The 144179-nt window shown below is 42.2% G+C and overlaps 2 protein-coding genes and 1 pseudogene across 11 annotated transcripts; 2 read left to right on the top strand and 1 right to left on the bottom strand.

Annotated features, from left to right (window-relative positions):
• Positions 1–11775: 11775 nt before the first annotated feature.
• On the bottom strand, positions 11776–12763 carry LOC137759016 (serine/threonine-protein kinase MARK2 pseudogene; annotated as a pseudogene).
• A 48967-nt stretch (positions 12764–61730) lies between these two features.
• Positions 61731–113075, top strand: ZFP62 (ZFP62 zinc finger protein). Of its 4 annotated transcripts, XR_011073210.1 has the most exons (4): positions 61770–61798; positions 71772–71899; positions 83057–83136; positions 112763–113075. XR_011073210.1 is itself a non-coding variant. In XM_068536614.1 (3 exons), the coding sequence occupies exons 2-3, from the start codon at positions 70097–70099 to the stop codon at positions 74486–74488; spliced, it is 2724 nt and encodes a 907-aa protein (XP_068392715.1). In that variant the 5' UTR covers positions 66698–66734; positions 70012–70096; the 3' UTR covers positions 74489–75676. The 4 variants fall into 4 exon arrangements, 3 of the variants coding, with proteins under 3 accessions (XP_068392716.1, XP_068392714.1, XP_068392715.1); XM_068536614.1 differs by lacking the exons at positions 61770–61798; positions 83057–83136; positions 112763–113075 and adding exons at positions 66698–66734; positions 70012–70103 and having other exon boundaries at positions 71772–75676; XM_068536615.1 differs by lacking the exons at positions 83057–83136; positions 112763–113075 and having other exon boundaries at positions 61731–61798; positions 71772–75676.
• A 5103-nt stretch (positions 113076–118178) lies between these two features.
• On the top strand, positions 118179–136803 carry MGAT1 (alpha-1,3-mannosyl-glycoprotein 2-beta-N-acetylglucosaminyltransferase). Of its 7 annotated transcripts, none has more exons than XM_068536609.1 (3): positions 118179–118258; positions 119228–119659; positions 134250–136803. In XM_068536609.1, exon 3 carries the CDS (start codon positions 134375–134377, stop codon positions 135716–135718), a length of 1344 nt encoding a protein of 447 aa, XP_068392710.1. In that variant the 5' UTR covers positions 118179–118258; positions 119228–119659; positions 134250–134374; the 3' UTR covers positions 135719–136803. The 7 variants fall into 7 exon arrangements, with proteins under 7 accessions (XP_068392710.1, XP_068392708.1, XP_068392707.1 ...); XM_068536607.1 differs by lacking the exon at positions 118179–118258 and adding an exon at positions 118319–118628; XM_068536606.1 differs by lacking the exon at positions 118179–118258 and adding an exon at positions 133340–133452 and having other exon boundaries at positions 118319–119659.
• Positions 136804–144179: the final 7376 nt, after the last annotated feature.

Genomic DNA, 144179 nt, shown 5'->3' with positions numbered 1-144179 from the left:
TCTTGACTACTCCTCAGCCTTGTAGTCTCCCAGCACAAATGATTTCATCTACCACCCAACCTAAGAGACTTGAACAAACTCTAGCATCATTTCTAACAACTCAAGGCTGTGTCCCTGGGGTGACCCAGCCCCCTTTAAAGTTCCTGCCTGGGAAAATTCAACGCAGACAAAAGAGTTTACTGTTTGTATCAGTCGACATTTGAAGATAGGATCCCTGTCTCCTAGTCTCTGTAGGAGAGTAGGAGCCAGCTTCCACAAGTGCCTCTTCTTGTAAATTTCCATTTTTCTGACTCTACTTGAGCCCCTGTTTACCCCCTCCCTACTCCCTCATCCTCCCTTTCAAACAGCCAGTCACCTCTGCATAAGTCAGAGTTGAGCTCCGTTTTCCTATTTCAATAAAGTATTACTCACTCAGGACCCCAGCTGCACAACTCTGAAGCCTCTGTCTTCACTCCTCACTTACTGATCAGGAATCCATCAGCGAGTCTGACTCCTGATTCAGTGCTCAAAAAAAAAACAACTCTGTTGAAGCTGATAATGATAAATTTTGACTCTTAAGATTCTGAATCTACTATACAAGCTGAGTTAGAATCCCAGGCAAACAGAGGCTGGGTTAGGGTCCCAGAATTCTCTGTTCATAAGACATGAAGCCTGGGTTAAAGGCAGGCTTCTTTGTTTGCAAACCACCATTAGTTAAGAACATGGGAGAAGACTTCCCTGGTGGCGCAGTGGTTAGGAAACCACCTGCCAATGCAGGGCACACGGGTTTGAGCCCTGGTCCAGGAAGATCCCACATGCCGCAGAACATGCGTCACAACTACTGAGCCTGCACTCTAGAGCCCACGAGCCACAACTACCGAGCCCTCATACCACAACTACTGAAGCCCACATGCCTAGAGCCTGTGCTCCGCAACAAGAGAAGCCACCGCAATGAGAAGCCCTTACACCGCGACGAAGAGTAGCCCCTGCTCACCGCAACTAGAGAAAGCCCGCACGCAGCAATGAAGACCCACCCAGCCAAAAATAAATTTAAAAAAAAAAGAACATGGGAGATTTTCAGCCAGCTGAAATCCCCCCCCTTTTCAAACCCTTGCAGCCAATATGCTTCACCACAGTGGCATTCATTCTGTTCACGTCCTTTCCTGTGGGCTGACTTTACTAAAGATAATTTGGAATTTCAGTGGCTTCTCTGGGAAACTTAATATCTCCCCCAAACTATCTCATCTGAGATGTATCCTTTCCCATCTCCTCTGCTCCTGCATCCTTTTACCGCCTTAAGTTTTCCCTTTAGCTCCCTTAAATCTTTTGCTAAGTCTCCCCTCAAACCCCTATCTCCTGTATGCCTCTGTTCACCCACTAGACCTTCCCTTCCCACTCCAGCCTCTAATTTTCCTGAGGTCACTCAAACTTTAGGCCCCCTGCTCTCCCATCGGAGGTTCTCAAGGGATCAAGAGACCCAAAAAGCAACCACCTGAGGCTGAAAACGTAAAAAGAGCTAATAGGAGACAGACCAGATATTTTATCCACTCATACAGGATTTGGAGATACCTGGATTGCCATTTACTGTCTCCTCTGTCCCTCACTCCAAATTTAGCCCCTGTGAGATTATACATCAGGGCAAAAGAAAATCTTAAGAGTCTCCCCCATATCAAGAAATATGATGAAATGTTTTAGTACCTATAGTGAGCAGGTAACTTTACTTGTTCCATCTGCCAGAAACACAATTCTGATAAAAATATAAAGTGGGCAGAGATGAGGACAAAATCTGACATAGACTAGTGAGTTTTGTATCATTTTTATGCCTGACTCATAGCTAAAATTTCAGAATGAAAACCATAAGATTTCTATTTATATCTGTTTGTATGTTTATGCATGTATGTTATGTGATATTTTCCTACCTGCAGATGGTATTACCAAATTCACATATATAAGCCCTTAAAGAAATTCTATTTGAATTGGCTTAGATAAAAATAAGTGATTATAGAAATTAAATATTCCTAAAACTCCCAAAAATACAGAAATATTTCTCAAGTTCACTTGATTTAGGTAAATCTTTGATAAATAAGACCAGTTTGATATTGTAGGTTTAATTTTTAAAAAGACATGTCTTCATAATTGTTAGAATTAAATGTAATAGTCATACATTTTTATTCTACTTCAGTTTACTAATCAAATAAGCTAATATTATATTTACTAGATGTCTAAGATTATAAAACTATAAATTTGATTTTAATCAAATTGAGTCATTATTCTGACAAACTTTATTTCAACAATAATTACATTTTATAATGTATTTACTTAAAAGTAGTTTCCAAAATCTCTTTTGTAACTTGCAACCTTAGACTTATGCCAACTTAAGTAATAGATATTCACTAAATATATAGATCATTTCTAAGTAAGATAAAATACTGAAACATTCATTATTAGGCATAAGTTTAAGTTTATATACTTTTGGCTTCTTAATTTTATATGGTACAGAAAGGCTAACGATAATCTGTGTCTGTTAATAAACATGTTCTTTTTTGCCACACTAAAAAAATTGTTCCACAAGGAAACATATACCTATAAAAATTGTATGTTATATTTATAAAATTTGCTGGTCTGCTGCACAATGCTGATATATGACAGTTTACAACTGTCTACTTCCTAGTTTTCTCCATAATGATTAAAAAGTGTAATCAATATATGTAAATAAAACTACTAGAAACAATAAGCGTGAAGGAAAAATATTTTACATGAAATGTATGCAAGGAATGTAGGACAGGTTTTTGGGGGGGCTTTTTTGGGGTTTTTTTTACATCTTTATTGGACTATAATTGCTTTACAATATTGTGTTAGATTCTGCTGCATAACAAAGTGAATCATCTATATGTATACATATATCCATATACCCCCTCCCTGTTGAGTCTCCCTCCCACTCACCCTATCCCACCCCTCTAGGTGGTAACAAAGCACCAAACTGATCTCCTTGTATTATGCAGCTGCTTCCAACTAACTATCTATTTTACATTTGGTAGTGTATAATTGTCAATGCTACTCTCTCACTTCGTCCCAGCTTACCCTTCCCTCTCCCCATATCCTCTAGCGCATTCTCTACGTCTGTGTCTTTATTCCTGTCCTGCCCCTAGGTTCATGAGAACCATTTTCCTTTTTAGATTCCATATACGTGTGTTAGCATATGGTATTTGTTTTTCTCTTCTAACTTACTTCACTCTGTATGACAGACCCTAGGTCCATCCACCTCACTACAAATAACTCAATTTCATTTCTTTTTATGGCTGAGTAATATTCCATTGTGTATATATGCCACATCTTCTTCATCCATTCATCTGTCAGTGAACACTTAGGTTGCTTCCATGTCCTGGCTATTGTAAATAGTGCTGCAATGAATATTGTGGTACATGTCTCTTTATGAATTATGGTTTTCTCAAGGTATATGCCCAGTAGTGGAATTGCTGGGTCATGTGGTAGTTCTACTTTTAGACTTTTAAGGAACTTCCATACTGTTCTCCATAGTGGCTCTATCAATTTACATTCCCACCAACAGTGCAAGAGGGTTCCCTCTTCTCCACACCCTCTCCAGCATTTATTGTTTGTAGATTTTTTGATGATGGCCATTCTGACCAGGGTGAGATGATACCTCATTGTGGTTTTGATTTGCATTTCTCTAATGATTAGTGATGCTGAGCATTCTTTCCTGTGCTTGTTGGCAATCTGTATATCTTCTTTGGAGAAATGTCTATTTAGGTCTTCTGCCCATTTTTGGATTGGGTTGTTTGCTTTTTGATATTGAGCTGCAGGAGCTGCTTGTATATTTTGGAGATTGATCCTTTGTCAGTTGCTTCATTTGCAAATATTTTCTCCCATTCTGAGGGTTGTCTTTTCATCTTCTTTATGGTTTCCTTTGCTGTGCAAAAGCTTTTAAGTTTCATTAGGTCCCATTTGTTTATTTTTGTTTTTATTTCCATTTCTCTAAAATGGGTCAAAAAGGATATTGCTGTGATTTATGTCATAGAGTGTTCTGCCTATGTTTTCCTCTAAGAGTTTGATAGTGTCTGGCCTTACATTTAGGTCTTTGATCCATTTTGAGTTTATTTTTGTGCATGGTGTTAGGGAGTGTTCTCATTTCATTCTTTTACATGTAGCTGTCCAGTTTTCCCAGCCCCACTTATTGAAGAGGCTGTCTTTTCTCCATTGTATATTCTTGCCTCCTTTGTCAAAGATAAGGTGACCATACATGCATGGGTTTATCTCTGGGTTTTCTATCCTGTTTCATTGATCTATATTTCTGTTTTTGGGCCAGTACCATACTGTTTTCATTACTGTTGCTTTTCAGTATAGTCTGAAGTCAGGGAGCCTGATTCCTCCAGCTCCACTTTTCTTTCTCAAGATTGCTTTGGCTATTCGAGGTCTTTTGTGTTTCCATACAAATTGTAAAATTTTTTGTTCTAGTTCTGTGAAGAATGCTATTGGTAGTTTGACAGGGATTGCACTGAATCTGTAGATTGCTTTGGGTAGTATAGTCATTTCCACAGTGTTGATTCTTCCAATCCAAGAGTATGGTACATCCCTACATCTGTTTGTATCATCTTTAATTTCTTTCATCAGTGTCTTACAGTTTTCTGCATACAGGTCTTTTGTCTCCTTAGGTAGGTTTATTCCTAGGTATTTTATTCTTTTTGTTGCAGTGGTAAATGGGAGTGTTTCCTTAATTTCTCTTTCAGATTTTTCATTGTTAGTGTATAGGAATGCAAGAGATTTCTGTGCATTAATTTTGTATCCTGCTACTTTACCAAATTCACTGATTAGCTCTAGTACTTTCCTGGTAGCATCTTTAGCATTCTCTATGTATAGTATCATGTCATCTGCAAACAGTGACCGTTCTACTTCTTCTTTTCCGATTTGGATTTCTTTTATTTCTTTTTCTTCTCTGATTGCCTTGGCTAAAACTTCCAAAACTATGTTGAATAATAGTGGTGAGAGTGGACACCCTTGTCTTGTTCCTGATCTTAAAGGAAATGGTTTCAGTTTTTCACCACTGAGAATGATGTTGGCTGTGGGTTTGTCATATATGGCCTTTATTATGTTAAGGTAGGTTCCCTCTATGCCCACTTTCTGGAGAGTTTTTATCATAAATGGGTGTTGACTTTTGTCAAAAAATTTTCTGCATCTATTGAGATGATCATATGGTTTTTATCCTTCAGTTTGTTAATATGGTGTATCACATTGATTGATTTGCATATATTGAAGAATCCTTACGTACCTGGGATAAACCCCACTTGATCATTGTGTATGATCCTTTTAATGTGCCATTGGATTCTGTTTGCTAGTATTTTGGTGAGGATTTTTGCATCTATGTTCATCAGTGATATTGGCCTGTAGTTTTCTTTCTTTGTGACATCTTTGTCTGGTTTTGGTATCAGGGTGATGGTGGCCTCATAGAATGAGTTTGGGAGTGTTCCTCCCTCTGTTATATTTTGGAAGAGTTTGAGAAGGATAGGTCTTAGCTCTTCTCTAAATGTTTGATAGAATTCACCTGTGAAGCCATTTGGTCCTGGGCTTTTGTTTGTTGGAAGATTTTTAATCACAGTTTCAATTTCAGTGCTTGTGATTGGTCTGTTCATATTTTCTATTTCTTCCTGGTTCAGTCTTGGGAGGTTGTTCTTTTCTAAGAATTTTTCCATTTCTTCCAGGGTGTCCATTCTATTGGCATATAGCTGCTTGTAGTAGTCTCTCATGATGCTTTGTATTTCTGCAGTGTCAGTTGTTACTTCTCCTTTTTCATGTCTAATTCTGTTGATTTTTTCTTGATGAGTCTGGATAATAGTTTATCAATTTTGTTTATCTTCTCAAAGAACCAGCTTTTAGTTTCATTGATCTTTGCCATTGTTTCCTTCATTTGTTTTTCATTTATTTCTAATCTGATCTTTATGATTTCTTTCCTTCTGCTAACTTTGCAGTTTTTTGTTCTTCTTTCTCTAATTGCTTTAGCTGTAAGGTTAGGTTGTTCATTTAAGATTTATCTTGTTTCTTGAGGTAGGACTGTATTGCTATAAGCTTCCCTCTTAGAACTGCTCTTGCTGCATCCCATAGGATTTGGGTCATTGTGTTTTCATTGTCATTTGTTTTTAGGTATTTTTTGATTTCCTCTTTGATTTCTTCAGTGATCTCTTGGTTATTTAGTAGTGTATTGTTTAGTCTCCATGTGTTTGTATTTTTACAGTTTTTTTCCCTGTAATTGATATCTAGTCTCTTAGTGTTGTGGTCAGAAAAGATACTTGATATGATTTCAATTTTCTTAAGTTTACCAAGGCTTGATTTGTGACCTCAGATATAACCTATCCTGGAGAATGTACATGTGCACTTGAGAAGAAAGTGTATTCTGTTGTTTTTGGATGGAATGTCCTATAAATATCAGTTAAGTCCATCTGATCTAATGTGTTATTTACAGCTTGTGTTTCCTTATTTGTTTTCATTTTGGATGATCTGTCCGTTGGTGGAAGTGGGGTGATAAAGTCCCCCACTATTATTGTGTTACTGTCAATTTCCCCTTTTATGGCTGTTAGCATTTGCCTTATGTATTGAGGTGCTCCTATGTTGGGTGCATAAATATTTACAATTGTTATATCTCCTTCTTGGATTGAACCCTTGATCATTATGTAGTGTCCTTCTTTGTCTCTTGTAATAGGCTTTATTTTTAAGTGTATTTTATCTGATATGAGTATTGCTACGCCAGCTTTCTTTTGATTTCCATTTGCATGGAATATCTATTTCCATCCCCTCACTTTCAGTCTGTATGTGTCCCTAGGTATGAAGTGGTCTCTGGTAGACAGCGTATATAAGGTCTTGTTTTTGTATCCATTCAGCCAGTCTATGTCTTTTGGTTGGAGCATTTAATCCATTTACATTTAAGGTAATTATCGACATGTATGTTCTTATTACCATTTTCTTAATTGTTTTGGGTTTGTTATTGTAGGTCTTTTCCTTCTCTTGTGTTTCCCGCTTAGAGAAGTTCCTTTAGCATTTGTTGTAAAGCTTGGTTTGGTATTGCTAAATTCTCTTAACTTTTGCTTGTCTGTAAAGGTTTTAATTTCTCTGTCAAATCTGAATGAGATCCTTGCTGGGTAGAGTAATCTTGGTTGTAGGTTCTTCCCTTTCATCACTTTAAATATGTCCTTCCACTCCCTTCTGGCTTGCAGAGTTTCTGCTAAAAGGTCAGCTGTTAACCTTACGGGGATTCCCTTATATGTTATTTGTTGCTTTTCCGTTGCTGCTTTTAATATTTTTTCTTTGTATATAATTTTTCATAGTTTGGTTAATATGTGTCTTGGTGTGTTTCTCCTTGAATTTATCCTGTATGGGACTCTGTGCTTCTTGGACTTGATTGCGTTTTTCCTTTCCCATGTTAAGGAAGTTTTCAACTATAATCTCTTCAAATATTTTCTCAGTCCCTTTCTTTTCCTCTTCTTCTTCTGTGACCCCTATAATTCGAATGTTGGTGTGTTTAATGTTGTCCCAGTGGTCTCTGAGACTATCCTCAATTCTTTTCATTCTTTTTTCTTTATTCTGCTCTGTGGCAGTTATTTCCACTATTCTATCTTCCAGGTCATTTATCCGTTCTTCTCCCTCAGGTTTTCTGCTATTGATTCCTTCTACAGTGTTCTTCATTTCATTTATTGTGTTGTTCATCATTGTTCGTCTGCTCATTAGTTCTTCTGGGTCCTTGTTAAACGTTTCTTGTATATTCTCCATTCTATTTCCGAGATTTTGGATCATCTTTACTATCATTATCCTGAATTCTTTTTCAGGTAGACTGACTATTTCCTCTTCATTTGTTTGGTCTCATGGGTTGCTCCTTCATCTGCTGCTTGCTCCTTCATCTGCTGCATATTTCTCTGTCTTCCCATTTTGCTTAACTTACTGTGTTTGGGGTCTCCCTTGCACAGGCTGCAGGTTCATATTTCCTCTTATTTCTGGTGTCTTCCCCCAGTGGGTGAGGTTGGTCCAGTGGCTTGTGTAGGCTTCCTGGTGTGTGGGGGGGTGTCTGTTGCCTGTGTTCTGGTGGGTGGGGCTGGATCTTTTTCCTCTGGTGGGCAGGGACATGTCCGGTGGTGTATTTGGGGGTGTTTGTGAACTTAGTATGACTTTAGGCAGACTCTCTGCTAATGGGTGGGTTTGTGTTCCTGTCTTGCTAGTTGTTTGGCATGGGGCGTCCAGCACTGGAGCTTGCTTGCCATTGGGTGCAGCTGGGTCTTAGTGTTGAGGCAGAGATCTCTGGGAGGGCTCTCACTGATTAATATTACATGGGTCCAGGAGGTCTCTGGTGGTCCAGCATCCTGGACTCGGCTCTCCCACTTTTGAGGCTCAGGCCCGACACCCGGCCTGAGCACAAAGACCCTGTCAGCTGCACAGCTCGGAAGAAAAGGAAGAAGAAATAAAAGAACAGACAGAACCCCATAACAAATGGTAAATGCAAAACTAAAGACACAAAATCACACAAAGAAACATACACACACACACTCACAGAAAGAGGAAAAAAAAAGGAAGACAGCAACAAAACCAATAAACAAACCCACAAATGAAAACAATCACTAAAAACTAAACTAAGATAAACATAATGCCAAAAACAAATCAAACGCAGAAAGCAAACCCCAAGTCCATAGTTGCCCCCAAAGTCCACAGCCTCAATTTTGGGAACACTTGTTGTCTATTCAGGTATTCCACAGATGCAGGGTTTATCAAGCTGACTGCAGGGATTTAGTCCACTGCTCCTGAGGCTGCATGGAGAAGTTTCTATTTCTCTTTGTTCACACAGCTTCTGGGGTTCAGCTTTGGTTTTGGCCCCACCTCTGCATATAGGCTGCCCTCAGGCATCTGTCCCCCGCCCAGACAGGAGGGAGTTAAAGCAGCGGCTGATTAGGGCTCTCTTGCTCACTCAGGCTGGGGAGAGGGAAGGGTACAGTAGTCACAGTTGGAATGTGGGGCATACCTGTGGTGGCAGAGGCTGGCATGACGTTGCAACAGCCTGAGGCGCCCTGTGTGTTCTCCGTGTGTTGGCCCTGATCATGGGACCCTCGGCAGTGGTGGGCTGCACAGGCTCCTGGGAAGGTGTGGGTAGAGACCTGCAAATGCACACAGGATCCTTGGTGGCAGAGGCAGCAGCAGTAGCGGTCCATGCCTGTCTTTGGAGTCCAAGATGATAGCCGCAGTTTGCACCTGTCTCTGGAGTTTGCTTAGGCGGTGCTCTGTTGTCTGTGGGCACACAGAGCAGGAAGCCGCTCTCCTCGTGCACCCCAAGACAATGTTCTCTTGCCTCTCCAGCAGGTCCAGACATTTTCCCGGACTCCCTCCTGGCTAGCTGTGGTGCACTAGCCCCCTTCAGGCTGTCTTCACACAGCCAACCCCAGTCCTCTCCCTGGGATCCGACCTCCAAAGCCCAAGCCTCAGCTCCCTGCCCCCACCCGCCCCACCATGTGAGCAGACAAGCGTCTCGGGCTGGTAAGTGCTGGTTGGCACCAATCCTCTGTACGGGAATCTCTCCACTTTGCCCTCTGCACCCCTGTGCTACACTCTCTGTGGGTCCGAAGCTTCCCCCCCACCGTCCCTGCCAGTGAAGAGGCTTCCTGGTGTGTGGAAACTTTTTATCCTTCACAGCTCCCTCCCATCCCTACTCTTTTGTCTCCTTTTTCTCTTTTGCCCTACCCAGGTATGTGGGGGTTTTCTTGCCTTTTTGGAAATCTGAGGTCTTCTGCCAGCGTTCAGTAGGTGTTCTGTAGGAGTTGTTCCACATGTAGATGTATTTTTGATGTATTTGTGGGGAGGAAGGTGATCTCCACGTCTTACTCCTCCACCATCTTGAAGGTCTCCTCTAGGATATGTTTTGTTCAGAAAAAAAGAATAATTTTGTCCTAAAATAAAATGACTGATTGTTCCAGAACGAGAAAGAGGAAAGTGTAGGATAAAACCTGAATAGATAGGGAAAGTTTTAGAAGGATTGTGAAAAAGGAATCTCATCTCTCATGGTCCAAGCTGGCTAAGATTGGATGGATTTATTTAAAGCGTTTTTAAAAATGATCTTTAGTAATCATTACTGATACAAAGCTAGAGTTTGGTTTTCCTCTGTTAAAATGACAAAGTTTTCTTTAATTATTGGTCTGCTTTTAAGAGGCTGTAAAAAGTTTTTTTACCTTTTAAGTAATCTGCCTAGGAAACAAAGATTCTGTGCCTTAACATTTTTTCTGGTGTTGGCTTTATCATGTACTTGATTATTTGAGAGAGCCAAAGTTTTCTCAGTTTTGAAAGAACAAAAGTTTTGTTTTTTCTTTTAATCATGTTACCACTTTTATTTTCTTTTGAAGTACTCTGTTGTTACTTTAAATAGGTAGCTTCACGTTGTTTCACAGTGACTTATCCTATTTATCCAAGTGTTCAAACCTTTTGACATTTTTGACAACTTTGCTGTCCCAAAGTCAAATTTTAAATAAAATATTCTGGATCTCAGACTGACTTTGAGATTTCCCAGAGGCCCCCTCGAAAATCACAAAGGGTTTGTTCTTTCACCAGGTAAAAAGAGAGATGTTAAGACTAATTAGGTTCCTTTGATTTATTAAATTACATAAGAAGCATTGTCAAGAAAAGATGCTTAACCTTCCCTAGGTTATATTTGTATGGGTAAAATGTTATTAATATAAATATTTTGAATCGTATAAAATTCCTAGAAATTTGTCAGTGCTCTTGCTGTCTATGAAATGTCCTAGTGCTCCTTTGCCTAATACTAAGCAACAAGGTAATAATATCTGTCATAATTCCAGTCACTATTTTAAAATATTGTATGTCACAGAAACAGCCAAATTTCCTTGTCAATTACATTTTTTAATAATAAAGTTTCATGAGATTTTTAAACACAGACTTTTAAAGTCTTTTTACATTTTACATCCTCAGATATTTATTGCTTTACTGTGAAACTGTTTTCAGTTAGTTACAAGCAAGAGTGCTCGTTTTGAACAGAAAAAAAAGAAAGAGAGAGAGAGAGAAAGGTGCCATGCACCTGGTCGATTTCCTGCACCACATTGTTGGGCTCCATGGAGCTTATGATATACACGCTCCATGAAGTGCAGGGAGCACAGCTTGACCACCCCATTCTCTCTTGTGTTAGCTGCCCACCATTGGGTGTTTGATTGACTCCACTCTGCTCTGAGCTTCATGCAGAGTCTTTCTGACTGACCTGAAACATAAGCGTCTGCCTATGAAAACCACTGATTTTCTGCAATAGCTATGCTGCTGAACTTCTACCCTGACTCCTGGTCCTCTCCTGGCCATTGATTTTCTGTGTTGCTACTCTTTTTTTTTTTTATTATTTATTTTTGGCTGTGTTGGGTCTTTGTTTCTGTACGAGGGCTCTCTCTAGTTGCGGCAAGCGGGGACCACTCTTCATCGCGATGTGCGGGCCTCCCACTATCGCGGCCTCTCTTGTTGCGGAGCACAGGCTCCAGACGCGCAGGCTCAGTAGTTGTGGCTCATGGGCCCAGTTGCTCTGCGGCATGTGGGATCTTCCCAGACCAGGGCTCGAACCCGTGTCCCCTGCACTGGCAGGCAGATTCTCAACAACTGCGCCACCAGGGAAGACCAGGGAAGCCCCCTGTGTTGCTATTCTTATAGTAGGACTTAAAGGTGGAAATGAAACTCTCTACTTTGGATCAGCAGAAACCCAATGCTGTGAAATGCAGGATGGGAAGGACAGCAACGGAAGGCATGGGTTTCATGGTGATGGTAGCCCTAAAGCTCTTGTAAATAGATGTCCATCACTTCAACGTACTTCTGGCCCATCAATGAGTCCTGCATCTCTTCTCATGTGTAGCCCATAAACACCATCAACTCAGTCTGCCAGGGATCCCTGTAGTCAGGGGGTGGCTTGATGTGAGGCTTCAGTTCCTCCTCATTGTCCCCGTTCATCCATGGGTTCTTTGTGATTTCTGTTAAAGTGACTCTGTCACTGGGGTTGAGGATGAGGAATTTCTTGAGCAGGTTTTCACACTCCATGAACATTAAGGAAGAAATATGGTATATTATGCTCAGTACCCATTGCTGCAGCTTCCTGAAGCTCTGTCCAGTGAAAGGCAGGGACCTGGTGACCATAGTATAGAGGATGACTGCAGGCTTCCCAAATGTACTGTTGGACCATCGTACTTTTGGCCCCAGAAGAGTTCTGGGGCAGCATAAGGAGAACCGCTACAGAAGGAAACCGGTTTGTTGCTAAAGGTAAACTAATTGCTGAAGCCAACGTGTGCAATTTTTATATATGAGTTAGCATCAGAAAGCAGGTTCTCAGCCTTTAGATCCCTGTAGACAATGCCCTTCTTGTGGCAGTACTGCACAGTGGACACTATCTGCTAGAATTTGCCTCAGGCCTATTCTTCTTTCATGTGACAGTGGACCAGACCAGTAGATAATCAAACACCTCTCCTCTGCTAAAATATTCCATAACCAAGTAGAGTGTTTCTACCATGTCAATCATCTTGAATAGTCTTATGATGTTGGGGTGATTGAGGGCCTTCATGTTCTGGACTTTATGGAACAAGCTGTGGAGGCTGGAGGAGCTTTACTGACTCTTGTTAATGACCTTCACAGGCACCTCTGTCCCAGTCAGGTTGTGCTGGGCCAACTTCACATCAGCAAAGCTGCCCTGGCCGATGGTCTTGAGGAGCTGGTAATTGTCAAGGTGGGTCTCCTCATCAGCAGAGGTGGCCTTGAGGCCCTGCAGCATGGTGACCTACTGCTAACAATACTAACAATATTAATTAACAGTACTAACAATGCTAATGAATAATACTAGAAAACCATATAAAAATGAGGGAAAAAGAAGAAAGAAAAAGAAACAAATGAAAAAAGTTTTAAAAACAGAGGAAATAAGCTAACTGTGGCCAAAGTCCCTCAGGTCACGAAAAACCACCAATCTGGGCTGAAAGAACCAAAAAGCTAGGCCCAGTCAGGGACTTTTATAGGTGCTTGGAATTCCCTAACAGTGGCTCTTTATGAGGTTAAGACAAGAAGCAGACCTATATCAACTAGGCATGTTCACAGTGGTATTCTCACTTGTTGTCTCAAGAACACTTTACTCTTTTTTAAAAAATTGAAGGGCCCCCAAAGAATTTTTGTTTATGTAGATTATAGAGATCAATATTTACCTTATTAGAAATTATAACCTGTAGGATGCTTCATTGGCCTTTTCATTTCAAGTGTGAGCTATCATAATATTCATAATTTTTGGCTTTAAAAGAGCTCATAATGTATATACTAAAAATAATTCAATATCTTTTACTTTAAACTCTGAGTAATTGGCCCCCCAAAAAACAAACAAACAAACAAACAAAACACAATTTTACTGGCTTCACAACAGCATTGACAGACTCTTTCCTTTTTTATTAGATTCTTTTTTTAAAAAAATTAATTAATTTTGTTTTATTTATTTATTTTTGGCTGCAGTGGGTCTTCATTGCTGCACATGGGCTTTTCTCTAGTTGCGGCGAGTGGGGGCCACTCTTCGTTGCGGTATGCGGGCTTCTCATTGCGGTGGCTTCTCTGGTTGTGGAGCACGGGTTCTAGGCGCGAGGGGTTCAGTAGTTGCGGCTCGCGGCTCTAGAGCACAGGCTCAGTAGTTGTGGTGCACGGGCTTCGTTGCTCCGCGGCATGTGGGATCTTCCCCGACCAGGGCTCGAACCTGTGTCTCCTGCGTTAGGCAGGCGGATTCTTAACTACCGCACCATCAGGGAAGCCTGACAGACTCTTTCCTTGACTAAACTTTAATCAGGCTCCTCTAAGCCTTAAGAGTCCTTGACCTTGGTATCTGTCATTGTCTGGCCTGAATCACCCCACTGTAGCAAGAATCTTCAACTCAATATCAGTTTAGAGAGAACCCCCCCACCCTCAATATCAGATCACACTCAATATCTGATCAAATTTCTCATCCCGCACCCTTGGTATCTGATCACCCTGCCTTCCTTTGAGGTAGGAGATAGATGGGCCCCTGGGCTGGCAGCTGGTGTTTGTCAAGTGGAGTAAAATTGAAGCTTTGTTCTCACCCAGATGCTCTGAGGGCAAAGCTAGTGGCAGAAGCTGAGCTCTGTTGAAGTAAAGAGATAAGATGCCCACTCCTGAGGTCAAGGAAAACTTCCCTGTCTGCACATGCACAGGAAGGCTCCTTGGGGGTCAAAAAGGGAGGGGCCCCCACCCCATAATATGTGTGGACATACTCCCACAGGCCTGTACGGTGGGATCCATCTTAGCAAAAGGTTGTGCACGCATGTTGGGGAGGGTCCTGGGACCAGTCAGGTGTGAAAAAAGAAACGAGATAATTGGCCAAAGGTAAACAAAGACACAGAAGGACTGTCCTATATAAGTGATTTAAATCACCTCTTTATCGCACTCCTCATTCAGGACGCCCGCACTCCTCTCCAGGTGTGTATTTCTGCTTTGCTTCTGAATTAAGTAAACAAACTGTTTGTGTGCTCTCCAACATGCTATCCCATGTCTCTAATAATAAACTTTGTACCTGTTTTTACAGTTTTTGCCTCAAACGGGGGGAAAGAGCTACGGCCACTTTGCTTCTAGCCTCTGGCCCCTGGTGGTCTAGTGGCTAGGATTCCTGATTTTCGCCCAGGCTACCCAGGTCCAATTCCTGGGCAGGGAACTAAGATCTCTCTTCGCTACCGCTCACTGCTGTCTCTCCGAGATCACCTTCAGCAAGAATTCTCTTAGGTCTCTTTAACCAGAATCGCCTATCCCTCATGTTTTCTCTTAGTAATTTCCCATCACTGACCCCAACCTGCTCCTTGGCTTATAAATTCCCATTTGCCCATTCTGTATTTGGAATAGAACCCAGTTCTATTCTGAGGTCTTTTTCCATATTGCAATTGTTCCTGAATAAAATCCGTTTTCACCACCTTAAAAATTAATAAAATAAAATTTGTCTTCACTATCTTAAGTAGTGTCTAGTTTTGTTTATCTTTGACCATTTCTTGTTCGTGGCTTTAATCCTTGTTTACTTTAGATGGCACAAGATGGCATCCTGCATTTTAAATAAGCTGAAGATAATTGTTCTGATGTTTGAAGCTACAGGGATTTTTAAGGCCTTTTGTTCAATTAGTATTTGATGGGGCTAACACTAATTGAATCTCTGAAACTGTGTTTAACATATCTTATTTCAGTTGTCATGTATAATGAATTACAACTCAGCGGACACTTTTTTATTTTTTTTATTTTTTAAAATTTATTTATTTTTGGCTGTGTTGGGTCTTCGTTTCTGTGCGAGGGCTTTCTCTAGTTGTGGCAAGCGGGGGCCACTCTTCATCGCGATGCGCGGGCCTCTCACTGTCGCGGCCTCTCTTGTTGGCGGAGCACAGGCTCCAGACGCGCAGGCTCAGTGGTTGTGGCTCACGGGCCCAGTTGCTCCGCGGCATGTGGGATCTTCCCAGACCAGGGCTCGAACCCGTGTCCCCTGCACTGGCAGGCGGATTCTCAACCACTGCGCCACCAGGGAAGCCCCAGCAGACACTTTTTTAAATTAAATTTTTCATTTTGAAATAATTGTAGATTTAAGCTGCCGCCTTCCCAAGTTTTGACACAGTGGTCTTGTGTAGGTCATGAACCTTGTCAATCAGCCTAGTTCATGCTCCTGGTTGTGTCTCAAACCCTTGCGATTGGCCAAGCCACCTTTCTTCTTAGTGGCTCCCGGTAGCTCTGGGTGTGCCAATACCTATCAGTGTCCTAAATGGGAGGATCACAGTCAGCACCCAGATGCAGACCAGTTGGAAGCAAGACCCTTAGGCAGCATCTGGGGACACGCTATGACCTTCTAAGGAAGAAATTGGGAGGTAGGATTTTTTTACCTGCTCCCTCTGTGTTGAGCTGGGGTGTTATAACCATGGGATGGTTGCTCCTAAGCCCATTAAGAACTGCTTTTTGACCACAGTCCTGTGGGACTCCTGAATGCATGCCCTGCTGTCTATCAGAGCCAGTGATCCAGGGGCACTTCCCTCAGGCAGCAGCTGCAAAAGATCAGGTAGCAGACTAGTGTATAAGATTCTTCCATGGAGATACTGGTGACTTGGAGTGAGCTAGAGAAAGAGGGCAAGGGGGATGTTCCCACACTTCCCTTGTCTCCCTGGAGGATTGCAGTCAGCCCATAGATGCAAGCTTGAATAGAAGCCTGACCCTCAGGTAGCAACTTCTGAAGTATGCAAATAGACCCCTTTAAGGGAAAAACCGGGGAGATGGGGATTTCTGCTCCCTCTACAATGAGCCCTGGGGAGATAGCCAGTTAAGAACTGCTTCTTTGTTTGTTATAGTCTGTGGGACTCCTGAATGGAAGCCCTGTTGGCTATCAGAGCCATGTGACCAGGGGAGATGTCCCCTTGGGCAGCAGCCACAAAAGCTGAGGCAGAGACATATGTACAAGCTCCTTTCAGTGGGACAATGGCTACTTGGGGTGGGCAGGAGGGAGAGGGTGATGGGGAGTGCCTGCAGGCTTCCCTGGTCTCTGAGGAGGCTTGCATCAGCCTTGAGACGTGTGCTAAATTAGAAGCCTGATCTTCAGGTAGCAGCTTTTAAAGTATGCAGATAGACTCCATTCAGGAAAAGACTGGAAGATGGGCCCTTTTTTCCTGCTCCCTCAGCCCTGAGCACTGGGATGATAGCTGCAGTTAAGCGTTCGCTCTCATTAATAACTGCTTCTTTGCTCTAGTAGTTTGTGGGTCTCGTGCACACAAACCCCATGACTTGCAGAGCTAGGTGTTTTGGAGGCCAATCCCTCTGATGGGAGCCTTAAAAGTTGAGGTGCTAGTTGTGTATTCCAAACCCTTCTCTCTTCAGACAGAAACTGGGAATTGGAGGGGATGGTCCCACTCTGAATTTTTGGCACTGTGCCAGGGTTGGGGTTTTTGGCAAGAGTGTGTACCAGCCTTTCCTACCTGTTTTGATGTGGGTATTTGCTCATTAGCCCAATGTGTAGGAATCAGCCAGTTTCTGGATTTCTTTCAGAGGGGATTGCTTCATGTATAACTACTTCTTTTGTGTGTCCATGGGAGGTGGGGACGTTGTAGCAAATGTAGAAATGAGACTTTTCTGACAAACAAGGAAAATAAGCAAACAATGAATAGGCTGGGGAAACAACATAAACAGGCCTGAAACAGTTAAGCAATCTTGGTTATTCTTTAGCTGTTGCTACTAACAAACACTTGTCGCTAGACTTGTCCTTCACAAAGCTAAACAAAGTTAATTAACTCTGACTCCGTATGAATCGTACAATCCACCTGGCATTTACTCTCGCTGCATTCTTTTGTAGCAAATCACCCCTTGTAGCTGTTTACATCTCAGAAAAAGGTCGCAGGCCGATAACGCAGAGATGAAGGGAACCAGTTACCAGGCTGCCTGATGCCAGCAGTTGTTACCGAGTCCAAGCTCGCTCTGCTCGCCACGCGAAAAGCAGGCGGACCGAGAAGATGGCAGACTAATGTCTGAAAAACCATCTTTTCAGGGCTTGGAAGCCAGTTTCTTTTATAGCACAGAGAGGAGGAGGAGGAAGTAAAGTGAAAAGGCCATAAGTTTTGCAAATATCCCCTGGCATGGCCAGCCTCGGGGAGGGGATGTGTTAATTTCTTCTTTCTTGCAGCCTTCCACTGGTGGGCGGGGTCAGATTATCTCACTGTGAGCTGAACAGAGACACTTTTAACATTCAGGCAGAGGGGCAGGGTTCCCTGAGGCAGGCCATTATGTATGATTAAAATAGGAAAGGCAAAGGTTAAAGTCAAAGAAACAGATCAAACATGGAGTCCGATTTAGCTCTTCCTTGTTACAATGTGACTGTTTTAAAATATTGCAAGAAGAAGCAGAATGCAAGACCTTCACCACTTTGATCCTTATCACTTACCCTGGACAGAGAGTTCCACCTATAAGACCCCCTGTAATTCCCCAGGACTGGGAGACACAGTTCTTTTAGGTGCTAGCCTGTTGTGTCTTCCTTTTGCCTGGCAAAGAAAATAAAAAACCTCTCTATTTCTTATCTTCCAAATCTCTGTCTCTGTATTTTTATTCAGCATCGGTGCACAGGGAGCCAAGATTTGGCAACAGGGAGTTTAGACTCTGGCACTTTACTCTTTTGGTGCCTATGGTTTCATTCATTGGGCTATTAGAACAGCTGAATCCGGAATATTGACATCAGATGCTGGTGAGCATGTAGATCTGTATAAATCTTGATATATGTGTATTTTATCTTTTTATGTAAAATGAGCTACAAGATCAATTTCAGTTTCTTCTAAATGGATAACAACTGTGCCAGCATACTTTGTGAATGGACTGTGTTTTAACACACAGTGTCAACTCTGTCTACATCAAGTTTCTGTTTAACCTTGGATTTGTTTCCTGGCTCTCTGTTCTTTACTATTGGTCCACTTGGCTATCTCTGAGCCCAAAATGTTGGCTGGCTTAATCATCACAGCTCTGGGAAATGTCTTGATATATATTATAGGAGACTAAAATTCCTAGTCTTGTTCTTATTCTGCTGTGTCTTGTCAATTCCTGGCTATTTGTTCTACCACATAAAATTCACTTACCAAGTTCTAAGAAAACTCCACTGAGATTTTCAAAGAAATTGTTTTGAATCTATAGATTAATTCTGGGAGAAATGATATCTTTAAATTACACATATTTTATCTGAAAGATTTTATGTCTCTCTTATTTCAGTTTTCTTTAGTCTTTTAATAAAGTTTCATAATGTTCTTTAATAAGTTTGCAAATAATTTATTGGACTTATTCTTTTTTTTTTTTTTAAACATTATGCTGCGCACCTTGTTTCCCTCCCTTTTTTTCTTTCATCTTATTTTTTATTAATTAATTTATTTTTATTTTTGGCTGTGTTGGGTCTTTGTTTCTGTGCGAGGGCTTTCTCTAGTTCCTGCAAGTGGGGGCCCCTCTTCATCGCGGTGCGCGGGCCTCTCACTATCGCGGCCTCTCCCGTTGCGGAGCACAGGCTCCAGACGCGCAGGCTCAGCAATTGTGGCCCACGGCCCCAGTCGCTCCACGGCACGCGGGATCCTCCCAGACCAGGGCCCGAACCCGCGTCCCCTGCATTGGCAGGCAGACTCTCAACCACTGCGCCACCAGGGAAGCCCCTGGACTTAGTCTTAATTTACACACTTTTGATATTGTACATGGCATGTTTGTTTTTCTGTCTTTGCTGTTTCTTTGCTGTTGTATAGAAATGCAGTTTATTTGGGTTATTAATCTTAAGTCACATGAATATGATGAATTCATCCATAGATTCTTCTAGATTTTCTGTGTAGTGGCCATTCTATTTATTCCTTTCTAAAGTTATAACTTTTTCCCATTTTATTCCCTTATTGAAATGACTAGTACTCCAGTATAGTTTTGGAGAACTGTATTTAATGCAATCATCTTTATTATGTTCCTGATTATGTGTGATATTTGCTGTGATGATATACAATTTGCATGATGTTTGCTAAGTTTGTTTTCTTTTTATCAGATTAAGGAGGTTCTCTTTTAATTCTAGATTCATAAGCAATTTTCTTCTATTTTGGATTCACTAAAATTTTAAATCATGAATGGATGTTGAAATTTTTCACATCTGTTAAAAAATTTATAGTTTTACTCCTTTAATTCATTAAGATAATAATTACATTAACACATATTCCAACATTGACCTAATCTTTCATTCCAGGAGAAGCTCAAATTGGTCATCATGCATTATGGTTTTTATACCCTTTGGTTTGATTTTGCAAATTTTCTGTATTACTTTTATATTTTGTTTCTGAATAATGTTGATCAATACTTTTCCTTTTCCAAACTGCCCTTGTCTGTTTGATATCAAAATTATGGTAAGCTAACAAAAAGACTTTAGTATTTCCTATTTTTCTATTTCCAGGAAAATTTGCTGTAAGACTGAAATTTTCTGTTTTCTTGGACGTTTGGTGGATACTGTGTGGAAAACAATATGCTAAGGTGTCTCCTCTGTGGGAATAGTTTTAAATAGTGATTCAATTTCGTTCATGGTTATAGAACTACTTAGGTCATTTATTTTTCCTTGAGTTAGATTTTGTATTTTATATTTTTTCTAGGAACTTTTAATTTTATCATTCTTGAATAGAAAAGGACAAAGTCATTCAAAATAGTTTATTGTATACCTCTCTGGTGAATCTTTGGCTCTTCCTCCTTGTTATTTCCTGCACTGCTTAATTGTGCCATCTCTCTTTTATTCTTTTTTTTTTTTATTTTTTTTATTTTTGGCTGTGTTGGGTCTTCGATTCTATGCGAGGGCTTTCTCTACTTGTGGCAAGCGGGGGCCTCTCACTGTCGCGGCCTCTCTTGTTGAGAAGCACAGGCTCCAGATGCACAGGCTCCAGACGCGCAGGCTCAGTAGTTGTGGCTCACGGGCCCAGCTGCTCCGCGGCATGTGGGATCTTCCCAGACCAGGGCTCGAACCCGTGCCCCCTGCATTGGCAGGCAGATTCTCAACCACTGTGCACCAGGAAAGCCCCCTCTCTTTTATTCTTGATTGATGTTGCCAGATGCTTATCTATTTTAATAGTACTTTGAATCATCTAACTTTAGCTTTATTAATCTGTACTATTTGTCTTTTTATTTCTACAAATCCTTCTCTTTATAATTTCTATCCTTCTATTCTCTTCCAGTATATTATGATTTAAATATAAATGACAAACAGATAAATGTTCAACTTTTTCATTTCTAATAATAATATTTAAGGATATAACTTTGACTCAAACCAAATTAGCTCCATTTCATACATTATGATATATTGTGATTTCAATATCATTCAATTCTTAAAATTTTATAAGTACTATTATAATTTTTTCTTTGAGTCCTCAGTTATTTTAGAAGTGTGTTTAAAATTTTTCAAATATATAAGAATGTTACACTATTTTCATTATTATTATTTTTTTTTTTGTAAGAAGACTTCTTTTTATCAAGTTATTTATTTATTTATGGCTGTGTTGGGTCTTCGTTTCTGTGTGAGGGCTTTCTCTAGTTGTGGCGAGTGGGGGCCACTCTTCATCGCGGTGCGCGGGCCTCTCACTATCGCCGCCTCTCTTGTTGCGGAGCACAGGCTCCAGACGCGCAGGCTCAGTAATTGTGGCTCACGGGCGCAGTTGCTCCGCGGCATGTGGGATCTTCCCAGACCAGGGCTCGAACCCGTAACCCCTGCATTGGCAGGCAGACTCCCAACCACTGCGCCACCAGGGAAGCGCTATTTTTATTATTGTTATTTAACTTAATTATATTGTATTTAGATTAGAGAACATTGCCTGAATGACACCAATTTTTTGAGATTTTCTGAAAACCATTTTATGTGCTTGTACATGGTGAAAGTTTGTGAATGGTCCATGTGTGCTCCAAAATAATGTTTTTCTGAGGGATCAGTATTCTAAGAATGTCTACTTGATCAAACTTATTAATTTGTAGTTCAAATATTACATTCTCATTAATTTTGTTCAAAATGCACAGTATGTCAATTTTTCCTTGTATATGTATCAATATTTGCTTTGTGAATATTAAAGATATAAGGTGCATATACATTAAATTTTTAAATATTTTCCTAGTAAATTAACTTTTTATATTGATGGAATAATTATCTCTAATAGTGCTTTTATCTTAAAACCTCTTTTTTTTAAAAAAATTTATTTATTTATTTTTGACTGTGTTGGGTCTTCGTGTCTGTGCGAGGGCTTTCTCTAGTTGTGGCAAGCGGGGGCCACTCTTCATTGCGGTTCGCGGGCCTCTCACTATCGCAGCTTCCCTTGTTGTGGGGCACAGGCTCCAGACGTGCAAGCTCAGTAATCGTGGCTCACGGGCCCAGTTGCTCCGCAGCATGTGGGATCTTCCCAGACCAGGGCTCGAACCCGTGTCCCCTGCATTGGCAGGCAGATTCTCAACCACTGTGCCACCAGGGAAGTCCTTAAAACCTCTTTTTATTTTGTTATTTGACACTAACATTATGGTTCTCCTTTGGTTAATATTTGTCTGGCATATCTTGTACCACTTTTTATCTTCAATGAATAGTTCATACATTTTATGTTTTTCTCTTATAATTGCAACACTGGGATTTTTTAATCCACTCTGATATTTTTGTCTTTTACTGGCAAATTTTGTTATTTTACACTGGTTGTGATTGCTGATATATTTCAGTTTACATTAGTTATCTTATTATTTTTCAAATTCCTCCTGAAATTATTAATAACTTTTATTCTATTCTTTGTCATAGTGTAACAATGTTTTCTAAAAAATGGGTAAACAATTTTTCCTTGTTCCTCAAGTTAGTTTTCTTAAGTTTTGTATGTGTTACAGACTTAAACAACAAACTTAAGGTTACCAAAGGGGAAAGGCAGGGGAGAGGGATATATTAGGAGGTTGACATTAACATATATGCACTACTATATATAAAATAGATAATAAACAAGGACCTACTACATAGCACAGGTAACTCTACTCCGTAATACTCTGTAATAACCTATATGGGGAAAGAATCTGGAAAATAGATATATGTATATGTATAACTGAATCACTCTGCTGTATACCTGAAACTAACACAACATTGTAAATCAACTATACTCCAATATAAAATTTAAAAGTTTTTAATGTTTTGTATGTGTTAAATTTGAAAGGGTGCACCATGGGGGTGAAAGAAACACTTCATTCTACCACTCTGGAATTATAAACAATTTTGTTTCCATCTACTAATAATTAAATGTTTATGATTTTATTTTTTATACCTCACTGACTTTTTTTTAAATTTTATTTATTTATTTATGGCTGTGTTGGGTCTCCGTTTCTGTGCGAGGGCTTTCTCCAGTTGCGGCAAGCGGGGGCCACTCTTCATCGCGGTGCGCGGGCCTCTCTTGTTGTGGAACACAGGCTCCAGACGCGCAGGCTCAGTAGTTGTGGCTCACGGGCCCAGCTGCTCCGCGGCATGTGGGATCTTCCCAGACCAGGGCTCGAACCCGTGTCCCCTGCATTGGCAGGCAGATTCTCAACCACTGCGCCACCAGGGAAGCCCTACCTCACTGACTTTGATTTTCAAAGCTAATCATTAAAACAAGGCAATACTAAACAACAATCCTGAGATAGAGGCTTCTGTTTTCTCTCTGGGCTACTCAAACACCCACCCCTTGCCTGCTCCTCCATCTCCTCCCCACTCGCCTCCTATCCATACCTCGGATTCCACCTTGAGACCCAGATCGGGATGCTGGATAGAGCATAATATGCTCCTGGGATTTTCCTGGACTGTAAGGGAGGTCTCCACATCAAACAGACCATGCCTGTCCACATTTATCTTGGAGCCTGACGGCAAATCATGTCACTGTGGACTTCCATTTCAGTGTGGGCTGGGATAACCATCCCAAGAACTGACAGAGTGGATGAATGCCTCCATCAATGTATTCCATGATAGAAATGAGATGAGTTGAGCCCAGTGCTGAGGAGAAAACAGGGAAGGAATGAAAGCAAAGATTATATTCCAAGGCCACAACTGTTCTGATTCAGGTTCATCAAGCCCATAGCTATAACACCTACTCACCTCCATCTCTCTCTCACTCTCTTATATAAATATAGACGGATAACACTGCAGTAAGCCCTTTCATGGACTTTGTTCATTCAACATACATTTAACAACTACTATATGCCTGACTGCTCCTCAATACTAAATATGATGAAGTGAAAAAGACAGAGCCTCTGTTTACTCACTAACTAAACATGGAAACGACTGTAAACAAAAATATTTCATTGTGAAAAGGGCAAGTATGGAAGCATAGTAAAGTTAGCACAGAGTAGAGAGTAATTAAATATCAGGGGAAGTCACAGCTTCCTGTAGGCATCATTTACACCCTGTGGTATCAGATAAATAGGTGGGTTTTGTTTTGTTTTATCTTGTATTTGGTAGACAATCGGATGAGAGGGAGAAGCATGATAGGCATAGGGTCAAGTACACACCATGATAAGGAGAGCTGATATGCTGTGATGTGTTCAAAGACCTTTGGTAGTTCTAGACTGTGATGTGTAAGAGGGAATGGGTGTGAGGTCTGATGAAACCAAGATGCAGACCATGGAGACTGTGCATATACTGAAATAAAGGTGTAGACAGTTTCCCCATAGCCACTGAAGGAATTGTAGCTCTGTAGAGTTGTTTACTGACTTTTGGCAGGAGGAAGTTACAACCAGACCTGCATCTTAGAGAGACTCCAAGGCAGCAGCATGGAAGAAGGATGATTGGAATCTCCCAGGTGTAGAGTGGCAAACTAGGCAGCACTAAAGTCATACAAGTAGAAGAAAAGAGCTAGAAAAGAGGAAGGCTACAATAAGGGGATAGATATTAGGGAAGTTGATTTAACAGAAATAACTGGAATCCTGAGTAGAATTTAGTCTGACCTCCACTCTTATGACTTGGGACGCTAAGGTGAGCACTCTCTACATAGGTGACCTCTATTTGATCATTTGTTTTTGCTCATCTCTCCTCACCAGACAGAAATTAGCCTCCATGTGCTGTTTTCTGACATTCCCTGGGGTTTTTATCAGTGCACAGATCCTAATATATGTTTGTTGGTTGAATAGATGAAAAAGAAATGATGGTGTAAGCACCAGAGAAAGGGGTCTGGATAGGATAGCATAGACTTATCTCCCCTTGAGCGTCCATCTAAGTAAAATTACAAACCCTGGAAATAGCATGAGGCAACCATAAGGAAACACTGAAAATTTGAAAGAAGAAGATGTACTGACTAGGGGCATAGGTCTGGAGGAACAACATAGCAGCCAAGTATCTTATGATTCACCCCCTTACTCAGCAAAGGAATGTGGCCCAAGTAGGCTCACTCCACACCCACATCACTGACAACATCAGGTGGGCAAAGCGGTACTAGCCAAAGGATTGAGCAGGAGCCTCCACTGACAAGAGGCCAGGGGAATCATTCTTTTTCCCTATGGGCCAGGGACTCGCCTGCATCACCTAGAGATACCAGGAAGTCTGACTTAGGGAAGCATCTCTACTTGCACAGGAAACACCACCAGAAGGGATCAGTAAGAATCTCTAACATCACCAACTAAACCAAGCAGACCAAAACAGCACAGTGAAGTCTCTGAAAATTAAATAGTTCTTGAAACCACTACTGTAAAAAGTGGATGAGGACCTGAGTGCTAAACCCAAACAGTGCGACTGCCTGATAAAACAGAAGCATCTTTGACTAGGATCTGGGATTTACTAATGTAATATTAAAAATATCCAATTTTCAATTTAAGAATAGGCAATTGACTGATGCCAACACCAGATTGAATCAGATGTTCAAAATGAGGAGGAAATGAAGACATTCTCAGATGAAAAAAACTAAGAATATGTTGCTAGTTGACTTAGTCTTAAAGAATGGCTAAAGAAAATGATTAGGGCTTCCCTGGTGGCGCAGTGGTTGAGAACCTGCCTGCCAATGCAGGGGACACAGGTTCGAGCCCTGGTCTGGGAAGATCCCACATGCTGCGGAGCGACTAGGCCCGTGAGCCACAATTGCTGAGCCTGCGTGTCTGGAGCCTGTGCTCCGCAACAAGAGAGACCGCGATAGTGAGAGGCCCGCACACCGCGATGAAGAGTGGCCCCCACTTGCTGCAACTAGAGAAAACCCTCGCACAGAAACGATGACCCAACACAGCCATAAATAAATAAATAAAATTTAAAAAAAAAAGAAAGAAAATGATTAAAACAGGAAGAAAAGATAAAAGGAATCTTACAACATCAAGGATGAAGGAAAAAAATAGAATGATCACAAGTAAAGACAATAGATTGCCCTTCTCATGAGTTTTTGAAATTATCTTTCATGATTTAAACAAAAGTTATAATTCTATCTGATATGATGCTCAATATAGGTAGAAGAAATACTTAAGGAAATTTTACTTCAAATGTGGAGAAGGTAAAGAGAACTAAATGGAAGTAAGTATTCCACATTTTACTCAAAGTGATAAAATGTCAGTACTAGTAGGTTGTGGTACGTATATTTATATCTAATACCCAGATGAAATGCTAAGACGACTATACAAAGTGATGTACTCAAAAATAGTGGAAATAAATCTAGATGGAATTCTAAAAATGTTCTAGTAATCCCTAGGAAGTCAAGAAAAGAGAAATAGAGGAAGGATAACAGAGGAAACAAACATAAAACAAATAATAAAATGACAGACTTAAGCTCTAAACACCAATAACTACCTTAAATTAAAATGCTATAAATACGCTAATGAAGAAATTGGCCGTGGGAATTCCCTGATTATTCCATTGGCACTGGGAATTCCAGTGGTTAGGACTCTGTGCTTTCACTGCTGAGAGCTGGGGTTCAATCCCTGGTCGGGGAACATAGATCCCACAAGCCAAACGGCACAGCTAAATAAATAAATAAATAAATAGGCAGCATAGATTAAAAAAAAAAAAAACCACAGTTATGTGCTGTCTATAGGAAACTCATATCAAATACAATGTCATTGGTAAAGTGAGAGGAAAGGATAGAAAAAGATATACTGTAGTGGTCACGCTTCAGAGGGAGAATGGATCCTCCTCCTGCTTTTCTCAAAATTTGGTTCAGTTGTTGAGACTGATGATGTCATACATGCATCAAAAAGATATGAGGAAGTTTGTTAGTCACATAATGAGGCTTTCTGGGGAAAGCAAGGCAGGGTCCTAAGCAGGTGTGAAAAATTGCATAAGAAAGCAAAGAAAGGAAACTGACTTGGCTTTTACTACAGTTAGGGGTAGCAGATGGGGTGAAAATTCCTTCACGCGTGAGGCAGCGTTTCCATGGTTTGAACTTCTCTCTGATGCCAAAAGAGGGAGTGTTCAGGCTCTGTTCTCAGCTTGCCTAGATGTGAGGTAAAAGGAAAAGGGGTGGTGGTAGTATAGACCGGAAGCTGTCTGCAGTCAAACTTTAAAAGTGAAGGCATGGGGCTTCTCTGGTGGTCCAGTGGTTAAGACTCTGTGCTCCCGATGCAGGGGGCCCAGGTTCGATCACTGGTCAGGGAACTAGATCCCGCATGCCACAACTAAAAGATCCAGCATGACAAAATGAAGATCTCACACACAGCAATGAAGATGCCACGTGCCGCAAATAAGACTCAACGCAGCCAAATAAATAAATAAATAAATATTTTTTTAAAAAAATTAAAATGAAGGCAGGGTAGTGTAGTAAAAAATATGGTGGAACAGGAAGTTCCACTTCTCATTCCTTCAAAGAGACACTAATTTAACAACAATATATGGACTGCAGTACATTTATAGGAACTCCAGAAAACAGCTAGGAAGTTGCAGTACCACACGTGAGTGCAAAACTGAGTACAGCTGTTTTGAACTGGAGAAGAAAAACAGTTGCATTTTAGCTACTACCACCCATCCCCCTGCCAGCAAAGCACAGTTCAAATGGAAGAAAGCACCCAAACTGTGATTTCTCCTTTGGGGGGGAGGGGAAGAGGGAAACATGTGTCCAATATTCTGGTTCTTTGCGGGATAGACTGAGGGACTGGCTTCTGTCTCTCCTGACATGGAGAACCAAAGGGAATCAGCATAGTCTGGATGTCTAGGGGCTGCTGAGAACAAAGAACGGGGCATTTGGCTGCAGTGTCATAAATTCTGAAGTGCAGCAGACAGACACCAGAGGGAGCAAGAGATTATGAGCTCCCGAAAAAAGAAACGGAGAAACCTTCCTAACTGGGGAAATACACACACAAGCCCAGAGAAGAAATCACCAGAAAAGGTTTGAGATGCCCCAGACTCCATAGCAGAGGTGACTGGTGAAGGTCTTCCCCTGTGGGAAGCCAGTCTTCAATTGTCTCTGTTTGCAGATAACATGATCTTATATACAGAAAATCTTAAAGACTCCACCAAAAAAAAAAAAACTGTTAAAATTAATAAACAAATTTAGTAAAGTTGCAAGATAGAAAATCAATATACAAAAGTAACTTACATTTCTATACACTAATAAACTATCTACAAAAAAATTAAGAAAACAATTGCATTTACAATAGCATCAAAAAATTAAAATATTTTAATAAATTTAAGCAAGGAGGTGAAAGATGTGAAAACCACATGATATTGACAAAAGAAACTGAAGAAGACACAAACAAATGGAAAGATATCCTGTGTTCTTGGAGTGGAAGAATTAATATTGTTAAAATGTCCACACTACTGAAGTGATCTACAGGTTCAATGCAACCCCTATAAAAATTTTAATGGTATTTTTTACAGAAATACAATAAACAATCCTAAAATTCATATAAAACCACAAAAGACCCTGAAGAGCCAAAACAGTCTTGAACAAGAACAAAGCTGGAGACATCACACTTCCTGATTTCAAAATACACTACAAAGCAACAGTAATCAAAATACAGAACACTAGGGGAATTGCCATGGCTAGACTACCTGGGAACATCTAGAAACAAACAAACAAACAAATGAACTAGGTAGTTAGTGGTCTGCTCACTCAGATCTTGGTGATAGTTTCATGTCCTCTGTGAATGGCCATGCTGAAATGTGGCCCCTGCCTAACCACAGAGTCCTTCCAGCTAGCCTTACCCAACCGTGGAGCCAATCCCACTGACCCTGCCAGCAACCCAGTCTGACTAGAAAGACATGCCAGCAGCCTTGCCCCACTGAAGAACCTATGGCTGGTCCTGCCCAACCATAGAGCACCAGTAATGGGCCCCACTTGACCATGGACCCCACAGACCCCACCATTAGGCCCCAATTACCTAAGGATGCTACCAGCTGGCCCACTTAGGTTCCCAGGTGAGGCTGACTGGTGAAGGTCTTTCTCGGCTGAACCAGCCTGGAAAGACTGAAAGGGGTGATTACTTCCTCAAATGACAGACACCAATGCAAGGATACACAGATCATGAAGAATCAGGCAAACATCACATTACAAAGGAAACTAATAAAGCTTCCGTAGCAAAAAGTAATAAAAATGGAAACCTACAAACTACCTGACAAAGAATTCAGAGTAATTATTTTAAAGTAGCTCAGTGCACAACAAGAGAACACAGGTAGACAACTAAATGAAATCAGGAAAGCCATACATGAACAAAATGAGAACTTATTACGAAGAAATAGATACCATTAAAAAAGCACAGAAATTCTATGGCACAAGAATACAATTACTGAACTGAAAAATTCAGTAGAGAGCTTCAACAACACACTTGATCAAACAGAAGAAAAAATTAATGTCCTCTAAGTAAAGTCATTTAAAGTTATCCAGACAGACAAGCAAAAAGAAAAAAGAATAAAAAATCATGAAGAAAATCTGAGACTTATGGGACACAATTAAATGAAACAATATATGCATTATTGGAGTCCCAGAAGAAGAGAGTGAAAGGGTGCAGAAAGCCTATTTTTAAAAAGAATGGCTGAAAACTACCCAAATTTGGGGATGGAAATGGACATCCAAATTCATGAAGTCCAAAAATCCCCAAATAGGTTAATCCAGAAATCTACACTGAGACACATTATAATTAAGTTGTCAAAGCTCAAAGACAAAGAGGGATTTTGAAAGCAACAAGAGAAAGTGATTCACCATATGCAAGGGAACCCCCATGAGACTATCAGTGGATTTCTCAGGAGAAACCTTGCACACTAGGGAGAGTGAAATGATATATTCAAACTAATGAAAGGAGAAAACTGCTGATCACGAATACTACACCCAGGAAACTGTCCTTCAAAAATAAAGGAGATACAGACTTTTATAGATAAACAATAACTGAGGGAGTTTGTCACCACTAGAAGTGCTAAAGAGAATTCTTCAAGTTGAAATGAATATACACTAAACAGCAACATGAAATTATATGAGAGTACAAATTTTCCTGGAAAAGGTAAATATATAGACAAACACAGAATATTATAACACTGTAATCGTGGCATGTAAACTACTTTTAACCCTAGTATAAAAATTAAAAGAAAAAAGTATTAAGAATAACTATAACCACAAAAAATGTTAATGGATACACAATATAAAAGGAAGTAAATTCTAACAGCAGTAACATAGAGTGTAGGGGAAAGAGGAGTAAAAATGTAGAGTTTTCATATGTGATTGAACTTAAGCTGTTATTAGCCTAAAATAGACAGTTATAACTTTAAGAAGTTCTTTGAAAGCCTCATGGTAACATCAAAGTAATAATCAAAGAGAAAAGAATAAGGCACATCACTACAAAAAATCATCAAACTACAAAAAGCAAGAAAGTAAGATAGGAACAAAAGAACTAAAAATCAGAAAACAAACAAAATGGCAATAGTAACTCCTTACATATCAATAATTACTATAAATGTAAATGAATTAAACTCAGTAAACAAAAGACAGAGTAGTTAAGTGATTAAAAAAAACAAGATCTAACTATATCCTTTCTACAAGAGACTTGCCTTAGATTTAAGAACACAACAGGCTGAAAGTGAAGGATGGAAAAATACAGTCCATGCAAATGGTAACCAAAAGAAAGCAGGGTGGCTATACTCATATCAGAAAAAAAAATGGCTTTTAATCAAAAACTGTCACAAGATACAAATAAGGTCATCACATAGTGATAATAAGGTCAGTTCAACAGAGAGATATAACAATTAAAAATACATGTACACCCAAGATGAAAGCATCTATGTGTAAAGCAAATATTGACAGGTGTGAAGGGAGAAATAGACAGAAATACAGTTAAGAGTAGAAGATTCAATACTCCACTTTCAATAATGGATAGATCATCCAGACAGAAAATCAATAAGGAAACAGCCAACTTGAACATTACGGACCAAATAGACCTCGCAGACATACAGAACATTCCAGACCAAAGGAACAGAATCCACATTCTTCTCAAGGGCACACAGAACATTCTCCATGATAGATCATATGTGAGGCCACAAACAAGTCTTAACAAATTTAAGAATATTGAAGTCATTCCAAGTATCTTCCAAATACAATGGAATGAAGCTAGAAATCAATAACAAAAGGGAAATGAAAAAATTCATGGGGAAATTAAATGACACACTCTTGAACAACAACTGGGTCAAAGAAGAAATCAGAGGGAAGTTAGAAAATATCTCAAGACAAATGAAAATGAACTCATAACACAGCAAAACTTATAAGACACAGCAAAAGTGGGACCAAAAGGGAAAATCATAGCAATAAAAGTCAACATTAAAAAAGAACAGTTCTGGTTCAAGATGGTGACATAGGAGGCTCCTGAACTCACCTCCTCTCATGGGCACACTGGCTCTACAGCTCTATAAGCAACAATTCCCTGAAAGACATCTAGAAACTAGATGAGCAAATCCTACACGTTCAGGCACACAAGAAAATAACCAGATCGAAATGTGTAGGAGAGACCAAGACACAGTATCACCATAAAACCCACCCCAGGCATGGTGACATGCAACCAGGAGGGAACACACAACTCACAGTTTCTCCCTGAGGAGCAAAGGGTTTGGACACCACAGACCTTAAAAGGTGTCCCACCTTTCAAGTCTTTCACCTGAGAGGTGGGATCTTAACAAAACATTTAAAAATATAAGCAATATATAAAAAGAATTATACACCATGACCAAAGGGGATTTAATCCAGGGATAAAAGGCTAGTTCAATATCTGAAAAATCAATCAGTGTAATCTACCAAGTCAACATGCTAATGAAGAAAATTCACATGATCATACCAATTAATGAAGAAAAAGTATTTGACAAAATTAAACACCCACTCATAATTTTTTTAACTCTCAGAAAAAGTAGAAACAGGAAACTTTCTCAACTTGATGAAGAGTATCTACCAAAACAAAAAAATCTATAGCTAATAGGGTTCTTAATGATGGAAGGCTGATTTCTTTGCCCCAAGACTGGGAACAAGGCAAGCATCTTCACTCTCACCACTCTCATTCAACATGATAATGAGGGACTTCCGTGGTGGCACAGTGGTTAAGAATCCGCCTGCCAATGCAGGGGACATGGGTTCAATTTCCTGGTCCGGGAAGATCCCACATGCCGCAGAGCAACTAAGCCCATGCGCCACAACTACTGAGCCTGCGCTCTAGAGCCCTGGAGCCACAACTACTGAGCCCACGTGCCACAGCTACTGAAGCCCACGCACATAGAGCCCATGCTCTGCAACAAAAGAAGCCACCACAATGAGAAGACCATGCACCACAATGAAGAGTAGTCCCCGCTCGATGCAACTAGAGAAAGTCTTCGCACAGCAGTGAAGACCCAATGCGACCAAAAATAAATAAAGAAAAATTAAAAAAAAAAAAAACAGAATAAGGAAAGTTCTAACCAGTGTAATAAGGCAAGAAAAGGAAATAAAAGAACTAGAGATTGGTAAAGAAAAAACAAAACTGTCCCTATTTGCAGATGACATGATTGTCTATGTAGAAAATCCCAAGAAATCCACTAAAAAAAATCTCCTAGAAGTAATAAGTGAGTTAATCTAGATCACTGGGTACAAGATAAACGTACAAAAATTAATTGTGTAATGAACATGGGAGCACTGAAATTTAAAATACCATACCACTTATAATTGCTCAAAAAAGGAGAAATAATTTGACTTAAATCTCTTGAAACATGTACAGGACTTGCATGCTGAAAAATACAAAATACTGATAAAAGAAACCAATGAAGATTCAAATGAATGGAAAGACATACTGTGTTCATGGATTGAAAGAGTCAACATAGTGAAGATACCGATTCTCTCCAATGTAATATATGAGTAAACCTGTGCATTTGTATCAAAATCCCAGAAAAATATCTTGTATACATAGACAAGATTATTCTAAAATTTATATGGAAAATCAAATAATAGCTAAAATCATTTCAAAAAAGAAGAATGAAGTACAAGGAATCAGTCTACCCAATTTCAACACTTTGTACATAGCAACAGTAACTAAGACTGTGTGGTATTGACTGAAGCGTAAACACATAGGTCAATGGAACACAATAAGGATCCCAGAAACAGATGTATACAAATATTCCCAACTGATTTTTGACTAATGTGCAAAAGCAGTTCAATGGAGGAAGGATAGCCTTTTCACAAATTGTGCTAGAATAATTGAATAGTCAAAAAAAGAACCACAATTTAAACCTCACATCTTATATAAAAATGACCTCAGAATGGATCACAGACTTAAGGGCAAAATATGAAACTATAAAATTTTAGAAAAAAAAAGAAGAAAATCTTCAGAACCTAGGACTAGGCAAAGTTCTTATACTGGATACCAAAATCATAACCCATAAAAGGAAAAATCAATAAACTGGACTTCATCAAAATTGAACAACATTTTCTCTGTGAAAGGCCCTGTTAAGAGGATGAACATACAGGCTACAGACTAGGGGGAAAATTCTGTAAACCACATATCCAAAAAGGACTATTATTTACAGTATGTAAAGAACTCTCAAGACTCAACAGTAAAAAAACCAAACAATCCAAGTAGAAAATGGGCAAAAGACATGAAGAGACATTTCGGAAAGAAGATATATACATAACAAATACGCACATGAAAAGATGTTCAACATAGTAGTCATCAGAGAAATGCAAATCAAAACCACTATCACCTTATACCACTACACACCTATCAGAATAGCTAAAATAAAAACTAGTGACACACAGGGAACTCTGCTCAATACTCTGTAACAACCTAATTGGGAAAAGAATTTGAAAAAGAATAGATACATGTGTATGTATAACTGAATCACTTTGTTGTACACCTGAAACTACCACAGCATCGTTAATCAACTATACTCCAATATAAAATAAAAAGTTTAAAAAAATTTTTTTAATAGTGACAACACCAAATGCTGGTAAAGATGCAGAGAAACTAGTTCATTCACTGCTGGTGGGAATGTAAAATGCTACTCTGGAAAATGGTTTGGCAGTATCTTAAAAACTAAACATGCAATTACCATACAACCCAGCAATTACACTCCTAGGCACTTATTCCAGAGAAATGAAACTTATATTCACACAAAAACTTGTACACAAATGTTCATAGCAGCTTTTTTTTTGTAATATCAAAAACTGGAAACAACCTTGATATGATATTTAAATGAATTTTGATACATCACTACCATGGAAAACTACTCAGCAACAAAAAGGAATGAACTGCTAATAAATGCAACAACTTGGATGGATCTAAAGGGAATTATGCTGAGTAAAATAAAAAGCCAATCCCAAAAGGTCACATATTGTATATTCCTCTTATATAGCAGCCTTTTTGTAAAAATAATTCCCATGTTTAGCTATTTCTTTCTTTTTTTGTAGCAGCTTTATTGAGGTATAATTCACATACAATTCACCCATTTAAAGTATAAAATTCAATGGTTTTTACTGTAGTTACTGATATGCACAACCATAACTGCAGTCAATTTTAGAACATTTTCATCACTCCCAAAAGAAACCTCATACTGTTTAGTTGCCACCTCTCGATCTCTTCATCTGCCCCTGCCATAGGCAAACACAATCTACTTTCTGTCTCTATAAATTTGCCTGTTCTGGACATGTGGTCTCTGTGACTGAGTTCTATTACTTAGCACAATTTTTCAAGTTTCATCCATGTGGTAGCATGTACCATTCCTTCTTTATAGCTGAATAATATTCCATTGTATGGATATACCACATTTTGTGTGTCCAATTATCAGGTGATGAACATTTACGTTGTTTCTAACTTTTGACTATTATGAATAATGCTACTATGAACACTCATGTACAATTTTTCATGTGGACATATGTATTTATTTCTCTTGGGTATATACCTAGGAGTAGAATTCCTGGGTCATATAGCAATTCTATGTTTAACCTTTTCAGGAACTTCCAGCCTGTTTTCCAAAGTGGCTACATGATTTTACTTTCCCACCAGCGACATAAAAGTGCTCCAATTTCTACATACCCTCACTAAGACTTATTATTATCTGTCTTTTTTTTTATAGCCTCCTAGTGTGTGTGAAGTGATATTTCATTGTGGTTTTGATTTGCATTTGTCTGATGACTAATGCTATGGAGGATTTTTTCATGGGCTTATTGAACATGTATATATCTTATTTGAGGAAATGTCTATTTGGATCTTCTGTCCATTTTTTATTTGGGTTATTTGTAAGAGTGATTTGTTAGAGTCCTATATATATTCTAAATACAACTCTCTTATCAGTTATTATTTGCAAATATTTTTTCTCATTCAGTGTGTTGTCTTTTCACTTTCTTGATAGTATCCTTTAAGAAACAGAATTTTTCAATTTTAGTGACATCACATTTATCTGTTGTTTTCTTTGGTTGTTTGTGCTTCTGGTGTCATGGATGAGAAAACACTGCCACATCCAAGGTTATGAAATTCACCCATTTTTTTCTCTAAAAGTTCTATAGTTTTAATTCTTACATTTAGGTATTTGATCCATTTTGAGTTAATTTTTTTATATGGTTGGAGGTAAGGATCCAAAGTCATTCTTTTTCTTGTGGATATCAGTTGTCCCAGAACCATCTGTTGAAAAGACTCTTCTTTTCTCATTGAATTATTCTGGCATCTATGTAGCATTCTTGAAATATCAAAATTATGGAGATGGAGAATAGACTAGTGGTTTCCAGTTGTCGGGGAAAGGAGGGAGGTGAACATAGCTATGAAAGGGCACAGGAGGAATCCTTATTATGATAAAACTGTCCTGTGCCTTGCCTGTATGAATGTTACTAAAGTGTGCTATTTATAGTAGATACATATAGGTTGTGATATTTTACCATAGTTTTGCAAGATGTTACCACTGGGTTCACTGGGTAAACTGTACATGAGCTACCGCTGTATTATATTTTTACAACTACATGTGAATCTACAATTATCTCAAAATAAAAGATTATTTAATAAACATTTTAAACATGCACACATGTAGACACAAATGTCCCCATCTTTTCACTAGACCATTGTCTTGAAGCCTCAAGGATGCCTGAGAATACCAGGAATGTGCTGTTTCTGGAAATGGTATCATTTTATGATGCAGCTTTGCACTTCACAGAAATGGAAGGGGAGACTTGACCTTGGCTCAGAGGAGACTCTAGGGATACATGAGCCTGGAGAATTACAGAACATAGTCTCTCTGTGTTTCCAAAGTTGAATCAGGGGCCCCTGGGATGGTGATTGCAGCGCCTCAGCTTAGCAGTTTGTTCTTTGTCTTGAAGGTTTTCCAAGGATCAGGCTGGAGTGAAGAATCAGGCTTCCTACTCTAACTTTGCAGTGACCTTTGTCCATGAGTGTGGGGCTGGGTTCTGTGTGCATACACAAATATTACCTTCAGAACATTTGTTCCCAGGATGCAGAGAGCACCTACTGTGTGCCCGTTTTTTGTATGGACACTGGAGAAACAGTGGTGAACAACACAGGCAGGTTGACATTCTAGTGAGAGACAGAAAATAGGCACATGAACAAAGACAGAATATCAGAGACAAATACATGCTATGAAGGAAAAATAAGGGAGGGTGAAGGGATGGGGGCTCTATTAAATAGGGTAGTTCTAGATGTTGTTGAGCAGAGATCTCCAAAAAGTGAGAGAATAAACTGGCTTGCAAAAATTTTGGAAAGATAGCTTCCAGGGAGAGGGAACAATGAGTAAAAACACTCCCTGACCCGCCAAGCATGCCTAGCACTTCTGGGGGAATGTGAGGGGAGGGGCAATGTGACTTGAGCTCAGTAAACAGGGCAGGAGGCTGTCGGGGGACAGTAGGGGTGGGAAATGAGATTGAGAGGTGGGCAAGGTCAGATCATACAGGGCCTTGGAGAAAATGATAAGAATCTTTTGTTTCATTTCAAGTGTCACAGGAAGCCAGTGAAGGGTGGAGAGCAGGACAGAAGCATAATCTAATTTATATTTTTAAAGTATCCCTCTGGCCTTTGTGTGGAGGATGAGTGTTTTGGGGCTCTAGAAGGGAAGCAGAGATCCTTAAAAAACTGAAAGTAGAACTACCACATGGATCCAGCAATCCCACTCCTGGGCATATATCGGAAGAAAACCATAATTCGAAAAGATACATGCAGCCCAATGTTCATTGAAACACTATTTAGAATAGCGAAGACATGGAAGCAACTTAAATGTCCTTCCACAGAGGAATAAAAAGAATGAAATAATAAAAGAAAGATCTACTCAACAAATTTCAAGTATATACAGTATTATTAACTATAAAAAAAAAAAAGAGGGGAAACAGGGAGACCACTATGAAGGCTGTCACGGTTGTCCAGGTGAGCTGTGAGGACGGCTCTGAATAGTGTAAAAACAGTGCAAAGGTGAGAAATGATTGGGCCAGAATGGTTTTGCAGGTAGAGCTGATACCTTGTTTCTGTGGATTGGACTTTGGGTATGAGAGAAAGGGAGTCCAGGTTTGGGCCCTTAGCAACTGGTTCAACAGTAGTTCTGTTTACTGAAGACTGGGGGAAAGCTAATAGACAAGTATCTAATATAATGCTAGATAATGATACATGCTAAGGAGGAACTAGAGTAGGGTCAGAGTCTGGATCATGGTAGAGCTGGGTTGGGGAGGTGGGCAGGGGCAATTTTAGATAGGACGCCCATGGGGGCAAAGAAATATTAATAGGTGTTCCATGTAAAAGGTGGTTCCATGGGCAAAAAACATTTTGGAAAACAGTAGGTTAAAACAAATTGAAATTCCTGCAGGATTCCTCAGAAACATCAATAGCCTAATGACATCATGAATCCAAAGGAGGGCAGGGGGAGGGCAGAATGTAGCACATAATGGCTATACTCCTGTGATCATGGGTGCCCTCTGGGAACAGGGTTCCAAGGAATGCTGGTGCAGATTGAAGAAGAGTATTGTTGATACACCAAGGTCCCTGCACCAGGAGCATAGGGCTCTGCTCTGGGAACCCCTGTGGCCCCTCAAGCCATTTATCATCTTGTGGTGTTTTCCTTCTTGCCTAGATGTGGTGCCATCTCCCAGCTGGAGCCCAGAGAGCACCCCTGTGTTTTGGATCTGCAGGGGCTGTGAAAGCAGAGGCCCAGAGGTCCACCCTGGAGAGTAAAGCTATGGAGCCTGTCTATGCACCCACTAAATGCCCTTACTTTCTTCCTCTCTCCAAAACATGATCAAAGCCTTTCTCACTTAACACACTCTCTGAGGCTCCTAAACTTAACAAAGCTCTGTACCCTCTGACCTTTACCATTATCTGATTGAGAGTGACCTGAACTCTGCACCCTCCATTAGCTGACTGAGCAGCAATTGCTGTGACCAAGTCCAAGTGTGTGCGCCTCCTCAAACTCTGCCTTCCCTCAGCTTTTTTCAAACTTTCAATTTGGAAATGTTCAAACACATACAAAGTAAAATATAATAAACCCTGATGTATTCATCACCAGCTTCAAAAATTACCAACTCCTGGTCATCTTCTGCCATCTAAATTCCCACCTACTTCCCCTCAATCCTCCACACAATTTTGAAACAAATCTCAGACATTTTATTATGTCATCCATAAAGACTTCAGTATAAATAATACCACAATACTGTTATCGTGTCTTAAAAAAATTAATAACATTTCATATCATCAAGTATCTAGTCATTGTTCTCATTTTCCCAATTGTTTCACACAAACAACATATAGATATATTTACTTTGCGTTTTATCAACATCCAAATAAATTAGAAATATCATTAGTTGATACATCTCTTAAGTATCTTTTAATATGACAGTTCTCTTTCTTATTTTTCCCTGCAAATTTTTGTTGAAGAGACTGAGTCATTTTTCTGGTAGTTTCCCACAGTTTGTATGTTGCTGGCTGACTCTCTTTTAACATGCTTCTCTGTTCCTGTATTTCCTGTAAATTGGTAGCTGGATCCAGAGAATTGATCAGATTCAGGGTTTTTTATTTTTTTGTTTGTTTGGTTGGTTAGTTGTTTTTTGTTGGATTATTTGGGTTTTTTGTTTGTTTATTTTTTGTTTTGCTTAGATCCATTCTTTAATTGGGAGTGGCAATGACATCCTAACCCCATGGTTATCCACTGATTATCAGGAAAGCTTTTATAAAGGAGATTTCTCATCAAGTATTTGGTTATACTCATGTATGTACAGAATAAATGCTTGATTTCACATCCCCTCCCCCCCCACACACACACACTTTATTTGCCAGTTTTCAAAGTAATAAAGTGGTTCCCTAGCAGTAAATGAGGTTGTTACCAAACTCAGGTTTGGCAGCTCACCACTAGAAAGCCAATATTTGAGAGGCAAGTGCTGGTAGAAAGAAAAGTTGCTTTAATCGGAAGACTGTCAATCTGGGGAGAAGGCAGACTCTTGTCCCCAAAACCAACTCCAAAGATTCTGCTAAGCCATGACAGTTTTTAAAGAGAAAAAGGGGAGAATCTCAATGAATCATCAAGGCAGGTGGTCAAGCTCTGCATCATTTTCCATTGCGTGCAGGCTGGCTGACTCCTTGTGACCTTTCTTTAGGATGTTATCTCATCCACGTGATCTGCCTGCAGGATTGCTAAGGGGGCTGCTGGGGTTTATTTAATTCTTCATTCCTACTTCTTTTATTTTTTTTTAGTTTAATTTTATTTATTTTTTATACAGCAGGTTCTTATTAGTTATCTATTTTATACATATTAGTGTATATATGTCAATCTCAATCTCCCAATTCATACCACCAGCACCACCATCCACCCCCTCCCTGCTTTTCCCCCTTGGTGTCCATACGTTTGTTCTCTACATATGTGTTTCTATTTCTGTCTTGCAAACCAGTTCATCTGTACCATTTTTCTAGATTCCACATATATGCGTTAATATACGATATTTGTTTTTCTCTTTCTGAATTACTTCACTCTGTATGACAGTCTCTAGGTCCATCCACGTCTCTACAAATGACCCAATTTTGTTCCTTTTTATGGCTGAGTAATATTCCCTTGTATATATGTACCACATCTTCTTTATCCATTCATCTGTCAATGGCCATTTAGGTTGCTTCCATGAGCTGGCTACTGTAAGTAGTGCTGCAATGAACACTGGGGTGCATGTGTCTTTTTGAATTATTGTTTTCTCTGGGTATATGCCCAGTAGTGGGATTGCTCCTACTTCTTTTAATCTAGGGAAAGAGTCAACAGATTAGGCAAGTTATTGTGTGCATTTAGTAGAGCATAAGTCAGGAGTTAGGTTAAATGTTACCTAGTGATCTCATTTCTATAAGGTTTAAGGGGAACAGAAATAGGCAAGAAGGGAAGGGGCAGGGCTTCCCTGGTGGCGCAGTGGTTGAGAATCTGCCTGCCAATGCAGGGGACACAGGTTCGAGCCCTGGTCTGGAAAGATCCCACATGCCGCGGAGCAACTAGGCCCGTGAGCCACAACTACTGAGCCTGCGCGTCTGGAGCCTATGCTCCGCAACAAGAGAGGCTGCGATAGTGAGAGGCCCGCGCACCGCGATGAAGAGTGGCCCCCACTTGCCGCAACTAGAGAAAGCCCATGCACAGCAACAAAGAACCAACACAGCCAAAAATAAATAAATAAATAAATAAAATTTTTTTTTAAAAAAGGGAAGGGGCAAAAGAGCTGCTTATAAATCTCCACTGTTAGACATCATTCCATTTCTATAGGATTAGGGGCGAAGGTCCATCTTCTGTAACTTCATGCTAACATAGAGCGCCATACACTTAGAGTGGAAGATGTCGACCTGGGTCTGTAGCATCTCTTTGCTGACAATTTTAGTTGTTCACTTACATATATGGGCAGAGTAAGCTGCAATTATTTTGATGCCCACACAGATATAGGTTATTATGAGCGATAATGTTAATCCCATTCTCTTGAGGCCAGTTCGTGGAATTGTGCTAGCCACAGACACTGTACTGCTCAAGATGGAGCAGCTTATGTCATGGCTACAGTCTGGTCATCATGCAGTTAGCTTTTTCCCTCTGGTGGCAGTTATAGCATCTGTAAAACAACTCAGGAATGTGCATCAGACACTGAAAGATTCTGTGACTCTATTGTCCTAATCATTAACTACTGGAGCCCGCTCTTTTGTGACTCAGGTAGGCCTGGGAGATTTCAGCTTTTCTACAAACAAGAAGCAGGGGACACGGAGGGGCCTTTGTACTTGGCAAAGGGGGGGAGGGTTTTCCTCAGTTTCAAGGTGTTGGATATTTTTTGATGCCATTATCAATCCGCGGATTTAAATTTATTAGATGTGTTTGGTCCACTGCAGTTATAATTCTCACTGAAGTGCAAATCAGTTTGCCCAAAGGGGGTAGCTTCAGGTTGGCCCTGGATTCCTCTTGCCTGGCCCAGGTGTTTCAGGTTCACTCCCTCCCCAGTCAGCCATTTCTCCAAGGACCCCTAGCTTCTCTGCTTCGCTAATGGGATTTATATATTTACCAGCCTTTTTTGTTCCTGGCCACGACTGGGGAGCTCAGAAAATGCTTGTTTCATTCTGCAGGAATTTCAATTCATTCCTAAAGGTCTACAGCCACCCCCGGTTTTAGGTTTAACTTTGAAACATGGTAAACTAGAGCTCCGAAAGAGAACTTAAACTCTGTGGGTCAGCAGGGCGGCCAGAACCAGTGAGACGCGGTCCTCCCGGCCTCCTAGAGCGGAACCAGAACTTCACCAGAGGGCCTGTAGAGCGCAGTGCCTCGGCGGCCTCTGTCTTGGTTCCCTTTGCTCAAAGGTTGGGGTTACGGCCGCAGTTGTTGCGGGTACAGGGCAGGGGCCAAGCAGCTGTAGACTCCGGGACGTCAGATAGGTGCGGAGAGGTAAGGGCTGGAAGAGAACGTGTTCCCCTGCCTCTGGCTGCTGCGGAGGGAAAGGGTGGGCAAGCGCCTGTTCGTCCGGCGCGGTCCACTGGCTGCGGGAGGGCGGAGCGAGCGGTGGCAGAACTCGCTTAACCCCAAGGAGAAGCGACAGGGAAGTGGTGGTGGGAGCTTGGCTAAGAGGCTTGCTCTGCGCCCTCCCTCAGTCTCCCCGTTTGGCATCTGGGAAGTCACACCTAAGGCGTGAGCAACATGGTGTCCTTTCCAGAATCGAGATTTCCGCGTGGCATGGTGGATTTTTTTTTTCCCCCTGGAACGGTGAAGAGTTATTTAAGTGGGGGTAAAATGTAAGAAAGATCATTGAATTAACCCTTCTTTGGGTGGCCCTTACTACCTCTGGCAGGGACCAGACTATGCCATCCCGAAATAGGCCCCTTCCGCATAAGGTTCGTTTTGAGGTAAAGGCAATTGAGAATCACCAGGTACAGAAAAGAGTTCTCTGCTCCTATCTGCCTAAAAACAAGGCATACATTTCCCCATGGGAAGGCGGTGCTGTTTGTGGGTACCTGGAAGAGGAAAGCCACTCATCCCCAAAGACAGAGTCTGCACCCCAGATAAGTCTGCAAAAATAAGCCTTACTAAAATAACCCTTATCTTCTGTTGGTTCCCACATATATTTCCTAGTCACCTATCCAGAAATTGTCCTTTGCTACCCAAAACCTCTTACCTTTGTTAAGAAGGGTATATAAGCCCTTGAGTCTAATCTTTCCTTTCAGTTTTGAAACTGAGTCCCCCTAAACCGAGTTTCTCTGCCTAGTTTACGGTTAACGTCTCTATCCAAAGCTTTTTTCTTTCTCTTATCCTGTACCTGTTCCCCTTTTGGAATGAGGACTATCAAGGAAAAGAGGGGATTGAAACTGAGCAGGATGCTGCAGGGCTTTTCTTGTGCAAAAGCCCTGCCAGACTGCCCCCCTCCACCCCGAGTTTGTAGGAAAAGGCTTTAGTCTCCTAGCCCTTTCCTGAGTTCCAAAGAACAGATTCAAGCAGTTATTAATTAGGAAAGTGAGGGAATGCAGAAACAAAGGAAAAGCAGTCCAGAATTAATAGTTCAGCATAAAAACAGTCCTAATTCCTCCTCAAGTGATATATATATATATATATATATATACATATATACATATATGTCAATCTATATGTATATAATAATCTGATACATATCTTTGAATATTCAGCAGGAACTAAGGCCCCCACTCAGGGGGCCTTAATTTAACTTAACTACATGCTGAGACCCCAAACTGGTCTGAACCAGAAGGTTGATGATTGAGATTCCTGGAATACCACCCTGTTACCTCACCACCAACCAATGAGAAGAAAGTCATGCACCCTGCAGCCCTCACCCCAAATGTTGCCTTTAAAAAGTCTTCCTTTCAAAAAGCTGTTGGAGAGTTTGGGTCTTTTGAGCACAAGCTGCCCATTCTCCTTGCTTGGCCCTGCAATAAAACTTTCTCTGATCCAAACTTCAACATTTTGGTTTGTTTGGCTTCACTGTGGGTGAGGCATATGAACTTGGGTTCTACAGCAGTTTCTTGTCTCTTCTGTGAATTCCTATGCATGTAAAATTTTATAGAATTATATACCTTTTTTTCCTGTTAATCTGTCTTTTGTTAGTTAAATTTGTATGCCCTCAGTCACTGAATGTAAAAGGGTAGAGGGAAAGTTATTCCTCCCTTACACTTCTAAGTAAATACCAGTTCAAAGTGAGTCTTAATCCTTTTTAAGCTCATGGGATAACTCTCTCCCTTTACAGTGCTACTGTTGTCCTAAATCAGAAATAAATCCCAGTAAAGGGTCATGGTTGTCTTAAAGCAAAAGGACAGCTTTATTGTTTAAAGGTTTGCAAACTGGGGATATGCAGCCTTTGGCTGTGACTGAAAGTACATTTCCCGGGAGTGGAGGAGGCGATGGATTTTTAAAAGCAAAAACCGCAGAAGACACAGTTGGGAGGCTTGTAAGAGACTTGGATGGCTCTTGAAGCCTGACCACAAGTCCTTAGAGCTTGACTGAAACTGCTCAATGATTTGTTGTCATTGGAGCTTTTGTTAGGGGCTTTCCAGGCAGGATCCTTAGCAGAATCAGAAGTCCTTATAGCTGTGTGACTGTGGTTTTTCTAAGAATACAGAATGCATGACTGAACCCCCAGCCTGTCATAACCGCCTGGCTCCATTTTATTTTGCGTCCCTGTTAGCCATGCTGGGTCCATTTTGTATGTTCCTTCCACAGGGGATTCCTCTTAGTTTTACTTTTCCTTAGGGGATTTTATTTTATCTTTACACTAAGGAGCCCCCCCCATACCTGCAGAATCGCAGGCTGCATTTCCCCCCAGAACCTCTGTCCAGTCTCTAAACACTTTTTATTTCTGTAGCTTTAACTTTTCCTAGGATATTTTATCTTTCTTTCCACCCAAATCTGCACCTATGAGTTGGTGTTCCTAATAATTACACCTAGATCCATCCTCTCTGTTCCTCCTGGTTTTTGTGCCAACAGTATTTACCTCACAGGATTGTTCTGAGGATTAAATGAGATGGTCTGTGAAGTGCTAAGCCCCGCACTTGGCACATAGTAGGTGCTTAAAATGTTGGTTGCAGTTAATGTGGGTGCTGGTATGTAATTTTCTCTTTCTTGGTCCTGCCAGCCCTGCCAAAGGGCCCTGCCACGAGCCAGGGTCTAGATGACACAAACTCAGTTTTGTCTGTCTTATCTGATTCACATTATCCAGGCTCACAGTTGACAGAACAACACAAATGCTAACTTGTTAATTTACAATGGGAAATCTTATGTGTCAGGGACTGAAATATGCACATGAACAGGCATCATGAGATGCCCTGGTAAGCAGGAAGCTGAATTCGTAGTCAGGAGATCACCAGGATGGGCAAGGACAACTAAGAGAAGGATGTTCTTTTAAGTACATGTATGTTCTCCCCCACTAAAGCTACTAAGGCAGGCTTTGTTTACAGAAGTTTTGAAAAGTTTTGAAAAGCTAACAAACAAAAATGTCAAAATCCCACCACTAGAAATGAATTTCTTTCTAGCCTTTTTGCCCCACTGTAGAGAATGTTCTTCTGCATGTCTCTTTAAATAGGTAAATCATTTACAGTATAATGCTTTTTATCCTGCTCTTTCTTTCAATAGGAGTATTTTCCACCTTACTATTGATATTATGCCTCCTCCCTCCCTATTTTCTGCAGTTCAGTGTTTCTCAGAGCCTAATAGAATTCCTTGGAAGCTTGTGACAAATACAGTTTTAAGTACCACCCAGAGCTATTAAAACAATTTCTGGAGGGTGGATCTTCCCAGGGTGATTATTTTGTACACTGGAGCTGAGAATGAAAGACAGTTCATATCCATTAACCAGAACTAGTTAGGAATGCTTTTGCTGCAAGTAATGAAAGACTGACTAAATGGCTTGAACAATGAGAACATTTCATTTTGTTGTGTGTCAAGAGCATGGTGATGCAGACCAACGTCAGGACTGGTGCAGCAGACCAGTGGCATCGATGGAGACTCAGGCTTACCCCATGTATTTGTCAGAGTACTCCAGAGAAACAGAAACAATAGGGGGAGAGAAACAGAGAGATTGACTTATTATAAGGAATTGGCTCTCACAGTTGTGGAGGCCAGCAAGTTTTAACATCTTCAGGGTGTCAGCATGCTCGAGACCCAAGAGAGCCAATGTTTTAGTTCCAGTCCAAAGGCAGGAAAAAAGCCAACATCCTAGTTTGAAGGCCATCAGGCAGGAAGAATTCTCTCTTACTTGGAAGAGGGTAAGACTTTTTGTTCTATTCAGGCGTTCAATTAATTGGATGAGGCCCACCCACATAAGGGAGGGCAACCTGCTTTACTCAGTCTATCAAGTGTGAATCTCATTCAGAGGTAAAGAAAATGTGGCATATATATACAATGGAATACTACACAGCCATAAAAAAGAATGAAATATTGCCATTTGCAATGACATGGATGGACTTGGAGGGTATTATGCTAAGTGAAATAAGTTGACAGAGAAAAACAAATACTATATGATATCACTTATATGTGGACTCTAAAAAATTTTTTTTAAAAAACTAATGAATATAACAAAAAATGAAACAGACTCAAAGATATAGAGAACAAACTAGTGTTTACCAGTGGGGAAGAAGAAGGGGGAAGGGACAATATAGGGATGGGGGATTAAGAGGTATGAACTATTACGTATAAAATAAGCTACAAGGATATATTGTACAACATGGGGCATGTAGCCAGTATTTTATAATAACTATAAATGGAGTATAACCTTTAAAAATTGTGAATCACTATGTTGTACACCTGTAACTTATGTAATATTGTACATCAACTATATCTCAATTTTTTTTAAGTTTTTAAAATGTGAATTTCCAGAATAGAAATATCCGGGCACCAGTCAGTTGACAAAAAATTAGCCATCACACCCTATCTTCTGCCCCACACTCATCAGCTGTTTGCCTTTGGATTCTCCTGTGTGCTGCTTCATGGTTACAAGAAGACTGCAGGTGCTCCAGGCACCATACGGACCTTTAAGCAGGAAGAAGAAGGAGGAACAGGCAGTATCAGCGAGCTCTCTTATGTGCTGGTTTCCTTTTTTTAACTAAAAACAAAATCTTTCCTAAAGCCCACAGCAGACTTCCCCTGAACACCTCAATGGCCCAAATTGGTTACCTGGCCTCCTTTGGCTACAAGGGGGAAGGCTGGGAAATTGAGTATCTGAAAAAACAATAAGAATCATTACACCAGTCCTGAACAGTCTGGGCATATTGCTGTCCCTTATAATTTGGGGGCTCTGTTAGCCAAGAAGAAGGGAGGTAGAATAACTACTGGGGAAGCGTCCAACAGTATCATCCACAGTCCACAAACTGAAATCCCATCCCAGAGTGCCTCTCTGAGACTGCACTCTTGGCATCATTAGGATTTGGGATGTTTATAAGCTCAATCACATTTGTATAGACAATTTCTTGTCTTATCTCCTCAAAACTGATTCTCTCTATGATACTGAAGTTTAGTACTTTAATTCCTAGATGGTAGCCTTCTTCCTCCTGTTTCTGTGTCTTTTGGGGTTGAGGGAAGGTGCCTTGCTGTGGAGCCCATATGTGGCCAGATTGAAACTTCTCAAGGTGGAGCATGGAGGTCCTGGCACTGACTATCAGCGTCGGTGGCCATGTGGTGCCCAGATCCCAGGGGCAAACAGCTCAGCTCCAGAGTAGCCTCCCACCCCTTCTGCAATCAGAAGCCTCCCCCTCTCCCCTTCTCCTGCTGGTTCTGACAGATGTCCTGGATGTGCTCACAGGTGATGCCTGTGCCACCTCCCTCCCCCCAACAGCCCATCTTCTTTTTTTTTTTCATTTATTTTATTTATTTTTATTTTTGGCTGCGTTGGGTCTTTGTTGCTGTGCGTAGGCTTTTCTCTAGTTGCGGTGAGCAGGGGCTACTCTTCGTTGCAGTGTGTGGACTTCTCATTGGGTGGCTTCTCTTGTTGCAAAGCATGGGCTCTAGGCTCACGGGCTTCAGTAGTTGTGGCACTCGGGCTCAGTAGTTGTGGCTCATGGACTCTAGAGCGCAGGCTCAGTAGTTGTGGCGCACGGGCTTCATTGCTCCGTGGCATGTGGGATCTTCCTGGACCAGGGCTCGAACCCGTGTGCCCTGCATTGGCAGGCGGATTCTTAACCACTGCGCCACCAGGGAAGCCCCAACAGCCCATCTTCTGACCCAGTGCCCCATGCTGTGCCATCTTGGATTGGGTGGAGTGGGGGGGGGAGTGCACATCTCTACAGGATGCAGATGAGATGTTGCTGCTTCCATGATTCAGTTCTTTCAGCAGATGGTACCCCACGCCTGCAGAATGAAGTCACAGGACCTGAGAATTTGGGATTTCTAAAAAAAAGATGGGGTCTAGCTGCAATTCTTACTGCCACCTCCCCCCAGTCTGATCTGTAACGAAGTTCCTGTTCTTGAACTCTCCCTTCAAAATACACTCACACACACACACACACACACACACACACACCCGGTTTACCTCACCCTCAGCATGATCACTGCCTGGCCTGAGACAGGGTCTCTACCACTCTAGTTGCTGCTCCCTCAAGGATAGATGCTGTCAAATCCTCTTTTGAGGAGCCTTTACTATCCACCTCCACGCCCCAACCACTTGATTGTTACACTTAGTAGACTATACTGTAATCATTTATATGTCTAAAGTCTGAAGCACAAGGGAATTTGTGGCTTAGTTTTACGACCACTGCAATAATTAATGCTACTTGGACACGGGAATTGCAGACAGGTCATTGCAACTAAATAGATGCCCCATAGCAGAACTTTTTCTATGTAGTAATTTACATGATAAAGTATTACAGGGACTTCCCTGGTGGCACAGTGGTTAAGAATCCGCCTGCCAATGCAGGGACACGGGTTCGAGCCCTGGTCCGGGGAGATCCCACATGTCACAGAGCAACTAAGCCCGTGTGCCACAACTACTGAGCCTGTGGTCTCTAGAGTCCGTGAGCCACAACTACTGAGCCCATGTGCCACAACTATTGAAGCCTGCGTGCCTAGAGCCCGTGCTCCACAACAAGAGAAGCCACCGCAATGAGAAGCCTGTGCACCACAACAGAGAGTAGCCCCTGCTCGCCGCAACTAGAGGAAGCCGGCGCGCAGCAATGAAGACCCAATGCAGCCAAAAATAAATAAATAAATAAAATATTACATATCAACTGGGAAGGTAAATGAGTAAATGGTAGTGGGACAATCAGTTCTTTGCAGGAGAGGGAAATTTTCTCTCTCTTTTTTTTTGGCCGTGCCACACAGCTCGTGGGATCTTAGTTCCCAGACCAGGGATTGAACCCTGGCCCATGGCAGTGAAAGTGCCAAGTCCTAACCACTGGACCGCCAGGGAATTCCCAGGAAAGTCATATTTTAAAATAAATTCTAGGAAGACTGTTGTGGTTTTAAAATATGTCCACAAATTCTTTTATATTCTTCCTTTCAAGAGATGGGGTTTATATGCAATATTTTGGTATGGTGACATATCATAACTAGACTTATCATAGTGATCATTTTGAAATGTATAAAAATATCAAATCACTATGTTGTGCAACAGGAACTAACATAATATTGTAGGTAAATTACACTTCAAAAACAAACAAACAAATCATAGAAAAAAGATCAGATTTTTGGTTACCAGAGGTGGGATGTGGGGGAAGGTGGAATTGGATGAAGGTAGTCAAAAGGATACAAACTTCCAGTTATAAGATAAATAAGAACTTGGGATGTAATGTACAACATAAAAAATAAAATTAACACTGCTGTATGTTATATATGACAGTTGTTAAGAGAGTAAGTCCTAAGAGTTCTCATCACAACGAAAAATTTTGTTTCCATTTCTTTAATTTTTTATCTATATGAGATGATGTTCACTAAACCTATATGTGATAATCATTTCATGATGTATGTAAGTCAAATCATTATGCTGTGCACCTTAAACTTATACAGTGCTTATAATTGTATTTCAATAAAACTTGAAGAGAAAAAAAAAGAGATGGAGTTTAATTCCGCTCTCCCTGAATGTGGGCCGGCCTTAATGATTGCTTCTAAATAGCAGGGTGCAACTTCAGAGACTAGGGAATAAAAAAAAAACCTTCAGCGACTAGGGCACTGTGGCTTCTGCCTTGCCCTCTCTCTTGGATCACTTGCTGCCATGCCATGAGGACCTTGGAAGGGAAAGCCCCCCACCCCCAAACTTTAAGGGAAGACTCCTATGTCAATTGAATGTAAGTTTTGCCAACTTGTGTAACAAGTAAGGCCACGTTTTGACCACATCGTTGGCTCATGCCAACTGATGGTGCAAGAGTTCAGTGTGGCCATAGAGCCTTTCTCTTTTCCCCTTTTTGAGGTTCCCTGACTATGGCAAGACTATTAGTGTTCACCAAATATCCACAAGCTCCCGCACTTCCCCGCCGCCTTTGCAGTTAGAATGGAGCTTTGTGATTGGTTCTCTCCAAAGAGATGTGGGCGTCAGTGATGTAAGGCACTTCTAGGCCTGCCCCTTGAAACACTCCACAGGATCTTCCAGCTTCCTCTTCTTTACAGTGACAACCCTGAAGTCCACGTATTCCAGATGTTATGGCTACAAGATGAAGGAGGGCAGGCTGATCTGCACTGAACTTTACATGAGCAACAAATCTTCTTATGTTCAGCCACTGCGATGGAGGGTTTATTTGTTAATGCATCCTAGTCTAACCCATCCTGACTAAACCATTGCCTCTTTCTAGTATCTCTCTCTAGGTCTTTGGGGTATTCCATGTATTCTCCAGGGCAAGTCCAGGTTGTATGTGTATCTACACTGCTGTCCCCTCCAGCTTAGTTAGATTGCTTTGTACAAACAGATCATCTCCAGAGTTTTAGGAACACTGGTGCCCACCACGCAGGTAAAAATATGGACCTCAGCCTTTTCTGTAATTTTCTCTAGCCCAGCCAAGAACAGGCCATGATGTTTCACAAGACCTCACTATTGGGAGAAAAACCTACCACTGGCTACACTTGATACCCACAGATCCTAGGCAGTCTGGGTCCCTTACAGATACCCCCCTGCTAGAGGCAGGCCTGCTCCCCTAAGTTCTTCTCTGGGCTCCAAGAGAGCCAGACCCAGGGAGAAGGAGACAACATTTGACCGTGCATAAATCTGCACTTCCAAGACCTCAGGTCCTGTCTCAATATCTTTCTCTTCCCTGAGGAATGAAGGAGGATGATCTACTCCCCTCAGGAGCCAATGCCTGTAGGAATGTGACCCAGTAACGATAGTAGTTAATACTGATATAGTGCTTATTATATGTCAGGCCCTGCTCTAAGTGCTTTATATAGACTAATTTATTTTTCACAACAATTCTATGAAGTAGGTACTGTTATTACCTATTTTCCAGATGAGGATGCTGAGACCCAGGGCAGTTAAGTACCAGCCCACGGTTACACAATTACCTAGAAACCCAGAGCCCAACACTGATTCAAGAGAGATACCTTGGAACAGGGTTCCATTTTCTAAGTGCTGGCTCTCCAAATTAGGGAAATAGAGAGCTCCTTTGATTTTCAACTTCCCCAAAGTCTTATATAACTGTGAGTTAATCCATGTTTACAACAGGAAGTCTAATTCTCTCTCTTTTTTTAAAAAAAAAAAAGGCCTGCTACTTGGTCTTGTTGTCCTGTGGTCTGTGAGCAACAAGTGGAGAAAAATGGCATCTCCAAGAGGAGATCAGTCAGCTGGGCTTGGACCAGCAGGTGCCAAAGATGTTTTCAAGACAATGTTTCAAAGATGTCAAAGATCATAGCTTCTAAACTGCCCAGCTGTGTATCCTTGGGTGATTTGCTTACTCTCTTTGTTTCCTCATCTATAGGATGCAGGGTGGTATATACAGTGCCTTCATCATAGGGTTGATGAGAAAATTCAATATATCAATATATGTAAAGCACTTAGAACAGTACCTAGTACAAAATACATACCATAAGAGTGCTCAATATTATTGATTATCACTGCAGATACAAGTTTCAGCCAGGACTTCCAAAAAAAAAAGACATCTACTTTTGCCCCAAAAATGAGAACAGTAGGAGAACTACTGTCCCTTCCAGATCTTTTTCCAGGGATTGTGAGTTATCCCTTAAGAGTCCCTGATAACTGATGTTTCTGCAGGTTCCTCCCTGTCTCTCTTGCAGCTCAACAGTGCCACATAGGAATTTTACACATCCATTTAAAGCTTCCATGTGTGAAAGGAAATCACTGACATTAAAAGGCAAACAGCAAACAGAATAGCAACATTTATAGCAAATTCAAAAGGTAAATTTCTTTAATACATAATGCATTCCTACAATGTATAAAAACTCCACAAAAGGTGTCAAGATGATACTTGATCTAAGAAGGGCCAGTGATCAATGGAGGAGATCACTATAAGGGTAAGAAAATTAAACAAGATATGATTTTTTGCCTGGAAATTTAGAGAAAAAAACACACCTGTTAAAACTTAATCCTGGGGAGGTGTGTATGTAAAGGGCTCTGTATTTATGGCTGGGGGCCTCGTAAATTGATATAATCCTTCTTGAGAGTAGTTTAGCAGTCTGATTCCATTTAAGTTGTATTAAGCTTAAATTAAAATTTTGAATAAATACTACACTCTCATGATTCAAAATGCAAGGAGTATAAGAAGGATATGCACTGAAAATTCTCCTTCCCACCTATCTCCTCCAACAACCCAGGTACCTCCCCACAGACAGCCAATGTTAGTGGTTTCTGGTGCAAACTTACAGGGATATTTTTATGTATACAAATATGTACATATTCTTTTCATCCTTTCTTACACAAAGTGTAGCATATGATAACTTGGAACATTGACTTCTTGCATCTTAGAGATTTCCACACCATTTCATAAAGAGCTCCCTCTTTCTTTTTTATGGGTGAACATTAGTCTGTTGCATGGTGTTAAGGGTTGTTTTGTATCCCCTTGAAAATTCTTCTGTTGAAGTCCTAACTCCTGACCCTGAGTAGCTCAGAATGTGATCTTATCTGGAAATAGGGTCACTGCAGACATAATTAATTAAGATGAGGTCACAGTGGAGTAGATGTTTCCAGTTCCAAGCTTGTACTGCTCATTGCACGACAGGCCAATAAATTGAGAGATAAGTTGTTGGGGCAAGGAATAGCGACTTTATCTGAAAAGCTATCCGACCAAGACGGGGTGGACTAGTGTCCCAAATAACCATCTTAGTTTTCAGGCTTCTTTTATACCAAAAGGAGGGTGTGTGGCTGATTGTTGCAAACTTCTTGGCACTGGAATCCTTTGTTCATGCAACTGTCCAAGTAGGTCTGGTCACAATGTTCCTATAAACCTCCAACAAGACAAAACTTGTTCTCTGTTCTGCAACTTTTTAATGGAAAAATGTTACACCTTTAAAGGTCAGAGCCTTAAGAATGGGCTATCCTGTATATTTCAGGCTATAGGCAACATTTTTTTACAGAAGGTGCAGAGCCAGCATGACTAAGCACAGGCAACAGAGCACAAAGGTTAGAGCTAAAGGAATAGATCCAATGTGGAGTCAGGTTTGTTCTCTGTTACATAGGTTGGGCCCTAATCCAGTATAACTGGTTTCCTTACATAAAGGGGAAATATGGACACAGACATGCACACAGGGAGAATGCTATGTGAAGACGAAGGCAGAGATGGAGTGATGTGTCTACAAGCCAAGGAACACTAAAGATTTCCAGCAAACCACCAGAAGCTAGGTGAGAAGCATGGAATAGATTCTCTTTCACAGCTCTCAGAAGGAACCAACCCTGCTGACACTGATCTTGGACTTCTATCCTCCAGAATTGTGAGACAATAGATTTCCGCTGTTTAGGCACCCCAGTTTATGGTACTTTGTTTTGGCAGCCTGAGCAAACTAGTACATGTGAATGCACAAGAATTTATTTAATTACTTTCCTACTTTGGACTTTTTAGGTTTTCTTCAATCTTTTACTTTTAAAAGTGCTGCAGTGAGTGACTTTTGCACACACCATTTCATGAGTGCATGACTACACCAGTATGGTGAATTTCTAGAGCAGAGTTGCCAAGGCAAAGGATGTATGTGTAATACTGTATGATATTACTTATATGTGGAATCTAAAAAGCACAACAAACTAGTGAATATAACAAAAAAGAAACAGACTTACTGAGATAGAGAACAAACTAGTAGTTACCAGTGGAAGAGTGAAGGGGGAGGGGCAAGATAAGAGTAGGGGATTAAGAAGTACAAACTAGTATGTATAAAATAAGCTACAGGACTTCCCTGGTGGCTCAGTGGTTAAGAATCTACCTGCCAATGCAGGGGACACAGGTTTGATCCCTGGTCTGGGAAGATCCCACATGCTGTGGAGTAACTAAGCCCATGCGCCACAACTACTGAGCCTGCACTCTAGAGGCTGTGAGCGACAACTACTGAGCCCATGCGCCACAACTACTGAAGCCCGCTTGCTCTAGGGCCCACGTGCCACAGCTACCGACCCTGTGTGTTGCAACTACTGAAGCCCACGTGCCTAGAGCCCGTGCTCCGCAACAAGAGAAGCCACCGCAGTGAGAAGCCTGTGCACCGCAATGAAGAGTAGTCCCTGCTCGCCACAACTAGAGAAAGCCCGTGCACAGCAATGAAGACCTAACACAGCCAAAAATAAAAAAAATTTTTTTTGATTTAAAAAAATAAAATAAGCTACAAGGATATATTGTACAGCACAGGGAATATAGCCAATATTTTGTGAAACTATAAATGGAGCATAACCTTTAAAAATTGTAAATTACTAATTATATATCTGTAACTTATATAATATTGTACATCAACTATACCTCAATTTTTTTGCAGGTATTGACATTTATTTTATAAATGAGACAATGGGTATCTATAATATCCAATGTCATGGTCAAGCCATAGCTGACCTGAAGAACTAGTTTCTCTCTCTTTTTTTTTTTCTTTAATTTTTATTAGAGTGTAGTTGATTTACAATGTTGTGTTAGTTTCAGGTGTACAGCAAAGTGAATCAGTCATACACATATATATATCCATTCTTTTTCAGATTCTTTTCCCATGTAGGTTATTAGAGAATATTGAGTAGTTTCCTGTGCTACACAGTAGGTCCTTATTAGTTATCCATTTTACATATAGTAGTGTGTATATGTTAATCCCAATCTCCCAATTTATCCCTCCCTGCCTTTCCCCCTTGGTAACCGTAAGTCTGATTTCAAGATCTGTGAGTCGGTTTCTGTTTTTTAAACAAGTTCATCTGTATCATTTTTTATTAGCTTCCACATGTAAGTGATATCACATGATATTTGTCTTTCTCTATCTGACTTACTTCACTTAGTATGATAATCCCTATGTCCATCCATGTTGCTGCAAATGGCATTATTTTGTTCTTTTTTATGGCGGAGTAATATTCGATTGTATATATGTACCACATCTTCTCTATCCATTCCTCTGTCAATGGACATTTAGGTTGCTTCCATGTCTTGGCTATTGTAAGTAGTGCTGCCATGAACATTGGGGTGCATGTATCTTCTTGAATTACAGTTTTCTCCAGTATATGCCCAAGAGTGGGATTGCTGGATCATATGGTAGTTCTATATTAGTTTTTTAAGGAACCTCCATACTGTTCTCCATAATGGTTGTACCAACTTACATTTCCACCAACAGTGTAGGAGGGTTCCCTTTTCTCCACACCCTCTCCAGCGTTTCTTGTTTGTAGATTTTTTGATGATGGTCATTCTGACCAGTGTGATGTGCTACCTCATTGTAGTTTTGATTTGCATTTCTCTAATACTTAGTGACTTTGAGCATCTTTTCATGTGCCTCTTGGCCATCTGTATGTCATCTTTGGAGAAATGTCTATTTAGGTCTTCTGCCCATTTTTTGATTGGGTTGTTTGTTTTTTTAATATTGAGCTGCATGAGCTGTTTGTATATTTTAGAGATTAATCCCTTGTTGGTCACATCATTTGCAAATATTTTCTCCCATTCTGTGGGTTGTCTTTTCATTTTGTTTATGGTTTCCTTCGCTGTGCAAAAGCTTTTAAGTTTAATTAGGTCCCATTTATTTATTTTTGCTTTTATTGTCATTACTATAGGAGGTGAATCAAAAAAGATCTTGTTGTGATTTATGTCAGAGAGTGTTCTGCCTATGTTTTCATCTAAGAGTTTTATAGTGTCTGTCCTTACATTTATGTCTTTAGTCCATTTTGAGTCTATTTTTGTGTATGGTGTTAGGGAGTGTTCTAATTTCATTGTTTTACATGTAGCTGTCCAGTTTTCCCAGCACCATTTATTGAAGAGGCTGTCTTTTCTCCATTGTATATTCTTGCCTCCTTTGTCATAGATTAGTTGACCATATGTGTGTTGGTTTATCTCTGGACTTTCTATCCTGTTCCCTTGATCTATATTTCTGTTTTTGTGCCAGCACCACACTGTTTTGATGACTGTAGCTTTGTAGTATAGTCTGAAGTCAGGGAGCCTGATTCCTCCAGCTCTGTTTTTCTTTTTCAAGATTGCTTTGACTATTCGGGGGGGGGGGGGAGGTCTTTGTGTTTCCATACAAATTGTAAAATTTTTTGTTCTAATTCTGTGAAAAATGCCATTGGTAATTTGATAGGGATTGCATTGAATCTGTAGATTGCTTTGGGTAGTATAGTCATTTTGACAATATTGATTCTTCCACTCCAAGAACATGGTATATCCCTACATCTGTTTGTGTCATCTTTGATTTCTTTCATCAGTATCTTATAGTTTTCTGAGTACAGGTCTTTTGCCTCCTGAGGTAGGTTTATTCCTAGGTATTTTATTCTTTTTGATGTGATGGTAAATGGGATTGTTTTCTGAATTTCTCTGATTATTTTGTTGTTAGTGTACAGGAATGCAAGAGATTTCTGTGTATTATTTTGTATCCTGCAACTTTACCAAATTTGTTGATGAGCTCTAGTAGTTTTCTGGTAGCTAACTATACCTCAATTTTTTAAAAAAATTGTTTTAAAAAGGATGCATGCATGGTGATCCGTACTGCCCAGTGCCTTCCTGGGTGTTCGGAGAGTCTGCACTTCCTCCAGCACAGCAGGAGAGGGCTGCTTCCTCCCTTTTCCCATCACCACAGTGTGTTCTCAAACTTTTGGATCTTTGCCATTCTGATAAGAGAAAAATGGCATCTCCGTGAAGTTTGGGTTTGCATTGTTATTATGAATCATTTGTACATACGTTTCTGTGAACCCATTTTTGTATCAGATTATTGGTCTTTCTTTCAGTTTTGGAAGAGCTATTTGTGTAGCAAGGAAATTTACCCTTTGTGATACAAAATGCAAATACTTTTTCCCAGTTAGCCATTTGATTTTTCACTTTTCTTATGGTGGTTTTAAAATAAAATTTATTTGTGTGTATTTGAATTGATTACTCTTCACTTTTATGGTTTCTGGATTTTGTGTTAGAGCAACAAAGAAAAAAAAACCCTTCCTCATTCCAGTATGATCTAAAAAATGTCCTGTGTTTCTTTTTTCTAATATTTTTTTTAAATAAATTTATTTATTTTTATTTATTGGAGGCGTTGGGTTTTCGTTGAGGTGCACGGGCTTCTCATTGCAGTGGCTTCTCTTGTTGTGGAGCGTGGGCTCTAGGTGCATGGGCTTCAGTAGTTGTGGCACACAGGCTCAGTAGTTGTGGCTCACGGGCTCTAGAGTGCAGGCTCAGTAGTTGTGGCGCATGGGCTTAGTTGCTCCGCGGCATGTGGGATCTTCCCGGACCAGGGCTCGAACCCGAGTCCCCTGCATTGGCAGGCGGATTCTCAACCACTGCGCCACCAGGGAAGTCCCTTTTCTAATATTTTTATGGAGGTGCTAGCAGCAGCAGTGATGGTTAGTGTGGGCAAGTTTTACATTTAATTCTTTGACACATCTGAAGTTTATCCCGGTATAAGAACAGAGGTTTGAATCCCAACGTGCTTTTCTAATGCTTGACAGTTGTCCCCACACCATCTTTTCCCCACTGATTTGAAGTGCAACATTTATCAGATACTAAATACCCATGACTCTTTAGGCCTATTTTCAGACTTTATGTCTCATAATTACACCAACTTAATTGTTGATATTCTGTAACAGTGCTCCCCCATCACATTTTCTTTTTCTCAGGCATTTCTAGCTAGAAACAAACAAGCAAGAGCTTGTTCATTTTCCCACATGAACTTTAGAATCAATGGTATGTTGCTAAAGAAGATTCTGTTGCTATTTTTTATTGGGATCATTAGTTATAGATTAATTTACAAATGACATTGTTCTGATGCTGAATCCATGTCTGTGAATGGTGCATCTGAGAATCTTTCCATAAGTTTAGCTAATCTTTTGTGACCCCAAGAGCAATGTAACTTTTCTTCACATAGGTCTTGCACATATCTCGTTAATTTCTGGGTATTTGGCCTTTTGTATATTTGTTTCTACTGTAAACATAATCTTTCCTTCCATTATTCTAATTCTAGTTTGTACATAAGGAAATGATTGGTTTCTGTATTTTAATTTGGAACCACACCCCTTACAGAATTCTCTTCCTGTTTATTCTAGATTTTTTTTTTTTTTGGCTGAATCTCTAGGGCTTTTCAAAAATGAAATCTTTTAATCTACAAATAGGATAATTATACCCCTGCTTTCCAGTGTTTATATTCTGCTTTCTTTTCCCTTATCCAGCTGCAGTGGGAAATAATGGTAGGAGGGGGTAACATCCTTGTCCGATTCTCTGCTCTGATTGCTTCCAATGCTTCTTGACTCTTCTTACTAACTATTCCAAGGAAAACATAGAAAAGGCTTTTGCACACTACTATGTATTACAGCACCGATTTATTTTTTTTTAAAAAAAGACTTAGTAAGAACTTAAATTATTAAAAGCAGAAAAGTTGAAGAGATTATAGGTCAATAGAATATCACAAAGAGTAACAACATGGAAAATGATAATGTATAATTTTATTTGTAAAAACACTACCTAAAAATTGGAGATATAGTACTATTATAACTATCTAAAACTGAAAATTGGCGATAAAAAGGGAAAGAAGTTTACCAAGATGTTAACAGTGGTTGCCACTGGGTAACAGGATTAAAAGTGATTAGTTTTCTTTCCAAATTTTACATAATGAGTTGATATTATGCCATAGTGGGAGAAGGGCTTTTGACCAAATTCAAGGACTAAAAGTGGAGTTGTAAGCAAGCTCCTTTGGGCATAGCTCAATATTAATCTGTACTTGAACCACTCCAAAGGGGGCAGATGAACCCTAAAGGAAGGGCAAACTCTGGGCAGTCATTGCCGTACCTTTGGGCCTTCTAGAGCAGCATCTAGAAACGTAATCTAGAAATGTAATGCCAGCCATGTATGTGATTTCTGATTTTCTGGTAGACACATAAATAAAAAGAAACAGGTGAAATTCATTTTAACAATATATTTTATTTAACCCAATAAAACCAAAATATTATCATTTCATTATGTAATCAACATAAATAATAATATTTTACATTCTCTTTTCCTACCAAGTCTGAAATCCAGTATGGATTTTACATTTACAGCACATCACAATTCAGACTAGCTGTTTAACATGCTTACCATATGTGGACAGTGGTTAACATAGTGGACAGGGGAGGTCTAGACACTGCTCTGATTTGTAGATTTCCGGCAGAGACAGGTGTTGGAAAAGGTGCACGCCCGTGCGTGTGTGTAGACACAAGGCCAAACAAAAGGTGCCTGGAGTATAGCAAAACTCATGGAGTAAAAAAATTACCTAAAATAAAAATCAAGGGCTTCCCTGGTGGTGCAGTGGTTGACGGTCTGCCTGCCAATGTAGCGGACACGGGTTCGAGCCCTGGTCTGGGAGGATCCCACATGCCACGGAGCGACTAGGCCCGTGAGCCACAATTGCTGAGCCTGCGCGTCTGAAGCCTGTGCTCCACAGCCAGAGAGGCCGTGATAGTGAGAGGCCCGCGCACCGTGATGAAGAGTGGTCCCCGCTTGCCGCAACTGGAGAAAGCCCTCGCACAGAAACGAAGAACCAACACAGCCATAAATAAATAAATAAATAAATAAATCCAAAGTTAAAAAAAAAAAAAAAATCAAGATCATGCGGGCTTCTCAATGATCCCTGTCTCCCACTCCCCACCCCACCAAATACCTTTCACTGAGCAAAGCCACCCAGCCTAGACATAAATATTTTTCTACTTTGCTACATAAAGGATGAAAACAGTCTTCCTCTGCCATGTATGATAGGCAAGCCCAACATAGCAACCTTCAATCTAGAGTGTGAATCTTTCTGGAGGCATGTGAGGACTGCCCAAAGCAACATCTAGAGCCTTGCTGTCCAGTAAGGGGCTATTAGCCACATGTGACTATTTAAATTAACTGTAATTAAAAATTCAGATGCTCAGAGAACTAGCCACTTTTCAACTGCTCAATACCTACATGTGTTCTAGGCTTAGGCTACTTTTGGGGGTAGCTCAAAATCCCAGTCCTCAACATGTGCATGTGCTTTTGCCTAAAACCATGCAGCTGAAAAAGTCCTGGGACTCTGCTCCCAGGGTTTGAAGTTGCCTGTGTCTTTTCTATGATAGAGCACACCTCGTACTGATATGGAGCCAAATGGATCAAAGACCTATTGCTACAAGGAATCCCCTTCTATTCCCACTATTTACCTGCATCTATAAAAAATGTAAAAAAAGTGTGGAAATGATGCTGAACATTTGCTCACTCAGAGCAGGCAGACAGCTAGATATGAGCAAAGAAAGGAGGGGCACAGGCCAAATGGCAGGAAACCATATATCTTCTGAACACCAGGGCTCCTTGGGCAAACAAAGAAAAGCAGGAACCTCCAGACTGACAGGAAACCACATATTTTGGGGTGATGTGTCCTGGAGGCAAAGAAAGGTGAGAAAAGGTGGGAATCTCCAGTGTCCAAATGTAACTTTTTGCTCAATATGCCCTCATTACAATAAAATTAGCCTTGCAGATAAAAAGTTCCCATCATGCACCAATGCCATGACACTACCGATCAAGGCTAAATAAGGACAAAAATCACTCCTCCCCTCAGGAAGGTGGAGCTGGGATGAAAGTCAGGAAATACGACCCCAAACCTCTCCCTCCCCAATGAATATTCCTTCCATTCATTTCTGCACCCCACATCACCGGCTTGCCAAAGAAACTCAGGGTAGCTTACTCACCTGGGTCTGCCCGCTCTTCCTTTCAGAGCCTACGAGATAGCGCTTAAATCCTCACTTTCTTTCTTGACCTCCATGTCTCATCTCTGAATTTTTTCTGCCGTGAGACAAGAACCTACTCTCCTGTAACAACTACAGCGATAAGTAAAATCCATCCAAGTAACTTGCATATATTGAACTATTAAAAAATCCATCTTATTAAAAGTTGTGCTTCCAAAGCATTTCACTTTTTGTCTAAGAATTGATAGTAATATTGTGCAATATATATACTTTTATTAATAATTCAGAAAATACTTAACACGAGAAAAAAATTATAAACTTCTAATTTTGTTATGGAAATGCATGCCAGGGTGAACGATAAAACTTAAAGCATAAAACTATTTTACATTAGAATCAAATTCAGTGATGCACATAGAACTAAAATATTTTAGATTAGGATAAAAACCCTGTGAGGGACATAAAGATACAGGTTCAAAGAAAACACCCAAAAAGGTATTCATTCTTAAAGAATGAGAAGCAGTTTGGTTGTTTTTTTTTTAAATGTCAGTATTCACAATGTGCCCTCAAGGTGTCTTATGCAATTACAAACTTAAGATAAAAGATATTTAGATGTTACTTTAAAGAAAGGATCGCTTTTCAGTCATTTCAATCTGGGGTTTCAGAAGCCGACACCGGAGGTCACTGCCCCGCTGCCGCCGCTGCAGAGTTGGTGTCAGGTCTGGTCCCTGAGCTGCCCGTCCGGGAGCGCTTCGCTTCGCTCTGAGGTCAGGAGCTCTCCAGCCGCCGCGTCCGCCCCTGTTAAGACCCTCAGGGGCCCCAGTCCCCGCCCTCTCCTCTGCCCTCATTCCTCCCTCCCGGGGTAGCCCACGCAGCCTCACTTTGTAACAAGTTACGTTCAAATACAGCTGTCATCAGGTGTTTATTCTACCGAGCCACTTATTTGCTTTATTGTCTGCCCCACCCCGGAACGTAAAGTCCTTGAAAACTGGAACTTCGTCAGTTCGCCCCTTGCTCGCGCCACAACGAGCCACAACGACTTATCTTGATAGTAAAGGAACAATACTCCCTCTGCGCCCAGGCCGTCGCAGAGCACCTCGGGTCACGTGCCCGAAACGGGAACTATCATCGAGTCAGTCCTCCAACCTCCCAGAGAGGACTCGGAAGTGCCCCAGAGCCGGCGTGAGTTTTTCCGGCCGGGCCGTCAGCGCTTTTGTCCCGCCGGCGGCCGGGCTCCCGCGGTGCCCCCACAGCCAGTACGTGAGTCCGAGGCCGCCCGGGCTCCCGCCCCCGGCCCTAACCTGCCACGCCCTTCCCTTCTTGGCAGGGTCCTAGCTACCCCTCGGGTCTCGGGCGGGATTCGGGAGGAAGCGCGCCCCCTCCCCACACATACATCAGGAAGCGAGTTTCGGGGAAGTGGAGGGGAGGGAAGATTTCGGGCCGGCCGAGGGGTTTAGGGCGCGCCCCTGGAATATAATGGGCTCCTTGCGCGCCCCACCTCCGGCTGTCCGAGCGGGTCAGGGCCGGGTTGGGGCTGCCCGGTGCGTGCAGAAGGGCTGGGGCCCCGCACCCGTGTTTATCAACTCTTCGCTGCTGTTTCGAGCGGGAGGGGAACCCTGAAAATTAGTGCTTTAAAATAAGCCCCCGTGGCAGTTCAGTTTGGCCCTGGGATTTGAGAGAAAATACAAGCGTTGGAGGGGCCCCTCCCCCCACACCTTTATTTTTCTTTGATGGGGCAGTGATGTTGAGAGACTCTTATCGCAGGTGTGGATCGAGCCGCTGGGAGGCGCTTCTCGGCCTTCGCCCTAGGGGAGCTCACCTGTTTTACAGACAGGGGATCAGGCTGCCTGTAGCTGCCTCTCACAAGTTGAGAAGGAATTGACTAGGTCCCAGGGAGAAGAAGGTCGAGGAGGCTCCTAGACCTGGGGACAGCCTGTGGGAGCCCAGGCGTGGGGATGTGAATTAGAAATGGGGAATGCCGGGGCTGGGTGTGCTGCTCTAAGACTTTTGGACTAGGAGGCCACCAGGAGTGTTTTCTTTTTGAAAGCACGAGGATTTTTTCTTAAATAAGTTTTTGATTATGTAATGTATTCATATGGTTCAGATATTAAAAATATGAAAAGATGTCAGTGAAAAGGTTTTCTTCTGCCCAGCTGTCTGCCTAGGCCCAACCCCAGTAGATAACCAACCACATTTGTTAGGTTATTTGAGTGTATCTTCCCAGAGTTTCTTTATGCAAACACTGGCAGATTTGAATGTAGTTAGTTCCTCTTTTTTTTACACAGGTGGTAGGGTACTGTTCAGAGTTCTGCCCCTTGCTTCTTTTGCTAAATCTATGTTAGAGGTCATCGGAACACAAAGAGCTTTTTTTTAATACATTGCTGTGGTATTGGACTGGACATTGTTTGGATGTTTTGGATGTCCTGTAATTTTTTAGATCTATTCAGGCCATTTGCGTTGTTTCCAGTTTCTTTGTTACATCAAACAATGGCACATCCAGGGACATTGTACCAGGGCTTATCTGAGCAAGGGTTTTTAAAGAAGGGATTAACAATGATAAAAAAAAATGTTGTTTTACATTAACTCTGCCAGTTATTGGTAGATTGTTAAATATGTCAATACATTATTATAATAAGTCATGTAGAGTGTTTAAAGAACAAATTAAACCAAGTAGCTTTTCTCTCCTGAGACCTGTGTTTATGATACTTAGCCTTACAGTAGCCTAATCAACCATCTATTAATGACTGTCTTCAAGCCAGTCTTTGCCCCTTTAGCTTCAGAAAATCTCCTTTGCTTACCTTATTCCTTAGGATGACTAGAAATCTCTTCTCCCCTACCGAGTTTGAGAGTGCTCTATTTCATTTTTTACTTTAAGGAAAAATCACCTTTAATCATAAGGATTAAGCAGTAGAACCAACTTATGTTAACCAATTACAATTCTGATACTCGTAAACTTAATGCAATAACTAAATCACAAATCGTACTCTCTCTCTTTCCATCTGCATATCAATTTTCTCACTTCTTAGTCTCATCTTTCATTTGTCCCATCCTCCCACTTCTGTCTTCTGAGTTGGTAAGCATTTTGCTCTCACATTCCCTCTTATTTTCTCTTTTTCTTTCTCTGGTCACCTCCAAGTCCAGTATAATATCCAAGAACTTAAGACACATAATTCAGATGGTAGATTGATTTGTGGAATATGGTTGGTACTCTGGAAATCCACGGTAGCTGCATTTGTTGCACCTGTTGCTTATTGAAGTCTGTTGTTAAGGCAGGAATTTTCAACCAGAGTGAGCCACAGTTCCTCTCTTGTGAGTTGTCTATTCTCTTGAGAAGTGGCTCCTGACTCTCCTGGGCAGGGATAGTAAGAATTACGGACAGATTCTTACTATCTGCATGTTCTTTTCTAGGCATTGGTGGTAGAAGATGAACAGCATGAAGCACACATTTGCCCGGAGGTGTGGGTCATGTGTAATTTGGAAGGAGTGGATGGCTTTCTGTGGCTGAAACTTTTAACTGATGTAACTAGGTTATTGGGATGTAACCAGTTTTCTCTCTGTTGAAAACTGATTAGAGAGGAGTTCCCCATCATCAGCTTTGAGAACTTTTAAGAAATTAAACCTGTCTGTCCCTCTCTCTCTGCAGGAGTTGTGCTTTTGGAGCGATTCCTTTCTTGTGTCATAGGGGACACATGAGCTAGCCACCACATCAGTCTTGATTGGATTATAATAACCTCCTTCTAGACTGCAGGACTCAGTTCTCCCCCTGCCCCCAATCCATTCTCCCATTGCAACTAGTATGAGTGATCTGTATTTCTTTTAATTTTATATTATGAAAAAATGTAAACATAACAGGAAAGTAGAATAGTACAGTGAACTCCATACATCCATCACTCAGATTCAACAATTATTAGGATTTGGCTACATTTGTTTCCCTTTTCCCTTTTTCATTTTTCTTTGTTGAAGTATTTTAAAGGAAATTCCAGACATCATGCCATTTTATCCTAGCATACTTTAGTTTAAAAAAAAAAAGATAATGGCCACAATGCCATTATCTTACACCATCCTAAATTAATTCTGATTCCTTGATTTTATCTAACAGGAATTGGTAGACTTCTGGGTCTATGGTCTGTTTTTGTATGGCCTGCAAGCTGAGAATGTTTTTTACATTTTTAAAGGGATGTTCAAAAGCAAAGCAAAGAGAAAAAAAGGAAAAGAAAAACAAGTAATAGAGTTGTATGTGGCCAACAAAACCTAAAGTGTCTTATGTCTGGCCCTTTACTTACTCCTGATTTGATCGAATAAGTGATCTTTCAAAATGCATATCCGAGTTTGTCCCTCTTTGCCTAAAACTCCTCGGGATCAAGTCTGGACTCCTTAGTATGATGGGCAGAGCCTGGTGCAGCCCTTATTTTTGCCCACTTATCCAGCTCTGCCTGCCATCTTCTGTTCCAGATGTCCAGAGGGTGGTGGACACCAGCCCCTTTGCACCTGCTCTTCCCTCTGTTAGAACTATTCCTCTCTTCTTGAAGCTCTTCCTAGTTCTTTGAAGCAGAGTCTATCTCTACCCCTTCTTCCATCATCCATGCCTAGTGTCTGCCATTTTTATTGTGTGTTGGTTGTTTTCCTGCCAGACTCTCATACTAGTTTGCAAGTCCTTATTGGCCAGGACTTGTCTTTTCCATCTCTGTGTCCCTAGGACTAGCCCAGTGGCTGGAGAGAAAAGTAGGATATGGATCATTATATAAGTTCGCTGGGCAACACTCAGTCGCAGAGATAACTGAGATACTAGAATGTATCTTCAGTATTGTTTGTAAGGATAACTTAATATTTTGTTATTCTCTTGACTGTCTTTACAATTTAGCAGCTGTCTTAGTCCTTGTGGGCTGCCATAACAAAATACCACAGACTAAGTGGCTTATAAACAACAAATTTATTTTACATAGTTCTGGATGCTGGGAAGTCCAAGACCAAGGCCCCAAGGGGTCTCTGTGGTATCTCTTTTCTAAGAACACTAACCCCATTCATGAAGGCTCCACTCTCATAACCTAAGTATCTCCCACAGACTTCCCACTTCTAATACCATCATTATGTTTTAGTGCTTTTCTGCCTGTGTTTTCGACTGAAGTCTTCTTAGTCTTAGTATTGATTAATATGAATTTCATTGCAAACCATCTGTTTTCAGTGAAGCTACACATTTATATTGCTCTGTTTTGATTTGTCATTAAGGGGATTGGATGAACTACAATCAGATGATGGGAAACTCTGCTTCCACCCAAACAGAGGAGGTTAAGCAGGGCTAGAACAGGGAGACTCCTGGAGTCTGCCTAGGTTAGAGAGGTAAACAGTGAAGTATTTGTGATTTCATGTAGACCCGGCCAGTCAGCAGCCAATCAAACAAGGAATCCGAGAGGACATGAAGGGAACTGAGAATTAGCCTGTCAGAGAGAGGGGAAAGGGTCCATCTGGGTCAAGCATTAGTAAGTGTGGTGTCAGCAAGGGGTGAATTAGCATGGCCCCTTTGGTGTTTAGCAAGTCATTCCAGCTGGCCAGATGCGGAAGGCTTCAAGCACACTAGGTAGCCTGGAAACACCCACTGGAGAGTGTTCACATGTGCATTTTACAAAATTCTTGACAGTTATTGGAAGAGAATTGGAAAGGGATAAGAACGAAGGTAGGAGACTATGGCAGGAGTTCAGAAGGGAATTTAGGAGGGCTTAAACTAAGGCCCTAGCAGTGGGAATGGAGTGGGGGGTGGCGACATGAGAACTGTGTAGACAGTGGAATCAGCTGGTCTTAAGTGGTCTTTTGGATGTGGAGTGGTGAGGGAAAGAGAAGTGCCCGAGACGGGTGGATATGAGGCTCTATAATTGAAGAGAGGAGTGTGGGCCAGAGATGAGGTTCTACAAGACAGCTTGTAGGAGCCACGCATATATATGGGACTGCCCAGGGAGAGCATGTAGAGTCACAAGAGGAGAGGTTCAAGACAGAACAGGGAGCCAGGAACATCCAAGGGCTAGCGGGGGGGGGGGGAGTCAGCACCTGGCCCTGAAGAAGCTAATGCAGCATGGTCTGAGTGGAAGAATTCAGATTAAATAGATGAGGCATGAGGGGAGACGGGACATGAAGACCACTTTTCCAAGACACAACTGTGAACAGGAGACAGGATGGCGAAAGCAGTACCTGGAGGGGAAGGTATAGTTGAGAGAATTTTAAATTTACATTTTGACATTTTAAAACTTTTTATTTGGAAATAATTTCAAATATATAGAAAAATTTCAAGAGTAAGAATAGTGAAAAAAATACCCTTTACTCATTTACCTGTGATTAACATTCTACTTCATTTTGTCTTCTCTCTCTTGCTCTTTCATGCATATCTATCCATCTATCTATCTATCTATCTACTTTTTTCCTAAACCATTTGAGGGTAACTTACGTACATCATGCATGGCCCTTTATCCCTAAACACTTCAGCGTATATTTATAGGGATATTCTCTTGCATAACTACAGTATAATTGTCAACTTGAATAAATTTAAAGTTGATATTACTTTTGCCTAACTTATCATACATACTCCAATTCTATCAGTTGGCACGATTATTTTTTATAAAGCTTGTCCCTTCACTACACATCCAGGTGAGGTCAGGTATTGAATTTGTGGTCAAATCTCTGCAGTCTTCTTTCATATGGAACATTTCTATAGCCTTTCTTTGTCTTTTATGAAAATGACATTTTTGAAGAATACAAATAGCTTTTAGTAGAATGTTCTTTATTTTGGATTTATCTGATCTACCTGATGTTTCCTTGTTTCATTTCAGGTAATGCATTCTTATAAGTGATGTGTCCTTCTCAGGGCATCACTTCTGGAAGCACATGATGTTTATCTGCCCCCACTGGCAATATTAACTTAAGACCCCTAGCCAAGACTCTCCACTGTGTAATTACTATTTTACCTCTTGCGGTCTATGGGGGAATATTTTAAGACCATGCATATATCCTGCTCCTTGTCAGAATTTCCCCCTAGATTTAGAATCCATTGATAATTCTCCCCTGATCCAGTCTTTACCTTGATAGTTGCAGAATGCTGAGTTTTTTCTTGCAACTCTACTACTCCCTCCACATTTTCCAACTGGCCCTGGCATTCTGCTGTCAGCAAGAGGCCTCCCTTTCTCCCCTATTTGTGCCTGTATGGACTCATGAAATCCTATTTTCAATGGCTTACGATTCTTTACATAATCATTATTATGGAACCTAAATTCGGTGTTGAAGCTGGGTCTTGTGCCCACATTTTTGTTTTGTGTTGTTTTAAGCATCTCCTTATTTGCTGGCATAACAGGATGTCTCAGCTCCTTTTGTACCTATCCTGCCCCCAGCCTGGAATCCTCCTGCTTCCTTTTACTAGGTTATGGTAGTAGAGACCCAGAACAAGGTGCTAGATGTGTGCACGTTAACTCAGGTATTTTTGCTTCTTAGCTATCAGCAGACAGAGCTAGAGAATATATGTACATTCACACACGTATACATACAAATTTAAATACATGTGAATATACACTTATATGATGTGCACATTTATATATAATTTAGAAATCATGAGTTCACACCAGTACCTCCAATTTGTCCACAAAGGGTTCTTTCTTATCTTCCCCTGTTCCATATTTTTATATTCCTTCTTCCTCCAGGAGGGCCCTGGCTCTCAACTAAATCAACACATTTACTCAGTCTCATAATAGATCTAAAATTGTTTCTGAATTGCTTTGCCCATTCCACTACAGAAAGCAAACCTGCTAAAAAGGATTGTTTGCAGCTCTTCCCCACTTCCCCCTCCAGCCTTCCCAAGACTGAGAGTATATAGTATAGTCACATACTATGTACCCAAGTGACATGGGTTAGTTCTTTGTTTCTTTTTGTTTCCTTCTTCTTATGGTATTCATGTGAAACACAAATGAGTTAATTTGTTTCTGTTCACTTTCTGGTTTCACTTTACCGTTGTCCAGTTTTCTCACTGATTTAATTTTATTCTTTGAATCTGCAGAACATGATCATGCTTCCACGAGTAAAGACTATACAAAAAGCTGTACTCTGAGCGTCTCTCTCCCCTCTCGCTTCTGTTCCCCTGCCCTACCCGTTATAGGTAACAGGCTTCACTGTTCTGTGGATTCTCTCATTACTGAAAAGATAAGCAGCTGTATGCTTGTTTTTTTATTTTCTTACGTAGAATGTAGCATATATGCTTTTTTTCACTTTACAACCTGTCATGGAAATTGCTTCCTATCAATTTATAGAAATGTTCCTCATTCTTATTTGGTTCTCCAGTGTGTATATGTGCCATAGTTTATTTAACCAGTCTTCTGTGCTTGGACGTGTAGGTAGTTTTCCAAATTTTGTAATTAAAAATAAGGCTACAATGAATAACTTTGTGCATATATACTTTTGTATTGTTGGAAGTGTATCTTTGGTATGAATTCCTAGATGGGATTTCTCGATTAGAGAATAATGCATACATAGTTGTGTAGATATTGGCAAATTTCCTTCAACAGGGGTTATGCCAGTTTGCATTCCCAGTAATGGATGAGAGTGCCTGTTTTCCCACAGCCTCACCCACAGAGCATATTGTTAAGTTTTTTAATATTTGCCAATCTGATAGATGAGAAAGGGGATCTTTGTATAGTTCTTATTTGCATTTCTCTTATTATGAGTGAAATTGAAAACATGTTTAAGGGCCGTTTTAGTTTTTCTTTTTGTGAATTGTCTTCATGTCTTTTGCCCATTTTTCTGTAGGATTTTTAGTCTCTTTTTCTTCAACTTTTAAAAATTCTTTGTATATAAGAGATATTATCACTTATATAAGCACTTATATATGATGTATGTTGCAAATATTTTCTTCCACCTGTCATATATTTGTTGATTTTGCTTATGGTATTTTTGCCATGCAATTTTACTTTTATTCCTGTATAGTCCAATTTATTAATCTTTTCGTTTATTGCATCTGGGTCATAGAAAACTTTCTCTGTACTTAAGTTATGGAGGCATTCACCCATGTTTTCTTCTAGCATTTGTATAGTGTTTTTAATATTTAGAGATCTGCTATGTTTGGAGTTTATTCCTGTGAATGGTGTAAAGAATGGATCTAATTTTATTTTTTTACAAATGGCTTTATACTTGTTCCAACACTATTAAAAAGACCGTTTTTGCCTCAATAATTTGATATACCATCTTTATCATATACTTGATTTCTATGTGTAATTGGAATTATTCTGAATTTTTATTCTATTCTGTTTATTTATATACCAATACCACACTGTTTTAGTTATAGCAGCCTTTTGGCATATTTAGATATCTAGTATGGTTAGTTCTCCTCCCTTGTAGCTCTTCCTTTTCTTTTTTTCCCCCTGACAAATTTTGTGTGTTTCCCTGGCAGTTTTAGGGGATTAGTTTTATGGCTGTAGAAACTTGAACATCTTTCTCTTTTCAGGGCTGAGGGTGAGTAGAGGTAGAGGGGCCAAGGCCAAAGGGAATGGATGGAGCAAGGTCCCTGATGTGATGGGAGCAGGATTCAGATGAAAGGTGTGTTGCTGTTGATGGTCTGGAATTCCACTGCCCACCCAGTAGCACTCACATTTTAAATGGCATGGACTGCTCTGCCCAAGGTAGTAAAGAAAGGGAGCAAGGAACTAGGTCATGCCAGCATTCCTCAGTGACTTCTAATGATCTCTTACCTAATATTACTTAATAGTCATTTTGTGGAGCTTTCTCAGATGAACCACCCTTTTAAACTGTCTACTGAGTGATTCTTTATTTTATCTTCCTGGTGATATTCTGGGTTACTAGCTCCTCCTGTTCCGTAAATTTTAATTCAGAGTCCATCATTCCAATCCCATAAGCATAAGTTGGATCATGAGTGTGATTCTTTATATGTGTCTACTCCAGAGTATATATCTTACTTTTAGTGCCACATGTTCACATATAGTTTCTAAGTAGAGCTACAGAGTACCAACCAAGAGGGTCTGATACCCAGGGTAAGAGGGGAAGTCTGAACTTTAACTAAATCTTATCACAAATGTCTAAATGTCTAAGGTTGGGGAACAACTAGTTTAGAACTGTTTCTTTTGTTCTCAAGAGTCAGTCTTTTAGCAGGTGGATGCTGATGGAGTGCCAGCTGTGTGTAGAGTGCCTTCAGAGGAACAGAGAGTCACTGCCTGGGCCCTAAAATCTGCTTTGAGAAGGGGTTTACCTTTCCTGAGTCCTGTGGTTTATCCTGAGGTTCTAGCCCTGATCCAGTAACCTGACCTTGATTAAATAATAAAATAGATGGTATAGCATATAGAACTACCCAAGTGACCGGCATTGTTCTCCATACCTTATATATGTTATTTAATGTAATACTCACAACAGTTCTGTTGCCCTCATTTTACAGATGAGGAAACTGTGGCATAAAGAGGTTAAATAACTTTCTTGAGGTCATACAGCTAGGTATTTGAACCTAGGCAGTATTATTATCCTTTGCTTGATGGTTTGTGTTTTAACTTCTGATCTTTGATATGCTCTGACTGCAGTTAGCCTGTTCATAAAGTAGGAGTGAAAGCCTCTGCCTGGCAAGCCAGAGTGTGTTCTTCCATATAGAGTTCCTCCCTGACTAACCGCTCTCCAGGGTCAGTGTTTTCCTTGGAAGGGAAATCTAGGAGGGCCACACCAACGACAGGCAGCAGCAGCTTGTTTTCTTTCTCATGTCTGACATGACTGTCCTCATGATTTCATAACCAATTCCCCAATACCTCTACTCATGTACTGATTTAGTTTTGCTTGCCTGCCCTCTGCTGATTATGTCTTCTTAGCTTTTGTTTTATTACTCTTTCAGTCTCCTATTTTTCAGAAATTACTTTTACCCACTGTTTGTTTTTCCAAGACTAGGTGGCATTTTTCAGAAATTGATCAATGTTGCCTTTGGTTCTGTGTGTCATTCCAACCCGTTTCAACTTGCCCTCATACTAAGCTGTTATGCAAGAATAGAAAAGCTCTCTGTTCCATTGACAATCCACGGCTCTAGCATTTTAGCATTAGCTCCACAGGGACAGAAATTTTGGCATGTCCACCACTGTATCCCCAGCAGTTAAAAATGGTACCTATCACACAGCATGTAGTCAATAAACATTTGTTGAGTGAATGAGTGAATTTGGGTGTAATTCCTTCAGTTTCTTCTAAAGTGAAGGTATCATTTTCATTTTCTTGGTTTAGTGTCACATTTGAAGACGAGGGGCACTGAGGATGAGGAATCAACTGAAAAGTGTGAAAATATTGGAAATGCAGAATCTGTGTGGCCAAAAGTGGAAGGTCTTCACAAGGATCATATGCAGGAATCTAAGGTTGGTGAAACTTGTGATTGGGATAGCAAGGTAGAGAATCAGATGGAAAAGCCTGAGGGAAAAAGAATGAAGGAAGACAAAAGTGGCATCAGGGAAAAGATTGGCAAAACCAAGAATACAGCAAATATAAAGACAGAACAGGAAGATGTGGCATCTGAGAAAAGCTTACATCTGAGCTCAAAACATGTTACACACCAGCCTGTCTGTATAGAACAGAAAAGCAGTGAACAAGGCAAATGTGTGGAGAGCATTAATGGAAACTCTCATCCCAGTCTACAGCAGAAAACCAGTGCTGTTAAGAAATCACATAAATGTGATGACTGTGGGAAATCCTTCAAATATAATTCCCGACTTGTTCAACATAAAATTATGCACACTGGTGAAAAACGCTATGAGTGTGATGACTGTGGAGGGACTTTCCGGAGCAGCTCGAGCCTTCGAGTCCACAAGCGGATCCATACTGGGGAGAAGCCGTACAAGTGTGAGGAATGTGGGAAAGCCTACATGTCCTACTCCAGCCTTATAAACCACAAAAGCACCCATTCTGGGGAAAAGAACTGTAAGTGTGATGAGTGTGGAAAATCCTTCAATTATAGCTCTGTTTTGGACCAGCATAAAAGGATCCACACTGGGGAGAAGCCCTATGAATGTGGTGAGTGTGGGAAGGCCTTCAGGAACAGTTCTGGTCTCAGAGTCCACAAAAGGATCCACACAGGTGAGAAGCCCTATGAATGTGACATCTGTGGGAAAACCTTCAGTAATAGCTCTGGCCTTAGAGTCCACAAAAGGATTCACACAGGGGAGAAGCCCTATGAATGTGATGAGTGTGGGAAGGCCTTCATTACTTGCAGAACACTTCTAAATCATAAAAGCATCCACTTTGGAGATAAACCTTATAAATGTGATGAGTGTGAGAAATCGTTTAATTATAGCTCTCTCCTCATTCAGCATAAAGTCATCCACACTGGAGAGAAACCTTATGAATGTGATGAATGTGGGAAGGCCTTCAGGAACAGCTCAGGCCTTATAGTGCATAAAAGGATCCACACAGGAGAGAAACCTTACAAATGTGATGTCTGTGGCAAAGCATTCAGCTATAGCTCAGGCCTTGCAGTCCATAAAAGCATTCACCCTGGGAAGAAAGCCCATGAATGTAAGGAGTGTGGAAAATCATTCAGTTATAACTCACTTCTTCTTCAGCATAAAACGATTCACACTGGAGAGAGACCTTATGTATGTGATGTGTGTGGAAAAACTTTCAGAAACAATTCAGGACTCAAAGTCCACAGGCGGCTTCACACTGGGGAAAAACCATATAAGTGTGATGTGTGTGGAAAAGCCTATATCTCACGCTCTAGCCTTAAAAACCACAAAGGAATCCATCTTGGGGAGAAGCCCTATAAATGTAGTTATTGTGAGAAATCCTTCAATTACAGCTCTGCCCTTGAACAGCATAAAAGGATTCATACAAGGGAGAAACCCTTTGGGTGTGATGAGTGTGGAAAAGCCTTCAGAAATAATTCAGGCCTTAAAGTACATAAACGAATCCACACTGGGGAGAGACCTTACAAATGTGAAGAATGTGGGAAAGCCTACATCTCACTCTCAAGCCTTATAAATCATAAAAGTGTACACCCTGGGGAAAAGCCCTATAAGTGTGATGAGTGTGAAAAAGCCTTCATCACATACCGAACCCTTATAAATCACAAAAAAATTCATCTTGGGGAGAAGCCCTACAAATGCGATGTGTGTGAGAAATCTTTTAATTACACCTCACTCCTTTCTCAACACAGAAGGGTCCACACTAGAGAGAAACCTTATGAATGTGACAGGTGTGAGAAGGTCTTCAGAAACAACTCAAGCCTTAAAGTGCATAAAAGAATCCATACTGGTGAGAAGCCCTATGAATGTGACGTGTGTGGAAAAGCGTACATCTCACACTCAAGCCTTATTAACCATAAAAGTACCCACCCTGGCAAGACACCCTACACATGTGATGAATGTGGAAAAGCTTTTTTCTCAAGCAGAACTCTTATAAGCCATAAAAGAGTCCATCTTGGGGAGAAACCTTTCAAATGTGTTGAGTGTGGGAAATCTTTTAGTTACAGCTCTCTCCTTTCTCAACACAAGAGGATCCATACAGGGGAAAAACCCTATGTGTGCGATAGGTGTGGGAAGGCATTCAGGAACAGCTCAGGCCTCACAGTGCATAGAAGGATCCACACAGGTGAGAAACCCTATAGATGCGATGAGTGTGGGAAGGCATACATTTCACACTCAAGTCTTATCAACCATAAAGGTGTCCACAGTGGGCAGCAGCCGTATAATTGTGAGTGTGGGAAATCCTTCAATTACAGATCAGTCCTTGACCAACACAAAAGGATCCACACTGGAAAGAAGCCATACCAATGTAACGAGTGTGGGAAGGCTTTCAATATCAGATCGAATCTCACCAAGCATAAAAGAACCCATATTGGGGAGGAATCTTTAAATGTGACAAATATGGGAAGTCATAGTAGTGCATCACAGAAGAGAACTCATGAGGGAGGGAATGCTCTGGATGGGACCAGGATGAGCATGTCTCTGTAGGAGGCAGAGCTTACCTAGTATTAGAGAACCCAAATGGAAGAAAAATCTTATGAGTATAAGAGTGTCTGAGGTCCTTGTTCATGGCTTATAATTTACATAGTATAAGTGAAACCATGAGTAATTTTTTTCTCTGTGATTTTCAATCATAGCCAGCAAGGAAGGTTCCAGTGTCAAAGTAGTTGAGCCCTTATGGAATATAAAATAGTTCGTACTGGGGATAAGACCTATCAAAGTTATGGAGTATGAGAAAACCTTCAAAATAAGTAGATATTTCTGGACATAAAAAACAGATGAGAAAAAGACTTCAATTAGAAGTCTCATAGTCACCATCAGAAAGTTCATATTTGGGTAAGTTATGTGAATAGAAATGTAGGAAATTCAGGTATAGCTTTGAATTCCAATTATCCATTGGTCAGTGGAAAAGATCCAAGAAGGACCTCCAGTAGGCAAATTCAGGGAGAGGCAGGCTTCAGGGAATATAAATTAATATCATAGTGATCATGAAGAATAACTTTGATTTAACTGATTTGCGGGGAGTGATGACAACTTCTGAAACAAAATTTGGATTTCATTGTAGGAAATGTAAAAAGTGTAGACTTATAAATCTAACAGGAGATAGGAGAGAGTCACTCATAAATAAATTCAAGTTGATTGGACTTTTGTAATGTTGCGATATACATTATTGAAGTTATTGAATGGGTGAAACTTTAAAATTTTTCAAATGAACCCTCTCAATGAATGATGAATGTGTGATAAGTGAAAACCTCACACATTAGCTACAAATGAAGAGTTCTACCACAGACAGAAATTCAGCACATTCAATAACTAATGGAACACATCTTCAACATGAATTTGTACCTTACACAAAAAGAATTGATTCAGGGATTCCTATGAATAGGAATGATGAGAAGGAGAGCATTTTATTGCAAGAGCTAAAAAGCTAAGTAGCTACCAGTAATGGAGGAATAGGAAATTCATGCTTCTTAACAATCCTGTTAAATGTTTGATTGTGTTATTGTAAAGATTTCATGCACTGCGTGTGTGTATTGTCTGTTGTAAAATGTTGTGAATACTTTATTCAGGGCTCACTCTCGGCCATGAAGAGCCAGATAGTTGTGGCAAGGTAAGGTGAAACTCCAATAAAGGAATTCTTCAAAAGTAAACAGGCTGTGACATACTTTAGGTGGAGTATCATACAGAGAGAGCCATTTGTGTATCTTATCTTTGGGGGGTAAGTTATACCAGATCCAAACCAAGGAGTGCCCAGGGGACTCATCCCACAGGGCTAGTAGCTCACATTTCATGAGAAATTAGGTTGTGCCTCCACCAGGAGAAGTGCAAATTGGATTAATCCTCATACTAGGGCTGGATCATAACCCCTGGGAGTGGACAGGCTGTGTAAGTGATGAGTCACAACATAGAAACAGTTCTCTTGGGAACAGGTAGAATTTAACAAAATATTGTTAACTATGTATAAGACTAGGAACTAGGTAACTCAAAGAGTGAAAAGCGAGTCTTCTGAGAATTAAGTAACCTGTCTGAGAATACTCCAGGTGGGGCTTATCAGTAGAGACGGAGTTGTAAGTCAGGTCTCCCCGGCTCCAAAATCCACTGTTCACAAGAGAATAGTCTCTGGTCAGATAGTTTTCTGATTCTCTCTAGGATTCCTGTTTCCATACATACAGTTTCCATGCCTCTCTTTAGAAGTATTTCTTTCACTTTGCCTCCAAACAAGGTAAGTTTTGATGGAGGAGGGTGGAGGTGGGGGAGGGATGGTTGTAGAAAAGGGAGAGGGAAAGAGCATTTCTGCCACTTAATTCCACTTTGAAATGTCATGACCACACTTGGTCTTTGTTCTTCTCTACATGCAGCACTGGCAAACCTGACCCTATCCACAGACTTGGATTAGTTTATTCAGCAAATACTTGTTAAGTATCTGCTAGGCGCATCCATTGTCCTAGGTACTAGGAAGCAGGAGTAGATAGAGGAGAGAGACCACAGCAAAGCCACCCTAATGGTTGCTGAACTAAACTGTGGGCTTTCCAAGGAAAGTGCCTTCCACCTACTGGGAAGGGAGGCACCGATGACATCTGAGCAGGATGTTGAGTTGGGTCCTTTTAAGAGAAGTATGGGAAAAATAGGATGGCCTGATCAAAGGGAGCATTGGAAATGCTCATGCATCGTCCAGAGTGGCCAGTCCCTGGCAGTTCTGGTGTACAGTGGGCAGAAAGGAAAGAGGCCATGGAATATTGATTCCCAGTAGTCACTGAGCATCAACCAATCTTTTCATTGGCTGAATATAGGGCCAGCTCTGTTTTAGATGATCAGGTTACTTAAGGTTTCCATGTGGCCAGGGCTGTTGGTGTGCCTGTGGCTTGAAGTCCCCAATCCCCTCACATACACACATCTACATGAGCTCCACCTGGACCTAATGCATCACCTACTTTTGAAAAAGACACAGTTTAAATAACAAGGGAGAAGACAGCTACCACAGGAATGGGGATTCTGAGTGCCCCAGCTCACTGAGCACCAGGATATGTTCCTACCACAGCCTCCATTGACTTGGACACATGGAATATGGGCCCACAGTCTACCTAGGGCCAGATATGTGCTGCTTGGACTGATCCCAGATGAGGAGGGGTCTTCAGGTCTCCAGCCACTCCAGGCAGACTGTGAAGAACAGATCCAGTGAGCTGGTGCAGCTGCACCTGTTCAAGCCCACCTCAGGACTTGAGCTGGTTTAGGGACCACCAGCCACCACCACCTCCCAGAGGACGTCTGACATGCAAGAAGAAAAATAAAACTGCCAAGGTGTAGGTAAATTGAAACACTGTTTTTTAAAATGCCATGTCTAATTCTCAAGGCTAAAAGATAAATAGAATTGGAATATTGGACAATAGTAAGTAAATTGGAAGCTGGGACATCTGTGTGAAAGCAGGCTAAAGTGCTTGTATTATTTAGGAGGAGGGTGAAGATGCTGTTTAACTCTAGATTTTATTGAGTTAAATATGGTAAAATGTCATGGGCAAGCACTAAAAGGATAGAGATAAAGTATATAAATCTAAAAATCTGGACTGGAAAATCTCAAAGTCTAGAAAAGAAAAAATGATATTGAAAAGGTGAGACAGTACTTTGTTTCTGGTGAAGGTAGTCTAGGTTCTTTGGATCAGTTTCCCACCAAAAACATTGAAAAAGACAGTTTTGGTTTTTTTTTTAATTAATTAATTTATTTATTTTTGGCTGTGTTGGGTCTGCGTTTCTGTGTGCGGGCTTTCTCCAGTTGTGGCGAGTGGGGGCCACTCTTCATTGCGGTGCACAGGCCTCTCACTGTCGCGGTCTCTCCCGCTGCAGAGCACAGGCTCCAGATGCGCAGGCTCAGTAGTTGTGGCTCACGGGCATGTGGGATCTTCCCAGACCAGGGCTCGAACCCGTGTCCCCTGCATTGGCAGGCAGATTCTTAACCACTGCGCCACCAGGGAAGCCCAAAAAGACAGTTTTTTAAAATGCAGGTGGTGTGCCCTCCCTTCCCCTTAAAAGAGCATGGAGGCTGAAAAGACTGCAGTTTAAACAGGTAGGGCTGTTTTAAGATGGGATCTCGTCATCAGAGGTGAACACCAAAACAGCTTAGGCCGAAGACTTTGCTGATGATGCCGAGTTAGGCACCACTTCACCAGCCCCAGAGAGTGAGAGAGAGAGAAGGATGATAGGGCCAGGTTCACCCAAAGTGATGAATGTTATAGATGACTTTTCTAAAGCTAAACTGGGTTCCCAAAGTACTACACCCTCAGGACAAGAAAAACCAAATCTAGACCCATCCCCCTCCCCACCCCCAGGGTACTTTAGAGACTGACCTCGTTACTGAGCATAGCAATAGGATTGAAGAAAAAGAGAAAAGAGAACATCCTGACAAATTGTGGTCCCTGACCAACCCTTACAACCCAGGTAAACACAACCTGAGACCTGGCAGAAGCAAATAAAACTTCCTCAGAAGAGGACTCCTTCAATTTAGACCTCAGGTAACATAATTTTTCAGAGGAAATAGTCAGCAAGCAGTCAAAGATAATCAGGCATATAAGGAAAAAAGGCAGCATGACTGGAAACCAGCAGAAAAACAGACCCACATAAAAGTCACATTAGAATTATTGGGTGCGTTTGTGAAAACGACTGCTTAAAATATTTAAAGATGTATTTGGCAACAGATTGTGAAACAGTAGGAATGAGAATTGGTGAGCTGAAAGATAGGTTTGAAGTAGTTATCCAGAATGCAGCATGGAGATAGAGAAATATGGGAAAACACAGAAAGATGGGATGGTCTCACTAGGAAGTTTTAACATATATTTAACCACAGTCTTAGAAGGCAAAGATGGAAGAAAAAGGACAAAGGTAATTGGGCTGAGGATATTCCAGAACTGATGAAAAATAACAGGTCTATAGATTTGAAAGCTCAAAGAATACAAATTAGGATAAATTTACAAAGTCATATCTATGTGCATCATAGTGCAACTGCAGGAAATCAAAGAAAAAAATTAACAGCCAAAGATTTAAAAATTACCTTCAAAGAAACAGACTTCTCAACAGCAACAATGGAAGCCAAATGAGTGGAATGAAAATGTCAGTATAAAGGTAGAAAATAACTGTCAACCTAGAATTTTATACCAGATGAAGATATCTGTTATGAATGAGGACAAAATAATCACATTTTAAGACAATTTGTTTCATTCATTCCCTGCTGACCCTCACTAAAGGAAATTTTAAAGAATGCACTTTAATATAGAAGGAAACTGATCCCAGGTGGGGTTTTGAGATGCAAAAAGAAATGAGAAAAACAGGTGAGCAAATGTAACATTTTACACCAAACAATAAAAATGTAGAGTTGTTAAGATAGGCTTAAAATACCAGACAAGACTGATCAGTAAGTCAAGAGAGAGTAAAAAGGATTGAGGTATTAGGGTGAAGGTTTTGGTTACTCTCGTGAATATTGTAAAATCTAGCGGAATCATAAAAATACAACATTTGATTCCAATACTAGTAGAAAATTTTAAGCAAAGAGGTAAATTAAAAAAGAGGGGTGAGGCCAAAAAAAGATGGTAAATCTTCCCAAAAAATACCAATATTTACATTTAATTTAATTTCACTAAATGACAAAGATTGTCAGACAGTGTCTGTTCGGGCTGCTATAACAAAGTACCACAGACTGTGTGGCTTTTAAACCACAAAAATGTAATTCTCAAGTTTTGGAGGCTGGAAGTCCAGAGTGATTGGAGATCTGCATTGTTGGGTGAAGGCTTTCTTCAGGGTTGCAGACTTCTTGTTGCATCCTCCCATAGCAGAAGGGGCTGGGGAGTCATGTGGGGTCTCTTTTATAAGAACACTAGTCCCATTCATGAGGGCCCCACCCTGATGACCTAATCACCCCCCAAAGGCCCCCCACCTCCTAACACCATTACACTGTGTATTAAGATTCCAACCTGTGAATTTTGGGGAAACACAAACATATAGACCGTAGCACATAGGGTGAAAGTACAAAACCCCACTATGTTGCTGCTTACAAAAGACTCAAATATAAGGACACAAAGTCCGAAAGTAAAAGAATGGAAAGAAGTTATATGAAGCCAATAGAAAACTGGTGTAGCTCTACTAATATTAGATGGAACAGAGACTTCAAGGCACAAACCATTCCTAGAGATAAAGGGAGGTGTTACATTAAGACAGAAGTTTCAGGGAAGAAAAAACACTGGGAAGATAGAACAGTTATAAGTTAGTATCTACCTAATAAATATGCAGAACTCAAAGGAGAAATATAAAACCCACAATCATGATGAGAGATTTTTTTCACCTCTCTTTAGTTAATAGGACAAGCAGACTAAAAATTGGTAGAGACACAGATTTAAACAATAAGATTAACAAACATTCTAATGCATATGCATGGAACATTGCACCAGTGTATCAAGGATGCATATTTTTTGTCAAGAACGCATGAAACATTTTCAAAAATTGATCTACACAATGGCATGTGTCAATTATATTCCAATAAAGCTGGGGGTGGGGTGGGGTTGACATATATGCTGGACCATAAAGTAAATCTCAACAAAATTTAAATAATTGAAATTAAATTAGAAAGTAATAATAAAAAATACCTAGAACATGTCTATTATATTCAGAAATTTACAAATACACTTTAAAATCATGGTTCAAAGAAGAAAGTATTTTCAACTGAATGACAATGAAAATACTACATATCAAAACCAGAGGGATATTGCTTAGGCAGTGCTTAGAGAGAAATTTACAGCCTAGAAAGATAGTTCAGAAAATCAGAAAACCTGGTAATCACCAAAGCAACATCTCAAAAAGTAGAACAATCAAAATAAATCCTAACAAAAGGTAAAATAAGGAAGTAATAAAGAGCAGAAAAAAACAAAATAGAAAAATATAGAGAACAGAGCCAAATGTCTGTTTCAAATCTGGTGAGACTGATCAAGAAAAAAAGAGAAAGCGTGAATAACCAAAGTCAGGAATAAAAAGGGGGAATGCAGAGAACTGTAAATTTTTCTTCTCTGAACATACACTGACCTCCTTGCTCTCTGCTATTCTGAGAGAATAGCTCACTCCTAAATTCCTGAGTCAACCATTCCGGGAACAGGATGTAACAGGCACAATGAGCCAAATCAGGAAGAAAAACTAATTTCTGTAAGATTGCAATACCGACCTGACCAAAACCCACCAAAATCGCAGTGTTCAGTGCTGCTTTTGTTTCTTTCCCCTATAAAACCGCTTTCATTCCTCAAGTTTGATGAGACATTCCCTTTAAAACTCCCTGTTGCAACAGTTTGAATAAATTCCCTTTTAGTTGAAGTCTCAGCGAATTTCTAAAGTTTTATGTTACAAATGCTACAGACATTAAAACAATAAGATGTTATGTCACAAATTTTGCCAATAAATTAGAAATTTTATGTGAACTGAGAAAATTCCTAGGGAGGAGAAAAACTTAACCAAAACTTACTAAAGGTCTCACAGCTTATGGATGTGGGGAGTATGGGAAAGACTCTGAAACGAGTTCAGTTCGTATGGAATTCACAGGAGGAGCAAGCGGAGGGAGGAGCAATAAAACAGGAAGGGAAAACCTTAATAAACAGTTTAGAAAAGGCTTCCATAGGAGTGTGCTCTCTATTTCTAGCAAATTTGTCGGAAAGTGAAAGCCTGAAAAATAATTTCATCTTGGTTTATGTACAGAGACACTAAGGGTGAAATGGTACTGAATACCAGTCACGCAATGCAAGGAACTTTTCCCTCATGAGATTCAAAACTGAGAAATGGTCACCTGAGGATCAGTTAGCTGAGGACAGACAGTGGGGACGTGAAGTCTGCATCAGGAACTTAAGGTTTCCCAGGGAATTCCCTGGGAGGTCTCTCCATGCCTCTTCCCCAGATTCAGCTGAGGGCCTTGGCTGGAGACATGCAGAAGGAAGTCAGAATACTTAACTCGATTCTTCTTTCCATTGAGTGTTCCCATTTAGACCTGGCAGTTCTTCTCAGGCTATGAATAGTATCAGTTATACTCAGGAAGGGGTTTATGTGAATCCCATGTAGAGAGGTGACATAGTGCAGTAGCCAAGAGAACAGTCTTTCCACCATGAAGCCTGGGTTCAAATAAGGACTCTTTCACTTATTCCCGGATGACTTTAGACAAGTAACTAAACCCTGTTTTTTGCTTGTGTGTCCTCATCTACCTCTTGTTGGAATAATAATAGTAACAACCTCAGAGGTTGTAATGAAGGTTGGAAAAGTTAGTGTTATTAGAGCCCTTAGAAGTGTGCCTGGACTGAGAAGCATTTGTAGAAGGGTGTGGGAAGTAAGTCTGGCAGTGTGGTGGCCCCTGTCCAAGGACTCGAACATCTGGACACTCAGGCAATGGAATGTAGGCCCTTCCTCAAGCCAAGAAAATCCTCCAAGGACCACCCTACACAGTATTTGAGAAAAAAAATTTTCTTGCATAAGTTTACTCAGTGGTATCTTGCTTCTAAGCAAGCAATCCACTGTTTCTAAGCAAACATGCTTTGTCTTTTTTATTCTGGAAAGGGGTCAACAGGAGGAGCCTCCAACTGTAGTCCAGTGATTAAGAGTATGGGTGGGTCAAGGGCTGCTTCACACTTTCCTTGCTGGCTAGGCAGCCTGCCCACTCATATTGTGCACATTTTGCTCCCCACTTCCTCCCCACCTCTATGTTTTCTTGGCAATAGATGTGCTGGTGATTACTGAAGTAAGGGTTGGTGAGAGCCAGGCATCAACCATCTTAACCATGGGGTAAGTGTTCCTTAAGTTCTCAAAGAATAAAAGGAGGCCCTGGGATGGGCAGGAGAAGTTCCTCTGGTCTTGGATGCAAACCCTAGGGCCAGTATTTCAGTGAATGCAATAATTATGTCCATAATTTCCCCATCTGTAAAATGAGGGAAAAGACCCAACTCACAAGGTTGCTTTGAGGATTAATGAAAAAGCACTTGGTATTTTTGTAAAACTTCATACGAACAATATTGTCAAGTTGACTAATGATCTATCCCATTTTTTTTAAAGTTAAAGGAAGGTAATAATGAAGATGAGAGCAAAAATCAATGAAACAGAAAGCAACACAACAGAGAGGATCAAAAGTCAAGGTTGGTACTTTAAAAAGAGAATTAAAATTCATAGACCTCTGGTGTGATAAGAAAGAACAGAAAGCACAGATAATTACAACAGATCCCATAGGTTATTTAGAAGTATATTTTTAATTTCTAAACATATAGGGACTTCTTAGTTATATTTTTTGTTATAACATTGTGGTCAGAAATCATACTCTATATGATTGCTGTCCACTGAAGTTTGTTGAGATTTGTTTATGGCCCAGTGTGTATTTGACCTTAGTGAAGGTTCCACGGGCACTGGAAAAGAACATGTGTTCTGCAAATGCTGGGTGCAGTCACCTAGATAAAGACATTAGATCAATTTTGTAATGTATTGTTCAGATCTTCTCTGCTCCTTATGAATTTTTATCTGCTTGTTCTATTGATTAATGAGATAATTGTTGAGTTATCCATTTCTATTTATAGTTCTGTGGATTTTGCTTTATATATTTGAAGTCATGTTATTAGGTGCATGCAAATACAGAATTTTTATATCTTCCTGGTGTATTGAAACTTTAAGAAGTAAAACTCTGTCTGTAGTAATGCCTTTGGCTTATTTAGGCTATTTTTTTTCTGGTATTAATAACATCAGCTTCTTTTGATTATTGTTACCTGGCATAGCTCTTTCCATCCTTTCACTTTCAACCTTTCTGTGTCCTTATTTTAAATGTGCCTCTTGGAAATAGCATATAGTTGTTGTTGTTTTAAGTTTGATAACTTTTTTTAACAAGAGCATTAGGTCTTTAATACACAACTTCTGTTATGTTTTGGTTTCAATCTTATTCACTGATTTTATTTATCCCACATAATCTTAAGTCCTGTTATCTCTTTTCTTGCTTTCTTTCAGGTTGGATTAGAATTATTCTATTAGAATTCTATCACAATTATTCTGTTATTCTGTTTTTTCCTCTGTTGATATGGAAGTTGTACACTTTTTCTGTTCTTTTAATGGACAAGGAATTAAAAAATCCATTCTTGACTTATCAAAGCCTAGTGATAATTGATACTCTTATCTTCATCCTAGACAATGCAAGGATCTTAGAATACTTTAACTATTTATCTCATCTTATATGCTATTGTTTTTGTGAATTTTAATTATGTATGTATAAATGTATAGATATGTATTAAAATACATTATTATTATTTTCTACACCAAATATTTATTTAGATTTATCCATGTATTTACTGTTATAATTACTTTCCATTGCTCTTCATTCTTCTCTCCCTCCCTAACCTTCCTTGTGCGGTCATTTTCCTTGTGTCTGAAAAACATTCTTTAGAACGTTCTGCCCTGTTAGAGGTAGAACCTTCCAACTTTTGTTTGCCTAAAAACAGCTTATTCCACTTTTGTTCTTTTTTTTTTTTTTGGAATTGAATAATGCCATTTATTTTTTTTTTTATTACTTAATTAATTTGGCTGTGTTGGGTCTTAGTTGTGGCATGCAGGATCTTTCGTTGTGGCACACGGGCTTCTCTCTAGTTCTGGCACATGGGCTCCAGAGCATGCTAGCTCAGCAGTCGTTGCACGCGGGCTTAGTTGCCCTGCATCATGTGGGATCTTAGTTCCCCAACCAAGGATCGAACCCACGTCCCCTGCACTGGAAGGCAGATTCTTAACCACTGGACCACCAGGGAAGCCCCCCACCTTCGTTCTTAACAGATATTTTTTCTGGGAATAGAATTCTAGGTTGAGCATCACATTCTTTTGTCACATTGGAGGCATCAAGCCACCAATTTCTGACTTCTGCTCTAGCTGGTGAGCAGTCAGCTGTTCACCTGCCTGTTTAATATGTTCTTTTGTTAATGGCTTCTTTAAGATTTTTTCTCTGTCTTTAGTTTATTCCAGTTTTACTATGTTATGTTTAGGTGTGGATTACCTTTTTAGTAAGTAATCCTGATTGGGATTCTTAGGGCTGTTAAATTTGTAGATATGTATCTTTCTTCAGTTTTGGTAAATTTTCAGCCATTGTGTGCTTGAATATTAGTTCTATACCATTATCTTTCTCTTTCCTTCTGGGACTCCAAATAAAGGTATGTTAGACCTTCTCACTGTATCTCTTATGCCTCTTAATCTCTCATTTCCATCCCTTTGTCCCCTCACTCCCTACCCAGGCTTCATTCTGGATATAACTTATCTTCCAGTTCACTGTGTAATCTGCTATTAAATATATACTCTATTTTTCAGTTATGGACTTTCCATCTGCCTCCTTTCTTATAATTTGCCAAATTCTCAAATTTGTCTTTTATTTCCTTGAGCATTGTTATTTTAAAAGCTGTATCTGTATCAGCTTTCTCTGATCCCTGAGTATGTCACCAATACCTTGCATAAGATTCTCTCCATCCAAATACTTAGAGTGGTTTATATGTTCCTGGTTGGAACCTGACTGTCATACTGCTATCTGCCAAGCTCTCAACCCTGCGCCTTATAACTTTCTACAGAATTCTTTCACAGCCTTTCCTTAGACTTTTAAAATCTTTTAGCAAAAGGGAACTTGGTTCAAGACCTTTAGAAGTTGTGGTCTAAAGCCAAGTAACTCACTGCATATTTTATACCATAATTTATTTAACCAGTCACCTAATGATAAACACTTCAGTTGTTTCCAGTTTTTTCTAGTATAAACAGTGCTGCAATAAAATATATTTCCTTACCCTCAGCAGAATTGCTAAGAAAAATTTGCTTTTAAATTTTTGATAGATATTATAAAATTGCCTTCCAAAAATATTACAACTTATAATTCCAATCATGGTTTGTGAAACTTTCTGTTTCCCATACCTTCACCAACACTAGGTGTTACACACGTTTTTCACCTTTGCCAAGCTGATATTTGACAAATGGTATCATGCTGGGTTGTTTTTTATTTTCAAAATTTAAAAAAAAATCTTGACATAGTCTCAAAGAAAAATGGAAATTATAGTTTAAAACTGTTTTTTTCCCTGAATCATTTAAGAATTAAGTTCCTCATTAATCAAACATCAAACAAGGCACCTCATTACATCTGAATACTTTTAGTGTATATTTCCTACAAGCAAGGACTTCCTACATCACCACCACACAACCATCAAAATCAGGAAATTAACACGGATTCATTACTATGAATGCTCTGACTCCATCCAGATTTCTTTAATTGTTCCAATAATGTCCTTTGGAATAAAAAGATCCAGTTTAGAATTGTGCATTGCTAATTCATTTTTGCTTCTTTGTAGTTTCTTTCGATCTAGAATAGAGCCTTAGTCCTATTCTCAAACTTGAGCAAGTGTCAGAATCACATGGAGGGCTTGTTAAACACAGACTGCTGGGTCCCAGAGTTTCTGATTCAGCAGGTCTGGGTTGGCTGAGAATTTGCATTTCTATAAGTTCTTAGGAGAGGCAGATTCTGTTGGTCTGGGGACCACATTTGGAGAACTGCTGTTCTAGAACCTCTCCACATTAAAGTCCTCCACCCCTGACTGGTCCCCGAGAGTTCACGAGGCAGTCAATAGGCTTGTGCATAAGGTGGAAAGTCAACACATAGTCTTGTCTTCTTAAAATTTAAAATAATGCTTCATACCATTAATAGGTACTTCTTTAAAAAAGGAATTACCAAATTTGGTTGTATTAGTTTCCACTTGCTGCTGTAACAAATCTCCAAAATTTGGTGGCTTAAAACAATATAAATGTATTATCTTAGAGTTCTGGAAATCAGAAGTCTGAAATGGGTCTGAAATCTGAAATTGTGCTAAAATCAGGGTATCAGCAGGAGTTGCATTCTTTTTGGAGGCTTTAGAGGAGAATCCATTCCTTGCCTTTTTTAGCTTCTACAGGCTGCCTGAGTTCCTTAGCTCATGGCCCCCTTCCATCTTCAAAGCAAACGATGGCCAGACAAGTCTTTCTCATGCTGCATCACTCTGATACTGACTAACTCTCCTGCCTCCCTCTTTCACATATAAGGACCCTTGTGATTACACTGGACCCAGGGGGATAATGCAGAATAACTACCTCATTTCAAGGTCCTAAACATCTGCAAAGTCCCTCTGCCATGTAAGGTAACATATTCACAGGTTCTAAGGATTAGGATGTGGACATCTTTGGGGTCCATTTTTCTGCCTACCACAGTGGTGAAAACCACTAGCTGTGTATCAAACTCTGTTCTCTCCTGTGGGCACACAGCTAGACTAACATCTTCCAGCCCTTTTTATAGTTGGTTGAGGACACATGACTAAGATCCCTCCAAAGGAATGTGAACAGAAATGTGTGTTCCTTCCATGCCAGGTCCATGAGAACTTCCTTTGCATGCTCTGCATGTTCTTCCCATTTTCTCTAGACCTTAGAGGATGATGGAGCCTGTGTGCCTAAATGATCACCAAGAGGGGAACTAACCATTGACCTGAATACCCATCCTGGACTGCTAAGGGTGCAAGAATTAAATTTCTATAGCATAGAGACTACCCTGTAAAGCCATTGTATTTTGAGTCTACTTGTTATAGAACTTAGTCAGTCCTAACTAATACACTAACAAATGAGCATATTTCTTTTTTTTTTTGAATTTTATTTTATTATTTTTTATACAGCTGGCTCTTATTAGTTATCTGTATTATACATATTAGTCTATATATGTCAATCCCAATCTCCCAGTTCATCCCACCACCAGAGAATATTTCTTGATTCTCAATGCCCATTTTTCATAAGACCTAACCTCCTATTTCCCTAAGAAGACTGAGGTCATTTGAAATAGGCAAACACAATTTTTCACCTCTCCCCTTCAAACATTTATCGTGCAACAGGTACGGGGCAGGTACACTACTAAGATCTGTGATGCCTGCTTTTTTTTGTCTCTTTGAGCATACTTTACTTTCTTTCTTGTTGCCTTTTCTAAACCAGGTCCCCTTCTTTCAACTTTACTCCCCTCCCCTCAACTTTACTCCCCTCCCCACCTTCTCAACTTTCTCCTCTCCACTGGCTCCCTGGCTTCCACTTTCAAACATGCTGGCTTTGACCCCAGTGTTAAGTCAGCCTTCCTTTACTCTGTTGTACCCTGAAATACTTCTCTTTTCACGTGCTTCCTTGCACTGTCAGACTTCAGGGAAGAGTGGATGACAGCTGGGACCTCACTTTTCTCCCGCTCTACACCTCTTTTCCACCATTCAATCAGGTTTCCACGTCTGCTTATCTAACTGAAATTTCCTGAGCCCCTCCTTGGTGCTAGGGATGAGGAAAGAGTGAGAGCGTTGCTACCCTTATGCTGTTTCATTCCAGTATGTAAAAGCATTAGATGGTCATGACAATGACAGGGAGACAGGTAAGCAATGGTGGTAGAAATGATAGAAATCCAGAGGTAGGAGGGAGTGGAGACTGACCTGGTTTGGAGGCTCAGGGAAAGACAAAATGAAGAGGCAGTGTTCAAGCTGACAGATGAGGGCTGATGGCTGAGGTTGAGTAGGTGTTAGCCAAGCAAAGGAGGAGGGAGAAATTTACAGGTAGATGGACGCACAGCTAGAGAAAGACTGACTTTGGAAGGCACCAGCAAGCACACATGGTAATTGGGGTCAAGGACGGGTGTGAAAGAGAGAAGGAGAGTCCTCTGGGGACGGGGTAGGGGGTGGGGGCAAGGAGCTGGTGGTGGGGTAAGGAGAGGAGTTGTTAGGGTGCAAAATGAGGCATGGGGGGTCTGAGGGGTGCTCCTGAAGTCATAGCTCAGACCCCAATCCCTGCCCCTGCACTTTCGGAGCCTCCAGAAGTGCAATCCAGACCACCCTGCTCCCTGCTCCACAGCTCTAGGAAGCAGGGGACTCAGATTTTGACTAAAGGCCCATTCTAGCTTATCAAACCATGAGAGAAACCAAGAAGGAGGATGAGAACTGCGGCTCCTTTTCTCCTAGCTTGTTCTCCAATGATTTTTCCCCTGGCTGCCCTGTCTCCTGCAGAGAAGAGGGCCTGCATGTGCGGGGCTGCTAGCCAGGAAGCCCTGGATCTGATTCGCTCTCCTGAGGGCCTAAGCGCCAAGCTCTCCTGGGGCCGCCCCACAGGGATCCCAGATACGGGAGTGAGGAGGAGGGTGAACACTGCGGAAGAGCGCTTGGCGCATAACGACCCCACCCGTATCCTGCATTTAGAGACAAACACCAGCATAGTTTTTAACAGCTCAAGGCCATGTCCCTGAGGATGACTACTCCAGCCCCCTGAAGTCCCTGCCTGGGAAAACTCAAAAGAATGTTCTGTTTGTTCCAGCCAACACTTGAAGATAGGGTCCCTGTCTCCCAGTCTCTGTAGGAGAGTAGGAGCCTAGCTTCCATAACTGTCAGCTAGCAAATCCCAATGGCTTAATCACGCTTTTTGTTTGTTTCCATTTCCCTGACTCTGCTCCCACCCTTCCTCATTTCCTCCTCCCTCCTCCCTCATTCTCCCTTTAAAATGCCCAGTTTTACACAAATTGAAGTAGAGTTTAGTTTACACTGGACCCTCTTCCCTATTGCAATAGTTATCGAATAAAATCTGTCCTTACTGCTTTGATTAGTATCTAGCTTTACCTTTGACAGCTGGAAAGTAGTATTTCACCCACCTCCCCCATCACCACCAATTAGGATGGTGTCGATGCTTTAAGTGAGATCTTAAATGAAGGTAGTTTAGACAAGATGAAGGTCTGAAACAGCAGCTCAGGGCTGCTATGGTGGCTCTGCAATCTTCAGGGACTCAGGCTCCCATTATCTTGTTACTCAGCCTTCTCTTGTGCTGCTTCCTTCCTGTGGGCCAAGGAGGCTACCCCAGATCCAGCCATCTGATCTGCATTCCAGTCAGCAGGAGCTTCTTGGAGGAGCAGGATGTGACAGGCACACTTGGCTCAAGGGGAGATCAGCATTTGCCTTGAGGGGAGTCCTGGAAATGGGATGGGGGCAGCCATGAGACCTGACAAATACCATTCTCATGTCAGAAGAAGAGCCAGATATGGAGATAACTAGCCCCCCCTCCCGTCCCACCTCACCTAGTACCTCTGAGGACAGTGGGTGAAGGGGGACTTTGGTGGTAATTACTGGGGGAGAGTGAAGATGTAGCACATCCACTGTGAAGACATTTCATGAGGAAACCCAGTAACTGCCCTTGAAGCAAAATGGAATTTTTCAATCTTGGTATTATTTTCTCCTGAGGTTGAGAACTGTTAGGTATGAGTGGGGAAGAGAGATTGGGTGGGGGGAGGGTGGGAAAGCAGATGAACTTCCTATGTGAGGAGGTGGAGCCTGGCTTTGGACAGTACCACCACTCACCTCAGATTCCCCTGACTGAGTCAGAATGGCCATGGCCAGGGGTTCAGGCATAGTTCCAAGTTGTAACAAGTGCTTTCGGCTGAGTCACCTCACTGATTTGAGTGTCTCTCTTCTTTTTAAGCAGAAAAACTAATTTCTCAGATAGAAATTTAGATAGAAACCTCAAATAGGTGATAGGGGAGCTTCTCAGGTAGAGAATAGAAAACTGGGGTGTTGCCCACTGGGTCAGATTCTTATGAAGGATTTGAATAACCTCCAAAGAATTAGGTATGGCAGAGACTCCTAGCTACTCAGAGGCACCCAGTCTTGCCTTCTTCCACGTAGTAATCAGATCCCTCCCCGCAGTTTTTGGCAGGGCATGTGCCCAGCTTCCCTTCAAGCTTTTGGACAAAGGGATGTGAGCAGAATTGAAGGACAACTTTCAGGTAGTGTCCTTAAAAAAAAAAGCTTTTTAGCCCTCTGCTTCTTCTGCCCCTTCCACCTGGCTGGGAAAGGGGACAACTGAAGTGGCACTGGAGTGACATCTTGGATCCACAGGTGGATGCCATGTATTGATGATGGCAATGCCAACATTCCTGCCTCAGTACCCAATGACCTTGTGGAGCAGTTCAGCTAGTGCTCTGTACCGTCTACCTGCCCATCTCTGTACTGTTACCTAAAAGAGAAACGGAGGCCTGTCTTGTGAAAGCCAATGTGTTTGGGGTCTTTTTGTACAAGTGGCTAAGCCAGTTGCCTAACTAGAAAGCCAAGTCTAAAAGGAGCACTGTTTGATACCCTCTACGTTACTTACTCCAAGCCTTCAGCAACACTCAACTTATGAAAGACCATGTTGCTTATTATGACACATGTCCCCATGTGGCTTTGGCCCACTTTTAAAGCTTCCTCAGTTCCACCCCAATGGAGAAATCTGTAGCCTGGCTGGATGAGAGTATCAGAAAAGTTGGTTTGTCCAATCAGTCAGATGCTAATTTATAAACTGACACAGGAACACAAAGCAAATTAGTAGAAAATATGATTTCTGTTCCTTTTTCTCCTTGCATCATTTCCTGCCAACTCCCACCTTTTCTTTATTCTTATCACTCCTCCTCACTTCTCTTTCCCCTTGGTTTTTCTCTGGAGTGCCTAAATAAGTTGTTCAAACGTGTGCCATTCCATGGGTCATCAATGATGGCTCATGGAAACGTAGGAAGGCAAAGCATCCAGGACACAGCTGACTGCTGGCAACTCAAGCGCCAGGAGATGGTGAAACCACATAAGAACTATATACTGTAGCAGGGAATTTTCTTCTTGTTGATATACTGCTCAGTTTCATAAGGAAAACAAAAAGGGTGGAGAGTCACCTGCAAATAAAAAGCATCAATAAAAATACTGATACGTAGAGTGTTCAATGAACCTTCTTTTCAAATTGAAAACTTAATAATTGTCACCATTTGTCAGGCGTAAGTCTAGGTGTCTCACATATATGATCTCTTAATTTTTACAGATCCACTCAAGGTAACCATTCTTATTCCCATTTTACAAATTAGAAAACTTGAGTTCAGATGAGTAAGATTTGGGATTTGAACCCACCTTTGACTTTTCCCCCCCATATCACTCTGCCTCCCACTTTAGATAAGAAATATAAAATGTTAAAAACTAGCCTTGGAAGATGTGATGTTTAAGTTCATGTGTCAGCTTGGCTGGGCCATGGTGCCTAGATATTTGGTTAAACATTATTTTGGATGTTTCTGTCAGAGTCTTTTTGGATGAGATTTACAAATTGATTGACTTTAATATGGGTGGGCCTTGTCCAATCAGCTGAAGGCTTGTATGGAACAGAAAGACTGACCTCCCCTGAGCTAGAAGGAATTGTGCCAGCAGTGAGCCTTTGGACTTGGACTGCAACATCAACTCTTCCCTGCAGCTCTTCAGCCTGCTGGCCCACCCTGCAGATTTTGGGCTTGCCAGCCTCCATAATTGCATGAGCCATTTCCTTAAAATCAATCACTCTCTTCTCCTTTTCTTCCTCCTCCCTCCTCCCCCTCCTCCTCTTCCCCCCTTCCCCTTCTTCTTCCTCTTCCTCTTCTTCTCCTCCTCCTCCTCCCCCCATCCCCCTCCTCCTCCTCCTCCTTCTCCTTCTTCTTCTTCCCCTCTCTCTCTCTCACGCACGATAAGTAGATAGATAGACAGACAGACAGACACATGCTCTTTATTCTGTTTCTCTGGAGAAGCCCAACTAATACGAGGAGGAGAGAGAATTATAAAATGGAGGGAAGAAAACTGTTCTCAGAAATGAATGGTGGTAGATTGCAACCAACAAGAATCAGAGAGAAAGTGAAGGAAGTTGATTTACCGCTGTATGCTGCTCTGAACTGCTTTCCTGCAAATTTCAGGGATTACTCTGAGGATGGCACCGCCACACACACACTCAGGAGGTAAGTGAGCTAATCTAAAAAGGCCGAGGCCAGAGCAGAGTCCTCTCCTAGTTTATAACTATGCATCTGTGGCAGAGTTCCTCTTCCTGGCTTTGTAGGAGGACTACTATTCCCACTTTCCTTTGCAGTTAAGGGTGACCATGTGACTGAGTTCTGGCCAAGGAAATGTGGATGGTGTGATATAAGCTACTTCCTGGCTTGGCGCATAAAAAATTCTGTAATCTTCCAGCTCTCTCTTCCACTGTTCCAGAAACCTGGGAAGTTTATATTTCAAAATTAGTTGACTAGAAGATGTAGGAGGGCCACCAGCCCCATATTAGACTTTGCATGAGCAAGAAATAGACCTTTAAGCACATTAACTCACTGAGATTTGGGGTTTATTTGTTCCCTTCTCTAGGCTACTCTGTCCTAAGGAAGGCAACATCTGTTAGTCTCTGTCTTGCTTTTGCCCATTGTCACTTCCTCCAAGGCCTAGCACAATGCCTGGCACAGAGAAGACACTCAGTAAATACTTGTTGAATGAATGAATGAATGGTGTACTAGCTAACTATGGTTCTAAGATGCCATAACAGAGATGCAAAAATCCAGCAGTGTAAATGACAATTGTGTAACAGTCCAGAGGTAGGACTGGCAAGACAGCTGTGCCATCTGCCTCTGGGCCAGATGACTGCTGCAGTCCCACCGTGCCCCCAGGTGATGGGCAGGGGAAAGACTGGGCATTCCCAATCCTTACAAGGGCAAGGCTGCACACATTGCTTCCCCTCATATCCCTTTGGCCAAAACTTAGTTGCAAGGACACACCAAGCTGCAAGGAAAGCTGAGGTCAATTGAATGATCTGCATGCAATTCTTCCTCTCCTCCCTGCTCTTGGCGATGTTCACCAGGATGGAGAGTACTTCACTACCCCATTGATTTTGGGCTTCGGCCAGAGGCATACGTGGCAGAAGTGACAGTATATCAGTTCTGAGCCAAGGCCTTAAATGGCCCCTTGTGTTTCTGTTCGCCCTTCTGGCACAGCTGCCACCCTACATTGAGAAGAGCCTGCCCCAGGTAGCCATTGGTCCAGAGGATGAGAGACAAGTGGAGCAGCCCTAAATCAGTTCATAGCCTGAAGCAGAGATGCCTCTGCTGACCTGAAAGAAAAATAAATGGCTTTTTTGGGAAGCTACTGAGATTTGGGGGTTGCTTATGCAGCATTAATGCAGCAGAAACCTAATGCTGTGGTCATGAACTCAGACTTAACTGAAGAGTTCTACTATTAAATAGGGGGAAATGAGCATTATTAGTGTACTATGACCATTCTGTGGGTATAAGAAGGACCCCTCCCTGGATGGAGCAGAAACAGCCTGACCTGTGGGGGACTCCTTTATGAGTCCAGAGAATTGCCTAGCCAGCCTAGTTAGCATGAATATAATGTGAGGTGGCACGCTTTCCTGGGACTCTGTCATGGGTGCAGGCACTGAAGGTCGGCTGACCTGGGGGCAGTCACCTTGGTGAGAGCAGAAGGGGGTGTGGGGGTAGCAATTCTGTCTGGAGGCATCTTGGGAATAAAGTGTAAGTTGTGGGTAAGAGGAATGGTGATAATAGAAAACTCTCAAAACAAATGCAATAGTCACATTAACAAAAAAAGTTTGGGAGGAGTTTTCCCCATGAGTCAAGAGGTGGTGCTAATAATAGAAGCCTGAAATAACTGTGTATATTACTATATTAGTTAATTCATGTCTATCTGTTGCCAATACAGCTGTAGAGAATGATGTTATTCCTATCTGAATCCTATACAAGATTTGCAATGCATGGAAAAGATAACTGATGCCTCTATCAGATCAGTCAAAATTTACGTCTAAAATACATTTTCTCCATGGTGCCTCAGTGCCTCAATACTCACAGTTTGCACCCTGGAAAGGTTTTTCAAAGGAAGCAGCTCTGTACTGCTTGCTGGTTATTCTGCCAACTAAGAATTGAGGTGTGCGTAATGGCATCAAATTTTTTCTCCTTGGGAAATTGCTAGAGACCTGCAAGGGGTAAAAAGCTTTTGAAAGCATAGCAATTTGGGTGTGACTGTCCATTTTGAGGTGGGTGAATTAATCCCTGATAAAGTATTGGCTGCTTACTGGAAACTGAGGAAAATAAAACAAGGTTTAAAACATTTCTTCAAATGTGAATATATCCTACATTTTACCTAGATTTTTTCGGTATTTATCTCCCGACATTTTATTGTGAAAATTTAAAAACACTTAACAAGTACATTATGCCTTCCATCTAGATACAATGGTTGTTAATGTTTTACCATATTTGCTCTCTCTCCTTCTTCCCCACCCCCCAGCCACACATACACCAAGACACATCAGTTTTGAAACTAAGTTGTCAGTATGACATCATGATCCTTAAATACTTCGGCATGAATCTCCTAAGAATTAGGACAATCACCTGTATAACAACAATGCCACTATAACACCTAAGAAAATTAACAATCATTCTACAATCACAACTAATATCCAAGCCATATTTAAATATATATATATATATATTTTTTATACAGCAGGTTCTTATTAGTCATCCATTTTATACACATCAGTGTATACATGTCAATCCCAATCTCCCAATTCATCACACCACCACCCCCACCACCCGCCGCTGCTTTCCCCCCTTGGTGTCCATACGTTTTTTTCTCTACTTCTGTGTCTCAGTTTCTGCTCTGCAAACCGGTTCATCTGTACCATTTTCTAGGTTCCACATATATGCGTTAATATACAGTATTTCTTTTTCTCTTTCTGACTTACTTCACTGTGTATGACAGTCTCTAGATGCATCCACCTCTCTACAAATGACCCAAGTTCGTTCCTTTTTATGGCTAATATTCCTTTGTATATATGTGCCACATCTTCTTTATCCATTCGTCTGTCGATGGGCACATATTTAAATATTTTTAATTGCCCCTTAAAGACTTCTATGCAGTTTCACCTGTGATCTAATCAAGGTTTGTGGAGTCTATCTGGAGGTTAACCTAGAAAATCTCCCCCACCTTAACTTCTGTTTGGTTTTGACTTATGACATCGACTTTTGAAGAGTCCAGGCCAGGGGATTTATAGAGAGTTGCACATTCTTCATTTGTCTGATTGTTTCCTGACGGTGTTCTTTAACTTTTTTCTTTTATGCCTGTATTGCCCTTAAAATGGAAATTCAGTCTGGAGGCTTGATTAGTTTTGGGTTAAACGTCATTTGCAAGAATGCTTCAGAGGCATCTCGTGAAGAGGTTCACATGTTGGGTTTTTCCACTACTAGTGATGCTAAAGGTGATGACTGGGTTGAGAAAGTGACCGCCATACTTCCATGGAGAAGCACTGGCCTGGGATCAGAGACTGAGGCAAAGTTTACATGCTAGTGTTTTATGATGGGTACGATCCCATGGGAGCCAAAAAGGGGAAAAAGAATTAAGGCAGAAAAGGAGGGAAACGAATAAAAGGTGGTTCATTGCTGAGCTGGCAATGGCTTCATAAGCAGCCTGGCTGGTCACTTGGTCATGTGGGACATCTTTAGAGTTGCCGTGTGACACTATTACATCCTGGAGGACTTCTCCAGGATAAAGTCTGCGGGGTGTTGATGTACCTGTACTTCTGGACTGTGTTACTAGGTGCCTCTGGGCAGCCACTGGAAAAACCAGGGCCTCTGTGGGTCCTGCTGCATTGGACCTGGCCATGGGAGCAGCTGCAGCTTCGGCCCTGGAAGGTGTAATGACAGCCTTGCCAAAGCAGAGACGTCTGTCATTGTAGGAGATGAGGTGACAAGGTGGAGGCTGGAGCTTTACAACCATCACTGGGGCCAGTTTACCCAGCAATCAGGGCAAGTGGGTCCTGAGGGACAGGCAAGGCCAAATGCATCTGTGGGGGTGGGTATACATTGCATCGGGTACCAAAGGAACATCTTCCCCTTTGAAAGTAATAATGATCTGTGGAGTGGTACTTCGCCCCTGTGGGAATAACCTATCGCCCAACCACATTTCATGTAGTGATTGTAGTACCCATTTGATTATTCTTGCCTGTGCCAGTTATTATATTGGGAGATGCAAGATAAGGGGACTAGTTGGACTCATTGCCACAAGAGTGTTGTTTCTAGGCTCTTTCAGGAACACAACTAGGAGACCATATATACATATATATATGGGGGGGGGGGGAATATGAATTGTATGAGTTCATATTGTCATTGGCATTCAACATAACAGTGTTTTTTCTTAAATTCTCTTTCATTTTTTCCCTCTTATACTGGAAATTCCTTGTTCCCAATAATATTACTGTATGTACAGTCAGAGTAGAGTGTTCAGGTGACCCCAAATAAGTTTCTTTTTCATTGTTGTTTGAATAACCAATTTTACATAGAGTTGGGCCATTTGTTTCTTTTAAGGTCCAACTTTAGGGCATTTTTCCTTTATGATTTACTCTTATTTCTAAATATGTAAACTACATGGTTCAAAAACCAATACTGTATAAACACGTTTAGTCAGAGAAGTCTCACTCCCATGAATATCATGTCCACCCTGTTCCAAGCTACCCTTTATAGGGAACAATTTTTATTAGTTTCTGGTTTCTCCTTTCCTATACTTTTTTTTTTTTTTGCGAAGATAAGCAAATACATATGTACATCTTAATTTCCGCTTCTTTCTTATACAAAACGTGGCACAGTATATATCGTCTTGCTTTTTTTCTCTTAATATATATCAAAGGACTCATTCCATACTTTAAGGTTCATAGATAACTTAAATGCTAAAGTTTTCTAGCTGTTTACTATCTATCTATCTATCTATCTATCTATCTATCTATCTATCTAGTCTATCTCTCTATATATATCTCAAGTGTATTAGAGTAGGCTAGTCAATGCTGCAGTAACAAGTAAACCCCCAAATCTTAATGGCTTTACAAAGAAAGGTTGATTTCTTGCTTACATAAAGTCTTATGTGGGTTGGGCAATCTTCCTTTGTCTTGTAGCCATATGAGCTAAAACATGTGCCCCCATGGTAGCCAGGTTAGGTAGCCAGGCCTAGAAATAGCCCACACCACAGCCCAGTCACACAGCCCCAAACTAACTACAAGGGACGTTGAAAATGTGGTGTCAAGTTCATAAAGAGGAAACAGAAATGGAATTTGGTGAATATATAGCATTGTCTCTCCCATGCCAGGCTTTATATTTATTCTCTCATATAAACCCACAACAGCTCTACAGGTTAGGTACTTTGATTTTTCCCATCTTACATTTAAGGATGTAGAGGCTCCAAGGCCTTATGTGCCTGTCAAAATCACAGTGTTCCTGTGTGTCAGAATTAGTTTCAAATCCTGGTGTATCTGCCTCCAAAGCCTGTACATTCCATGGCCAACCAGTATCATCCACTGAAAAAAGCATGGCAAATCCATTTCATCCACACATAAATGCAAAATTTGGAGAAACAGAGGTTGGAGCAATTGGTACAGGACAATAAGTATTTATACTTAAGATTTATAAGCTATTTTCCTACAAAAGAGTTCAAGAGAAAAATTAAATCCCTGGATCAATAAAGACTAAAACATCACAGGACACAATGTTTTAGTAACAGTGGATGATAAAATAGCTTTATTTATAATTTTTGAATCAAGAGCTAATTGTTATAGGAATTTTTTAAAAATTCAAAGTGAAACTGCAAACATTGTTTCTTCCTCTTTCTAAGTAAAAGCATCATATATTCTTTGCATGAGAGAAATTATGACACTTTCAAAACCATTTAGGGTAGCTTTGAGGAATTATCCCAAGTAATCTCCATTTATTTCAAAGTCGAAAAGCCTTCCCTTTAGAGGAGGAAATAAAACAAATGTGAAAAACCACTATGGCCATTTGGACAGTGCCTTTAGTTCCACATTAACACTTATATTTAATGCCTAAGATTGGGTACAACAATATATGATTCCAATGTATGCTTTTAGTAAGTGATTACAGCAAAATGAACAACACTGGGAACTCTAAATGATTTAAATGAAGCATTGGCCATCTATATGCAGAGACTGCAGATTCCATGAAAAGATAAGGTGGTTCCAGATGGTGATTTTTCCAGAACGAGGCAAAGCTTACCCTATCCTGTGAGTGTGAAACCAAATCATCCTGGCTGTTGACCCAATACAGTTTTCACAATAATGCCCTGCAAGTCTCAACATCATATCAGTACCTTTCAAACATTTTGGACCCTGACTACAGTAAGAAACATCATTAACTATGTACACACACAGTGACTCACAGACACAGAAGATTTTTTTGAGATAAAATGCAGGCAGTACACTCTGATCGCCTCCCCTAACCCACCCTACCCCCTACTCAAAATGCTGGCATGACCTGGGTTCACAACCTGTAGGAGTTGTGACCTGCAGTTTGAAACCCCTGAGCTATTGCCTATTGCTTTGGCTGGCCAGTCAAACTAGGCTGTGTAGAATATTTCTTTTCTCTTTTTGTCTCACAGCTCCCAGAGGGAAGAGGGACCCAGTGCTTGGAGAGGGAAATGTCACCTGGGAGTTAGTAACCAAATCCCAGAGCCTGGAGAAGTCAGCACCATTTGTGGAAGCTCCCACCTTTGCCAAGACATGACAAGACCCTGCTACTTTAATACCATCCTCAAAATGTTGAGGTTCACTTAGCATGTTGTCCTGTTACTAGAAATGCCAGATTTAGCAAAACAAATTTTTAAAAAAAGGACACCCAGTTAAATTTGAATTTCAGATAAACAAGGAATAGTCTTTTTTAGTGTATGTCTCATGCAGTAGCAATTATTCCATTTGTCTTTTTTTAGTGTAAGTATGTCTCATACGATAGCAATTATTCCTTGTTTGTCTTTTTTAGTGTAAGTATGTCGCATGCAATAACAATTATTCCTTGTCTGAAGTTCAAATTTAACTGGGTGTCCAGTATTTCATCTGGCAACTCAACTGGTTGCACACCCTGTACCTTTACTTTGAAGGTCCTCAATCTGATGGATGGATCTAGGCTGGACAGGATGTGGGCACTGCTGCTGGGAGGAAGGGGGGACACCTAGTTCAGTCTCCTTCTGCTCCCCTCAATTTTCATTGCTGGCTTCACACCCTGCAGCCCCCTAAAGTGTTCCCTCATCTGGAGGGCAGTGTATTTCAGTGGATTGGCAAGGTGGAACAAACCCTGCTCCTGCTGTGTCCACTTGACTCCTCGGTCCTCCTGGACCTTGGCATGCCAAACCTCTGGGATATATGCTGTCCCGCTGCCACCTCTAGCTCAGTGGCAAAGGGACAGTCACCAGCCCTATCCAGCTGTTGAACAGAACCCCAGTCTGTCCTTCGTGTAGTCACTCCAGTCTCTGCAAGTGATCTGCTCAATGAGGGAGAGCCCACTGGGAGGACAGGAACTCACTTCCTACTTCACTCCTCCAGAGCCTACATCCCCAAGCCCCCTCTGCCTCCCCTTGCCTCCAATTCTATACATTCCAAAGGAAAGCCTTGCCTCTCCATCAAAGCACACTCTCTGTCCCACGTAGGCCAAGTCTACTCATCCCCTCAGAATTAGGACCACTGGACTTGGTTTTTCTTCTCATTTCCCCTTCCCCACCCCCCGGCAGAAAATTGGTTAGTTAGAAATGGCTCACAAATGGATGGTTTAGTGAAGTGATTCGATCTTCCCTGCCTCCCTGCTGTTCCCAGTGGTTCCCTTAATGTTTGATTACCAAGAAGGACAAATGTCACCTCCTGGTCAAAGCTTCAGGTTGAGTTCTGAGCTCTGGGGCCTTGCAGGGCCTCCCTCCATGGCCTGGGTTGTGTTGTGAGGCTGTTGACCTGTCTGTTTCTTCAATGGGCTGTGAGCAGCCCAAGGACAGGGGCTCCACACTTGTGGAATCACACATGAAGTGGAGTCCGCTGTAGCTGGACAGAGAGGGGCAGTTGAAATGTATGGGCCATAGTCCTTGGTATACCTTCTGTTTGCTTTCATCAAACTTTTTCAGTAAACACGCCTTCTTCCCTCTGACTACCAAGACCCAGCGAGACCTGCTGCCCAGGTCACAGTTCCTTCTGGGGCCGTCTCTCCCGCTGTTAACACTTACTCATCCAGACCTTTCTGCCAGGGCCATCTGGGTCTTCCAAAGTGGCATTTAAAAAAATAAATAAACGATTCATTGCTAATGTGTAAATGATTGTCATTGGGATACATTTGAAATTTTGTATTTTAAAGAAACTAACAGGTATTATTTAGTTCTGCTATACGTGCCTCACATTGTTAGTGTCACGTAAGGTTAAGACAGAAGTTCCTGCATTCAAGAGTCATACTGGAAGACAAGATTTAAATACATAAAAACCCATTTTAAAATGACCCAAAGAGACTAGTAGGTAATAAAATGCATTTCAAGTGGCTTATAAAGGTCATATAATGACACTGTGTTTCATCATCTGTGGAGGACTTGATAAGGTTATTCCTGAGGTTTCTTTATTCCAAATAAATCACCAAGTAGATCTTTCAAATTTTATAATGTATAATAAAGTAACATGATATGGTACTCACTATGTGCCAGGCACCATTGCTGGCAACTCCTTCAGTCTTTACAAGAGTACCATGAGGTGGCCATTATTCATTTCCCATTTGGCAGGTGGGGGAAACTTAGGCATTGAGAGGGTAAAGAATTGCCCATGGGCACAGAGCTTTGTGGTGGAGCTGGCAGTTGAATGCAAGGCATGAGGACCTTGAGTGTGAACATAATGGCTGTGCCATGCATGGCGTCTCTCTACACAGACCTAAACTTGCACTTTCCTGTACTTTTCAGATTGCACTTCCTTACTTTTTAAATGGGAAAACCATGTATTATTCTTGGAATGCCTATTCTATTTTCCATTACCCCACAAACTTGGCCATCTTTGTTCAAACCTGTACAATCTGCAACCAAGTTTCTAACATTTTCTTGGCTGTATCTCTTCTCCAGGGATTTGGTTGAGTGGAATCTATAAATTTCATTCAGATTTGAGCCCGATGTCCTGCCTCATCCACTACACCACATTTCTTCTTTTTCTCAAAATTTATCAGGTTAAATCTTCAACATTTTGTATTTTTCTTTTCTACCTTTCTTTCTTTCTTTCTTTCTTTATTTATTTTTGGCTGTGTTGGGTCTTCATTTCTGTGCGAGGGCTTTCTCTAGTTGTGGCAAGTGGGGGCCACTCTTCATCACGGTGCGTGGGCCTCTCACTGTCGCGGCCTCTCTTGTTGCAGAGCACAGGCTCCAGACACGCAGGCTCAGTAGTTGTGGCTCACGGCCTAGTTGCTCTGCGGCATGTGGGATCTTCCCAGACCAGGGCTCAAACCCGTGTCCTCTGCATTAGCAGGCAGATTCTCAACCACTGCGCCACCAGGGAAGCCCCTCTACCTGTCTTTCTTAATTTCGATTCCACAGCCTCCCTGGGAGGATTTCCATGCTAAAGGTCTTCACTGAAACTGTGATTTCTTCTGTGGCTGCTCACACGTCTACTACACCCTGCAGCTGCTCACGCTCCACCGGAGTCTCTCGAGATACTGCTGGGGGTGAGGTGGAACTGAGGGATGAGGAAAGGAGTGAGACTAGGGACAGCTGTACCACAATGAATTCCAATACAAGCAAAGAAGAATCAGTGCTGACAGCTACTGAGGTTTCAAGGAGGGAGTGGCATTTGAGCTGGTAATAGAGGACTTCTGAGGACTTTGGTGGGTGGAGAAGGAAGAGGTGGCACCCCAAGCTGAGGCAGGGGAGATGAATCTGGAGTCTCTGTGCTCCTCAGACCAGCCAGCCCTGATCTCTTCCCTGGAGCAAACTGCCTCTGGTTTTTCAGGTACTGACAAAGCCCAGAAAAAAAAGTAAATCAAATGTTTTACTTGAAATCTTCTCCTCGCTCTGGGTTGCAGCTGAGTAATGTGATCCATTTCATACATCACACCCAATTCTCTACTGAAATTCCGATTATTTTTCGCCCACTCAAGAAAGCATGTCAGAATGCAAGTTTAATATTCCCCGAGACGTGACCTCAAATGGGTCTGATTTATTTAAAAGCAGCAATCATCTGAAAAGCTCAGTCCTTTAACAGTTACCAGGAGTGATTCAGTGCATGACACAATGCAGACGTGATTGCCACACAGCAGTGAGATAACTGGGAGGTGGCAGGCAGAGGAAGGAGTGGATTAACTCCAAGAAACTGGTGGCTCCTTAAAAAATTTTTTTACTTTTTGCCATGAACAGTTTCCAGATGATACCTAATGAGTGTTTGCTAGGGGTGTTGGATTACCTTTAATTTCTGTTCTTCCATTATTCTGGAGAAGTCTAATATTGGTTTGGGGGTGGGGGGTAGGGCATGTGAGAACCACACCTTTGTCCCAAAACAAGGTGGAAAACAGTGAATCACACACCTAGCAAAAGATCAGATGGTATTTTTTTTTAGCATAAAAAAAGTTTTATTAGAATGGTTCAAATATGGTTGTAATACTTTCAAGGTGGAAATGCTATGATTTCCTGACTGCTAGTGTATATTTCCTCATGACTCAGAATTTTTTTTTTTTTATACAGCAGGTTCTTATTAGTCATCCATTTTATACACATCAGTGTATACATGTCAATCCCAGTCTCCCAATTCATCACACCACAACCCCCACCCCCTGCTGCTTTCCCCCCTTGGTGTCCATACGTTTGTTCTCTACATCTGTGTCTCAATTGCTGCCCTGCAAACCAGTTCATCTGTACCATTTTTCTGGGTTCCACATATATGCATTAATATATGGTAATTCTTTTTCTCTTTCTGACTTACTTCACTCTGTATGATAGTCTCTAGATCCATCCACGTCTCTACAAATGACCAAATTTCGTTCCTTTTTATGGCTGGGTAATATTCCATTGTATATATGTACCACTTCTTCTTTATCCATTCATCTGTCAATGGGCATTTAGATTGATTCCATAACCTGGCTATTGTAAACAGTGCTGCAATGAACACTGGGGTGCACGTGTCTTTTTGAATTATGGTTTTCTCAGGGTATATGCCCAGTAGTGGGATTGCTGGGTCGTATGGCAGTTCTATTTTTAGTTTTTTAAGGAACCTCCATACTGTTCTCCATAGTGGCTCTATCAATTTACGTTCCCACCAACAGTGCAAGAGGGTTCCCTTTTCTCCACACCCTCTCCAGCATTTGTTGTTTGTAGATTTTCTGATGATGCCCATTCTAACTGGTGTGAGGTGATACCTCATTGTAGTTTTGATTTGCATTTCTCTAATAATTAGTGAGGTTGAGCAGCTTTTCATGTGCTTCTTGGCCATCTGTATGTCTTCTTTGGAGAAATGTCTATTTAGGTCTTCTGCCCATTTTTGGATTGGGTTATTTGTTTTTTTAATATTGAGCTGCATGAGCTGTTTATATATTTTGGAGATGAATCCTTTGTCTGTTGATTCGTTTGCAAATATTTTCCCCCATTCTGAGGGTTGTCTTTTCGTTTTGTTTATGGTTTCCTTTGCTGTGCAAAAGCTTTGAAGTTTCATTAGATCCCATTTGTTTATTTTTGTTTTTATTTCCATTACTCTAGGAGGTGGATCAAGAAAGATGTTGTGATGTATGTCAAAGAGTGTTCTTCCTATGTTTTCCTCTAAGAGTTTTATACTGTCCGGTCTTACATTTAGGTCTCAAATCCATTTTGAGTTTATTTTTATGTATGGTGTTAGGGAGTGTTCTAATTTCATTCTTTTACATGTAGCTGTCCAGTTTTCCCAACACCACTTATTGAAGAGACTGTCTTTTCTCCACTGTATATCCTTGCCTCCTTTGTCAGACTAGTTGACCATAGGTGCGTGGGTTTACCTCTGGGCTTTCTATCTTGTTCCATTGATCTATATTTCTGTTTTCATGCCAGTACCATATTGTCTTGACGACTGTAGCTTTGTAGTATAGTCTGAAGTCAGGGAGTCTGATTCCTCCAGCTCCGCTTTTTTCCCTCAAGACTGCTTTGGCTATACAGGGTCTTTTGTGTCTCCATACAAATTTTAAGATTTTTTGTTCTAGTTCTGTAAAAAATGCCACTGGTAATTTGATAGGGATGGCATTGAATCTGTAGATTGCTTAGGGTAGTATAGTCATTTTCACAATATTGATTCTTCCAATCCAAGAACATGGTATATCTCTCCATCTGTTGGTATCATCTTTAATTTCTTTCATCAGTGTCTTAGAGTTTTCTGCATACAGGTCTTTTGTCTCCCTAGGTAGGTTTATTCTTAGGTATTTTATTCTTTTTGTTGCAGTGGTAAATGGGAGTGTTTCCTTAATTTCTCTTTCAGATTTTTCATCATTAGTGTATAGGAATGCAAGAGATTTCTGTGCATTAATTTTGTATCCTGCAACTTTACCAAACTCATTGATTAGCTCTAGTAGTTTTCTGGTGGCATCTTTAGGATTCTCTATGTATAGTATCATGTCATCTGCAAACAGTGATAGTTTTACTTCTTCTTTTCCAATTTGTATTCCTTTTCTTTTTTCTCTGATTGCCGTGGCTAGGACTTCCAAAACTATGTTGAATAATAGTGGTGACAGTGGACATCCTTGTCTTGCCCCTGATCTTATAGGGACAGTTCTTTCAGTTTTTTACCATTGAGAATGATGTTTGCTGTGGGTTTGTCGTGTATGGCCTTTATTATGTTGATGTAGGTTCCCTCTATGCCCACTTTCTGGAGAGTTTTTATCATAAATGGGTGTTGAATTTTGTCAAAAGCTTTTTCTGCATCTATTGAGATGATCATATGGTTTTTCTTCTTCAATTTGTTAATATGGTGTATCACATTGATTGATTTGCGTATATTGAAGAATCCTTGCATCCCTGGGATAAATCCCACTTGATCATGGTGTATGATCCTTTTAATATGTTGTTGGATTCTGTTTGCTAGTATTTTGTTGAGGATTTTTGCATCTATATTCATCAGTGATATTGGTCTGTAATTTTCTTTTTTTGTAGTATCTTTGTCTGGTTCTGGTATCAGGGTGATGGTGGCCTCATAGAATGAGTTTGGGAGTGTTTCTTCCTCTGCAATTTTTTGGAAGAGTTTGAGAAGGATGGGTGTTAGCTCTTCTCTTAATGTTTGATAGAATTCACCTGTGAAGCCATGTGGTCCTGAACTTTTGTTTGTTGGAAGATTTTTAATCACAGTTTCAATTTCATTACTTGTGATTGGTCTGTTAATATTTTCTATTTTTTCCTGGTTCAGTCTTGGAAAGTTATACCTTTCTAAGAATTTGTCCATTTCTTCCAGGTTGTCCATTTTATTGTAGTAGTCTCTTAGGATGCTTTGTATTTCTGCAGTGTCTGTTGTAACTTTTCCTTTTTCAGTTCTAATTTTATTGATTTGAGTCTTCTCCCTCTTTTTCTTGATGAGTCTGGCTAATGGTTTATCAATTTTGTTTATCTTCTCAAAGAACCAGCTTTTAGTTTTATTGATCTTTGCTATTGTTTTCATTGTTTCTATTTCATTTATTTCTGCTCTGATCTTTATGATTTCTTTCCTTCTGCTAACTTTGGGTTTTGTTTGTTCTTCTTTCTCTAGTTCCTTTAGGTGTAAGGTTAGATTGTTTGTTTGAGATTTTTCTTGTTTCTTGAGGTAGGCTTGTATAGCTATATACTTCCCTCTTAGAACTGCTTTTGCTGCATCCTATAGGTTTTGGATTGTAGTATTTTCATTCTCATCTTTCTCTAGGTATTTTTTGATTTCCTCTTTGATTTCTTCAGTGATCTCTTGGTTATTTAGTAACGTATTGTTTAGCCTCCAGGTGTTTGTGTTTTTTACATTTTTTTCCCTGTAATTCATTTCTAATCTCATAGCACTGTGGTCAGAAAAGACGCTGGATAGGATTTCAATTTTCTTAAATTTACTGAGGCTTGATTTGTGACCCAAGATGTGATCTATACTGGAGAATGTTCCGTGCGCACTTGAGAAGAAAGTGTAATCTGCTGTTTTTGGATGGAATGTCCTGTAAATATCAATTAAATCTATCTGGTCTATTGTGTCATTTAAAGCTTGTGTTTCCTTATTTATTTTCATTTTGGACTATCTGTGCATTGGTTAAGTGAGGTGTTAAAGTCCCCCAGTTATTGTGTTACTGTTGATTTCCTCTTTTAGAGCTGTTAGCAGTTGCCTTATGTATTGAGGTGCTCCTATGTTGGGTGCATATATATTTATAATTGTTATATCTTCTTCTTGGATTGATCCCTTGATCATTATGTAATGTCCTTCCTTGTCTCTTGTAACATTCTTTATTTTAAAGTCTATTTTATCTGATATGAGTATTGCTACTCCAGCTTTCTTTTGATTTCCATTTGCATGGAATATCTTTTTCCATCCCCTCACTTTCAGTCTGTATGTGTCCCTAGGTCTAAAGCGGGTCTCTTGTAGACAGCATATATATGGGTCTTGTTTTTGTATCCATTCAGCCAGTCTATGTCTTTTAGTTGGGGCATTTAATCCATTCACGTTTAAGGTAATTATCGATATGTATGTTCCTATGACCATTTTCTTAATTGTTTTGGGTTTGTTTTTGTAGGTCCTTTTCTTCTCTTGTGTTTCCCACTTAGAGAAGTTCCTTTAGCATTTGTTGTAGAGCTGGTTTGGTGGTGCTCAATTCTCTTAGCTTTTGCTTGTCTGTAAAGCTTTTGATTTCTCCATCGAATGTGAATGAGATCCTTGCCGGGTAGAGTAATCTTGGTTGTAGGTTCTTCCCTTTCATCACTTTAAGTATATCATGCCACTCCCTTCTGGCTTGTAGAGTTTCTGCTGAGAAATCAGCTGTTAACCTTATGGGAGTCCCCTTGTATGTTATTTTTTGTTTTTCCCTTGCTGCTTTCAATAATTTTTGTCTTTAATTTTTGCCAATTTGATTACTATGTGTCTCAGCATGTTTCTCCTTGGGTTTATCCTATATAGGACTCTCTGTGCTTCCTGGACTTGGGTGGCTATTTCCTTTCCCATGTTAGAGAAGTTTTCAACTATAATCTCTTCAAATATTTTCTCGGGTCCTTCCTCTCTCTGTTCTCCTTCTGGGACCCCTATAATGTGAATGTTGTTGCGTTTAATGTTGTCCCAGAGGTCTCTTAGGCTGTTTTCATTTCTTTTCATCCTGTTTTCTTTATTCTGTTCCACAGCAGTGAATTCCACCATTCTGTCTTCCAGGTCACTTATCCGTTCTTCTGCCTCAGTTATTCTGCTATTGATTCCTTCTAGTGTATTTTTCATTTCAGTTAATGTATTGTTCATCTCTGTTTGTTCTTTAATTCTTCTAGATCTTTGTTAAACATTTCTTGCATCTTCTCCATCTTTGCCTCCATTCTTTTTCCGAGGTCCTGGATCATCTTCACTATCATTATTCTGAATTGTTTTTCTGGAAGGTTGACTATCTCCACTTCATTTAGTTGTTTTTCTGGGGTTTTATCTTGTTCCTTCATCTGCTACATAGCCCTCTGCCTTTTCATCTTGTCTATCTTTCTGTGAATGTGGTTTTTGTTCCACAGGCTGCAGGATTGTAGTTCTTCTTGCTTCTCATGACTCAGAATTTTGATGGCTCTCTCTTGCCTGTTTTAGCATGTAGGTATCTATATTTCTCATCCTATTAATTACTTAGACCTCCGTCACTGACTTCCATCCCCAACTTAAATATTTCTCTTTCATTCTGTCTCCCATCTCAGCCTCTTTGTTTTGTTCAGTCCAGTTATGTTATTGTCTCTCACATGCTTTTGCTTGCTCTTTTCTGCTGTTTTTTTTTTTAAATACTAAAAAGGCCTAATATCAGAGATGGTGTAATATATGTATTTCTCTTTTTATGATTAATAAAGACTATTACTGACAATTATTTAAAATGTTTCTAACAATTAAAAATAATTGTTCTGGTTTAAAACCCATTTCAAAAAAATAAAGGAATTATGAGAAGGTTATAATTTTGGTTTGGGGGTAATAGTTGTAGTTGTTTTCCCCAAAGTACTTTTCAACTGCTCCTGCAGAAGGAAATGCTTTAAAGGATTTGATGGGGGTGTGTGAAACCTGGTCTCTGCAATCAGGACAAGCATCCAAGCTCCTGGCACCAGGCCCAGCTTAGATGATAAGGATTAGAAATATTCCTATTTGAGCTTGGTTCTACTTGAAGTAAGGAAGGATTTATGACACCTACACCAGGGGTTCCTCTCTCCTGGTTCCCTTCAAGACCTTGCTGGTGAGCCACCTACCCTCAGGAAGTATTCCTAATTTAAGTTTACATCCCTCTAAACACTTCTTTATTCTTTACACCAGCACTTCTGCATGTCTTCAGTGTTTTACTTGTAAGCGTCTTTGTTCTTTCTTGAGAACCAGTCTCCTCTCCCCCTGTGAACTGATACATCCTGAAGGCAAAAGACACTTTTATTTCAGAGTGTTCTCACTTGACTGCCCCTTCTCCCTCTCCACCCCTCTCCCCACCACTCCCCACCAGTGGAGGCCCGTACAGGAAAACCTCAGCTTCCTGGCATCAGTATCCGAGGTTTCAAATATTCACTAGGTAACTGGACAACCCCTGCTGATGGAGCTGGTCTCAGGGAATACTGACCTGAGAAAAAGCCTTCTGGTTTAAATGCAAATTCAGATTTAAAACCAACCAACCAACCAACCAACAAACCAACCAACCCAGTGACAATCAGAACTTATAATATTGTTAAAGAAAGGTGTTTAAAAGCAGACTGGCTTTCTCTATGACACGATAACACTTTGAGAGCCCTGAAAAAGGGAGAGGCCACGTGAGAAACGGAAGCAGCTTCCTAAGGGAGGGGATGCTGAGGGCTTTCTCTGTTCTCAGATGGAGGGGGCATTGAGGGGTTCTCCCCTGAAAGCTCAAAGCTACTAGCACCCTGGCACTTTCTGATTGCTATCTGGAAACTTCTAAACACAATAAATATTTACATAGCTCTTTTCAGTTTTAAAAGGGTTCTCACAGTCTTGGTTTCATTTGATCCTCATGAATGCCCTGCCAGGAATGAAGGACAGATTTTACAACCTGAGCCTTGGGAAAGGAAATCAAATCTCCTAAGTCCACTGAAATCAGAGGAGCCAGAATCTGAGCTGGCAGGTTAATGTTTATTGAACAAATTCAGAAATATATGAGTATGATAAGGTAAACAGGGTCTCTTCCTTTCAGAAGCTCATAATCTAGTTGGGGAGAAATGCCCCAAATTAACATAATTAAAATAATACTAGGATTAAATAAGGGAAGACCAGACACAAGATAGTAAGTTCATCCTTCATTGTGAAATGAAGCAAGAAAGTGCTCTGATTTTAAGTGTACTTAAATAGCTTTCATGAATTGAAATGGTTGAACTGAAATTCCCAAGTGTCCTCCAACCACCACCCCACCTTCATCCTAAGTCTCTGCTTAATATTCTGAGTTTCACTCAGATTCCTTACGGCATCTACACCGTCTTCAGCTTTACACCTTAGGTCTGGAGATGTCTGGGCTTGTCACATTCTCTTCAGTTCCATATTTGCAGTGCAACTCTGGGCCCCCACACCCAATTATTAATTTATTTATTTACTTTTAGCCACAAGGAACATAAAAAAGGAAGTGGGGGTTATCTGTCTTCAGTGTTCCGGAAAGTCCACCCTCACCTCCTGGAAGTGCTGAAGGGAGCAGATTTTAGAAAATGACTAATGAATAATAATAATGACTAATAAATCACACATGAAGAGAGACCTATAGGCAGAGGGCATTTCAGGAAGGAAAACCAACCAGGCCAAGGACAGAGTGAGTGAGAAGACAAGGGGAAAGTCAGAACATGCCTATAGTCAGGACTGTCTCCACCTGACACAGAAGAAACATGGTGTGATGATTATGTGCATACAAAGAGTAGAGATAACAGATCATTTAAAATTGGGATTTCCCCACATCTAGGAGGGCACTGGCCCATGTCCACTGCTTTCCAGAAAACACAAATTCCTCCCAAATACCTCTTTCTTCATCTGGGGATTCTGTAGGCTTTTATGTGGAGGCTGTGGTCCAGTCTCTTTGTTCATTCCTTATATCACACTGGGAAAAACAGATACTACACAGTGGAAACAACTTAAATATCCATCAACCAATGAATGAATAAACCACATACATACAGTGGAATGTTATTCAGCCACAAAAAGGAACGAAGTGCTAATACATACTATAACATGGATGAACCTTAAAACCTATGCTAAGTGAAAGAAGCCAGACACATAATGTCTGATGCCATTTGTATGAAATGTCCAGAACAGGCCAAATGGTAGAGACGTAAAGTAGATCAATGGTTGCCAGGGGCGAGGGAGGCAGAAATGGGGAGTGACTGCTAATGGACATGGGGTTTCTTTCAAAGGTGATGAAAGTGTTCTGGATTAGTGGTGATGGTTGTATAACTATGTCAGTATACCAAATACCACTGAACCATACACTTTGGAAGGATGCAAAAAAAAAAAAAAAAAAAACAGGTGTACAATGTTAGTTTTAGTTATCAGGTTAATACAATTTAGTATTAACTAAATTGTATTAACCTGATATTTGCCTGGGAACATTAGAAACATCAAAAATAGAATAAGCATAACTAAAAAACTATTCACAAAACATGAAAAATGGCAAAGAAACAAAGACATAAAAATGAGGGAGGTGGAAGATAGTCACATGAGTCCCAACATATACAAAATTGATATTCTTAAGATGAGAATAGAACAAATGAAACAGAAAAAAAAAGTAAAGAAGTACTAGCCTGAAACTTTTCTGAATTAATCGTAAGAATAGTAACCGACATTTACTGAGCACTTACTATATATGTTGGGCATAGTTTGAAGAACTTGACATGCACGATCTCATTGAATGCTCATGATAATTGAGTAATGTTAGGTAGTGTTATCATCCCCACTGTATTCATGAGAAAACTAAGGCACAGAGAGGGTTAGTAACTTGCTAAAGGAAATCCTGCAATAAGTGGCATAACTGGAATAAAATAAAACTCGTACCTGCAGATTTAAAGGGTGTAATGTGTCCAGGAAAAACTAGTATAACTAAGTCATTCTGGTTAAGTGTACTGCACTTCATGGATAATGGAAAACCTACATGGGCAACAGACTGAAAAATCTATTTCTCCCAAAGGGAAACATCATGTGGCTTCAGATTGCTCCTTAGCATCAACTCATGTCAGAAGGTCAGAAGGTTGAGCAGGGCCAACAAATCTTGAGCAAGTGTCCTCCAAGACTTTGTCCTTTAAGTAGAAAATCTGAAACTATCACCATTCATGCTTGAGCTTTGCTACCTGAGAGAAACTTACTCTGAATTCAGCAAATCTCAGGAAGGAGCTGGCTGGCCAGGCTTGAGTCCTGTGTGACCCAATTCCTATGGTCATGGTATGAGCTGTACTGACTGGCCCAGGTTGGGAAGAGACAGACAGAAGCACACAGTCATGAAATAATTGGGAGATGAACTTTGAGGGGTGTGCTGATTGATTGGATGTGGGAACTTTGTGGAGGACTTGGATTTCTGGCACAAGCATTTGGCTGGATGATGGAGCTACTCACTGAGAAGGGGAATGCTGGGAGAGGAGCTGGGAGGAATACTGTGAGTTCAGTTTTGGACACTTGAATTAGAGCTATCTGTGAGGGAACCAAGTTGAGATATCAAGCACACAGCTGGATATATGGGCCTGGAGGACGGGGGAGAAGGGACCTGGGGGGCTTATTTGGGTGTCTCTGACACAGAGTTGATAATGGAAGCCCCGTGACTTCTGTGGATTGTAAGCAGCTTTTGGCAGGAAAGAGCTCTTTGCAGGAAAGAGCTCTTTGCAGGAAAGAGCTCTCTGCGGGAGGCCCCTTTTATCTTGACACTAACGTTAAACCTGGCATCCCCATGCTCTACTCATCTCTGGCCCTAGCACACCTTTCAAATCTTTTGATCACATAATACCTTGCCTAACATGTGGGTTCTTTCTGTAGATCAAAGAAGTAGAAGTGAAGACTAAGTAACCGATGACCAGATCTCTTCCCTAGCTTCCCCTTCAGTAACCTCGTGAACAAACTGTGTGAACAAGATAGCATCTAAAGAAAAATCACAGGAAGTCAACAAACATGCACACAGTGGGGAATCGCCGATTCTGACCCCCTGTTTCAGTGAGATTTCACTGAGATTACCTCCTTTTTTCCCTTTAAAAACTTTCATGGCTGAGCAGAATCTTCAGAGATGGCTTTCGGGGGAAACTGAGTCCACCATCTCCCCAGATTGCCGGCACTCGGATTAAAAGTAACTTTCCTTTCTACCAACATTTGTCTCTCTTGAGTACTGATTTTTGAGCGGTGAGCAGGCAGACCTGAGTTTGGTGACAGGATCATCTAAAGAGAAAGTGTTGGGTAGAGAATAAGAGGGAGGAGGAAGAAGCTAGTCAGGAAGGCTGAGAAGGAGTGGTCAGAGAGGGAGGAGGGCACCCAGGAGAGTGTGGGGGCATGGGAGTCAAGGGGGGAGAGTGTGGGGGCATGGGAGTCAAGGGGGAAGAGTTGGAAGGAGAGGTGCACAGTCAGAGGTGCACAGATGAGTGGGTCAGAAGTTGCTAAGAGGTACAATAAGATAAAAGGAGAAAATGAATATGGCTGTTTCCTTATGGGTCAGAATTCTAAAATACATTCCAGGATAAAAGAACATGTGACAAATAGCAAATATACAAACTGACTTTTGTATCTATCTGACTTTGGACTAAAATCAGTACAAAGAATACTTGAAAAGGTAAGGAGGAGCCCATTAAATTATAAAAGATATCTAGCTTCTAAAATGAATCCAAAATAATTATCATCTGAAAAATATATGTTGGAAAAAATATATTTGTGAAAATATCCAAGAAAACATCGAAAAACAAGATAATAGGGAAGACTTAAGATGGTGCTGGCAGGGTGTGAAGAAAAGGACCCTCCTGCTCGCTGGAGTCAAAGCGGTGACACCTTTCTGTAGGTCTCACATGCGTCAAAAGCCTTCAACAGTGACTGCACCTTTTGACAACAGTTTCAGGATTTTATCCTGAGGAAATAATTAGGGATATGCTCAGACATTTAGCTACAAGTAATTTCGCAAAAGTAAAAAGTTGGAAACCAAATGTACAAAAACAGGGACAATAATTATGGTACGTTTGTATAATGGGAGATCACACAGTCATTAAAAATGCCATAGAAGTATATTTTCTGACATGGAAAAATGTTTACACTATATAAAGCAATAAAAGCTAATTATAATAGGATCTCAAATATGCATATATATGAACAGAACAAATTGATTATTTCTGGCTGCTGGCTTTACATATGGTTATTTTAAAATTTTGCTTATTTGTGATTTACTATTTTTCTGTAATGAATATATACTTCTTTTACAATAATTTTTAAAAACCTGGTAATTTTGTAAAGGTGAAGGGAGAAAAGAGTTCACTAGAATTAACCTATAACTGATCATTGATAAATAAGCAAATCATAAAGTGCTAACATTTATCCTGAGTTAACCAGATTCAGTTTTTCTGCTATCAGAGGCAATGAGGCCTAAGAATAGAAACTGCCTTGTGTTATACAAAATAAAGTTACAGTTCAGGCATACTTGTCTTTGAACTGTGACATCTGTATCTGTTACATATATATGTGGGTATGGAGAAAATATTTGGAAAGATATCCGCTAAATTTAAAAGTAGTTCCCTTCAGCAGGAAGGGATTAGTGGAGGTGGGAAGATATTAACTTTTTCTTTACACAACTCTATTGTTTGCTTTATTATAACAAGCATGCAAAAAGTCTAAGTACGTTTTAAAAAGTGGTTATAATTTTGAAAGTATTTAGAAACATGATACTATCTATTTTATGATGATAAAATATCATAATGCAAAATATGCATACTATGCTTATCACTATGTTCAGGTATCTGCAGGATAAGAATACTCCACCATGAAAATAGTTGTTCAAGTTCATTCATTCATTCATTCATTCCACAAATGTTTGTTGAGCACCTACTAAGGGCCAGGCACATGGCCCTGTTCCAGGGACTTAGGATACAGCAAGGAATCAAACAGCCAAATATGCCTCCCCTCATGGAACTGACATTCTAGCGGGGAGAGACAGACGGGAAACAGTAAGCATAATAAATATGTTGGGAGTTGGTAAGTGAGTGCTACTGAAAAAATGGAGCACAGTAAAGGGAAACTGGTAGTGCTGTGGGTGAGCGGCAGGGTTTAAATAGGTTGGCCAGGGAAGGCCTCACTGAGAAAGGTGACATTTGAGAAAATATTTGAAAGAGTAATGAAAGTATCCAGAAGAAGAGCTTTATACACAGAGAGAACAACTAGTGCAAAGGCCCTGAGGTGGGTTCAAGGAATAGCAATGAGGGTAGTGTGGCTGAGACAGAGTAAGCAAAGGGAGAGCGAGTTAGGGGTAAGCAGGCCAGTTGGTGTTGGGCTCTGTAGGCTGCTGTAAGGACTTTGGCTTTTTATTCCAAGTGAACTGGGGAGCCACTGTGGGGTTTTAAGCAGAGAAATGCCAGGATCCCTCTAGCTGCTGTGTGAAGACTAGGCTACTGGAGAAGGGGAGTAAGGACAGAGGGACCTGGTTGTCCAGGTGCGCGATGAAGGGGGCCGTGAGAATGCTGAGGTGTTGAACCCTAGACAGAGCTTGAAGATAGAGCCAACAGGATTTCCTGACAGACTGGGTAGAGGATGTAAGAGAGGAAGATGAGGATGGCTCTTGGCATTCCAGCCTGAGAAAATGAAGTGGAGTTACCATTAATTCAGATGAGAAAGACAGCTTTTTGCGAAAAGATCAGGAACTTATTTGTGGACCTGTATTGTTTGAGTGTAGCAGCAATAAAAATTTTGTTTTAAGAATGTTTCTAATATTATGACATCTTTCCAAGTAAAAAAAAAATCATTTCATGACTTCTGACCTAGCAACTATTACATTCCCAGTATTGAAAATATGCAAGTTGGTCACTGCTAGTAATCTGGAGAAATCACGTGGATAGAAGATATTCCATAAGACTGGAACCTAGGTTCCAGTTTTCAAAAAGGGGGCAAAGACAGATGCTGTAAATCCGTCCATAGTGCTGGCAAGATTCTAGAACATGTCATTAAATGGATGAACTCCTAAAATTAGTAGTAGCTCCTCTTGGATTCAGCCTTAAGTTAAGAGCAAGTCAGATCAACGTATGTACTAGAAAAACCCAGTCTTTTATCCTGTGTGTCTTCTTTACTACTCATACAGAGCACTTAAGTTCTGACACCAAATGTGTGGAGGTTTTCTCCCACCAAGCAGTTCTCTGTGACACCGGCTGCTTGTCCTACAATTAACTCAATTCTGACACAATCTGGAATAACATCAGATCCCACAGGTTAGGGGCTCAGTACCACCAGACTGACTCCGCATCAGATACCAATTGCAAGTAGTAGGCCCCCAAGTTACTCACAACTTCTGTTCTACCTGGAGGTTCCCGTGACCTCCTACCCCTTGGATTCGATTATTTGCTAGAGTAGCTCACAGAACTCACTTATGTGAGTTCTTATACACTTATACACTTATGTGTATTAGTTTATTAAAGGATACAGATGAATGCCAGATGAGATACAGCGGTCAAGACCTGGGAGGGTCCCGAGCACAGGAGCGTCTGTCCTTCTGGAGTTGGGGGTGTGGCACCCTCCCTGTTTGTGGATGTGTTCACCGACCTGGAAGCTCTCTGAACCCCATACTATTGGGATTTTAATGGATGCTTCATCACCTAAGCATAATCTATCATTAGCTCCATTTTCAACCTTTCTCTCATCTCAAGAAAATGGCGGGGGTGGGGGAGTACCTGGGGAGGGGGGTGCTAAAAAATTCCAACCTTCTAATCACAGCTTGGTCTTTCCAATGATCAGCCCCCATCCAGAAGCTATCCAGGAGCCCACCCAAAGTTGCCTCATTAGAAAAAATGACACTCTTATCACCCAGGAAATGCCAAGGGTTTCAGTGGCCCTGTGTCAGGAACTAGGGTCAAAGATCAAATATTGGAACAAAAGATCCTCCCAGTGCTCTTATCACTTATGAAAATTCCAAGGATTTTAGGAGCTCGGTATCAGAAACTAGACAAAGACCAAATACATATATTTCTTCTTATAAATCACAGTATCAAAGAAGATATGCCAGAAGACTGGAGCCTAAGTTCCAGTTTTCAATAAGAGGGGAAAAAAAACAAAGGCTGCGAATCCGTCCACAGTCCTGACAAAATTCTAGAACACGTCATTAAATGGATGACATATGAACAAAAATTAGTAGTAGCTTCTCTTGGATTCAGTTTGAAGTCAAAAGCAAGTCAGACCAATACATTTAGAAAAAAGCAACCAGGGAAATTTTGGAACTTGGAAGTCCAATGTTTGAAGGTGCAGAAAGGTTTAAGAGGAGACTGGTCACAGGTGGCACACGATAGTGGCAACATAGGTTAGTGTCACAGGCTGGGAAGTTCGCGTCCAGCCTCTATCACTTTCTAGCCACGTAACCTCCGGCAGAGCTCTCTGCTGCTCGGGGAATGGTAACCGTGGTCCCGACCTGTGGGTACTAAAAATTGAAAAGTGTTTCGCACGAGGCGTGTTCAACAGAGAGCTGTCCTGGGGACGCGCGGGTTGGGGGGGGGGGCTTACTTTATGAGTAGTCTCACTCTCTTCTTTCTCTTTTCAGACCCAGGGAAGGTCCTGCCTCCGTGAGAGATGCAGCGAGAAAAAGTAAGCAATGAACAAAACAGCTTTCCTTCAGTACGGCTACAGAGCTCTCAGCACAGGAACGGGTGAACACAAGCCTTGGTGCTTCCAGAATTGCTTCTCACCAGGACTCGCATCCAGAGAGGGGAGCACTCTGGGCTTTCTCCAGAACCCTGAACAAGCGGGCGGTTGCTAGGCGACCCTAAGACCGAGGTGGACTAGGTGAACCGGCCCCAGGCCGGCTCCGCCCCCACTTCCGGGCTCCTCGCTCCGCCCCCTTCCCGCCCAACTCCCTCCAGGCCAGGCCGTCCAAGCACCAACCCTCGCCACCCGACCGAGGCGTCGTGACGCATGCGCTCTTCTTCCCGCGCGGCTCGACTTGTCTGTCCCCCCACTTCTTGCACGGCCGTTACTGTCGTCCCCAGCTCCGTTCTCACTCACACCCTGTTCTGCCCACGCCTCGTCCCCAGTCCTTTTAATAGTGACTGCAGAGCAACCTCAAGTCCTGCTCCCTTGGTGGCGGTGGTGATGGGCGGGGGGAGATAAGGCGGGTGACGGGTGGTGGCAGTTACCACGGACTCACTTCCGGAGGACGGACGGAAGTGGCTGCGGTAGATGGTGGGAGGGGGAAAGGAGTGCGAGGGGAGGGCCGGGCCGCCGGGGGTCGAGGGGGTGGGGCCTGGGCGGGCAACCGGGACCCGGCCTGGGCCCTGGAGTCCGACCTGGGGCGGGCCGCGGCTCCCTGCTGAGGTTGGGGGTGGGCCCCGGGTAACGACCCAGCGCAGATAGGGCGAGGGTCGTCTGGGCAGCGGAGGGGTAGGGGTCAGAACCTAGAGAGGGTCGCGTTGTCACCCCCTTTCCCCGTGAACACCGAACGCGGGGTTCTGAGAAGGGTGGGAGGAGTTAAATTCTTGGCTGGGTGGGGGGCGTTCTTGTGGGCGCCACGCCCCTACAGGAAGGAAGGGGGAGAGCGCGCGCGCGTTTGTGTGTGTGTGTGTGTGTGCGCGTGTGTGTGCGTGTGTGTGTGTGTGTGTGTGTTTAGGAATACACTTAGAAGGGAGGGGGCGGCCAGGGTGGGCCACCGGATTGAAAAATTGGAACATCACTGGGGCTATTGCTGGTAGGACTCAGGCTTCTAACGTTTCAGGAGAGTGCTCTCGGGAGTTGGCCCCGGGAAGGAGTTTGACGGAGATTGGGAATTACATCCATGGCACAGTTTTGGAAGCAGAGGGGGAGGTGCGGATGAAGGGAAGGGAGCAAAGAATGCTTGTAGAAGGTGCCAGCATCTAGGTGTGGTAATGGATTTAGTTCAGACTGGGAGAGCTGGCCGATTAAAACACTGCACACCCTAAGAAGCTTGGGAGATGTAGGGCGATTAGTGTGTGGCACTAACAAGGCGAGAACAGGAGGAGAAATGTTCTTTTCTGTATTTCTTAGAAGATAGTCTCCACACACTAGTGCTTTCGGTTACTTTTCCTATAGTGTGGTTGGTGCTGTCTTTCCTTTATCTTGAGCCTTATATGTGTATACATATTGATGAGATGGCTGTTTTGGGGTGCAATATGTGAGTGAGGTAGGAACTTTGTATAACCTTGTGGAGTGTTTAAGGAAGGGTTTTTGATGATAGAGTCAAGGGGTCTACTTTAGGTAGGGAGTCTTAGAAATCCTTTTGGGTATATAATAGATTAGAGAGTGTCATGATGTTTAAATATTCTGCAGGTTAACACAGAAATCAGCCTCCTGGGCCATGTCGGTTCTAAGGCCTGTTTCCTGTCATGAGCCTCAGCAGAAGACGGACTTGCCAGCCCTCACAGTGGATGACTTCCCCTCCCTGAACAAGAGATGGGATAGTACCGGGGATCTGCCTATCACCAGACTCTGGGCTTAATAAACCAGCTGAATGAAGGGATGTAATAGACCTCTGGGAGGGACACTGAAGCCTGCAGTGGGGGGGGAGGGGCCTGGACATATCCCTTCCCCCCCAGACTCCTCCCCCTCAGAGTCCACTCAGCCATGGACTTTGGACCTGGACAAGAGGAGAGAAGCCGCACTTTGTTTGGTGTATCTGATTTGGGATTCTCAGTTTGGAAATGGAGTGCTGGATGGGGGTTTGATGATCTCCAGGGGAGCAGCTGAGAGAAGAGAAGAAAGGTAAGGTTCCCGTCTCATTTCCCACTTGGTGTCTTGCTGCTCCTGTGCAGAAAATGTTGAGTGGGGTAAGTCTGGGAACTTGACTTTTGAGGAATTGAGGAATTTTGACAATTGAGGAATTGCCGTGATGGGAACCCTTACCCTGATGGATACACAGAAAACTTCACCTCTCCTTCACTCTCGGGGTGCAGGCTTGTTCCCAGCTGCTCCTTACCAAGGTAGGAGTACCTTGTAAGGGGTTGTGAGCAATGGCAATTGTGAGGTTAGACCAAGGAGAACATGAAAATAATTTAGGCCTCTGAAGGGAGGTTGTGTTTGATTACTTGTAAGGGCTTTTTCAATGCTGAGGTAGTAGGATTCCAAGTCAGTTTGGGCTAAGCACAACTCTGGAATGGATTACCCAGGCTGAGGCAGGCTGCTGTGTTTTGGGCAGCTAACTGAATAGAACTGCCTGGGGGGGCAGGTAGCAGATGGTCTAGGTAACCTCCTAAGTTGCCTCTCCTCCTTCCCCTATAAGGGAGTGTAGGCCATGAAACCTCATGGTAAGAGCAGAGGAACAGAACACAGGTTTGGGAATCAGGATTTGCGTTCTAGCTCTGCCTTTCTTAGTGTACAGCCCTAGGTATGTTGGTTAAGCTCTGCCATGTTCTCTTCACTTGCAAAATGGGGATAACTAACTTTCCAAGTCCCTCACAGGTTGTTCACAGGGAACAAATGAAATGATAGATTTTGAGAAGTATCCAGGGCCATGTACATGTAAAACAGTAACATTGCCATTGCGTCATATGCCTGTATAGTTACACAGAGAAAAACTCTACATTAGGAGTTTTGTTCTTTCATTGAAATAGGGTTCTGGCAAAAGCCTTATTTGTCCTTAATTAAAAGCTTGCCCTGAATTTGTCTCATCCTGTTGCTGTTAAACAATACCTGGGATCATGAAGTGGTGGCAAAGGTGCACGGGTTCAAGGAGAACTGAAATTGAGGGATTCTGCCAGATACCTTGTTGGCTCTCAGAGCTCTCCAGTCAGCGTGGCAAGTGTGCCTCTTTGGGGTAGCAGATTAAAGAGGGGTGGAGGAAGGTGCAAGTCTCAAGGACCGAGTGTCTGTTTAGGAGATGGAGTGCTGGGCCTTTCCTTCCTATGCCATATCATGGTCTTCTCTCCTGCTCAGACTGCCATTTTTTAGCCATCTATAGGCTGTCCCTGGTTACCTTCTTACCTGCTGCTCACTCCTTCTTTGAACTCCAGTTTACCTATGCCAAGATGCCTGCTTTTCTCAGTGACGATAACAGTAGAAGGGAGAGATGTTGGGAATTTTGATAGACAGTGGGGTATGGTGGCCTGGGCAAGGGGTAGGAAGCTTGGCTCCTAGCATTTCTTTGCCTCTCACTAGCTGTGTAACACCTGGGCCTCACATACACTGGGGGCTGGCAACAGTAACAGAGGTCGTTTGCAAGCTGAAAATCACATATTTATGACTTAATTTATTTTTTCCCTTCCTTCCTTGCCATAGGAGTCCCTGAGCCCCCCAGTGGCCTGAGGGCTGGGCAGGCAGACCTGGGTGGAGTTCCTGGCCCTAGATGTTTCTTCTCTAGTCTGATGCCTCAGGTGGCCCATTTGAGGCCAGGCTTCTACTTTAGAAGGTCTGGATTTCAGGGTGGGCCTGTCACCTCCCCTAGCTTTGTCCAGCAAATTCCTGGTGCTAGTCTTTGCTTAGACACCGGGATCACAGTGATCCCTCAGGGATGTGTGGTCCCAGGATGCCTCTGCAGCCCTCATCGTGCCTGGGAGGACGGTGAGTGCTTCGAAGCACTTGAAGTACCACAGAGTCGTGCTGTATTTGTACAGTGCTTACATACATTATGTGAAGTGTCCAGGCAGTTGTGTTGTGTAAGTTTTTCGTCACCACATTGTTGTGGGGAGAACAGAGCAGGGATTATTCTCCCAGTTTGATACGTGAGGGGAAGCTACAGAAGCCCTGATTAGGAAGGGCTTGCCTATGTGTGGAGTGGCAGATGCTGTGATTGCCTGCCCAGTGCTGTGCTGCTCCTACAGCATCTGACCTGAGAAGGGCCATTCGGATTCTGCTGCAAACCTCCAGGGAGGGGAACTCAAGTGCCCTGTCAGACAGCCTCTCTGCTAAGATGTTTCTTCCCTGGAGTGAGCCAGAATTCCTCTCTCCTGTTGTTTCCACCAAAAGCAGTAGCCCTGCCCTCAGCCTGACCCTTCCACAAGACAGTCCTCTCAAGACAGTCACAGCCTTCTCACAGGGGTACCAGGATGTCAGGGCACAGCACTCATTGGGTGTCCAGCTACTTATATCCACAATGATAGACTGAAACCACATATTGTGTGTGTGTTGTAACTGAATTTATTTATACCCTTCTTTTTTCCCGACGGAACTGTAGGTGGCTAACCAAAAGTTCCATTTCACAGACATTGCTCAGTGATTATTGTATTAATCTTTTCTCTTTTCTTTGATCTTAATGAGCTGAGTTTCTGGGTCTTTATGGGGAGTAGGGATATTGAGAGGAAGGGAGAGGGGAAAATAGATACATCATTGATTTAAAACTTTGCTTTTACCTCTACTGATGGTTTCAGAGCATGAGTTCTTAAGTTCAGAGCGTGGAATTATTTCCAAATTATACAAAAATTCAGGGTATCTTGGGCATTGTTTATGGGAGGGTAGTTTTCCTGGAACAATTTTCACTTCCTTCTTATCTCTCCTCTCCTTTTGGAAGTAGTGGGGGTTGGCTGGGACCAGATCTTCCTATTCCTTCCATTTTCACATAATCCATTCCCAGTTTCATCCCCAGAATTCAGGCACCTGGCTCCTTGTTTCTGCCCTCCTTCCCCTATAACCCTTCTGCATGAAACCTCCATCAGGAGCCCAGGGCCTCTTTTCCCAGGTCAATTTGACACTCATCACCCTCCTTCTTGCCTCTCAGACCAAATGTTTTCTCTTGCTTCCATCCAAGAATTCAGCTCATTCTTATTCTCTAACCAGGGCCTTTGTTTTGGGACAGTCATGGAATTTCTTCCTGTGAGCCTTGGAATTTAAACAGAGGACTATAATGATGGGGCGAGAGTTTTGGTACACAGTTACCTGTCCTGTTCCCCATTGAACAGCCTTAGATGGAGAAGGATTATTGGTAGAGGTGGGAATCCGACATCTCGTGGGCTGGTTGGTTTCCCCACCTTTCAGCATCCCACTCTGGCCTTTGTCCTGGGACAGTGACTTTAGCTCCTGATATCTTGGCTCTACAGTGTTTCCCAACTTTTTACATTTTAAGAAACTGTGGTTTTCCCTCTTGCCTTGACATGGAGTATTAGTATGTAGGCCTTCCATGTCTCTTACATGAGGAAAAGCTTAGAGAAGGAGCAGAGGTACAGAAACATTGGCTGCTGGCTGGCTCCCATCTCCTGCCACAGTCCACACAATCAGCTAAACTGGAGACCTTGCACACACACACACACACACTCACACACACACACACACACACACACACACACACCCCAGTGCAGCCTCACTGAGGTGTCAGCTCTTCTTTCACTCTTCTCCTTCAGGGCTGGGCTCCAACTGCAGGATTTCCCTGCTGCCCCACTGTGTGCCTGTCATGCTGGACACACAGCTATCACAAAGAGCACTTGCACTCAAGGCTGCATGGGGAGAGGGAATGAGTGCCATCTTTGGAAGCAGGAATGCCTGGGTCTAAAACTTGGCCATGACCCTCATTAGGTCTTGTGACCTTCAGCAAGTTGGCACTTAGCTTGAGTCTCAAACTCTTCATCTGTAGAATGGGATGACAATGTGTACTCTGCAGAGCTGCTAGGAGGGTTAAAGGAGAGGCTGGGTGTGGGGCAGGATGCAGGTCTGGCATGTGATGGCCTCTGTGCAATTTTGTTTTAGCTCCTCACCCCCATGCAGGGACCTTTAGGGCATGTCCTGCCTTCGTTTCTCTAAAACCCCACATAATTCCTAGTTTCACCGAGAAACAAGTTAGTGAGTGAAGTCAGTAACCATATACCACAAAGTTCTGGCCTGCTCTGTGCTCTGGAACACAGGGTAGGGAAGTGGATGGGGGCACGTGCTGGTGCCAGAAGAGTGTGTCCTGATCACATGGTAGGGCTGGCCCTGGACTCAGTCCTTCTCAGGAAAGTCATCTGCATGAGTAGCCAGTAGTTCTCAGCTCCCCACCCTCACTTGTTAGGGTCAGATACGGACATCTAGGCTTTTCCAGGGTCCTCCTTCACCCCCTTTCACAGGGCTATCACAAAGCCTGATTGAGGCCTTTCCTCTTTAGGTCTGGTGGGTCTACCCTAGGGAAAGGTCTGTCTCTCTTTGCTCTTTTGCTCCAAACTAACAGCACTCATTACCCACCCCGAAAGGAAAAAACAAACAAAACAAAAAACAGGAAGCCCAAAAAAAAAAAAATTCAGCTTGCTCTTTCTCGATTTTGGCTGCAGGTGTTTCCTCCTTGGCTTCCTTTTTGGCATCCTGGTTCTTGTTCTTACTTCTCTGCACCCTCTAGCCTCTCAAATGCCCTAGACTCCTCCCTCCTGGAAGCCAGGGGTTGGGAGGAGCAGGCCCCCAGATCCTTGGCTTCGGGTTTGGTAAACGCACTACTGAGGCAGGCTGCTTGGCCTACCTCTGGCAGGGCTCTTCCCCTCAGCCCCACGAGGCTCTGGGCTCTGGAGCTGGGGAGACCCGAGGAGAAGTCTGACTGGAATGGGTTGAGTGTGGTTGGGTTTATGCGTATCGACCCGTGGAGTTGCGACTGAGAGCGGCAAAGGGCCCAAAGGTAACAGCTGTCTCCACAGCATCTCCAAAAGTTGGGGACCCCGGAAAACTTGGGGTGCGCAGACCGCGAGTCCTTCTGAGAGGTCGGGCGTTGGAGGCGAGCCGGGGAGAAGGGGTCGCGGGCGAGTAGGGGCAGCCGGCCCCGCCCCTCGGCCTGCCCCGCCCCGCCCTCCCCGGGGAAGGGCCACGTTGCCCGCCCGGCGGTCCGGCCCTCGAGCGCCGCAGGAAGAGCCTGCCTGGCGGAAGGCGCCGGCGGCCTCCGCGCTAGCGCCTGGAACGCGCCGGGGCGCCGGGCTCGCTCCCCAAGCCCCGGGGCGGGCCAAGTTCAGGGCCGGGAAGTTGGGAGGACCTGGTGAGTGGGGGCCGGGGGACGCCAGCGTCCGTCAGCTCTGGGGCTTGTCCCCGGAAAGGGACCGAGGTCTGACTGAAGGAGGCCCCGCAGGAGCGGAGAGGGCGCTCCGGGGCTGGGGTCCCGGCTTGGGAAGCTGTCCCTTTCCGAGCCCTCCGTGTCCCCCGACAGCCCCGGTGCCCGAGAGAGGGACTTGGCCCGGGTCGTCCCGCGTCCCGGCCACGGGCCCCTTTGGAGCCGGGAAGTGGAGCTCTGCGTTCCGCTTTCGGAATCCCGGGCCTCCAGCTGGTGAGAGAGGGCGGGCTCCGCGGGGAGGGGGCTGGTTGTGAAACTCAGCCTCTGGGCCGACGTGGGTGTGGGGCCTGGAGGCGCTGGGGTCGCTGGAGAGGGTTTGGGGAGCGGAATGCGAGGTGGCCTTTCCCCAGACCCCAGCCGCGCGTCCATTCCAAAAGTTACTAGGGGTTCTTTCTCCTCTGCCGGGAGGAAGAATTGACTCGATGTGGAAATAAGTAAATTGTCAAGAAAACTTTCTCCTACTTGTTAGCTCATGTGTGTGGAGTAGGGGGCCCCTCAGCCGTGCAGGGCCCCATTTATAAACCCTGGAGCGCAGGGGCTGTGGCCGGCTGGTCTGTGTCTCCACGGGACAGTGGACCCTGGAGTGAGGCTCCGCCTTGGTTAACCTTTGCCCCTGTGATGCGTTTAATTAGTCCTCCCTTTACGAACATCGCTGGCTGAGATTGTCCAGCTTTATTTTCTGTCGTTTGTAATACTTCTCAGACCATGTAGACTTTTCTTTTAGATGCTTACATCCCCCCTGCGTCTGCCTCGAACTGTGAATCACCCCTGCCTGACCCCATTACCCGAGACCATTGAGGTCTCTCGGATCTCCCCTGTCCTTTTCTCAGATTAGAAGGCAATGTAGTATGTGTAACCTCAGTGGCTTATGTGACAGGTTAAACTCATTTCCTGTTTGCGACACTGGGGAAATTGTCACTGTCCTTTTCATCATCAGAGCCCAGGGGCCTTGGAGATGATCCAAATCAACCCTCTCCCTGTTCAAATGGGGGAACTAAGGCACAAGTGACTTGCCCAAGGTTACTTGGTTTCCCAGGGCTTCATGCTTTTTGCTGCACTAGCATCATATATCCCTTTAGCCTGCATCCCTTCCCTCTAGGTCTTATTCTCTAAGTCCTTGAATTATTTAGTGTATCTTCTCTGACTCCCTTTCAGTTCTAACATCCTTTTGAAATTATGGAGCCTGGTACAAGGTACAGGAGCCTAGCAGAGGTCTAATGAACAGGAAAGTGATTCAGTTAAGTCTCCATTATCTGTGGCATGTTCTATACTTTCTGTTTTTTTTCAGGCAATGCTTTTTAACGTACTAAGCAACACAGAGATAGAAAGGAAGGTCTGTCAACATTCCTTCAACTTCCATACTTTCTAAAAGCTAAATAAGACTTCTCCATTATTGCTCACAGTGAGAAGTTGACTATCTGGTGTTCTCTTGCTGTTTAAGAAACATTTTCTTGTTAGAGAGAACTGGCTAGAGAATACCATAGGAATCAGAGTTTTAAAAAGGGATCTCACGGCTCATAGGCAGTTCTTCAAAAGAAGAAACTGAGCTAAATGTCCATCAACAGAGGAATGGATAAAGAAGATGTGGTACATACGTACAATGGAATGTTACACAGCCATAAAAAGGAACGAAATTGGGTCGTTTGTAGAGACGTGGATGGACCTAGAGAGTGTCATACAGAGTGAAGTAAGTCAGAAAGAGAAAAGCAAATGTTGTATATTAACGCATATATGTGGAATCTAGAAAAATGGTATAGATGATCTTATTTGCCAAGCAGAAATAGAGGCACAGACATGGATAACAAACATATGGACACCAAGGGGGAAAGGGGTGGGGTGGGAGGAATTGGGAGATTGGGATTGACACATATACATTATTGATACTATGCGTAAAATAGACAACTGATGGGAACATACTGTATAGCACGGGGAACTCTACTTAATGCCCTGTGGTGTTCTAAATGGGAAGGATATCCAAAAGGGAGGGGCTATATGTATATGTATGGCTGATTCATTTTGCTGTGCAGTAGAAGCTAACACAACATTGTAAAGCAGCTATACTCCATAAAAGTTAATTTAAAAAGAAAAAAAAGAAGAAGCTGAGACCCACGGGAGTTGGTGGCACCTGCCCAGAACCTGCTGGGTTTTGGTTGAGGGTCTTATTCACTAAAAAGGCTCACGCCTCATCTCCCACCACAGTGCAGATGTCTTTGTACTTGGTGGTGTGGACCAGCTATGTGACTTCCCTGAAGGAGTTGTGAAAACTCTGGCAAAAAAAAAAAACCTAGTGTGAGTTTGTGCCTTGCAGGCAAATGTCATTAATAACAGAACATCAGGTACTCAGGTCAAGGTTGAGGACTGTTGTTCTATTTTAGAAAAGGAAGATGTGGCAGATTGTCTTTTCCCAACATGGCCACAACTTTAAATATCCCACTCTACATTGTTACAATAGGACGTTGCCCTCCTCCCACCCGGTGGTGGGGGGTCTGTGTTCCTTTTCACTTGAATGTAGGCAGCGACTCGTGATACCCCTGGCCTGTGAGTAAGTCAGGAGTGATCCAAGGTTTTGGATTGCCGTGGTTTTGCTCCTGGCCTTTCATGTAGTTGCAGTCATATGTGGCTGGGGTTGGAATCATCTGGAAGGCTTCCTCCCATGTCTAGTGGCTGATGCTGACTGTTAGCGGACCTTAGCTGTGGTTGTCAGCTGGAATACCTAGAGGTATCCTGTCCACATGGCCTGGGCTTCCTCTTACCTTGGTGGCTGGGTTCCAAGAGCAGGCATCTCAGGAGCACCAAGTAGAAACTGTGTTGCCTTTCATGAGCTAGTCTCGTAAGTCACATAGTCCTCACTTCCTCTGTAGTCACAGATCAAAGAGAGGGAACATAGACCGCATCTCCCCCAGCTCTAGAGGGAGGAGTGTCATTGTCACTTTGTAAGAAGAGCATGTGGGATGGGACACTTGGTAGTCATCTTCGGAAAATGTAATGTTTCACTGTTAGGCTGCTAGTTTGGTCTTCTTTCTCCCCGATTTAGTGAATAATGCAAGCAGCCCTCCACCTAGCTACTTGAACTTCGTACATGTGCCAAACACTGTCATAGGTATACAGATCATAGAGCCTCTTTTCTAAGGAGTAAGGTGAGAGCCAGGTAAGTACAGCCACAGGTTCTGTTACAGTGTGGAGAGGAAAGACAGGAGGTGTGGAGAGAGTACGGTGGGAGTATAGCTGTGGGAAGCCTGGCTCTGCCTGGATGTTAAGGAACTGGGTTTTTAAGGATGTATAATGCTTGTCAGTGGGGCTTTGGATAATATTTCAGGATGCGGGACCAGCCAGAGGAAAGAAAGCAGTGTACAAAGGGTACTTATTGAGGGAAAAAAGTAGCCTGTTGAGGCCAGAGTACGGGGTTCATGGGGTTAGTGGTCGGAGGTGAGGTTGAAAAGGAATGTTTGAGTCAGTTTGTCGTGAAGGCCCTGTGTGTCATAATAATGATTTTGAGTTTTAGTCTGTGGGCAGTGGCAGTATGGTTTTTAAGGCAGGTTAGTGTTGGGACCAGTTGTGTACTTTTAAGAAGGATGCTCTGCCACTATTGGGAAGATTGCTTAGAGGGAAGCAAAGTGCGTGATAGGTGAACCAGCTGAGAAGCCATATCAAGAGTTCAGTATTTAATAATAAGGGAAGAGAGTTCAGGTTTAAGCGTTTGAGATCTTGAAATGGGATGATGTCAGTGAATGAGTAACTTTCTCTTCCATTTTCGTAATTCTGAAATTCTTGGGGCTGGATATGTTTCAGAATTTAGAATTTTTTGGATTTAAAAAAGATGATCTGGTGCATTTATGATGTAGTGAAGGTCTGGAACAGCATACCATAATCCAACATGCTTATTTCTGTAGCAAAACATATGAACGGGATAAATAAAGACTATACGTAGCCTCACATTAGATCAGATTTCTCCAAATGAGGTTAAGCCAAACAAGTGTGGAAAACTTCTGTTTTTCAGCACTTTTTGGACTTGGGAATTGCAGTTAAGTGATCGTGGGTGTGTGGCATCCACATGGAAGCCACTTTTTTGTTGCAGGCAAATCTGAATGTCGAGGATCCTAGCATAGCAGCTTGGCAGCACTGGGGGAGCTGGTCCGCCTCCTCAGGTAGCTGGTAGTAGAGGGGATTTGACAGATGTTGAGCACGGGGTTGTGCTGGTGCTGTTGGTTGTGAAGGGGAGGTGGACCTCACAGGGTCCGAAAGCATCAGGGAAGGTGTCCTGGCGAGGTGTGAGTCAGAACTCATTAGGTGAAGAAGAGAGAGAAGAGCCGACCAGGCATACCGGCACATGCAGAGGCCCTGAGGCAGGCTCGAGTGTTTGGGTCCTGGAAGGAATCTCGTAGAGTGGAGTAAAGAGAGCCAGCGAGAGAGGGGACTGGCTAGCAGAGTGACTGGCTAGCATTTATGCTGTCATGTGCTGAGCACTGTTCTAAACACCTGATGTGAATTATCTCACCCAATCCTCACAGCAACCCAATGAGGTATTCTGTTATGGTTTCCATCTTAGAGGTGAGAGAATTGAGTCTCAGCGATGTGAAAAAAACTCGGAGTGATGCCAAGCGTTGCCCTGGGCTGTTTGACTTGCCCTTGTGTCTGCCGTACCCTCCTGATGGTCGGACTCAGAGCAGTGCTTCCTGGATGAGTGCATGGGCTCTGCTGGCCAAAAGCTGGCCTTCTGGACTTGCTCATTCCGCAGGCACAGCCAGCTGCTGGAGAGTGCCTGCGCTTGTGTGTTCACACACCACTAACTTCTAGACAGAGTGGAGGATCCTTCCCTGGAGAATATGTGGAGAAGCAGTAGAAAGTGGCACTGGGACTCTGGGTGAGTCCGTGTGGAGAAGGGGTGGGGCCTGGGAATAGGTGCATCACGTACTCTTACGGCAAGAGAAGCAAGTCCTGTTTGAGAATTTAGAGAAAAGGGTTGTGGGGTGGAGGCCTGGCTGGACTGGGGCAGCTGTTTCCTGTGAGCTATCTAACATTTCTTGAGGTTTATAGACTTGCTAGGAATACAGTCTGCAGAGGGGCTGAGAAGATTGCTTTGATCTGCCTGGCTTAGAAGGTGTTGGGAGGTCTTCCAGGCCTCAGGGTAGTGGGTGTGGGCCACCTAATTCTAATGTCTGGAGCAGGGTGCAGGGTAGAGAGGATGCGGTCCCGTGGGGTTTTGCTACCACTCTGAGAGCCTGCTGGTTTCAGGTGGCTCATTGATAAGTCAGAGACAAGCCTGCTCCTCCAGCCCTGAAGTCAACGCTTCGGCTGATGGAGCTCAGTTTCTCTTTTCTTTCCCCCATCTCTTTATCTAAAGACTATTCCTGCCCAGTCAGTTGGGAGGCAGGATGTTGGGGGTCAGGGAATCCAACATTGACCACATCCTGAGGGGGAGTGAGGAAGAAACTGGAAATCTGTGTGTGTTTCTCTTCTAGGAAACCCTAATTGGTATATGAGCACTAATAAAATGGAAATTTAATGACACAGTAAAACTGAAATGGACTTGAGGTTTCTGAGAAGACTGCTGCTATGGAGTTGTGAGGGTGGCTGGTTTCTAGGAGGAAGACAGGGGGTGGTAGTGCTTGCAGGGGCTGGAGGGGCCTCTGAGGAGGGAGGCAGAATCCATTCCCTTTAGAGACTCTTAAAGATCAGCCCTTTGATCCTTGGATACTGGATCTGCCTGCTTGAGAGTTCAGGAGCACAGAGATGAGATCTGGGACCCAAGGTTTTAGCTAGGGTTAGAGAACTGGTCTGTGAGGCAGAGGGGAACTGACAGAGCAGTCAGCACAGGAGAGTGCAGACCTGAAGCTTTGGAGTATGAGGTGTTGAGACCAGAGGCAGGAATGCCAGGGAGAGAGTTGCATGGTCAGGAATGGCAACTGTCCTGGAATGGGAGGGTACGGTAGATCCTTTCAGTAATGAGGTCTGGTGGAGTGAGGGGGTTGGCAGGACCATGCCTGTTTCTTGTTGGATGCGTGTCCCAGTCCCTTCCCAGAGCCTGGCAGAGAGCAGGTGTGTGATGCATGTCATGGCGTGATTGAGGAGTTCAGGAAAAATGGATTGTGTCCCAGTTCTTCTTACTGATGTGCCCAGCTGGGGCCATATTGGATGAAGCTAGTCAGAGCTGTGGGCTATGTCCCTATATTTGATTTTAAGAAATTGTATTTGAAAATAACTTCAAACTATAAAAAAGTTGCAAGAATAAAAATGGTATAAGAATAATCATATTCCCATTACGCAGATCCACCTATTAACATTTTGCTCCATTTGCTATTCATATACATACATGGTATTTTTGTTCTGAACCATTTGAGAAGTTGCACCTACCATGGCCCTCTACCCCTAATTACTTCAGCGTGTATTACCTAAGAATTGGGATATTCTTTTATATAACCACATTATGGTTATCAGTCAACACTGATACTTTGATCTACTGTCTATATTCTAATTTTGTCATTTGACCCAGTAATATCTTTTTTTAAAAGTTTTATTGAGGTATAAATGGCATACAGTAAACTTTACATAGTTAAAATGTACATTTTCATAAGTTTGTACATATGTATATACCCATGAAACTATGATCCCACAAAGTTTCCTAGTGTCCCTTTGTAATACCTCCCCTGATGTTCTCACTGCCCCATCCCCAGGCAGCCACTGATCTGCATGTACTCTTTCACATCTTGAATAATTATTTTGAGATTCGTACATGTGTCGTGTGTATCAGTAATACGTTCCTTTTTAATTGCTGAATATTATTCCGTTCCACGGGTTAACCACAATTTGTTTATCCATATTCCCATGTTGATGGGCATTTGAGTTGTTTCCACTTTTTGGCAATTATGAATAAAGCTGCTATAAACACTCCATATAGGTTTTTGTATGGACATATGTTTTCATTTCTCTTGGGTCTGTATGTAGGAGTGGACTTGCTGGGTCATATGGTAACTCTCTGTTTAGCATTTTGGCTAGCTGCCAAACTGCTATAAAAGGACATTAGTTCCATATCTCACACCATATACACAAATTAACTCAAAATGAATCGTAAACCTAAATGTAAAACCTAAAACTATAAAACCTAAAAAAGAAAACACAGGGAAAAATCTTTGTGACTTTGGCAAAGATTTCTTAGATACAACGCCAAAAGCATGATTCATAAAAGAAAAAAACCCTGATAATTGGACATCATCAAAATCAAGAACTTCTGTTCTTCAGCTGACTCTGTTATGAGAATAGGACAAGTGTTTGAATTTTTGCCAGTCTGATGGGTGGAGAAATGTTATCTTAGTATAGTTTTAATTAGAATTTTTCTTATCATGAGTGAAATTAAATACCTTTTCATATGTCTAAGGACCATTTTAATATTTTTGTGTGTGAGTTGCCCTAGTCTTCTAGACAAGAGTTTTGGCCTTTTTTTCCCCTCAGCTTTTAAAAAGTTCTTTGTCTTTTAGGGTATTGGTGTATTATTTGTGATGTATGTTGCAAATATTCTCTCCCAGTTTGTTATTTGTCTTTTGACTTGGCTTATGGTGTTTTTAGCCATGCAAAAAGTGTTTTATTTATTACTGTATCTGTATTTTAAGTCATACTTAGAAAGCCTTTCCCTATACTAAGGTTATAGAGGAATTGACATGTATTTTCTTTCAGCACTTGTATGGTTTTATTTTTCTACTTAGATGTCTAGTTCACTTGGAATTTATTCTTGTGTACGGATCTTATTTTTTTTCCCCAAGTAGCTATATAATTGTTGTGGCACTATTAATAAGACCATTTTTTGCGTCAGTAATTCTAAATATCCCCTTTATCATACATTAGATTTCTGCGTGTAGTTGGGTGTATTTCTGGAGTTTAAATTCTATTCCTTTGGACGATCTGTTTGTTTACATGCCAACACCACATACTTTTAATTATAGAGGCTTTGTAATGTTTAGTATGTTAATATCTGGTAGGGCTAGTCCCCCTTCACTGCTCATTCGTTTTCATCATTTTCCTATTTGTTCTGTTATGAAGTTTTGTCTAGCTCTATAAAAAGGTATTTTTATTGAGATTTTTGATGATGCTGAGATGTCCCAACCAAGAACAAGGGATATTTAAGTCTTATTTTGTGTCTTTTCGGGAATTATAGGAATTATAGGTTCATGTAGGTTTATGAATATTTCTTGTTAATTCCTAAATAGTTTATCATTTTCATGGCTGTTATAGATAGGGTTTTCTCATTTGTTGTTTTTTTAATGAGCTATTATTTGTGGATATGAAGGCTATTGATTTTTGCATGTTAATTTTTATATCCCAGTACCTTGCTCAATTCTTTGATTGTTTAGGTTGGATTTATCATTGCTTCTCTTAGAGTTTTCCAGGCATATTCTCCTAGCATCAGTACATTGAGATACTTTTGCTTCTTTTCCACTTCTTCTGCCTATAATTGTGTTCTGCAGTCCAGTTGCGCTGGCTGATCCCTCCAACAGAACGTTCAACAGTCGTGTAGCTCTGGGGTGGCTTGGCTTTGCTCCTGACCTTCGTGAGAATGCCTCTGGTGCTTCCTTATTAGGTAAGGTGCTGGCTTTAGCCCTGAGGTGTGATATTAGAGTTTTAAAATCAGTAATCTTTGGGCAGTTTGATTTGAGGCATGGGAGGTAGATGGTCTAACCCCCACCTCTCCTAAACTCTGGATAGAAGATGATAAACAAAATCTGTCAGGTAGGGAAGGGAGAAGTGGGATTCCTTTGCTTCCTGTCTTCCACCAACATCACTCTCTACACCACCACCACCACCCCCCCAAAAAAAAAAAAACCACGTTGCTTTTCAGAGGACTCATGAACTCATTTTGGAGTGCGGGAACATGCTCTCCTAATCCTGTTCTTCCACACAGATGGACCCTCCAAATTAGGGAACAAGCAGCTATCTTTTAATATTTATTTATTTATTTATTTATTTTCGGCTGTGTTGGGTCTTCGTTTCTGCGCGAGGGCTTTCTCTAGTTGCGGCGAGCGGGGGCCACTCTTCATCGTGGTGCGCGGGCCTCTTCACTATCGCGGCCTATCTTGTTGCGGAGCACAAGCTCCAGACGCGCAGGCTCAGTAGTTGTGGCTCACGGGCCCAGTTGCTCCACGGCATGTGGGATCTTCCCAGACCAGGACTCGAACCCGTGTCCCCTGCATTGGCAGGCAGATTCTCAACCACTGCGCCACCAGGGAAGCTCCCAGGCAGCTATCTTTTAAGAGAGCTTTGGAGTTAACCTCCTGGCCTTCCTTGTCCTGCACTTTTTCATCTGTTTCTGCCCCCCATTCTTCCACTCCAGGGCAGCCCCATGCCTTGTGATGATGGTTGTTTTTCTCCTCTCCTCAGGTGCATGGCTGCTTCCTAAGCCTGGAGCCCAGAGGAAACATCCCTAGGACTGTGGGAGCGTGAGCCGGGCAAGCCAAGGGCAGCCTCGAGCCCCAGCCTTGCCCGCCTCCCCCGCGGGGGCCAGGATGCTGAAGAAGCAGTCTGCAGGGCTTGTGCTGTGGGGCGCCATTCTCTTTGTGGCCTGGAACGCCCTGTTGCTCCTCTTCTTTTGGACGCGCCCGGCGCCTGGCAGGCTGCCCTCAGACAGTGCTCTCGATGACGACCCCGCCAGCCTCACCCGTGAGGTGATCCGCCTGGCCCAGGACGCCGAGGTCGAGTTGGAGCGGCAGCGGGGGCTGTTGCAGCAGATCAGGGAGCATCATGCTAGGTGGAGCCAGCGGTGGAGGGCGCCCACCGCGGCCCCGCCTGTCCTGCCGCGAGCGCCTGTGACCTCTCCGCCGGCTGTGATCCCCATCCTGGTCATCGCCTGTGACCGCAGCACTGTCCGGCGCTGCCTGGACAAGCTGCTGCATTATCGGCCTTCGGCTGAGCGCTTCCCCGTCATCGTCAGCCAGGACTGCGGGCATGAGGAGACAGCCCAGGTCATCGCCTCCTACGGCAGCGCCATCACGCACATCCGGCAGCCTGACCTGAGCAACATCGCAGTGCCACCCGACCACCGGAAGTTCCAGGGCTACTACAAGATTGCTCGGCACTACCGCTGGGCGCTGGGCCAGGTCTTTCACAAGTTCAAGTTCCCAGCGGCGGTGGTGGTGGAGGATGATCTGGAGGTGGCTCCAGACTTCTTCGAGTACTTCCAGGCCACGTACCCGCTGCTGAGGGCCGACCCCTCCCTCTGGTGTGTGTCCGCCTGGAACGACAACGGCAAGGAGCAGATGGTGGACTCAAGCAAGCCTGAGCTGCTCTACCGCACAGACTTTTTCCCTGGCCTGGGCTGGCTGCTGTTGGCCGAGCTCTGGGCTGAGCTGGAGCCCAAGTGGCCCAAGGCCTTCTGGGACGACTGGATGCGCCGGCCGGAGCAGCGGCAGGGCCGGGCCTGTGTGAGGCCTGAAATCTCCAGAACGATGACCTTTGGCCGCAAAGGTGTGAGCCATGGGCAGTTCTTTGACCAGCACCTCAAGTTTATCAAGCTGAACCAGCACTTTGTGCCCTTCACCCAGCTGGACCTGTCCTACCTGCGACGGGAGGCCTATGACAGGGATTTCCTTGCGCGTGTCTACGGTGCTCCCCTGCTGCAGGTGGAGCAAGTGAGGACCAGTGAGCGGAGTGAGCTGGGGGAGGTGCGGGTGCAGTACACGAGCAGGGACAGCTTCAAGGCCTTCGCCAAGGCCCTGGGAGTCATGGATGACCTCAAGTCCGGTGTCCCCAGGGCCGGCTACCAGGGCATCGTCAGCTTCCTGTTCCGGGGCCGCCGTGTCCACCTGGCCCCACCCCAGACCTGGGCCGGCTACGACCCTAGCTGGAATTAGCAGCACCTGCCTGCCCCTCCTGGGGCCCCTCCTGGACATATCATGGCCTAAGATGGCACCGCAGTCCCTGGGCTGCATCATCCCCTCTGTGTTTCTCTCTTGGGTCCATTTATCTTCTGGTTTGTTTTTTTTTTCTTTCTTTGAGTGGCATTCAAGTGCACAGATGATAAGGTGAGGCTTATTCTCCCGTTCTCAAGGGGGTCAAATCGGGAATCTTTCTGGGGTATGTTGGGGGAGTTACTAAGCAGGAAACCACTGTGTGGTAGGGAGAGACTTGGGCTTGTTGGGGCCACAAAATCCACGTTCCAGGTTTTCTCCTAGGACATCTGAGGAGAGGTTGGCAACTTTAGTTCTCTTGATGAGGCCTCTTTTCCCTGTCCTGGCTATTCTAGCCAGAGTTATGAGCCCTCCTCCTGTACCTGTCCCCCACCATCTCCACCTTCCCCCAATTGGAGCAAGGTGGGAGGCTGGATTATGTGAGAAGGAGATGTACTTGTGGCCAAAATGAGACTAACCAAAGGGGTTTCATCATCATCAGGGTCTGGGCGGAGCTGTTAGGTTGTCAGGGTTTACTCCCTCCTGCCTGTATTTCTCTTCTTCCCCCTCTCCTTTATCCCTGACCTCCTCTCAGCTCTTCTTTCCCTGCAGCCTAGCAGTTCGTGATTCCAAGATGAAACGGTGAAGGGGAAAAGCAGAACCTCTCCTCAGCTCACCCGCTGGGGTAGGGGGAAAAGCCTTGGGTGCTGGGGCGCCCCTCTCTCATCCTTCCTCCAAGAAACAGACTGCCCCCTATGCCGTCCTTCCTAAAAACCAATCCTTTCCCTGTCGCTCTGGGACGGTTCATGCTAGCCCGGCCCGTGGCTTCTGGAGGCCCTCTCGGTGTGAGGTAGAGCAGCCAAGACCATTCAGCCCAGCCTCCTTCCCTTCTCCCCCAAGCATTCCCTTCCCGTGTGCACAGATTAGGACGCAGATTGTGGGTTGGAGAGCAACGTGTGTGTTTTTCTTTCTTGCCTGACCTCAGTTCATGGAAGAAAGTTGAAGCTACAGAATTATTTTCAAAAATAAAGCCTGAATTGTCTGAAAAACTGTGTGTGTTTGTGTGTCCTGGTAAAGGAGTTGGGGGTGGAAAAGGGAGGAGAAAGGTGGAGGAAGCAAGGAAAAGAATGAGGACTAAAGGAAGGGGCTGCACGGGCGAGAGGAAGTAGGTCAGTTGGAGGAAGGAAAGCAGATGACGGGAAGATAAGAGCAGGGAGTAGGAGAAAAGGCATAGGAGAGCTAAGGAGGGGCCTAGGTGGGAAAGAAAGGCCAGGCTTGGAGGTGGAGAGGGCCCAAGGCTTCACTCCCCTAGTGCTAATCTTCCCTAGAGCTGGGCTGTGGGGCCCTCAAGGCCTGGTCCGGGAGAGAATGCAGGCAGTCCCTCCTGAAATGGGCACCTTGTGTGGGATGCCCTCTGCTGGCCCAGGCAGCATTCCCTAGGCACCTTCCAGGACGCAGAGCTGACAGCTGGATCAACGCTGGCAGTAGCACTAAGAGTGTGAGGATGCCTTTTACACTGCCACCCAAAACACCCACACATAAATGGCAAACTTCGCCTGAAACTATCCTGAGAGTTTCTATTTTCCACTAATTTTTTTTTTTTTTAATGCTGCTTGTGACCTACCAACTTGATTTCATCAGTGGGTTTGAAAACCCTGGGCTAGGTGACTTTGTTGACAGAAACCATCCTCGAGCTTCACACCAGATGGATGAGTTGTGGAGAAGGGGGTGTCACCAGGTCCCTGAGGGAGCAACTCTGGCCTCCCTTCTGGGCTAAGTGAACCAGAATCAGACATTCATTTTAACCTTTCAGATCGTTGTAGAGCTAGTTTTGTCTTCCCACGTGCTCTTAGATGGATGTTTAAACCCTGTTTTGGGGTAGAGAGATGATCATTATCCGCAATTTGCAAGGCTCTCCGTCTCGACACAATTGGGCCAGGTGTGCTTTGGCTGCCAGAATCCATGTTCTTAGCACTAAATTAATTTAACAGTTGCTTACCAAGTGCATTGTTCTGAGCGCTCCACAAATTAAAATGAACTCCTTTAATCCTCAAAGAGATCATGGGTAGTTAAGTATTGCTCCGTTTTACAGGTGAGGAGCAAACGGGCACAGAGAGGGTCCTTTGCCCAAGGCCACACACTTGGTTGGGGTGGAGCCAGGATTTGAATGGAACCCATGTTGTTAATCACTACTTAATCAGGACCCTTCCCTTTCTATCCTCTACAGCCTTTCCTCCAAGGCCGTCTCCTCTGCCTTCCTTGTACTCTGGTCTCCCCTCCCACAGGCTCTAGGTTGGTGGGTGGGCCTGGGCTCCCAGGCCAAACAGCAGGTGGGGGTGGGAGGGCAGCCCTCCCAGGGAGATTGTAGAGGAGGAGACCCTCAGAAGATTCAGGCTGGTTTCTCAGGTTTGTCCTCAAGTGAGGAGCCCTTTCAGGGGGCCTCCATGTCCTGTTTCTCTTCCTTTTGATGCGGGTCCCCAGAGAGGCCACGTTCACTATGCCAAGGCATCCTCAGGTGTGATTCATGTGTGCATGCTGCCATCCCTCGGAGCGTGAGCCTCCTGTGGATAACAAAGCAAGCGGACATGCCAAATGGAAAAACATGGTGTCCTTAAATCCTTCAGAATTCTGCTAACCTTGACTTTGGAGATTAAAGATAATACCAAAGAGCTCACCCAGCTCAACACGGCTCCCAGGCCAGGTGGGCCTGATCTCGGGAGACAGCAGTGAGTGGTGGCTTAAAGCAGGATCTTAGTCCCCTGCCCAGGAACTGAACCTGGGTAGCCTGGGTGAAAAACCAGGAATCCTAACCGCTAGACCACCAGGGGCCAGAGGCTAGAAGCAAAGTTCCCCTGGCTCTTGCCCCATTTGAAAAATGAATTTCTCAATGAGGCAAAAACTGTAAAAAAACAGGTACAAAGTTTATTATCAGAGACACAGCATAACATGTGGGAGAGCACACAGAGAAACTGTTGATTTATTTAACACAGGAGCAAGGCAGAAATATACACCAGGAGAGAAAGGGTGTAGGTGTCCTCCCTAGTGGGGAGGAGCCCAGTAAAAAGACAGTTAAATCATTTATATAGGGCAGTTTTTCCCGGTCTTTGTTTACCTTTGGCCAATTATCTTGTTTCTTTTCCCACACCTGACCTGCCCTAGGACCCTCCCCATATGCGTGCACGACATTTTGCCAAGATGGATTCCAGCATAGAGGCCTGTGGGAGTTTTGGCATCACCTATTGTGGGGTGGCACCCCCTCCTTTTTGACCCCCTAGGAGCCTTTCTGCGCATGTGTAGTCAGGGAGGTCTCCTTGATCTCAGGAACGGTCATCTTATCTCTTTACTCCAGCAGAGCTCAGCTCCTGACATTAACTTTGGCCTTGGAGTGTCTGGGTGAAAAAAAGCTCCAGTTTCACTCCACTTGACAAACACCAGCTGTCCAGCCCAGGGGCCCATCTACCTCCTACCTCAGGCCCTCACTGAAACGTCGGGGACCGACTGGCAAGGTGCTTGCAGGTTGCAAGTCCCTGTGGGCGGAGGGTTTGTCTGGTCTCAGCTGCCCACAGGAGGCCTCACGGGGACGTGGTGTGTTTGTGGGCCCAGAAACAGCTTGGGCCATCCCACCACTCCTGCGCCTTGGCCTTGGCCCTTCAGCCTCTGCCAGTGACCCAAAGCCCTTCCTCCTCCATTTCCTGCCATTCTCTCCAACCACTGCTGTTTCCGCCTTCCCTCCACTGCACAAGTCTCTCGGCCTAGGTCCTCTTCTCTTATCTGGGTCATTCAGGTGGGATTTTATTTGTGGGCTGAGTCATCCCGGTGTGGACAGATGTGTTGGATACAGTCTCTGGCCAGGGTCCCCCTGAGCCTTGGGTTGATCCCCTGGGATTTGTTCAAAACCGGACCAAGGCTGGGGGTCGCACCTGGGGCCGTGGTAGGGGGCCAGGTGTAGGGCTGACGGTGGAGTTGAGGATGGGGATTGGGACCGGTGGAGGTGGGGTCGGGGGAAGAGGAGCTTGGGGGTGTGTGTGCTGGGTTTAGATTGTTAGATACAACAACCTTGTAAAGTGAAAGGTATCATTTCCTTTTTTTCTTGTTACAGAAGCAAAATATATTCATTTTAGAAATCAGAAAGCAGATAATAAAATATTCACACGTACATACCCACCCCCAGTCCTGTCTCTGTTTACTCCTATCAGGCTTCTTTCTCCCATATGTAGATAAATAGGTAAATCATCTATAAAAGCCATAAATTTACATAAATATTTATTTAGCTTTATGTAAGTTAAACATTTACGTATAACCATGTCAAATATTCACCTTCACCATAATTTTAATCATTTACCCTCTTCCTTAAATATCTTTAACAAACACTTGGGACTCCAGGCTACCTGAAAGGATTTCCTTAGGGATCAGGGGTTTGCCTACAGCCCAGCTGGGGCCTTGAATCTCTGTCTGTTCTCCGACACACCCTCCACCTACGAGCAGAGGTCAGGGCTCTTGCTGGTATGGGGACAGACACCGTATCTCCTGTCTTGAGGCACAGAACCTTGCTTGACTGCTTTCCATTGCTTCTGCATTTTCTCACTTCGCTGATTAAATTTGCTCTTTGGAACACAGGGAAGGCCTAGAAAGCTAAAGCTTTTTCACAACGAGAGTGGGGGTGGTGGAGATCTGTCCCCAGAAAGGCCCCACGGGGTCCTGCTCTGTTTCACAGGGATCTGTGTGTCCCTTCCAGGAGATGCACTTGTACTAAAAGCAGCAGACTTTTACCTTATAGTGTATCGAGTCTGGTAGCCGAAACACAGAAACCCAAAACGATGGTGGCCTAAATAAGATGTTTTAATTCTCATTCACTCAGAAGTCCAGGTGGGTGGTATTTTGAGGCTGCTACAGCAGATTCACACCCACCAAGAACTCAGTCTTCCATTTCTTCGTCCTACCATCTTCAACACATGGTTCCCAGCACCCAGTCAAAGATGGTGCCCTGGCTCCAGTCAGATAGGAAGGAAAGAGAAGGGGAGGGCAAGCCTCTTTCTTTTTAGAATGAAACCTAGAATTTGTGCATATCTCCTTCCCGCATCTCCCAGTCACCAGAACTTGGTCTAGTCCCCCCAGTTGCAGGGGAGACAGGGAAATGGAGTGGCAGCCATGTGTTCAGCTAAAACTTCTCTTACCATGGTGGTACTAGCCACCTTGGCCTACATGAAATCATGCAGTGGGCAGGAGTGAGGCCCCAGGTCATGAAAGGGGAGCTGGGTTCTGCCTCGTTTGCTGGACTGCACAAATTCTGAGCCTTGAGCTGTGTGGAGCTGCCTTGTAAGAAGTCCAGTGACCCTGAGACTGCATTGCTGGAGAGGCTACAGCCACATTGTATATTCAGCCCGGGGGGATCCTTGGACGTCTGCTGCCCTGCTGACACCTACCTGAAACTGCATGGGACACCCCAAGTGACAACTGCCCAGCCAAACACTTCCTGAATTTATGACCCACAAATAGGGAGCAAAATAAAACAGTTGTTTCATGATGCCAAGTTTTGGGGTAGTTTGTTAAGGGACAGTGGTACCTGGTGGTCTTAGGTACTATGTTCTGTCACTGAAATGTAAGATTTTATGTAACCAGAAGGGAATGTTTAAACAAATATTTTGAGAATAAGAATTTTTAAACATTTACTCATCAATCCCTAGCGGTGAGGATATTGCTATCTAGGAGACTGGCTCTATTTTTTAGGTAGAAGTGGTTCTTGAATTAATAGATGTGAATATCTTTTTTTTCCTCCCCAAGCTTTTTTTTTTTTTCAAATTTATATTCAAAATATTCCCCAAGTTGTTATTATGAAAATTTTCAAGCCCATAGAGAAGTTGAAAGACTAGTACCAAGAAGACTCATATCCCTTACATTGAGATGATATGACAATTAATATTTTGTAATATGGCAAATATATATAACTTTCTATACCATTTGACAGAAAGTTGCAGAATAAATCTTATTTTCACATAATTTTTCTGATCTTATAAGTAGTGTATATTTTCATTGTATAACTCTTGTAAGATGTAGAAAAATAAAAAGAAAACAAAGTTCATCCATAACCCCACTGCCCAGATTAACTGCCTTGAGGCAAGTTTTTAATTTGCATTTGGTCTTCATTGGGCAGGGGCGCCCTCTGCTGACAGTAGTGTGACTTGTCAGGGAGTGGAATTTTCATTCACATAGTCTCTTGGGGATTTTGGTTGCACTGATTCCTCAGATTTATGAATAAATCAAGAAACCTTAGTTTCTGAAACTGCAGACCTGAGCCCCATGGCCACCTACCTGGGGATTTCATCAAAGTCTTGGGCGAGGGGCTTCCCTGGTGGCGCAGTGGTTGAGAATCTGCCTGCCAACGCAGGGGACAAGGGTTCGAGCCCTGGTCTGGGAAGATCCCACATGCCGCGGAGCAACTAGGCCCGTGAGCCACAATTGCTGAGCCTGCGCGTCTGGAGCCTGTGCTCCGCAACAAGAGAGGCCGCAATAGTGAGAGGCCCGCGCACCGCGATGGAGAGTGGCCCCCGCTTGCCACAACTAGAGAAAGCCCTCGCACAGAAACGAAGACCCAAAACAGCCATAAATAAATAAATAAATAAATAATTTTTTAAAAAGTCTTGGGCGAGGCCTCACCTGAAACAGCTAGTCTGACCTACCATTCCTTGTTCTGTTGCTCCCTTTTATTGTCCATAAGAGATGGATATCCAGCCCCAATCCACACCCTGGTTGTTCTACATCTGGTTACACGGCACACACATGTGGTTCCAACATCTCTCTCCCCAAACTGAATTGACTGTTTTTTCCTAGATTCTTTTTTTTCCATTCCTTTGATTCATCCTCCCTATCCCCTTTTCTCCAACCACATCTTGTCTTCTTTATACTTCCCACCTTCTAGGGCCTCTGGTGTAAATTCACTTCACATTTGTTCTTTTTTCTATCAACTTCTGCCTTACTGAAAATTAGCAAATTCACGTATTCACATTTATACAACAAGGCCTCTGTAAGATTTATAAAAAGAATATTCTCCTTCTCTCCCTCTCTATTCTTCCCTCCCTCCCTTCCCATAGGAAGTCACACTTTCCCTGGAAGTGGTATTCTGCCTGTTGCTTCAGGAGTTCCAAATAGCCATCGCAGTGAGCTCACACTGAATTACCTTGTTGTCTGCCTCCATTCCACGCTAGACAGGAACTGAAGTGATTTTAAAGTTACAGTGAATGAATAAAGTAATTAAACATTTTCAGGGTTGATTGTCATACCCCTTCTATCAGGAAAAATTCAAGGAAAATAGTCTGGCTTTGTGGTAAGAGTGTGGGGAGAGGAGTGAAGAAGGGAATGAGCATTTGAACATTCCAAACACTGGAAGCATCAATGTAGAGTGGGCTGACATGCAATGAAGAGATGGGACCGTGTCGCTCTCAGCTTTTTTGGCCAACAGTCTTGTCTTGTCGCCTCACTTTGCCTTATGTCACACAGCTCCTTCTCAAGGGGCTCCAGAGCCTCATGCTATGGAATGTGAAACAGTCTCAAACCCTCTGCTTGTTTGGCACATGGCGATCCATGACATGACATCTAGAGGAGATGTATCTCTCTCAGTGCTCTCCATTTAAGCTGACCTGGACCTGCTCTCATCTTACCTCCAGTAGCAGGTGGGAAGCCTTCTTAAATACCTGACCTCTGCCACTGCTCACAATGTCAGACCCAGTTTTCAGTGGGTTCCAGACAACTGCCCTGCCCCAGCCCACACAGAGTTCTTTGAGCTACAAACATGTGGAAATAGACAAGCTCCACCTAGACAAGTCTCCGACCCCCATTCTTGTTTTTCAAAACACCCTCCTTCCTGGTCTACTCTGATGTTCAGCAAAGTCACATAGACAGGGAATACTTTTTTTTTTTAATTGAAGTATAGTTGATTTACAGTATTATGCTAGTTTTAGGTGTACAACATAGTTATTCGATATTTATGTAGATTATACTCCATTTGAAGTTGTTATAAAATATTGGCTATAGTCTCCGTGCAACATATTATATTGTCTTATTTATTTTATACCTTGTATTTTGTACCTCTTAATCCCCTACTTCATATTGCCTCTCCCTCTACTCCTTTTCCTACTGGTAACCACTAGTTTATTCTCTGTATTTGTGAGTCTGTTTCTGTTTTATTACATTCATTTGTTTGTTTTTAGGTTCCACAGATAAGCTGAAAACATGTACTATTTGTCTTTCTCTGACTTATTTCACTCAGCATAAAACTCTCCAGATCCATCCATGTTGTTACAAATGGCAAAATGTCATTCTTTTTATGGCTGAGTAATATTCCATTTTATCTCTATCTATACCTATGTCTATAACTAGGTATATAATTATATGTATAACTAGATATATAATTATGTGTGTGTGTGTGTAT

This window comes from Eschrichtius robustus, chromosome 2, assembly GCF_028021215.1.
Source record: "Eschrichtius robustus isolate mEscRob2 chromosome 2, mEscRob2.pri, whole genome shotgun sequence".
In the NCBI taxonomy this organism is placed as follows: Eukaryota; Metazoa; Chordata; class Mammalia; order Artiodactyla; family Eschrichtiidae; genus Eschrichtius; species Eschrichtius robustus.
This window is presented reverse-complemented; position numbering and strand designations above follow the sequence as displayed.

Coding starts and splice junctions, on each gene's coding strand:
- ZFP62 (XM_068536613.1), top strand. CDS start 66,707: ATGGCGAAAGCAGTACCTGGAGGGGAAG. Junction 66,735..71,771: donor AGCAGTACCTGGAGGGGAAG/GTATAGTTGAGA, acceptor TTCTTGGTTTAG/TGTCACATTTGAAGACGAGG.
- MGAT1 (XM_068536609.1), top strand. CDS start 134,375: ATGCTGAAGAAGCAGTCTGCAGGGCTTGTGCTGTGGGGCGCCATTCTC.